A 144,179-nucleotide genomic window follows, 5' to 3' on the forward strand; every position below is an offset into this window, starting at 1 on the left:
CCACATCATTTTTATTGCTCATAATCCTAATATCACTGTATAACAATCTGCTTTCCTCAGCAGCTACATTGGGTGCTCTGTAACAAACACCGACAATTAGGCTATTTGAGTTTGTAGCATCTAATTTTACCCATATAGCTTCCGTACTTTTACTTATATCAGTAAGCTCCCTTGCCTGCAAGTTTTCCTTTACATATACTGCAACACCACCTCCCTTCTTACCTATACGGTCTTTACGGAACAATGTGTAACCATCCATATTATATTCTTGTCCATCCTTATCACTCAACCACGTTTCAGTTATTGCTATAATATCATAAGAGTCTGATGAGATAAGAGCCTCTAAATCATGAATTTTATTCCTAATACTCCTGGCGTTTAAATACAGACAACAAAGGGTAGGACTATTACAGTGCCTACTTATAATATAATTTTTTGGGGCTTTCCATTTCCCCCCAGTTACATACTTAACTAACCTCCCTGCCCCCCCAGTCCCTAGTTTAAACATTCCTCAACTACTCTACAAATACGCCTTCCCAGTACACTGGTTCCCCTCCGGTTCAGATGCAACCCATCCGGCTTGAACAGGTCCCACCTGTTCCAGAAGGTCCTCCAGTGCCCCATAAACCTAAACCCCTCTTTCCTACACCATCCTTTTAGCCACGCATTTAATCTCCTTATCTCAGCTAACTTAGCCTGACTTGCGCGTGGCACGGGGAGTATTTCAGAAAATACCACCATGGACGTTCTGCTTCTAAGCTTATTGGCGACTTCTATAAATTTATCCTGCAGAACAGCCCTTCTACCCTTGCCTATGTCGTTGGTGCCAACATGCACCACGACAACTGGATCCACCCCAGCTGGTCGCAAACCTTGACCATGAGTGAGTCCACTAGCTTACATCGCTCGCAGATGAAGTCCGACTGGACACTAACGTCCAGAAGGGCAAACATCTTGCAAACGCAACACTGAGCCGGCCCCATAATTAACTAACTCACTATGGCCCCGTACTCCCAGCCCAGTAAATTTATATAGTGTATTTAACTATAAAGATTAATTTGCGGAACAATAAATGCAGTAACGTGCGGAGTACACTAAAATAAGTTATTACTTGTGTTAAAATGGAACTTAATTATTATTTTATTTAAAATTTTAAACCTGATAAATTTACTACTACTTACCAGAAGAACCTCTGCCTGAACCAAGTATGAACTAAAACCAAGGCGAAATCGAAGTTGCTCTTGGGAGGTCGAAAAACCACAAAAACCCCCTCACAGCAGGCTACTGCCGGAGCGGGAAAAAAGTGGAAAATGTCCTCCCGGCCCCGACTGGCGACCGAGCAAAGCTCAGGAGCAACTGTCCTTTTCCGGCGCCGGGTAGTGATACCGACGTTAGATACTATTAGCTATAATCGCCCTGCGGGTGTTTGTTACGGAGTTTAAACGCGGACAGAAAAAAACGCCGCTCACGCGACACCCGCAGCTCTCTGTCAGTAATAATCGCGCTGTTAATTAACAGACAGGACAGACAAGCACTCACGCCGACCGAAATAAGAACAATAAATAGAAATAAACAGCCACCCACGTAAACAGGTAAAGCACACAAACACTCAAAACACTCCAAAAAACAATCCCAAACAATCCCAAACAATCGCTGCAGCTCAACACCACTCTCTCGCAGCAATCCCAGCAATCCTCGCAGCAATCCCAGCAATCCTTCTTTGTGCCAGTAGCTCTGGTTCTGGGTATCTTACTATAGGTAAGATGCCATCAGGGCCCTGTGATTTATTTATTTTGAGCTTAGCTAGGCTTTGCAAAGCACTGACGTGGAGAATTCCTCCCGCTGTGCAGTGTCCTTTGCAAGTGGAGGAAGTTCATGCCGAACTTTATTCACCGTGCCCAGTAGCGTTGTTTTGCGCTGAAGCAGTCTGTGTGACAGTGCCAGTGAGGTGAAGAAATTGTCCGTTGTGACATTTCTCTCATCATCCAAAAATGGCTCCATCAGATTCATGACCACGTTCTCTGCCAGCCTCTCCCACTTCTGACGACTGGGGTCCTTTCCGAAGTAAGGGGATGCATTGCAGACATATTCGGTCTCCAAATCTGCGGCCATCCAGAACTTGATCCCAAATTTGTCCGGCTTGGATACGATATACTGCTTGAATGGACAAGGAACCTTGGTAGGGAACAGCCGTTCATCTATGGTCATGTGTTCTCCTGGAGTGAAACTCTCAGCACAGTTCTTAGTGAAGCATGTCCAAATGTCAGAGATCGCAGCAAATTTGTCTTTATTAGTCCCACAAGTGGAAAATTGCATCGTCACGGCAGAAAAGTGGACAGTGCAAGACAAGAGTAGCAAAATTAAAAATAATAGAATAAAAACTGTACCAACAGTACAGTATAAAAAGTGCACTATACAAACAATCTGGAAACATAAATTTGGACGAGCATATTGAAAAATATTTATATATATATGTGTGTATATGTAAACAGATAAATATATGTATGTATAAATAGAGTGTATGTATATTATGTACAGAGTGGATATATAAATATATGTACAACACTGGATATATCTATATGGACAGGCACGCAATGGAGTGACAGGGATTGACAAGAACTAATATTGCACATAGAAACTACCATGGTGTATTGGATGTGTGTGTTTGTTAGTCTATGTGTGTGGGGTCAGCTGCAAGGACTTTGTTGCAGAGTCTGACAGCGAACAGCATTTGAGCATAAGTATCTGAGTGAAGGTATTTGTTAACCTGGAGAGGCGCTTCTATGGGGTCACCTGTCTGTGTGGGACCATGTTGTTCATACTGCAGACAGTGAGTACATTACGCCTGCCTGTCCATGTTACATCGCAGGATTGACCTGATCAAACTTAGGCATCTTGAGTGTGAACTGGATCATTAGCACCTAATAGCTGTGCTTTTATTATAGGTGCTCCACATTTTATTTACATTTTAAAAATATTTCTCCTCTTTCCATATTTAGCTGTGAGGTCTTCGGCAATGCCACCCGTTTTGTGTCACACTGTTGGGTGTCAGCAGGAGCCAGCTGACTTTCTATTTACTTGTCTCACCTCGTCTCAGTGACCTCCCATCATCAGCAAGGAACGGGAGAGATATATGTTGTCAGCTGAGCTCTAGTCTCCTTCTTATGTTCCCCTTCTGTTCAGGTAATGACCAGCTCCTTTTTTGAAGCTTACTCCAGCCTGAGATTTGGTTAGTCTGTTGTTTGACTAAAGTGTTTTTAACTTCCACAGAACTCTGGGGGCTGGCCGGGGATGGTCAACTTCCTGTGCAGGGTCACAGGGGGTCTGGAGACTATCCTGAAAGCTATGGGCACAAAGCAGGGAATAACCCAGGACGTGGTGCCAACTAGGGCTGCACGATTTGGGGAAAATATCGAATCGCCATTTTTCTGACAGAAATTGCGATTACGATTTGATTTGCGATTAAATTTTTTTATGTCAAGCTTCAGTTCAATATTCAGTGTGTAGTAATTTTAAAACATATGACACAGGATGAGATACCATCAGTATTAACTGGTCTATATTCTAATGCAAGGATGAGAATTTAAACATGTGATGTGTCAAGTTAAACAGTAATAATGAAAACAATTGCAGCATAAAGAAAAATAGCGATCTTGCAGGTAACGCCTCAGTGGATCTGTTTGGGCGGTAGGCGAACTGTAATGGGTCTATGGAATTTGGGATGGATGAACAGATTAAGTTCTTTACCAGCCTTTCAAACACCTTCATGGCCAGAGATGTTAGGGCTACCGGGCGGTAGTCATTCAGGCTGGAGGGCTTGTTGTGCTTCGGAACGGGAACTGTGGTGGACCGTTTAAAACACGTTGGCACAATAGACAGAGCTAGGGACTCATTGAAGATCTTAGTGAAAACACCAGTCAGCTGATCAGCGCAGCATCGCAGGACCTGTCCTGAAATCCCGTCTGGTCCCGCTGCTTTTCTGATGCTCACCTGCTTCAGAGCCCGGCGCACATCACGCTCTGCTAGGCTAACCAGAGCCGCGCTGCTGTCCTCGCTCACCGAGATCAGACTGTTGTTGTCTCCGTGGTGAGAGCTGTTTATCTCAAACCGTGCGAAGAACGCGTTCAGCTCGTCGGCAAACACAGCGTCAGTGCTCAACGCAACGGCGTGTTTATTCTTATAGTCCGTGATTGTATATATTCCTTGCCACAGTCGGCGGGAGTCATGAAGGTGAAAATATGACTCCACCCGTTTCCGGTTTTAACAGCAGGCGCTGTTAGAACTACTTAAGACTTCCGAGTTGGCGTGTAATCAGCGTGGACGCTGGTAGCTATGACCATGCTGGGACTGATGTATCTCCAAGCTTAACTTCTGGCGTATCCTGCTAATACTGGGACAGGTATGTGTTGTTAATCCTGTACATGTCTTTGTCATGTCAGGATATTATGATTGGCCTGTTTGCATTTTTACCGTGTCCATGTTGTATTGTTTGTTTCAGAACATTACACTGCAGTCTGGGGTAACCTGTTGCATGTATTGTTTGCCCAGGCTGTTTTAAACTGTTTTGTATACTACCCAATTGGGAGTTAAGTGTTGCTTTATTCAGTGTGTGTCAGGGTCAGCACCTGCTGTGGTCCTACCGAGTCCCTTCCCCGTTTGACCAGCAGGCATTGCTGGTCATCCCGTCCTTCATGTTTGTCTTGGAGTTTCCCCTGTTCTGTTGGCCTCATGGTTCAACACCTTGAGCGTCTGGTTGTCTTTGTACCTTCTGTCCTGTGTTTGAATCCCACCTCCTGTTTTTGTATTTTGCTCCCTAGTTTGTCTAGTTATTGTATTTGGTGATTTTTGGTTTTTGGTTTTGTTCCTTGTGCCCCTGCTTGTCTTAATTACCTGTCTGTAATTCCCCAGTGTTCTGATTACTTGGTTAGTTCTTAGTTTCCCTGTTTAGTTCCTTTTGAGTATTAGTTTCACCTGTACCCCGTTTCCCTGGTCTTTCTTAATTAGCCTCACCTGTCCTGTGTTAGTCTCGTTAACCCTTAGTATTTTAGTTCCTGCTTCTGTTCAGTTCCCTAGTGGTTCATTGTGTTCTGTGTGTGATGTTTCATGGATGTTAGATGGTTTAGATATTTTCAGTGTTCAACGTGTATTTTGGTTTTGTTATTTAGTTTTTGTTAATCCCTTTTTAGTTTTGATCCCTCGTGGTCCTTTTGGTTTTGTTGTGTTTTCTGTTTTATTTAATAAACCCCTTTTCTGTTCCTTGAGCCGCAAGTGGGTCGTCCACCCTTTTTCTGTGCCTGCACTATGCCTCGCTCCCGTGCCCGAGCCGCCCGGATCCATGACAGTGTGCTAGTTTACAGTATATGCTCTCTGATAATTAGCATTCACTTAGCTAATGTATACATGTTTGTTGTTGCTGGTAAGTTTCTGTCAAACTCTAGTATTTTAAAACATTAGCATTCGCTAGCTGTTCCCTAGCCATTTAGCTAGTGGTTCTTAATGGATGAGTCATCATTTAACTGAACACAAGCACTTAATTGTGTGTCTGATTTATAGGTCCATATGGCTATGTTGCATGGCTAGCTGCTGTTCTCTGTACTGTGTGAATGTGGTGCTGCTCATAGCTTTATGTATTTATTTTTTTTCTTCTGTTTCTTTGTTGTGCATTTTGTTTTCCTCTAGCCTGTGCGCTGTAGCTTAAGTGTAATTGCTCTGTACGCCACAGGCTAGAGTGGGTTTATTTTTTTATTTGTATTTTTTTCTTTTTATCATTCTTATTGTCTAGTCCCTTAGCCCCCTCCTTTATCCTTAATCAACCTGGGTGCTGCTTGCACAGGGTTGCCTAATGTGTTTGAGGGAGATTACACTGGAAAGCTGGGTTCCCTAGCCTTTTTTTGTGTTAACCATTGAAAGTCTTGCAGTTCCACATAGTGTGAAGCTCTTTTGTTTGCCCCGGCTGTTTTAAACTGTTTTGTATACTACCCAATTGGGAGTTAAGTGTTGCTTTATTCAGTGTGTGTCAGGGTCAGCCCCTGCTGTGGTCCTACCGAGTCCTGAACTGCAAGACTTTCAATGGTCACTTAAGGTACCGGAGTACTGTGAGGGTTGCAGGGTATTGGATTGAAGTGTATATTAGGATAAGTGGGTTTGCACAGTCACGTGTGGTATAGAAACCCTAGCTTCCCACCAGTGTGTCTACCCGCCCTTGGTTCAATAGGCCTCTGTCCCAATGTCTTGGTGATTTGTTTTCTTTTTTCATCTTCCCCTTTTTGTCTGTTTACTGTCCCTTCCCCAACATCAAGGTAGTGACCTATTTAATTGGTGACCAATCAAGAATATTTGTTGTTAAAGGTTGTACTTTTATATTTCTGTAAAACCTGCATCTGTACTTCTTATTAGAGCATTGTTCCCTTGCTCTGGCACACTCAGTAGGTAGTGAATCGCAAGGGGTGGCGTAGTCAGTGTACAGTAAGGGGCGCCACAACTAATAACACTCAAAATACCGTAATGTTCATCATAACAGAGTGGCTGTTCTGTCCTGAAACCGTAAAGCTGGAATTTTTTTAAACATAATATGCATTTTATAAAAAGAAGTTCTCAGATGACACCGCCATTAAGACTCAAAAAATTGGCCAAACATGATGTAGAGAAGTGCAAACGTGATGAAAGTCGTACCCCTCGTTGCACAACCTCATAAAGGTTTTGTTTTTTTTAAATGATCATTCTGGTTTTTTTTTTTTGCAACCAATTTTTTATTGGGTTTTACTACAATGCACAAAAAAGTGACACATCAAAAACTGTTCAACATACAAAACAAAAAAAACACCAGAACCAAGAGCAAGACATTAAAGGAAACAAAAGAATATACATATACAGTAATATACATACAGCAATAATAAATAAAACACATACACCTATAAATGCAAATGCATGCACACCCCCAGACATCCACATAGATACACAACACACACACCAAATATATTGCCATATAGCATATCTACATAACCGTACCAGAACATAAGAAATTAACCAGACACAATAGGTGATGTGCTCTCCTCAATGTACTGTAGTACAAGTGAAGCATTATGCTCCCAATTTTTGATAGTAACGTCTGAGGCACCATTTATTCAAGCAGCAGACAGCTCCAACATGATCAGATTGTAAAGGGAAGCCCTCCAGACTATGAAAGTGCAACGACTCGGGTCTTTCCACCTTGAGACCAACAGAAGCTTTGCAGCGACAGAGGATAAAGAAATCGTCTGTTGCTGAGAAGGGGAAAAAGAAAGGAGAGAGAACTCTAAGAGTAACAGAGATTGAGGAGAACAAGGGACAGTCACATCCAGCAGATCAGAAAGAAAGGAGGAGACCGCATACCAAAGAGCGGCCACAGGTGGACATTCCCAGAACATACCAAGGGCTCTAAGTGGGCACAATTTACAAAGGGTATCAGGATCGAGAGCCATAGCGAAGCGCAATCGTGGAGTACAGTACATCCTGTGCACAAAACTAAACTGAACGTGCTGGTGATTGGGATTTCTAGAAGCCCGCTTAATATTTTTAAAAATGGTGCGCCAGCACAATGGAGAAGGAGAAGAGATATCACCCCATTTACGGGCAACAGGTGGAATAACCTGACCAGCATTACGCAAAAACATGTACAGCGTGGAGACTGGTCTATTAGATTTGGACAGGGAAGCCACAAATTTGCAAAGGGGGTGAATAGGCAAAGGAGCAGAGAAGGAAATCCCACATGTTCTGAAGACAGATCGCAGTTGTAGAAAGAAAAAGAAGGAAGAAGAAGGGATAGGAAATTTAGAGCTGAGAGCCTGGAACGTGAGGAGGCCAGAGTCATCAAATAGATCACCCAAAACACGGATTCCGGACGAGATCCACCGGGAGTTTGTGATGGGCTGACCACCAATGTTAAGCGCTCTATTAAGAAATACTGGTGTATTTGAGTGCCAGACAGGGACAGAGCCAGTGCGCTTCTCGACCCGATGGAAAATCTGCACAGCATAAGACACAATTGAGCCTAGCACAGGTTTAGCTGCCTTAGCTTTCAGGGAGAGAAAAGGGAGATGTTGCAGCTGATGCGGACGCGCCAGATTCTCCTCTATTGGAAACCAGGAAGGTGGTGATGGGGGAGGCTGAAGCCAGTGCCAGACCGAACGGAGAACAAAGGACCAGTGGTACCATTCATATTCCGGTAGAGCGAGACCCCCATCATCTCTAGAAAGAGTAAGAAAGGAGTACCTTATGCGAGGCTTGCGGGCATTCCAGAGAAAGGACGTTACTGTCGACCGGACATCTTTCAAAAAGTGGGAAGGGGGCGGCAAAGGAAGCATAGCACTTAAGAAATTTAAGCGGGGCAAAAAAAAAATTTCCCAGAGGAAACTCCAATTAAGCCTGTCAAAGGCCTTCTCGGCATCCAATGAGAAAAGAGCAGTGGGAGGAGAGGAAGAATAATCATTTTTAACAATATGCAGAAGACGACGCATATTGTCGGCTGCGTAGCGAGCTGAAATAAAACCAGTCTGATCGGGATGTACAATCTTAGCTATCATTAACTGAAGGTGGCGAGCCAACACCTTAGCCAATAGCTTAACATCAGAGTTCATTAAAGATAGGGGACGGTAGCTGGAACAATCAGCAGAGTCTTTGCCCTGTTTTAAAAGCAAAGAGATTATCACAGAATTTAAAGCGGGGTGGAGCTGAGAGGAGCGTATGGCGGAGGACAGCATACGAAACAGAGGGGAGGCTAACTGTGCCCAGAAGGTGAGCAGCACCTCAGCTTGAATACCATCCATCCCAGGAGCTTTATTCTTAGAAAATGACTTAAGGGCCTCAGTGAGCTCACAAAATGCAATGGGGGCTTCCAGTAGTAAGGCATCCTGCTGAGCAAGTATAGGGAGAGAAGCCAGGGAAAAAGGCGAGTCCAGGGCTGTCTGAGATGGAGGGCTGTCGGATAAGTAGAGATCCTTATAGAAATCAAGAAAACGGTCATTAATTTCAGAAGGGTTGGTGGTTACAGCTCCATCCTTGAATTTTACACTTGAAAAGTGTCACACTGGCGGAGCCTAAGCGCCAACAACTTACCAGGCCACTAGCGTAATACCGTGTCCTAGTGCGATGTACAAGAAATTCAGCCTTACGCAAAAGTAAACCATTGCGTTCGGCCCGCACCCTGGCGATACGAGCCTCATGCGCTTGGTCCAAATGCACCAATGCACTCCAAATGTGTCTCCTGCAAAAAAGCAATGTCCACCCTATTTCTAAACAAAATGTCTGTGACACTAGAGCGCTTCTGAGGGGTCGAAAGCGTCCTCACGTTCCAGGTAGCCATAACTAAGTTAGCCATCAGCAGCTATAAAAGACATAGATCCACAGCACAATACTGGAGAGAGAGAGACAAAGAGGGAGACGTCAATAGAGTAGCACATCGTTAGAGAAGGAATTAGTGAAAACAGACAACCCATAAACAAATAAGCTCCAGTAATACAAACCCCTAACACCCCATAAGACAGAACACCATCATCCAATGAGCCGAAGGGCGCGAACCCCAAGGCAAAACAACCACAAAACACCCCCCTCCCCCCCATCCCCCCAGAACAGCACGGGGCCAAAAGCCAGCGCGTGACACGCAGGGGATAAGGCATGCGTGAATACTCAAGCCCGCCGGCCACCCCCGGCGTAAACTACAAAGCAAAATCAACTATAGAACAGACACAAAATCGTTTACAGAAAAGCACCCGATTTATATACTCCACACGCACAGTGTGACCGCAATATAATAACAGGCAAACAACAAAGCAGACCGAATAAGCATATTAAATTGGCCAGGACTCGGTGGAGGTGAAAGCGCCGATTGCCTGAAGAGCTTCTTCTGGGTCGGTAAAAAACCACTGGTTACCCGCAAAAGAAAGGCGAACTTTAGTCGGGTACAACAGAAAAGCAGGAACACCAGCTTCCCGAGCCTTCTTCAGAACGGGGGACATAGCCTTGCGAGCTCGAGCCGTCTGGGCGCTGTAATCGGCGAAAAAAAGGATTTTTCGTCCCTCGAAACGAACCCAGTGAACCCAGAACATGCTGAGCCCTCCAGCTCCACCTTCTGGATCCCTGTGGGCCCTAACAGCACGTGGCAGCAGCTTGAGATCGAAGGCCGCAATTACCTGCGGAAGCTGGATGAGCTCAGCATCCCCGAGGGACTCTGGAGCATTACGGACTACGGCGATGACCACACCGTGGTCATGTCCGTGCATGTCCCCGTGCATGTGAGCAGTTCTCTGCGAACATGGGGCATGAGGCAGGAGGAGAGGCCTCCTCAGAAGCCCGCTGGCACCAGTCAGAGGAAGCGCAAGGCCGAGCCCGACGACACCAGCGGCTCAAGTTCTCCTCCACCGCACAAGAGGCCCATGCGCTTCTGACTGGATTCCATGTTTTTACGCTGTAAGTTACATTTTTATTTCAACATAATTAGAAGATCCCGCAGGAAAATATTAGTCAGTTACTTAATAAATAACCAAAAAGTAGTTGAATAGGACAGCTGGCCAACGTATCTGTGTGCTTCCACTGACTGGCACCCTGACATATATAGTGATGGATTCGAAATCTCATCGAGTAACAGTCCTTTATCTCAACTATCTGCACCATTTTGCCAAGAGTTTGCGCATCCAGAAACAGTTTGCGCATCCAGAAAGTTTAACCGTTTTTGTTTTATTTCAAACTGCCTTCATTGACCGGAAACCGTAAATATTTTAAACTCTGCGCTAAGACACATTCGCATGGCGTTAGTTTTACCGATTCTGACGGGATAAGAAACGTGCGCAATTTCTCAAAATTACCACACAGTGGAGAATTAATGCCGGCAGGATCTTACTGTCTACAAAGCAAGTTCAATGCAAGTATAACCTTCACAAGTAAGACGAAGCATGGCGGCGGAAAAGAACAACATTTTTATTTTACAATTACTTCAAAATTAGGAACAAAAATACGACCAAAAATTCTTTAGTTTGACATGTGATCAAAATACAGAGTAAACTAATACATGATAGCATGCATGCAAAAGATCAACGGCAGAACAGGGACTTTTAACGTTGTCTGCATTAAAAAGGAATTAACCATCCCTCTCAATATAAAATTGGGATAATTTTTTTCTCTTCAGAGGCCTCCATAGAATAGTGCATCCATCCCCTCACTCATGTGTATAGAGACGTATCCTAAGGCTCTGTCAGCAACATTCAGATCAACAACAGCATCAACAATTTCACAGCCAGTTTTAAAACTTGCTTAAACGCACAGTGATTGCAGAAAATGATAAACAAATTAGGTAATATTAATTAAATTATTAAATTGTGCAGATTAATAGTGAGAAAAGGTTATTGAATTTTACATTAAGATAAATGAGAACTATACGTGATTACTAATTATTGTTAACTAATTTACTGTATGAATTTCTCCCCCTCGTTGTTAAAAATCATTATATGTCAGGGTGCCAGTCAGTGGAAGCACACAGACACGTTGGCCAGCTGTCCTATTCAACTACTTTTTGGTCATTTATTAAGTAACTGACTAATATTTTCCTGCGGGATCTTCTAATTATGTTGAAATAAAAATGTAACTTACAGCGTAAAAACATGGAATCAAGTCAGAAGCGCATGGGCCTCTTGTGCTGTGGAGGAGAACTTGAGCCGCTGGTGTCGTCGGGCTCGGCCTTGCGCTTCCTCTGACTGGTGCCAGCGGGCCTCTGAGGAGGCCTCTCCTCCTGCCTCACGCCCCATGTTCGCAGAGAACTGCTCACATGCACGGAGTCATGCACGGACATGACCACGGTGTGATCATCACCGTAGTCCGTAATGCTCCAGAGTCCATCGGAGATGCTGAGCTCATCCAGCTTCCGCAGGTAGTTGCGGCCTTCGATCTCAAGCTGCTGCCACGTGCTGTTAGGGCCCACAGGGATCCAGAAGGTGGAGCTGGAGGGCTCAGCATGTTCTGGCTCAATCTGACTTCCAGGTTGAGTGTCAGAAGGCACAGATAAGGATGGAGATGAGGGCTCATCTTCACCCCAGGCCAAGGGGAGAGCCTCAGGAAGCGCATTAGCATCCTCAGTCGTGGATGCTGGAGCTGCAGGGGAAGCCTCCCTTATAGAGCTGGATGATGGCAGCTCCTGTCCGTAATGGTCATCCTCCTCAGCTGGTGATTCTCCATCCCCATGCTGGACACCAGTCTCTGTACCATGATGTACCACTTGCAGTCGTGCAGGTGCTACGTGCAATAGGCTGGGATCCAGCTCCTCCCCAGTGAGCCGCCAATAAAATGAAGGGACACTGAGGGCCAGAGACTGCAAGTTCTCCATGGTCAGTGGGCTCCTCTCGAAGTTCACGACCAGAATGGAGATGAACTTGTCCTCCAAAAACTCATGAACTGGGACAAAATGGAACACAGAGAGATATATAAGAACATGACAATAACTGGATAAATACTCTACTACAAAATCCGTTTAAAATGAGTCCATGGGCTTCAAATTGTCAGATAAATGAAATAATGTGAATTACTGATAAAGCTAAGAAAGCTAAACCAGAAGACAACATCCATGCATACGCTTACTCTCACACATATCCAAATGAATAAATATTAAATGAAACACATTTAGTCCTGCACTTTTGTCACTAACAGTGATCTTGCTTTTCATTTTCTTATTATTTAAACAAGATGAGCAAGAATGGGAGACAGAAGGGGAGTATAACGAACGGCATTTCCTATCACATCGTTACATTTTCTCATTTTAAAACTCCGCTTCCAATGTATCCGTTTGCAGTTCTAAATACATTCATTTCTGTAGATAAAAGTTGAATTATTCAACCGGTCGGTTATTTTACCTCGAAAACCAAATGTGTTACTTATCAGCTTTACCTCAAAACTAACAAGCATTAGGCCAATGCAGACTTGGCCGTTCATTTCGTTTGTCACATACCAGGAGCTACAACTTTATTATCATTTAATCATTATAATCATTAATACCTTCTGGATCCATGTTCTCCATGTTTAAGGAGTGATGGATTCGAATTCTCATCGAATAACTGTCCTTTATCTCAACTATCTGCACCATCTTGCCAAGAGCGAGAGTTTGCGCATCCAGAAAGTTTAACCGTTTTTGTTTTATTTCAAACTGCCTTCATTGACCGGAAACCGTAAATATTCTAAACTCTGCGCTAAGACACATTCGCATGGCGTTAGTTTTACCGATTCTGACGGGATAAGAAACGTGCGCAATTTCTCAAAATTACCACACAGTGGAGAATTAATGCCGGCAGGATCTTACTGTCTACAAAGCAAGTTCAATGCAAGCATAACCTTCACAAGTAAGACGAAGCATGGCGGCGGAAAAGAACAACATTTTTATTTTACAATTACTTCAAAATTAGGAACAAAAATACGACCAAAAATTCTTTAGTTTGACGTGATCAAAATACAGAGTAAACTAATACATGATAGCATGCATGCAAAAGATCAACGGCAGAACAGGGACTTTTAACGCAGTCTGCATTAAAATGGAATTAACCATCCCTCTCAATATAAAATTGGGATCATTTTTTCTCTTCAGAGGCCTCCATAGAATAGTGCATCCATCCCCTCACTCATCTGTATGAAGACGTATCCTAAGGCTCCGTCAGCAACATTCAGATCAACAACAGCATCAACAATTTCACAGCTAGTTTTAAAACTTGCTTTAACGCACAGTGATTGCAGAAAATGATAAACAAATTAGGTAATATTAATTAAATTATTAAAATGTGCAGATTAATAGTCAGAAATGGTTTTTGAATTTTACATCATGATAAATGAGAACTATACGTGATTACTAATTATTGTTAACTAATTTACTGTATGAATTTTTCCCCCTCGTTGTCACGGTGCCAGTCAGTGGAAGCACACAGACACGTTGGCCAGCTGTCCTATTCATTCAGCACCAGCCCATCTAGTAGAGAATTCAGCACCACGGACAGTGACCTGTGTTACTATGACATCAGGTTCCTTCATTGGCTCTATATGTTTTTCTAGAAATAACTAAATGGCTCTGTTGCAGAAATTTCCAGCCATAGACTTGGTTCCTGTATGAAGAGGATATTTTATTTTTACTCAGACCTACAGAAAACCAGCTCTGCACGCGATCTCCCCTTTACTGCTGGAGCAGGGCACACGCAGATCAACAAGTGACAATGCAGCAAATACAGATGAACAATTTCTCACAGCTTCAGAAGGAGTCAGATTACTTTGTAATTCAGAGTTTGTCTAAGACTTCTGCTAGAACATTTTGTGCACTTGAGCCTACTTTCAAAATGTATGGCACCTGGGTCTACTAAAACAAGGTGATGCTGCCTGAACCACCAACCAAGGCTGGGGAGGAAAGGGAGGAATACTAACCAAAGCAAGGAAGAAAAGCAGCCCACCCTATCTCATGGTCATGAATACAAGAGTTAGGGAGTGTTATGAAGAAGACACCACACTTAAGACCACACAGTGAATTACACCAGAGAGAGATATTGCATTCTAGCTGTGTTACGTAACATTCCTCAGCCTTCGGTTTTTTCCACACTATGAAGGACATAATTCAGGGTGACAAACAAAACAGCGGAACTGTAGGGCAGCCATTTATTTGTTTCAGTAGTTTTAAGAAAACTTGAACATAAAATGTTTGTTTTGCTTAGATATAAGTCCAGTTGTAGCAGACTTATATTGGCTTTAAGTGATGGATGTTGCTTGTGTTAATACTGCTTTGATTTTGAGGATGAAGTCTGAAGTGTAGGTGACATAGAAGCATGTAGTTTGATGTTTGGAGGTTGTAGTTTTTCATGGGACAATTTGAATATGGAGTACTGGTGTTGTACTTTTTAAGAGGACAGCTCACGAAAACTAATACAGAGTATTATAAGTACCTCTCTTTAAAGGAACTGAGCTCTCTTAGTGTATTTTACATCACATACACTCTTGGTTCGCTGGGCGGTCCATCCCACTGTAGTTGGAGAAAGCTGCCATCAGTCGTTTGGTGTAGCACTCGCAGGATTTACTAGGCTCCTGCTTAAACTGATGCATCATCATCCAGTCCATGCGCGGGGCGACCTGTATCAGAAGGGCTGCCACATAGCGAGGTCTGTTCTGCCTGGGATCCAGCAGGTCACTGACAATGTCCTTCAACTCCTTCATCTACAGTGTCAGATGACCAAAGTTATCTCCCTCTTGAGGATTTGTAAATAATAACATAGGGGCAAGAATTTTTTCTGCCTCGTCCTACTGCCTGAGTTTTTGACCGCGGCACGTCGTCACTGATAAGGAGGTGGAGTCGGGCGCTGAATGGTTATGATCCTCATCTGCAGGGGGGAGAGGGGAAGGGGCAGGGGAACCAGTTGCTACTCCTCCCTCGGCGGCATAAGGAGGAGACTGCTGTTTGGGCAGCAGTGCTTGGGCAGGGGCCACACAGTTTATTCCTGGGTATCTAATTAGCAGACACCTTTTGGTTCCTTCAGGGGCTCCACAGACAAACTCATTGACAAAATAGAGTCGTCACAGACAAATGCTTTGTCACATGCTCAGCCGACATGGACTGTGTGCTGTTTACATATTTTTGGCAGAAACGGAAAGCTCATATGCATATCAGCATATTTTTGGCACAAGTGGAACTCCATCATTTTAAAGAGGGTAAACTCTTCAGGAAATTTACAATGTCAGAATAAACGGATTTTTTAACAGGAGTAACTAATGTGCCCTAATAAGGAAATACATACAATCAGAATAAAATACCTGTGGTTTTTAACAGTGGTAACAATCTGATACGGAAAGGTATCAGATCAACATATCTATAGCATGTAACGGAGCTTGCTCCCCTCCAGAACTCATTGTTCCAGTAGTTATCTGAAATTGTCGTTATTTGGAATATTAAAGACTATGAACAAAAATGGACAATGCAAGAAAATAAAACAATGAGTATGACAGAAAACTAGAGTATTGTTGCAACGGTTGGTACTAGCTGGGTTATGTACTAGCTCACATTAGAGAAACATCATAAATGCTACTAATACACAACTGGGGGGGGGGGGGGTGTGGCTCAGTACATGGGCTAAGTCCTTGTGCCTGTAATCAGAAGGTCACCGGTCCAAACCCAACCTCAGCATGTCCTTTAGCAAGGCCCTTAACACCCAGCTTCCTGGGGGCCCACACAGGTGACTGTCTTTCACATAGAGCTTGATTTATAAAGAGCAAATTGAGGGAGGTGTAAAGAAGACAATTTCCCCACAGGGATCAATAAAAGTATCAATTATTATTATAACTGTAACTGCACGTAATAACCGGAAAGCATAATTGCTTACTTTCTGTCGAAAATTCTTGCAGCAATATGCTACATTTATGAGCTAGCGGACATGTAATTCTGTTCTACGCATGCGCTTTAACTGAGAGTGTGCTATTCTGATAGGTATGCTACAATGTCAAAACACCTGTACTAATGAAATGTAATACACAACAGCTTTCAAAAATGCGGTAGCATGGTACCTTTTCAATGGCGGTATAACATGCAGCTAGTCTGCAAAAACTCTTTGGTAAATGTCAATAAATAAAAATCGCTGCATTGCATAGTCAATTAATCTATGTGTGACATCGTGCTGAAAACGACTCCAGATAAGCCGTAAAATAAAGTCATTAATCACGAATTTCAGTCAGTTATGCCACAGCACTTCCCTTCGCTCGTTTTCTTCAACACAAAAAATCGCTCAGGCCAGGATCATTAAGTGCAATGTGGAGAGTGCAGACCAGCCGGGGATAATCGTGCTCGGTTACAGTATAAGGCACACGGGTAAATTGTGAATACGGCCTTAATCTAGCTACAGCTTCTTGAATTGTTGGGCGGTGTGTGTAACATAACGTTTTGACATACCGATATCACTTTATATTTCACGTGTATTTATCACTTCATTTCACGTGTCTCTTTAAGTCATTGTTTGATATTATCCAGAGCTGATCGTGTGATTAATCAAACTTTCAGTGTCATCATTTTTATGCTGTTGTATACTAATCTTTAAAATTCATCTTATAGAATTCTGTTCTTATTATTACATAACAACGCAAATTATTGGTATGTTATTATTTAATCACATTATGGCCGCTTTGCTTGGTTACAGTACGTATTAGGCATCATATGGCATGTGGGACGTACGCTGCCAGTTTGAAACACGCAGCCTCACTTCCATTTCTGGACCAAGATGGCGAGGTACGTTAAGTTTCTGCTCCCATATTATCGTATAAATGATCTTATTATTTAGTATCTGTCAAACTTGCATGTATATTAAAATATGTTTACTGTTTCGGGCTACTGCGTTAATTCTATCAAAATTTTATGTGCAAGTTAGCTATAGTTTCGTATTGATATTTAAGTTTTCTGCATGTGCTTTCCTGCGCTTTCATGTTACATTCAGATGCGGATGGTTCCGGTGTTCTGTCGAGTTGAGCTACAGTACTTTGTCGAGTTAGGCTACCTTAACCTCCTGAGACCCTACGTCCTCATATAAGAACATCATTTTTGTTTAAAACTATTAATTGTTCAAAAAAATGTTTGGTTTTTATGATTATGAGGTCCTACTAATCCTAAATGGCTAAAGGAAATAACACATGCACACCAAACAAAAGCCCGAGAGTCAGGAGGATAGTGCTAATAGATAGCCCTAACGCTAGCCCCAAAAAAACCCCTAAAATCCTTACCCTAACCCCTAAAACAGGGGTGACCAATCTTATCCACAAAGGGCCGGTGTGTATGCAGGTTTTTGGGATAACCTGTAGGTCAGCTGTTCAAACCCAGGTGTGAGGACTCTTCAGCCAATCAGTCCTGACCTGTATTCCATGTGTCAGGAATGACTGACAGCTCCATTGCATTACCTGTATGTTGTTTTTCCTCATTCAGAATCAGACGAATGGCGAAAGCTGTCAGCTGGAGTGATGACCAGTACTGGGCAACATGGGACAAGTGGGGAGAGGTGATTGACCGGGGAGATGAGGAAGAGCTGTGCTCCCCAGCAGAATCACCCTCTGACCAGGCTGACAGTTTGAACGTGTGACACAACCGAAAGGCAATTGCCAAGGCAGTTAGCTGGACGGATGATGTGTATTGGGCAGCCTGGGACAAATGGGATGAAATCATCTGCTGGGGTGAAGCAAAAGAGTGCTCCCCAGCAACTCCACCCACCAACCAGCCTTGGGAGGATAAGGGGTTAGACGTGCATGGGTTAGAGGTCTTTGTGTTAAATGAAAGGACAGTCTCCATAAAGCCTGCAGACGACCACCAAGACAGGCTGAAAATAGAAGCCGTATTGGTCGACCTCTGCCAGTTTGAGCTTGATGATGTAAATCAAAGTAATGGTAAATTTGAAATTGTAGGAATAGAAATTGGAGAAGTCAAATTGGAGGAGACTGCAGAGAGGGGTTTTAATTCAGTATTTGAATTGGAAATGATGGATTTGGAGATAGAAGTTGTAGACAGTGAATTCCAGCTGAATGCTGTTAATTGGGACATTGCTGAAACTAAAGTGGACAAATTATTAGTGGAACACCTCAACATAAATGATCTCGAAGCAGGCAGTGTGAAGGTGTCCACATCAAATGGCAATGTGGTGAAGGTGCCCCTGCAGACAACGCATGGGAAACAGAAGAAAGGCAAAAAATGGCAAAATTAGACCCCACGAGAGCCGATTGCTGAAGCTGAACATCCTTCTCAGCCTCTTATTTGAATTTGTCAAATTGTTTTAAATCATTGTGGGATTAGCCCCATTGTACCCTTCACATACATACTTACAACATCTCTAAAACACTTTAAATTGTAAACATGTTTCTTCCCTACATCCATTTATGTCTTTCCTATTAGCAATGTAAGGGGAATCTTATTAATGCTAATAATAATGAATAATAATAATAATAATAATGTAACTCTGTTTTGCTTATGTTTGGAAGTCCTGGGTTAAGGACACCTAGCTTAGAACCAGAGTTTTTGTAGAGTTTTTGTGTGCGTGCGTGCCTGTGTGTGTGTGTGTGTGCCTCAGTGCGTGCATGCGTTCATGCCTGTGTGTGTGCCTGTGTGAGTGCCTGTGGCCGTACCTGCATGCCTGCCTGTGTGCGTGCATACCTGGCTGTCTGCGTGTGTGCCTGCGTTCGCGCCTGTGTCGCTTGTGTGCCTGCCTGTGTGCCTGCATGCCTGCTTGCGTGTGTACGTGCCTGAGTGCATGTGTACGTTCGTGCCCGTGTGTGTGCCTGCATGCGTTCTTGTGTGCATTCATACCCGTGTGTGCCTGTAAATGCCTGTGTGCTTGCCTGTCTGCTTGAAGCATGTCTGTGTGCATGCATGCATGCCTTTGTGCTTGGGTGTCGCTGTGCGCACATGTGTGCATGCCTGCCTGTGTGCGTGCCTGTGTGCGTGCGTGTGTGCCTGTGTGTAAGCGCCTTTCTGTGTGCATGCATGCCTGTGTGAATGCCTTTGTGCTTGAGTGCATTCGTGCCTGTGTGTGTGTGGCTCTGTCGGCGTGCGTGCCTGTGCACATGCTATTGTACGTGCCTGTGTGCTTGCCTTCATGCGTGAGTGCATGTCTGTGCATGCGTGCCTGTGTGCATACCTGCCTGTGAGCTTGCGTGCCTGTGGCGTGCTTGCATGCGTGCGTACCTGTGTGCATGCCTGCCTGCCAGCATGTGTGCATGCGTGTATGCCTGTGTAAGTGCCTACCTGTGTGCGTGCGTGCCTGTGTGTCTGCGTGCCTTTGTGCTTGAGTGCCTTTGTGCCTGTGTATGAGCCTGCGTGCGTGCCTGTGTGTTTACATGCATGTGTCCCTATGTGCATGCCTGTGAGCCTGCGTGCATGCCTGTGTGTGTGCCTGCATGCGTGCCTGTGTATGTGCCAATGTGCGTGCGTGCCTGTGTATGTGCCAATGTGCGTGCATGCCTGTGTGCATTCCTGCCTGTGAGCTTGTGTGCATGCATGCATGCCTGTGTACGTGCATGCGTGCCTGCATGTGTGTGTGCGTGACTGCCTGCATGCGTGCCTGTGTGTTCGTGCCTACGTGCAAGCGTGTGTGCCTTTGTGCATGTGTGCCTTTGTTCGTGCTTGCCTGTGTGCCTGCCTTCGTGCTTGTGTGTGTGCGTGTCTCTGTGCCTGTGTGCTTGCATGCGTGTGTGCGTGCCTGTGTGTGCGCGTGTCTGTGTGCTTGCATGCCTATGTGCATAACTGCCTGTGTGTGCGCGTTTGTGGTTTCACGTGTATGTGTGGGCGTCCCTGTATGTGTGCGTGCTTATGTGCATTCGTGTCTGTGCGTGCCTGTGTGAATTCATGCCAGTGGGCATGCCTGCATGCGTGTGTGCCTTTGTGCTTGAGTGCTTTCGTGCCTATGTATGTGCCTTCACGTGTGCGTGCCTGTGTGAATTCATGCCAGTGTGCATGCCTGCATGCGTGTGTGCCTTTGTGCTTGAGTGCTTTCGTGCCTGTGTATGTGCCTTCACGTGTGCGTGCCTGTGTGTGTGTGACTGCCTGCGTGCCTGCCTGCCTGTGTGCTTATGTGTGTGCGTATCTCTGTGCCTGTGTGCTGGCATGCGTGCCTGCCTGTGTGCTTGCGTACCTGTGTGCTTGCGTGCATGTGTGCGGGAGTGCCTGTGTGCGTGCGTGCATACCTGTGTGCTTGCGTGGCTACGTGCGTGGCGCGTGCTTGCCTGTGTGCGTGCCTGAGTACGTGTGTGCGTTCGTGCCTGCTTATCTGCACGTGTGCGTGCACGTGTGCGTGCACGTGTGCTTGCGTGCACGTGTGCTTGCGTGCACGTGTGCTTGCGTGCACGTGTGCTTGCGTGCACGTGTGTGTGCCTCTGTGCTTCCATGCCTGTGTGCATGCATGCCAGTGTGCGTGCATGCGTCCCTGTGTGCTTGCTTGCCTGTGTCCGTCCATGTCTGTGTGCGTTAATGTGTGCGTGCATGCGTTTCTGCCTGCCTGCGCGCATTCATGCCTGTGTACGTGTTTGCATGTGTCTGTGCCTTTGTCTCAGCGTACCTGCCTGTGTGTGTGCCTGCCTATGTTCGTGCGTGCCTGTGTGCATGTCTGCGTGCGTTCGTGCCTTTGTCTCTGCATACCTGCCTGTGTGTGTGCCTGCCTGTGTGCTTGCCTGTGTTCGCACGTGCCTGTGTGTGTGCCTGTCTGTTTGCCTGCCTGCCTGCCTTTGTGCACCATTCACACCTATGGTCAACTTGGTAATTCCAGTTAACCTCAGTTTGTTCCCAGGGGTGGGTGGCACGGTGATGGTGGTTGGCACTGTCACCTCACACCTCTGGGATCTGGGTTTGAGTTTCTGCCAGGGTTCCATGTGTGGAGTTTGCATGTTCTCGCCGTGTCATCGTGGGGTTTCTCCCCCTAGTCAAAAAACATGCTGAGGCTATCTCAAGTTACCAAATTGCCTGTAGGTGTGAGTGAATGGTGAATGTGCTCTGTGATGGGTTGGCGCCCCATCCAGGGTTGTTTCCTGCTTTGTGTCCTGCTCCGGAGCCCCTGCAGCCCTGAACAGGAGAAGCGGTTTCAGAAAATGGATGTATGGATGGATGGATGGTCCCAGAGGCTAACCACTGCACCACTGTGCCATCCCCATGTATGGGATATGTAGAAGAAAACTGTAACAGGTTATCCAGTGTGTGACAGATGTCAAATCACATGAGCCAGTCTGTTCCCAAAGGTGAATCGAGAGATTCTGAGCTTAAGAGCCAGTAAGGCACAGTTTAAGTCTCTGTAGTGTTGTAAAGTATTAATGTATAATTCTTGTCAAATATATGGCCATCAAGGGGTGGAAATGAGCCAGTTTGAAGGCACAGAGAAGTGGATCATCACCAAGTGCTGCAGCTCACATTTTTGCTCCTTTTACAACCGGGGTTATGAATCCCTGCACTAGAACTACTATCCTGCGCAGATTTCCGTAAATTCCATAGAACTCCCTACAGCTCCTCCTAAGCCCGTGCAGGCCTTCAGCCCCATTGTCCTCCTGCTTTTGTTGTGCAAACACGGCAATTACCTGTGAACCCTGGCACATTTGCATTTGTGTACTCAGACTGCTAGCTGAAATTCAAGGCAGCCTGAACCTGTGTGTGACATGGGAACCTTCACTGAAGCTTGTCATATCTATTGTTGGGTGAGTGTGTGTGGGCCTGTGTGTGTGCGCTTGCCTGTGTTCTTGTGCATGCCTATGTACATGCGTGTGTCTGTACCTGTCTGTGTGCCTGCCTGTGTGCGTACCTGTGGGCGTGCGTGCGTGTTTGTGGGCCTGTGTGTGTGCGCTTGCCTGTGTTCTTGTGCATGCCCATGTACATGCGTGTGTCTGTACCTGTCTGTGTGCCTGCGTGTGTGAACATAAGAACATAAGAAATTTACAAACGAGAGGAGGCCATTCGGCCCATCAAGCTCGTTTGGGGAGAACTTAGCTAATAGCTCAGAGTTGTTAAAATCTTATCTAGCTCTGATTTAAAGGAACCCATGGTTTTAGCTTCCACTACACTAGCAGGAAGACTATTCCATACTCTGACTACACACTGTGTAAAGAAGTGCTTCCTCAAATTTGTTTTAAAATGTTCTCCCGCTAATTTCCACTTATGGCCACGAGTTCTATTATTTAGACTAATATTGAAATAGTCATTTGGCTGAACGGCATCCAGACCCATTAGAATCTTATAGACCTGAATCATATCCCCCCTTAGTCTCCTTTGCTCAAGGCTGAACAGATTCAGTTCCGCTAACCTCTCCTCGTAAGACATTCCTCTAAGACCAGGAATCATTCTCGTAGCTCTTCGTTGCACCTTTTCTAAGGCAGCAATGTCCTTCTTGAGGTATGGTGACCAAACCTGCACACAGTATTCTAGGTGGGGTCTTACCAAGGAATTATATAAGTGTAACATCACCTCCCTTGACTTAAACTCCACACATCTAGAGATATAACCCAACATTCTGTTCGCCTTTTTTATTGCTTCCCCACATTGGCGAGAGTGGGACATGGAAGCATCAACATACATACCGAGATCTTCCTCGTAATCAGCTACCTTTATTTCAGTGGAACCCATAAAATATCTGTACTGTATATTTCTGCTCCCTGCATGGATTACCTTACATTTATCTGTGTTAAATTTCATCTGCCAAGTATCAGCCCATTCGCTAATTAAATCCAGATCCCGTGGTAGCCTCTCTGCTGCTAGATTAGTATCTGCTACCCCGCCCACCTTAGTGTCGTCTGCAAATTTAACCAGTTTACTGTATGTATTCGTGTCAATATCATTAATGTAAATTAGGAACAATAGTGGTCCTAAAATTGAACCCTGTGGTACCCCACTATAAACGGAGGCCCACTGTGACATAGTGCCTCTATTAACTACTCGCTTCTTCCTATCAGTTAGCCAGTTTTTGATCCAAGCTGCCGCAGTTCCTAAAATTCCTGCAGCTTTAAGCTTTAACAAGAGCCGTTTGTGGGGGACAACATCAAAGGCTTTCTGGAAATCTAAGTAAATCACATCATAGGCCTTTTTGTGATCAATTTCACTTGTAGCTTCCTCAAAGAACTCAAGCAGATTCGTTAAGCAGGATCTACCTCTCCTAAATCCATGTTGGCTATCCTTTATAATGTTATTTGCATCTAGGTAATCTACCATTTTCACTTGAATTATAGCTTCCATTATTTTTCCAGTAATGCTAGTTAAACTGATTGGCCTATAGTTTGCCGGATTACTTCTATCCCCTTTTTTGAATATGGGTGTTATATTAGCATGCTTCCAATCTGATGGTACCACACCCGCAGATAACGATTTCTGGAATATTAAAGTCAAAGGTTGGCTAATAATATCCCTCATCTCTTTCAAGACTAAAGGTAAGATGCCATCAGGCCCCTGTGATTTATTTATTTTGAGTTTAGCTAGGCTTAGTATCACATCAACCTCAGTTATACATATATTGGTCATAGACGATGCTGTATTCGTATTAATTGGTGGTAAGTTACTTGTGTTCTCTATTGTGAACACCCTTGAAAAATAATCATTAAACTCATTTACCATATCAATTTCGTTATCAATTATAAGGCCCTTACTATCCTGTAAATTAGTGATTTCAGCTTTTAGTGCTCTCTTGGAGTTAAAATATTGGAAGAAACCTTTACTGTCATGCTTAGCCTCCAATGCAATTTTTCTTTCTACATCCCTCTTTGATAGCCTAATGTCATTTTTTAACTCTGCCTGTAGACTTAGATACTCCTGCTTGATTTTGAAATCATTAGTTATTTTCCAGTTGTGGAACAGAGCCCTTTTCCTCCTGACTTTATTCTTAATTTCCTTAGTAAACCACCTTGGTTGTCGTTTCCTAGATTTAGTTTTGCTGGAAACAGGTATGAAGTCCTCTTGCACTTGCAACAATGTGCTTTTGAAAAATTCCCATGCCTCTTCTACTGTTTTGCTATTTAACTCTGTCCAGTTTACAGTTTCTAATTTCCGTCTCATACCATTAAAGTTAGCCTTCCTAACATTGTATACTTTTAATTTAGACTTTGCTCTTTGGACACTAAAATTAACCTCGAATTTAACCATGTTATGATCACTACCGTACAATGGGTCTAAAACCTCTAATTTTCCAATCCTATCCTGGTTATTACAAAAAACGAGATCAAGAAGGGCTTCTCCCCTGGTAGGAGTATTAACAAACTGAGTAAAAAAACAATCCTGTACTAATTCCACCATCTCAAGTTCATTTACAGAAGAGCCAGAGACTGTGTCCCACTGTATCCCAGGTAAATTAAAATCACCCATAACCACCACATCATTTTTATTACTCATAATCCTGATATCATCATATAATATTCTGCTTTCCTCTACAGCTACATTAGGTGCCCTATAACAAACCCCGACAATTAGGCCATTTGAATCTTTAGCATCAAGTTTGATCCATACAGCTTCTGAATTTTTATTTTTATCAGTGAGATCCCTTGCCTGCAAGTTTTCTTTTACGTATACTGCAACACCACCTCCCTTCTTGCCTATCCGGTCTCTACGGAACAACGTATAACCATCCATATTATATTCATCACCATCATTGTCACTCATCCATGTTTCAGTTATTCCTATAATGTCGTAATTGTCTGAAGAAATTAAAGCCTCTAAGTCATTAATTTTGTTTCTAATACTCCTAGCATTCAAATACAGACCACTAATGGTAGGCCTTTTACAGTGTCTACTTTTAATTTTTATTTGGGCTTTCCGTCTCTCACCACATAAATTCTTAACTGACCTCCCTGCCCCCCCAGTCCCTAGTTTAAACATTCCTCAACTATTCTGCACATACGCCTCCCCAATACACTGGTTCCCCTATGGTTCAGATGCAACCCGTCCGGCTTGAACAGGTCCCACCTGTTCCAGAAGGTCTTCCAGTGCCCCATAAACCTGAACCCCTCTTTCCTACACCACCATTTTAGCCAAGCAATTAAATCCCCTAATCTCAGCTAATTTTTCCTGACTTGCACGTGGCACGGGAAGTATTCCAGAGAATACCACCGTGGATGTTCTGCTTCTAAGCTTATCCGCGACTTCTATAAATTTATCTTGCCTGTAGGTGTGAGTGAATGGTGAATGTGCTCTGTGATTGCGTGCCTGCCTGCGTGCAATTGTGCGTGCGTGCGTGCCTGTATGTGTCTGCATGCGTGCCAGTATGTGTCTGCATGCGTGCCTGTGTATGCGTGCGTGCCTGTGTGTGTCTGCGTGCGTGCCTGTGTGTGTGTCCGTGCCTTTGTGCATGTGTGTGCATGCCTGTATGTATGCCTGTGTGTGTGTGTGCAAGTGTAACTGTGCATGCCTGTGTGCTTGCGTGTGTGCGTCCCTGTCTGCGTGCAATTGTGCGTGCGTGCCTGTGTGTGTCTGTGTGTGTCTGCGTGCGTCCCTGACTGTGTATGTACCTGTATGCATGCCTGTGTGCGTGCATGCGTGCCTGTCGGTGTACCTGTCTGTGTGCCTGTGTGTGTCTTCTCCGGAGAGTCGCCACCTTGTCGTGGTGGGGAGGCTTGCGTGTGCCAAAGATCCCGAGAGCGATACCGTCTGGAGCCACGCTCCTGGTAGGGTCACCCTTGGCGGTAAGGTTGAGGGGGAGGTGCCAGACAAAGCGCGACTCAAGAAAGACCTCAACAGCGGAGCAGGCGGAGGATTGTGTCCAGGCATGCAGGTGGATCACAACAACGGCTGTGAAGGTGGAAGAAGGCTGCAGCAGAGATGGACCTTCAGCTGTCTTGGAGTCCATGCCGTTGATAATAGGTTTGTCTCTGTCAAGGACCGTGTGGTGGCTGTTTATGCCCCAGTCTCCCCACATTAAAAGAAGCCACGCACAGGCGTCCACCTGTTGGGATAAGGTTTGTGGTTTGAGAATTGGCCTCTTCAGCCATCTGAAGATCCACAATAAGGACCCCCCAGGTGGACCATCATACTCGATTGCGAGTGATCGCCGATGATGCCTGTGTGTCTCTGTGTGCATGCATGCCTGTATGCCTGCGTACGTGCGTGCCTGTGTGCATGAGTGCCTGCCTGTGTACATGCGTACCTGTGTGCACCATTCACACCTATGGTCAACTTGGTAACTCCAATTAACCTCAGTATGTTCCCAGAGGCGGGTGGCACGGTGCTGCAGTGCTTAGCACTGTCGCCTCATATCTCTGGGACCTTGATTTGAGTTTCTGCTAGGGTTCCATGTGTGGAGTTTGCATGTTCTCGCCGTGTCATCGTGGGGTTTCTCCCCCTAGTCCAAAAACATGCTGAGGCTATCTCAAGTTACCAAATTGCCTGTAGGTGTGAGTGAATGGTGAGTGTGCTCTGTGATGGGTTGGCGCCCCATCCAGCGTTGTTTCCTGCTTTGTGTCCTGCTCCGGAGCCCCTGCAGCCCTGAACAGGAGAAGCGGTTTCAGAAAATGGATGTATGGATGGATGGATGGTCCCAGAGGCTAACCACTGCACCACTGTGCCATCCCCATGTATGGGATATGTAGAAGAAAACTGTAACAGGTTATCCAGTGTGTGACAGATGTCAAAGCACATGACCCAGTCTGTTCCCAAAGGTGAATCGAGAGATTCTGAGCTTAAGAGCCAGTAAGGCACAGTTTAATTCTCTATAGTGTTTTAAAGTATTAATGTATAATTCTTGTCAAATATATGGCCATCAAGGGGTGGAAATGAGCCAGTTTGAAGGCACAGAGAAGTGGATCATCACCAAGTGCTGCAGCTCACATTTTTGCTCCTTTTACAACCGGGGTTATGAATCCCTGCACTAGAACTACTATCCTGCGCAAATTTGCATAAATCCCCTAGAACTCCCTACAGCTCCTCCTAAGTCTGCGCAGACCTTCAGCCCCATTCTCCTCCTCCTTTTGTTGTGCAAACATGCCAATTACCTGTGAACCCTGGCACATTTGCATTTGTGTACTCAGACTGCTAGATGAAATTCAAGGCAGCCTGAACCTGTGTGTGTGACATGGGAACCTTCACTGAAGCTTGTCATATCTATTGTTGGGTGCGGGTGTGTGGGCCTGTGTGTGCGCGCTTGCCTGTGTTCCTGTGCATGCCTATGTACATGCGTGTGTCTGTACCTGTCTGTGTGCCTGCGTGTGTGCGTGCCTGCCTGCGTGCAATTGAGCATGCGTGCGTGTGTCTGCGCGCGTGCCTGTGTGTGTCTGCGTGCGTGCCTGTGTGGCGTGCCTGTATGTATGCGTGCCGGTGGGCGTGTGTGCCTGTGCGTGTGTGTGGGCCTGTGTGTGTGCGCGTGCCTGTGTTCTGTGCATGCCTGTGTACATGCGTGTGTCCGTACCTGTGTGTGTCTGCGTGTGTGCCTGTGTGTTCTCCGTGCCTTCGTGCATGTGTGTGTGTGCCTGTATGTATGCCTGTGTGTGTGTGTATGTGTGTGTGTGCAAGTGTAACTGTGCATGTCTGTGTGCTTGGGTGCGTGCATCCCTGTCTGCGTGCGTGCCTGCCTGTATGCGTACCTGTGGGCATGCGTGCCTGTGCGTGTGTGTGCAAGTGTAACTGTGCATGCCTGTGTGCTTGCGTGCGTGCCTGCCTGTCTGCGTACCTGTGAGCGTGCGTGGGCCTGTATGTGTGTGCCTGCCTGCGTGCAATTGTGCGTGCGTGCCTGTATGTGTCTGCATGCGTGCCTGTGTGTGCGTCTGTAAGTGCCTGTATGTATGCCTGTGTGCTTGCGTGCGTCCCTGTCTGTGTGCCTGTGCGTGTGTGTGGGCCTGTGTGTGTGCGTGCCTGTGTACATGCGTGTGTCCGTACCTGTGTGTGTGCGTGCCTGCCTGTGTGCAATTGTGCGGCCAGTATGTGTCTGCGTGCGTGTCTGTGTGTGTCTGCGTGCGTCCCTGACTGTGTATGTGCCTGTATGCATGCCTGTGTGCGCGCGCATGCGTGCCTGTCGGTGTACCTGTCTGTGTGCCTGTGTGTGTCTTCTCCGGAGAGTCGCCACCTTGTCGTGGTGGGGAGGCTTGCGTGTGCCAAAGATCCCGAGAGCGATACCGTCTGGAGCCACGCTCCTGGTAGGGTCACCCTTGGCGGTAAGGTTGAGGGGGAGGTGCCAGACAAAGCGCGACTCAAGAAAGACCTCAACAGCGGAGCAGGCGGAGGATTGTGTCCAGGCATGCAGGTGGATCACAACAACGGCTGTGAAGGTGGAAGAAGGCTGCAGCAGAGATGGACCTTCAGCTGTCTTGGAGTCCATGCCATTGATAATAGGTTTGTCTCTGTCAAGGACCGTGTGGTGGCTGTTTATGCCCCAGTCTCCCCGTGTCATCATGGGGTTTCCCCCCACAGTCCCAAAACATGCTGTGGCGAACTCAGGTTAGAGGGATGGTGGAGAGGGCAAATCAAACGCTGAAACAGAAATTGGCCAAAATTTCAGAGACGACAGGCCTGCCCTGGGTCGATGCAGGAAGGCCGATGCGTGTTTTGTCTCCCTCACGATATGTTACACTGGAGACCGTGGATGGGGATTTTCTGACTTATCTCACAGGTCTGCGGTGAGCGATAGGTGCAGCTTGGGACCAGGTTCGTGCCAATTGGAGGAATGCGGACGGTAACCCATTACAAGCTGTGACACCGCTCGAACCAGGGAACTGGGTGTTAGTTCGTGACTTGAGAGGGAAGAGATGGACCACGCCGAGATGGAGGGGACCACACCAGGTCCTGATGGTGACCCCTCACGCAGTGAAAGTGGAAGGAATCGACGCCTGGGTCCATCGGGTCCACTGCAGACGCGTGTCCGACCCTGGTGGTTCCTTCAAGACTGGCCCCCGAGAGGGTCACAATTGTGTGGAATCTACGGGATTCCGTACACCAATCATGATATGGCAGTCCTAAATCAAATTTGCTCCGGCTCTTTGTCCGTCTTGGCTGCTCTGCTGACTGCGTGCTTATTCACGGAGCAGACGGTCTCTTAGTCGAACTGAGTAATGGTTTGGGGTTTATTCCATCCCTTGGTGTAGCAGACCTTCAGACAGAGGTGGCTGCCCTGCAGACTGCAGTTGAAAAAGTGACCAGTCAGACACTTGACACTGTAAAGGCCGTTAAAGGTGAATTATCCACAGCGAAGCAGGTAGCTCTGCAAAACCGTGAGGCATTGGATCTCCTATTAGCTGAGAAAGGTGGTGTTTGTGCTATAGTGGGGAAAGAATGTTGCACGTACATCCCTGATTCCTCTCAGGCTGTGCAGGATCTAGAGGACGCAGTGCACAAACAGCTGTCTGAGATACATGAAGAGCATGGCCTGTTTGAGTACAGCTGGGACAATTGGTTCTCCTCACTGGTTTATCCGGGGTGATTAAACCATTAGTTTTTAGTATATTGCTTTTGCTTGTAGTGTTGCTACTAATCATATTGCTAGTTCTGTCTTCCCAGGCAAAATCTCTTATGTTCCTGCAGGCTCCCTCTTTTCCATACGTGGATGATCCTCCCATTCCTGCCTGGCTCTATGGACCTCAGCCCCCGGTCGTCATCAATGTCACCAGCAACACCAACACCGCTGGTGACTCGTGTTCCATCCAACCGCCACCGGCCCACTTCTGCCCGTTGCGCTTTCGTCCAGAGGACTACTACACCGTGGACTCTGATTATTTGTGAACAGCGCGGATCTCGCGTGTTCAAAAGGGGGGAGTGTAGAAGAAAAATTGGACATTGGTAGGCCCGGGAGGGGAGGCATATTGGGTCTGTTATGTCTTAGGCTTTAGGCAAGAAGAGATTGTTTTGAACACTGCTCTACGTTTGAGCTCCATTTGTTGGTGTTTTGTGACCAATCAGGACTTAGAAGTCCTTATAGGGAATTGGGAGTTATGCTTTATCAACTGGTGGCTCTGTGTGCTCGGGGTACTTGGTACCGAGCGCCAGAGTGTGACGGGAGCGTTTGTTGGAATTGCTGGAATAAAAGAGATTTTCTTTACTCACCAAACTGAGAGGTCCAGACTTTTATTCTAGGTAACTCTCTGTGTTATCACACTGTAAAAAACATCTGTAAAATAAGTCAAAAGTCTGCCAGACAAAACCTGTTAACGGTGAAAAATATTTTAAGATGGTTAAAATCTGTTAAAATACAGTAACTTTAACTGATAGGAATACAAATTTATGCCATACTTCAACAGGTTTTGTAAGTTTTCTATCACATTAAGTAAGTTTAATAACATTTTTCAAGGTTGAATGATTATCTGTAAAAATAAGTTGTTAAATATCCTGTAAAACATTTAATTTAACCTGTAATTTGAAGGTTTTTAAGCTATAACTAAACAAGCCTTGTCTGGTTTTGGAAGGACCAGTTATCTATATGTACCACATAAAAAGACAAAAAGATCAGGTGGCAAGATAGTTTATTTTGCTTTTTCATTATTTCAGCACATTACCTATTGAAATGGAAAAAATACAGTAAGCAAATTAGTCTCCAACTTGGGACAAATAACCTTAATAACCTTAGGTAACAACTGCACAGCTTCCAAAAAATGTACAGAATTCAACTGGACCTTTTGGAACAAAGACTTAACTAGCCCTAACCCACACGAACACGGGGAGAGCATGCAAGATCCACAAAGAAAGCCTCAACGGGCATTCAACCCGGGGATCAAACCCAGGACCTTCTCACTGTGAGGCGGCAGCAGAAACCGCTGTGCCACCACACTGCCCACATATGAACATAAGAACATAAGAAATTTACAAACGAGAGGAGGCCATTCGGCCCATCAAGCTCATTTGGGGAGAACTTAACTAATAGCTCAGAGTTGTTAAAATCTTATCTAGCTCTGATTTAAAGGAACCCATGGTTTTAGCTTCCACTACACTAGCAGGAAGACTATTCCATACTCTAACTACACGCTGTGTAAAGAAGTGCTTCCTCAAATTTGTTTTAAAATGTTCTCCCGCTAATTTCCACTTATGGCCACGAGTTCTGGTATTTAGACTAATATTGAAATAGTAATTTGGCTGAACAGCATCCAGACCCGTTAGAATCTTATAGACCTGAATCATATCCCCCCTTAGTCTCCTTTGCTCAAGGCTAAACAGATTCAGTTCCGCTAACCTCTCCTCATAAGACATTCCTCTAAGACCAGGAATCATTCTCGTAGCTCTTCGTTGCACCTTTTCTAAAGCAGCAATGTCCTTCTTGAGGTATGGTGACCAAACCTGCACACAGTATTCTAGGTGGGGTCTTACCAAGGAATTATATAAGTGTAACATCACCTCCCTTGACTTATACTCCACACACCTAGAGATATAACCCAACATTCTATTGGCCTTTTTTATTGCTTCCCCACACTGGCGAGAGTGGGACATGGAAGCATCAACATACATACCTAGATCTTTCTCGTAATCAGCTACCTTTATTTCAGTGGAACCCATAAAATATCTGTACTTTATATTTCTGCTCCCTGCATGGATTACCTTACATTTATCTGTGTTAAATTTCATCTGCCAAGTATCAGCCCATTCGCTAATTAAATCCAGATCCCTTTGAAGCCTCTCTGCTGCTAGATCAGTATCTGCTACACCGCCCACCTTGGTGTCGTCTGCAAATTTAACCAATTTACTGTATGTATTTGTGTCAATATCATTAATGTAAATTAGGAACAATAGTGGTCCTAAAATTGAACCCTGCGGTACCCCACTATGAACGGAGGCCCACTGTGACATTGTGCCTCTAATAACTACTCGCTGCTTCCTGTCAGTTAGCCAGTTTTTGATCCAAACTGCCACAGTTCCTAAAATCCCTGCAGCTTTAAGCTTTAGCAAGAGCCGTTTGTGGGGGACAACATCAAAGGCCTTCTGGAAATCTAAGTAAATCACATCATAGGCCTTTTTGTGATCAATTTCACTTGTAGCTTCCTCAAAGAACTCAAGTAGATTCGTTAAGCAGGATCTACCTCTCCTAAATCCATGTTGGCTATCCTTTATAATGTTATTTGCATCTAGGTAATCTACCATTTTCACTTGAATTATAGCTTCCATTATTTTTCCAGTAATGCTAGTTAAACTGATTGGCCTATAGTTTGCTGGATTACTTCTATACTTCTATAGATTCTAACGGGTCTGGATGCTGTTCAGCCAAATGACTATTTCAATATTAGTCTAAATACTAGAACTCGTGGCCATAAATGGAAATTAGCGGGAGAACATTTTAAAACAAATTTGAGGAAGCACTTCTTTACACAGCATGTAGTTAGAGTATGGAATAGTCTTCCTGCTAGTGTAGTGGAAGCTAAAACCCTGGGTTCCTTTAAATCAGAGCTAGATAAGATTTTAACAACTCTGAGTTATTAGTTAAGTTCTCCCCAAACGAGCTTGATGGGCCGAATGGCCTCCTCTCGTTTGTAAATTTCTTATGTTCTTATGTTCTTATCCGTTAACCAGTTATCAATCCAGGTCGCTACAGTTCCTAAAATACCTGTTGCTTTGAGTTTAAATAAGAGCCTCTTGTGGGGGACAACATCAAAAGCCTTTTGGAAATCTAAGTAGATGACATCATAGGCCTTCTTATCATCAACTTCCTGAGTAGCTTCCTCAAAAAACTCCAACAGATTTGTTAAACAGGATCTACCTCTCCTAAATCCATGCTGGCTATCCCTCAAAATGTTATTTGAGTCCAGGTAATCTACCATTTTCTCTTTGATTATAGCCTCCATAATTTTACCAGTTATACAAGTTAGACTGATTGGCCTATAGTTTGACAAATTACTTCTATCCCCTTTTTTGAAAATGGGCGTTATGTTGGCATGCTTCCAATCAGAAGGTACCACACCTTCAGATAAGGATTTTTGAAACAGTAATGTTAAGGGTCGGGAAATAATATCCCTCATCTCTTTTAACACTATAGGTAAGATGCCATCAGGGCCCTGTGATTTATTTATTTTGAGCTTAGCTAGGCTTTGCAAAACATCAGCTTCAATTATATATATATTAGTTATAGACGATGTTGGATTAGTAATAAGAACTGGTAAGTTACTAGTGTCCTCAACAGTGAATACCCGTGCAAAACTATCATTGAACTCATTTACTATGTCAATGTCGTTTTCAATTATAAGACCCTTACTATCCTGCAGATTAGTAATTCCAGCTTTTAGAGCTCTTTTAGAATTAAAATACTGGAAGAAACTTTTAACGTCATCCTTAGCCTCCAATGCGATCTTCCTTTCGACATTCCTTTTAGCTCGTCTAATGTCATTTTTTAATTCAGCCTGTAGATTTAGATACTCTTGCTTTATTATGTCATCATCAGTTATTTTCCATCTCTGGAACAAAGCCCTTTTCCTCCTTACTTTATACTTTATTTCCCTATTAAACCACCTAGGTTGCAATTTCCTAGATTTATTCTTGCTGGAAACAGGTATGAAGTCCTCTTGCACTTGCAATAATGTGCTTTTAAAAAATTCCCATGCCTCTTCAACAGTTTTGTTATTTAACTCCATCCAGTTCACAGTTTCTAGTTTTAATCTCATACAATTGAAGTTAGCCTTCCTAACATTATATATTTTTGATTTGGACTTTGCTCTTCGGGCACTAAACTTAACCTCAAATTTAACCATGTTATGATCGCTACTGTCAAGTGGTTCTAAAACGTCTAATTTACCAATCCTGTCCTGGTTATTAGACAAAACAAGATCAAGAATGGCATCTCCCCTGGTAGGGGTGTTAACAAACTGAGTAAAAAAACAATCCTGTACTAATTCCACCATCTCAAGTTCATTTTCAGAAGAGCCAGCAACAATGTCCCACTGCATCCCCGGTAGATTAAAATCACCCATAACTACCACATCATTTTTATTGCTCATAATCCTAATATCACTGTATAACAATCTGCTTTCCTCAGCAGCTACATTGGGTGCTCTGTAACAAACACCGACAATTAGGCTATTTGAGTTTGTAGCATCTAATTTTACCCATATAGCTTCCGTACTTTTACTTATATCAGTAAGCTCCCTTGCCTGCAAGTTTTCCTTTACATATACTGCAACACCACCTCCCTTCTTACCTATACGGTCTTTACGGAACAATGTGTAACCATCCATATTATATTCTTGTCCATCCTTATCACTCAACCACGTTTCAGTTATTGCTATAATATCATAAGAGTCTGATGAGATAAGAGCCTCTAAATCATGAATTTTATTCCTAATACTCCTGGCGTTTAAATACAGACAACAAAGGGTAGGACTATTACAGTGCCTACTTATAATATAATTTTTTGGGGCTTTCCATTTCCCCCCAGTTACATACTTAACTAACCTCCCTGCCCCCCCAGTCCCTAGTTTAAACATTCCTCAACTACTCTACAAATACGCCTTCCCAGTACACTGGTTCCCCTCCGGTTCAGATGCAACCCATCCGGCTTGAACAGGTCCCACCTGTTCCAGAAGGTCCTCCAGTGCCCCATAAACCTAAACCCCTCTTTCCTACACCATCCTTTTAGCCACGCATTTAATCTCCTTATCTCAGCTAACTTAGCCTGACTTGCGCGTGGCACGGGGAGTATTTCAGAAAATACCACCATGGACGTTCTGCTTCTAAGCTTATTGGCGACTTCTATAAATTTATCCTGCAGAACAGCCCTTCTACCCTTGCCTATGTCGTTGGTGCCAACATGCACCACGACAACTGGATCCACCCCAGCTGGTCGCAAACCTTGACCATGAGTGAGTCCACTAGCTTACATCGCTCGCAGATGAAGTCCGACTGGACACTAACGTCCAGAAGGGCAAACATCTTGCAAACGCAACACTGAGCCGGCCCCATAATTAACTAACTCACTATGGCCCCGTACTCCCAGCCCAGTAAATTTATATAGTGTATTTAACTATAAAGATTAATTTGCGTAACAATAAATGCAGTAACGTGCGGAGTACACTAAAATAAGTTATTACTTGTGTTAAAATGGAACTTAATTATTATTTTATTTAAAATTTTAAACCTGATAAATTTACTACTACTTACCAGAAGAACCTCTGCCTGAACCAAGTATGAACTAAAAACAAGGCGAAATCGAAGTTGCTCTTGGGAGGTCGAAAAACCACAAAAACCCCCTCACAGCAGGCTACTGCCGGAGCGGGAAAAAAGTGGAAAATGTCCTCCCGGCCCCGACTGGCGACCGAGCAAAGCTCAGGAGCAACTGTCCTTTTCCGGCGCCGGGTAGTGATACCGACGTTAGATACTATTAGTTATAATCGCCCTGCGGGTGTTTGTTACGGAGTTTAAACGCGGACAGAAAAACGCCGCTCACGCGACACCCGCAGCTCTCTGTCGGTAATAATCGCGCTGTTAATTAACAGACAGGACAGACAAGCACTCACGCCGACCGAAATAAGAACAATAAATAGAAATAAACAGCCACCCACGTAAACAGGTAAAGCACACAAACACTCAAAACACTCCAAAAAACAATCCCAAACAATCGCTGCAGCTCAACACCACTCTCTCGCAGCAATCCCAGCAATCCTCGCAGCAATCCCAGCAATCCTTCTTTGTGCCAGTAGCTCTGGTTCTGGGTATCTTACTATAGGTAAGATGCCATCAGGGCCCTGTGATTTATTTATTTTGAGCTTAGCTAGGCTTTGCAAAGCACTGACGTGGAGAATTCCTCCCGCTGTGCAGTGTCCTTTGCAAGTGGAGGAAGTTCATGCCGAACTTTATTCACCGTGCCCAGTAGCGTTGTTTTGCGCTGAAGCAGTCTGTGTGACAGTGCCAGTGAGGTGAAGAAATTGTCCGTTGTGACATTTCTCTCATCATCCAAAAATGGCTCCATCAGATTCATGACCACGTTCTCTGCCAGCCTCTCCCACTTCTGACGACTGGGGTCCTTTCCGAAGTAAGGGGATGCATTGCAGACATATTCGGTCTCCAAATCTGCGGCCATCCAGAACTTGATCCCAAATTTGTCCGGCTTGGATACGATATACTGCTTGAATGGACAAGGAACCTTGGTAGGGAACAGCCGTTCATCTATGGTCATGTGTTCTCCTGGAGTGAAACTCTCAGCACAGTTCTTAGTGAAGCATGTCCAAATGTCAGAGATCGCAGCAAATTTGTCTTTATTAGTCCCACAAGTGGAAAATTGCATCGTCACGGCAGAAAAGTGGACAGTGCAAGACAAGAGTAGCAAAATTAAAAATAATAGAATAAAAACTGTACCAACAGTACAGTATAAAAAGTGCACTATACAAACAATCTGGAAACATAAATTTGGATGAGTATATTGAAAAATATTTATATATATATGTGTGTATATGTAAACAGATAAATATATGTATGTATAAATAGAGTGTATGTATATTATGTACAGAGTGGATATATAAATATATGTACAGAGTGGATATATAAATATATGTACAACACTGGATATATCTATATGGACAGGCACGCAATGGAGTGACAGGGATTGACAAGAACTAATATTGCACATAGAAACTACCATGGTGTATTGGATGTGTGTGTTTGTTAGTCTATGTGTGTGGGGTCAGCTGCAAGGACTTTGTTGCAGAGTCTGACAGCGAACAGCATTTGAGCATAAGTATCTGAGTGAAGGTATTTGTTAACCTGGAGAGGCGCTTCTATGGGGTCACCTGTCTGTGTGGGACCATGTTGTTCATACTGCAGACAGTGAGTACATTACGCCTGCCTGTCCATGTTACATCGCAGGATTGACCTGATCAAACTTAGGCATCTTGAGTGTGAACTGGATCATTAGCACCTAATAGCTGTGCTTTTATTATAGGTGCTCCACATTTTATTTACATTTTAAAAATATTTCTCCTCTTTCCATATTTAGCTGTGAGGTCTTCGGCAATGCCACCCGTTTTGTGTCACACTGTTGGGTGTCAGCAGGAGTCAGCTGACTTTCTATTTACTTGTCTCACCTCGTCTCAGTGACCTCCCATCATCAGCAAGGAACGGGAGAGATATATGTTGTCAGCTGAGCTCTAGTCTCCTTCTTATGTTCCCCTTCTGTTCAGGTAATGACCAGCTCCTTTTTTGAAGCTTACTCCAGCCTGAGATTTGGTTAGTCTGTTGTTTGACTAAAGTGTTTTTAACTTCCACAGAACTCTGGGGGCTGGCCGGGGATGGTCAACTTCCTGTGCAGGGTCACAGGGGGTCTGGAGACTATCCTGAAAGCTATGGGCACAAAGCAGGGAATAACCCAGGACGTGGTGCCAACTAGGGCTGCACGATTTGGGGAAAATATCGAATCGCCATTTTTCTGACAGAAATTGCGATTACGATTTGATTTGCGATTAAATTTTTTTATGTCAAGCTTCAGTTCAATATTCAGTGTGTAGTAATTTTAAAACATATGACACAGGATGAGATACCATCAGTATTAACTGGTCTATATTCTAATGCAAGGATGAGAATTTAAACATGTGATGTGTCAAGTTAAACAAAGTAATAATGAAAACAATTGCAGCATAAAGAAAAATAGCGATCTTGCAGGTAACGCCTCAGTGGATCTGTTTGGGCGGTAGGCGAACTGTAATGGGTCTATGGAATTTGGGATGGATGAACAGATTAAGTTCTTTACCAGCCTTTCAAACACCTTCATGGCCAGAGATGTTAGGGCTACCGGGCGGTAGTCATTCAGGCTGGAGGGCTTGTTGTGCTTCGGGACGGGAACTGTGGTGGACCGTTTAAAACACGTTGGCACAATAGACAGAGCTAGGGACTCATTGAAGATCTTAGTGAAAACACCAGTCAGCTGATCAGCGCAGCATCGCAGGACTCGTCCTGAAATCCCGTCTGGTCCCGCTGCTTTTCTGATGCTCACCTGCTTCAGAGCCCGGCGCACATCGCGCTCTGCCAGGCTAACCAGAGCCGCGCTGCTGTCCTCGCTCACCGAGATCAGACTGTTGTTGTCTCCGCGGTGAGAGCTGTTTATCTCAAACCGTGCGAAGAACGCGTTCAGCTCGTCGGCGAACACAGCGTAAGTGCTCAACGCAACGGCGTGTTTATTCTTATAGTCCGTGATTGTATATATTCCTTGCCACAGTCGGCGGGAGTCATGAAGATGAAAATATGACTCCACCCGTTTCCGGTTTTAACAGCAGGCGCTGTTAGAACTACTTAAGACTTCCGAGTTGGCGTGTAATCAGCGTGGACGCTGGTAGCTATGACCATGCTGGGACTGATGTATCTCCAAGCTTAACTTCTGGCGTATCCTGCTAATACTGGGACAGGTATGTGTTGTTAATCCTGTACATGTCTTTGTCATGTCAGGATATTATGATTGGCCTGTTTGCATTTTTACCGTGTCCATGTTGTATTGTTTGTTTCAGAACATTACACTGCAGTCTGGGGTAACCTGTTGCATGTATTGTTTGCCCCGGCTGTTTTAAACTGTTTTGTATACTACCCAATTGGGAGTTAAGTGTTGCTTTATTCAGTGTGTGTCAGGGTCAGCCCCTGCTGTGGTCCTACCGAGTCCTGAACTGCAAGACTTTCAATGGTCACTTAAGGTACCTGAGTACTGTGAGGGTTGCAGGGTATTGGATTGAAGTGTATATTAGGATAAGTGGGTTTGCACAGTCACGTGTGGTATAGAAACCCTAGCTTCCCACCAGTGTGTCTACCCGCCCTTGGTTCAATAGGCCTCTGTCCCAATGTCTTGGTGATTTGTTTTCTTTTTTCATCTTCCCCTTTTTGTCTGTTTACTGTCCCTTCCCCAACATCAAGGTAGTGACCTATTTAATTGGTGACCAATCAAGAATATTTGTTGTTAAAGGTTGTACTTTTATATTTCTGTAAAACCTGCATCTGTACTTCTTATTAGAGCATTGTTCCCTTGCTCTGGCACACTCAGTAGGTAGTGAATCGCAAGGGGTGGCGTAGTCAGTGTACAGTAAGGGGCGCCACAACTAATAACACTCAAAATACCGTAATGTTCATCATAACAGAGTGGCTGTTCTGTCCTGAAACCGTAAAGCTGGAATTTTTTTAAACATAATATGCATTTTATAAAAAGAAGTTCTCAGATGACACCGCCATTAAGACTCAAAAAATTGGCCAAAAATGATGTAGAGAAGTGCAAACGTGATGAAAGTCGTACCCCTCTTTGCACAACCTCATAAAGGTTTTGTTTTTTTTAAATGATCATTCTGGTTTTTTTTTTTGCAACCAATTTTTTATTGGGTTTTACTACAATGCACAAAAAAGTGACACATCAAAAACTGTTCAACATACAAAACAAAAAAAACACCAGAACCAAACCCCCCCCCCCCCCCACCGGAGCAAGACATTAAAGGAAACAAAAGAATATACATCTATATACATATACAGTAATATACATACAGCAATAATAAATAAAACACATACACCTATAAATGCAAATGCATGCACACCCCCAGACATCCACATAGATACACAACACACACACCAAATATATTGCCATATAGCATATCTACATAACCGTACCAGAACATAAGAACATAAGAAATTAACCAGACACAATAGGTGATGTGCTCTCCTCAATGTACTGTAGTACAAGTGAAGCATTACGCTCCCAATTGTTGATGGTAACGTCTGAGGCACCATTTATTCAAGCAGCAGACAGCTCCAACATGATCAGATTGTAAAGGGAAGCCCTCCAGACTATGAAAGTGCAACGACTCGGGTCTTTCCACCTTGAGACCAACAGAAGCTTTGCAGCGACAGAGGATCAAGAAATCGTCTGTTGCTGAGAAGGGGAAAAAGAAAGGAGAGAGAACTCTAAGAGTAACAGAGATTGAGGAGAACAAGGGACAGTCACATCCAGCAGATCAGAAAGAAAGGAGGAGACCGCATACCAAAGAGCGGCCACAGGTGGACATTCCCAGAACATACCAAGGGCTCTAAGTGGGCACAATTTACAAAGGGTATCAGGATCGAGAGCCATAGCGAAGCGCAATCGTGGAGTACAGTACATCCTGTGCACAAAACTAAACTGAACGTGCTGGTGATTGGGATTTCTAGAAGCCCGCTTAATATTTTTAAAAATGGTGCGCCAGCACAATGGAGAAGGAGAAGAGATATCACCCCATTTACGGGCAACAGGTGGAATAACCTGACCAGCATTACGCAAAAACATGTCCAGCGTGGAGACTGGTCTATTAGATTTGGACAGGGAAGCCACAAATTTGCAAAGGGGGTGAATAGGCAAAGGAGCAGAGAAGGAAATCCCACATGTTCTGAAGACAGATCGCAGTTGTAGAAAGAAAAAGAAGGAAGAAGGAGGGATAGGAAATTTAGAGCTGAGAGCCTGGAACGTGAGGAGGCCAGAGTCATCAAATAGATCACCCAAAACACGGATTCCGGACGAGATCCACCGGGAGTTTGTGATGGGCTGACCACCAATGTTAAGCGCTCTATTAAGAAATACTGGTGTATTTGAGTGCCAGACAGGGACAGAGCCAGTGCGCTTCTCGACCCGATGGAAAATCTGCACAGCATAAGACACAATTGAGCCTAGCACAGGTTTAGCTGCCTTAGCTTTCAGGGAGAGAAAAGGGAGATGTTGCAGCTGATGCGGACGCGCCAGATTCTCCTCTATTGGAAACCAGGAAGGCGGTGATGGGGGAGGCTGAAGCCAGTGCCAGACCGAACGGAGAACAAAGGACCAGTGGTACCATTCATATTCCGGTAGAGCGAGACCCCCATCATCTCTAGAAAGAGTAAGAAAGGAGTACCTTATGCGAGGCTTGCGGGCATTCCAGAGAAAGGACTTTACTGTCGACCGGACATCTTTCAAAAAGTGGTAGAGGGGGCGGCAAAGGAAGCATAGCACTTAAGAAATTTAAGCGGGGCAAAAAAAAAATTTCCCAGAGGAAACTCCAATTAAGCCTGTCAAAGGCCTTCTCGGCATCCAATGAGAAAAGAGCAGTGGGAGAATAATCATTTTTAACAATATGCAGAAGACGACGCATATTGTCGGCTGCGTAGCGAGCTGAAATAAAACCAGTCTGATCGGGATGTACAATCTTAGCTATCATTAACTGAAGGCGGCGAGCCAACACCTTAGCCAATAGCTTAACATCAGAGTTCATTAAAGATAGGGGACGGTAGCTGGAACAATCAGCAGAGTCTTTGCCCTGTTTTAAAAGCAAAGAGATTATCACAGAATTTAAAGCGGGGTGGAGCTGAGAGGAGCGTATGGCGGAGGACAGCATACGAAACAGAGGGGAGGCTAACTGTGCCCAGAAGGTGAGCAGCACCTCAGCTTGAATACCATCCATCCCAGGAGCTTTATTCTTAGAAAATGACTTAAGGGCCTCAGTGAGCTCACAAAATGTAATGGGGGCTTCCAGTAGTAAGGCATCCTGCTGAGCAAGTATAGGGAGAGAAGCCAGGGAAAAAGGCGAGTCCAGGGCTGTCTGAGATGGAGGGCTGTCGGATAAGTAGAGATCCTTATAGAAATCAAGAAAACGGTCATTAATTTCAGAAGGGTTGGTGGTTACAGCTCCATCCTTGAATTTTACACTTGAAAAGTGTCACACTGGCGGAGCCTAAGCGCCAACAACTTACCAGGCTTAGCTCCACTAGCGTAATACCGTGTCCTAGTGCGATGTACAAGAAATTCAGCCTTACGCAAAAGTAAACCATTGCGTTCGGCCCGCACCCTGGCGATACGAGCCTCATGCGCTTGGTCCAAATGCTGAGAACGCATGGACTCCAAACTATTCAAATGTGCCTCCAAATCAGTAATTCTCCGGCGTGTCGTACGCGCAAGGTGAGAAGTAAAAGAAATAGTGAAATCCCGAATGAAACCTTTTATAGCCATCCAGACATAGCCAGGGTCCTGCACAGACTCTTCATTCCATGATATAAACTCTTCTAGGTTCGCCGCCAACCGCTGTACAAATGCAGTGTTCTGCAAAAGGGAAAGGTTAAACCACCAGCGAGGAGCCTTCGATATTAGAGATGGCAGGTAAAATCTGAGCTGAACGTGCCTATGGTCAGATAGTGAGGAAGATGCCATAGATGAGTCGAGACAGAAAGATGCTAAAGATTTAGATATAAAAAGGTAATCAATTCTAGACAGTGTGTTGTGGCGGAAGGAAAATAAAGAGAAATCCTTAGCAGAGGGGTTAAGAAGGCGAAATGAGTCCAGTATGAGTCCTTAGACTCCAAATGTGTCTCCTGCAAAAAAGCAATGTCCACCCTATTTCTAAACAAAATGTCTGTGACACTAGAGCGCTTCTGAGGGGTCGAAAGCGTCCTCACGTTCCAGGTAGCCATAACTAAGTTAGCCATCAGCAGCTATAAAAGACATAGATCCACAGCACAATACTGGAGAGAGAGAGACAAAGAGGGAGACGTCAATAGAGTAGCACATCGTTAGAGAAGGAATTAGTGAAAACAGACAACCCATAAACAAATAAGCTCCAGTAATACAAACCCCTAACACCCCATAAGACAGAACACCATCATCCAATGAGCCGAAGGGCGCGAACCCCAAGGCAAAACAACCACAAAACACCCCCCTCCCCCCCATCCCCCCAGAACAGCACGGGGCCAAAAGCCAGCGCGTGACACGCAGGGGATAAGGCATGCGTGAATACTCAAGCCCGCCGGCTACCCCCGGCGTAAACTACAAAGCAAAATCAACTATAGAACAGACACAAAATCGTTAACAGAAAAGCACCCGATTTATATACTCCACACGCACAGTGTGACCGCAATATTATAACAGGCAAACAACAAAGCAGACCGAATAGGCATATTAAATTGGCCAGGACCCGGTGGAGGTGAAAGCGCCGATTGCCTGAAGAGCTTCTTCTGGGTCGGTAAAAAACCACTGGTTACCCGCAAAAGAAAGGCGAACTTTAGTTGGGTACAACAGAAAAGCAGGAACACCAGCTTCCCGAGCCTTCTTCAGAACGGGGGACATAGCCTTGCGAGCTCGGGCCGTCTGGGCGCTGTAATCGGCGAAAAAAAGGATTTTTCGTCCCTCGAAACGAACCGGCGATCTCCGAGCCTCCTGCAGTATAATCTGCCGTTCGGTGTAGCGTAGGAGATTCAGAACAATGGGGCGCGGGCGCAAACCATCGCCACTGCCGGCAGACACCCGATGAGCCCTCATCACTTCGGGACTGAAGTTGGCAAGACCCGGAAACCACTTCGTCCACTGAAGATCCAAAAACCGCAGTAAGTTGCCCTTCTCCACGTCTTCCGGAACCCCGACGATCCTGATATTATTTCTCCGCTCCCTATCCTCTTGCTCGGCAAGCTTATTACGAAGGAGACCAACTTCGAAATTGAACCCCAGTTCAATTTCGTGTTTCTGGACTTGGCCTTGAAACAACTCAAAAGATTTACTCAAAAGATTTACCGAGCTTTTGCTGCTCCACCTTCAGATCGCCGACATCAGCCCTCAGATCTGTAAAATTCCTCTGGAAGGAGGACGGCAGGTTTGTATGGAGAGACTCGATCTGCTCCTTAACAAACTCTTTTAACCTGCAAACCAGAACAGCCAAGCGCTGACGCAACATGCCCGCACATGGTTTTGTGCTTTCTTCGCCGGACTTGCGGTCGAAGATTGAGGAGGTGTTCTGCGCCCAGAGTGATCCATAATAGCAGTAAAGTTATGCGGATGAGTTCAGCAAAGTAAACCAAAATAAAAGTGCCTGATAGACATTCAAAAAAACGGGAAACCGGCGGTAGGACTTGGGGAGCGAGACTAAAACGCCGCCATGCACCACTGAGCGTCACGTGGTCCCTCACCCCATGAAGGTTTTAAAAAAATGAGAGAAAAACAAAAAGCAAAAAAATAAACATTAAAACACGCCAAACAAAACAATAAACAGGACAGAGCTGCTGTAACTCGCTGCTGATGAGAGAAAAAAAACAAAAAACAAAAAAAAACAATAGTCGGTAGTGGCAGCCCTAACGTCAACAGTATAAACAGAGAGCACCAGTGATAAAACAATATAAATAAAATTAAAGTAATGGAAACAACATAGACAGACACAGCAACGGTACAGCATGAGGTAATAGTGGCAGTGTGAGGAAATGTTAGTGTCATGTCAGACAGTGTGTGAAGACGATGTCTTGGAAGCTGTGTGCCCGAGGAACTTGACCCTGTTGATCTGCTCCACACCATCCTCTGCGATGTAGCTAGGACTTTGGAGAGTCACCTGCTTGTCAAAGTCCAGGATCAGCTACTTGGTTTTGCTAACGTTGACGGTGAGGTTGTTATCTCGACAGCATCCTTCAGGATCTCTGACCTCCTCATCATCGTTGCAGATCAGACCAATGACGGTGGTGTCGTCAGCAGCTTCAAGATGGAGTTGGAGCGAAACTTGGTTATGCAGTCGTGGGTGAAGATGGAGTAGAGCAGGGGGCTCAGCACACTGCCCTGCGGGGTTGCCCGTGTTGGTGATGATGGAGGAAGAGTTCTTCCCACCAATGCACACTTGTTGGGAGTCTGCCGGTGAGAAAGTCCAGAATCCAGTTACAGTACATGGTGAAGAGCTGACCCCAAGTTCAGGAGCTTAGCCGTGAGCCAGCATGGAATGATTCTGTTGAAGGCTCAGCTGTAGTCCACAAGCAGCAGCCTGATATAACAGATTTTATTGTCCAGGTGAGCCAGGTTGGTGTAGAGTGCCTGGAAATATTCCTGCAAAACACACAGAATACATTAAGAGTACCCATTTTTCCACAGGCCAACAGAGCAACTAACCCCAGAGGTTGACCAGGATTACACTACAGCTTTGGAGGACTATGTTCAGCCAGATCTGATATGCATACAAGACACATACTGAGGGGGTGTACCTGCGTTAATGTGGCTCTGACTGCTGGACTGCAGCAACACCCTGGCTTCCTCCATCTCTGAACCCTCTCACCCTCGCTGGCAGCACCTCGGGGCCTACAAATCCCAGCATTCAAGAGGTGAAAACACAGACCCAGAGGGAAATTGGGAATAGCCTGTTAAATGAGGCAGAAGCAAAAACATCCTTTGACTGTGCTCTTTATTCGTGTCTGTATAAATCTCACCGAGTGGATCTTTACAGATTAAATACTGGCTGAGAATGTACTGTAAATGTAAACGCTGATAAGGAGTCAGGAACATAAAGTGCTCATGTAGTGCACACCTGGGTCCAGAGGGCACTTGTTCAGGTGGAAAACTGAACAGGCATCCTTCATGCTAAATCACAGCCGGTGCTGCTCAAGATGATGGACACTGTGGGGAAAGAGATTTGAATGAAAAGACACACAAGAGTAACAGTGCAGACTGTGAATGAGTCTTTGGTCACGTCTCCCCAGCTCATGCCTGTGCCAGGCTCCATACTGACCCTAAAACTGTCTTTACACACAGGAAACTCACAAACTCAACACAATATGATCCTTACCTTGCCTGGGGAGTTTCACCTGGTTACTGAGATGCCAGGCAGCACAGACAGTCTTACCAGCAACAGATCCGCTATTAAGGGGTGCGAAGCATCTGCTGCCAGCACATGGCTTTACGTCTGTCAGCTGCATTTGTGCTGCTCCTCCCTCCTATAAAGCAAACGGTATAGAGATTGTGCAGAGTGAGGGACTTAGGGAGTAATACAGAAGAATAAAAGCTGAATCCCGTATCCAGGCGAGATGCGTGGCTGAGAGGCTGATGAACGTTTCAAACTCTTACCTCCACCGTACTGACAGCTGTTGTGCTGCTGTGGCGTCATGGCATCAAAAGTCTGTTTCTCCAGGCAAGAAAACAACCAAGACCAACCTTAATTATCTAAAGACTTTGAAGACTGATATAAATGGTAAATACGAGACGTGAGTACCACCCAACACTACCTGGTACTTACTGAATACTAAGTCATGCAGAAATGTAACCTAAACTTATAATTATGGGGACACGTGCCCGTCCGCTGCAGGTGTACTAAACTCTTTCATACTTAAAGAACGCTTACAGTTATTACTTTATAAGGACTCATAAAACTGCAGTAAATTTATGGAATATATACTGCAGCAACTACTTTTTGGTCATTTATTAAGTAACTGACTAATATTTTCCTGCGGGATCTTCTAATTATGTTGAAATAAAAATGTAACTTACAGCGTAAAAACATGGAATCCAGTCAGAAGCGCATGGGCCTCTTGTGCGGTGGAGGAGAACTTGAGCGGCTGGTGTCGTCGGGCTCGGCCTTGCGCTTCCTCTGACTGGTGCCAGCGGGCCTCTGAGGAGGCCTCTCCTCCTGCCTCACGCCCCATGTTCGCAGAGAACTGCTCACATGCACGGAGACATGCACGGACATGACCACGGTGTGATCATCACCGTAGTCCGTAATGCCCCAGAGTCCCTCGGGGATGCTGAGCTCATCCAGCTTCCGCAGGTAGTTGCGGCCTTCGATCTCAAGCTGCTGCCACGTGCTGTTAGGGCCCACAGGGATCCAGAAGGTGGAGCTGGAGGGCTCAGCATGTTCTGGCTCAATCTGACTTCCAGGTTGAGTGTCAGAAGCCACAGATAAGGATGGAGATGAGGGCTCATCTTCACCCCAGGCCAAGGGGAGAGCCTCAGGAAGCCCATTAGCATCCTCAGTCGTGGATGCTGGAGCTGCAGGGGAAGCCTCCCTTCTAGAGCTGGGTGATGGCAGCTCCTGTCCGTAATGGTCATCCTCCTCAGCTGGTGATTCTCCATCCCCATGCTGGACACCAGTCTCTGTACCATGATGTACCACTTGCAGCCGTGTAGTTGCTACGTGCAATAGGCTGGGATCCAACTCCTCCCCAGTGAGCCGCCAATAAAATGAAGGGACACTGAGGGCCAGAGACTGCAAGTTCTCCATGGTCAGTGGGCTCCTCTCGAAGTTCACGACCAGAATGGAGATGAACTTGTCCTCCACAAACTCATGAACTGGGACAAAATGGAACACAGAGAGATATATAAGAACATGACAATAACTGGATAAATACTCTACTACAAAATCAGTTTAAAATGAGTCCATGGGCTTCAGATTGTCAGATAAATGAAATAATGTGAATTACCGATAAAGCTAAGAAAGCTAAACCAGAAGACAAGATCCATGCATACGCTTACTCTCACACATATGCAAATGAATAAATATTAAATGAAACACATTTAGTCCTGCACTTTTGTCACTAACAGTGATCTTGCTTTTCATTTTCTTATTATTTAAACAAGATGAGCAAGAATGGGAGACAGAAGGGGAGTATAACGAATGGCATTTCCTATCACATCGTTACATTTTCTCATTTTAAAACTCTGCTTCCAATGTATCCGTTTGCAGTTCAAAATACATTTGTTTCTGTAGATAAAAGTTGAATTTTTCAACAGGTCGGTTATTTTACCTCGAAAACCAAAGGTGTTACTTATCAGCTTTACCTCAAAACTAACAAGCATTAGGCCAATGCAGACTTGGCCGTTCATTTTGTCTGTCACATACCGGGAGCTACAACTTTATTATCATTTAATCACTATAATCATTAATACCTTCTGGATCCATGTTCTCCACGTTTAAGGAGTGATGGATTCGAAATCTCATCGAGTAACAGTCCTTTATCTCAACTATCTGCACCATTTTGCCAAGAGCGAGAGTTTGCGCATCCAGAAAGTTTAACCGTTTTTGTTTTATTTCAAACTGCCTTCATTGACCGGAAACCGTAAATATTTTAAACTCTGCGCTAAGACACATTCGCATGGCGTTAGTTTTACCGATTCTGACGGGATAAGAAACGTGCGCAATTTCTCAAAATTACCACACAGTGGAGAATTAATGCCGGCAGGATCTTACTGTCTACAAAGCAAGTTCAATGCAAGTATAACCTTCACAAGTAAGACGAAGCATGGCGGCGGAAAAGAACAACATTTTTATTTTACAATTACTTCAAAATTAGGAACAAAAATACGACCAAAAATTCTTTAGTTTGACGTGATCAAAATACAGAGTAAACTAGTACATGATAGCATGCATGCAAAAGATCAACGGCAGAACAGGGACTTTTAACGTTGTCTGCATTAAAAAGGAATTAACCATCCCTCTCAATATAAAATTGGGATAATTTTTTTCTCTTCAGAGGCCTCCATAGAATAGTGCATCCATCCCCTCACTCATGTGTATAGAGACGTATCCTAAGGCTCTGTCAGCAACATTCAGATCAACAACAGCATCAACAATTTCACAGCTAGTTTTAAAACTTGCTTAAACGCACAGTGATTGCAGAAAATGATAAACAAATTAGGTAATATTAATTAAATTATTAAATTGTGCAGATTAATAGTCAGAAAAGGTTATTGAATTTTACATTATGATAAATGAGAACTATACTTGATTACTAATTATTGTTAACTAATTTACTGTATGAATTTTTCCCCCTCGTTGTTAAAAATCATTATATGTCAGGGTGCCAGTCAGTGGAAGCACACAGACACGTTGGCCAGCTGTCCTATTCAACTACTTTTTGGTCATTTATTAAGTAACTGACTAATATTTTCCTGCGGGATCTTCTAATTATGTTGAAATAAAAATGTAACTTACAGCGTAAAAACATGGAATCCAGTCAGAAGCGCATGGGCCTCTTGTGCGGTGGAGGAGAACTTGAGCCGCTGGTGTCGTCGGGCTCGGCCTTGCGCTTCCTCTGACTGGTGCCAGCGGGCCTCTGAGGAGGCCTCTGCTCCTGCCTCACGCCCCATGTTCGCAGAGAACTGCTCACATGCACGGAGACATGCACGGACATGACCACGGTGTGGTCATCACCGTAGTCCGTAATGCCCCAGAGTCCCTCGGGGATGCTGAGCTCATCCAGCTTCCGCAGGTAGTTGCGGCCTTCGATCTCAAGCTGCTGCCATGTGCTGTTAGGGCCCACAGGGATCCAGAAGGTGGAGCTGGAGGGCTCAGCATGTTCTGGCTCAATCTGACTTCCAGGTTGAGTGTCAGAAGCCACAGATAAGGATGGAGATGAGGGCTCATCTTCACCCCAGGCCAAGGGGAGAGCCTCAGGAAGCCCATTAGCATCCTCAGTCGTGGATGCTGGAGCTGCAGGGGAAGCCTCCCTTCTAGAGCTGGGTGATGGCAGCTCCTGTCCGTAATGGTCATCCTCCTCAGCTGGTGATTCTCCATCCCCATGCTGGACACCAGTCTCTGTACCATGATGTACCACTTGCAGCCGTGCAGTTGCTACGTGCAATAGGCTGGGATCCAACTCCTCCCCAGTGAGCCGCCAATAAAATGAAGGGACACTGAGGGCGAGAGACTGCAAGTTCTCCATGGTCAGTGGGCTCCTCTCGAAGTTCACGACCAGAATGGAGATGAACTTGTCCTCCACAAACTCATGAACTGGGACAAAATGGAACACAGAGAGATATATAAGAACATGACAATAACTGGATAAATACTCTACTACAAAATCAGTTTAAAATGAGTCCATGGGCTTCAGATTGTCAGATAAATTAAATAATGTGAATTACCGATAAAGCTAAGAAAGCTAAACCAGAAGACAAGATCCATGCATACGCTTACTCTCACACATATCCAAATGAATAAATATTAAATGAAACACATTTAGTCCTGCACTTTTGTCACTAACAGTGATCTTGCTTTTCATTTTCTTATTATTTAAACAAGATGAGCAAGAATGGGAGACAGAAGGGGAGTATAACGAATGGCATTTCCTATCACATCGTTACATTTTCTCATTTTAAAACTCTGCTTCCAATGTATCCGTTTGCAGTTCAAAATACATTCGTTTCTGTAGATAAAAGTTGAATTTTTCAACAGGTCGGTTATTTTACCTCGAAAACCAAAGGTGTTACTTATCAGCTTTACCTCAAAACTAACAAGCATTAGGCCAATGCAGACTTGGCCGTTCATTTCGTCTGTCACATACCGGGAGCTACAACTTTATTATCATTTAATCACTATAATCATTAATACCTTCTGGATCCATGTTCTCCACGTTTAAGGAGTGATGGATTCGAAATCTCATCGAGTAACAGTCCTTTATCTCAACTATCTGCACCATTTTGCCAAGAGCGAGAGTTTGCGCATCCAGAAAGTTTAACCGTTTTTGTTTTATTTCAAACTGCCTTCATTGACCGGAAACCGTAAATATTTTAAACTCTGCGCTAAGACACATTCGCATGGCGTTAGTTTTACCGATTCTGACGGGATAAGAAACGTGCGCAATTTCTCAAAATTACCACACAGTGGAGAATTAATGCCGGCAGGATCTTACTGTCTACAAAGCAAGTTCAATGCAAGTATAACCTTCACAAGTAAGACGAAGCATGGCGGCGGAAAAGAACAACATTTTTATTTTACAATTACTTCAAAATTAGGAACAAAAATACGACCAAAAATTCTTTAGTTTGACGTGATCAAAATACAGAGTAAACTAGTACATGATAGCATGCATGCAAAAGATCAACGGCAGAACAGGGACTTTTAACGTTGTCTGCATTAAAAAGGAATTAACCATCCCTCTCAATATAAAATTGGGATAATTTTTTTCTCTTCAGAGGCCTCCATAGAATAGTGCATCCATCCCCTCACTCATGTGTATAGAGACGTATCCTAAGGCTCTGTCAGCAACATTCAGATCAACAACAGCATCAACAATTTCACAGCTAGTTTTAAAACTTGCTTAAACGCACAGTGATTGCAGAAAATGATAAACAAATTAGGTAATATTAATTAAATTATTAAATTGTGCAGATTAATAGTCAGAAAAGGTTATTGAATTTTACATTATGATAAATGAGAACTATACGTGATTACTAATTATTGTTAACTAATTTACTGTATGAATTTCTCCCCCTCGTTGTTAAAAATCATTATATGTCAGGGTGCCAGTCAGTGGAAGCACACAGACACGTTGGCCAGCTGTCCTATTCAACTACTTTTTGGTCATTTATTAAGTAACTGACTAATATTTTCCTGCGGGATCTTCTAATTATGTTGAAATAAAAATGTAACTTACAGCGTAAAAACATGGAATCCAGTCAGAAGCGCATGGGCCTCTTGTGCGGTGGAGGAGAACTTGAGCCGCTGGTGTCGTCGGGCTCGGCCTTGCGCTTCCTCTGACTGGTGCCAGCGGGCCTCTGAGGAGGCCTCTCCTCCTGCCTCACGTCCCATGTTCGCAGAGAACTGCTCACATGCACGGAGACATGCACGGACATGACCACGGTGTGATCATCACCGTAGTCCTTAATGCTCCAGAGTCCATCGGAGATGCTGAGCTCATCCAGCTTCCGCAGGTAGTTGCGGCCTTCGATCTCAAGCTGCTGCCACGTGCTGTTAGGGCCCACAGGGATCCAGAAGGTGGAGCTGGAGGGCTCAGCATGTTCTGGCTCAATCTGACTTCCAGGTTGAGTGTCAGAAGCCACAGATAAGGATGGAGATGAGGGCTCATCTTCACCCCAGGCCAAGGGGAGAGCCTCAGGAAGCCCATTAGCATCCTCAGTCGTGGATGCTGGAGCTGCAGGGGAAGCCTCCCTTCTAGAGCTGGGTGATGGCAGCTCCTGTCCGTAATGGTCATCCTCCTCAGCTGGTGATTCTCCATCCCCATGCTGGACACCAGTCTCTGTAGCATGATGTACCACTTGCAGCCGTGCAGTTGCTACGTGCAATAGGCTGGGATCCAACTCCTCCCCAGTGAGCCGCCAATAAAATGAAGGGACACTGAGGGCCAGAGACTGCAAGTTCTCCATGGTCAGTGGGCTCCTCTCGAAGTTCACGACCAGAATGGAGATGAACTTGTCCTCCACAAACTCATGAACTGGGACAAAATGGAACACAGAGAGATATATAAGAACATGACAATAACTGGATAAATACTCTACTACAAAATCAGTTTAAAATGAGTCCATGGGCTTCAGATTGTCAGATAAATGAAATAATGTGAATTACCGATAAAGCTAAGAAAGCTAAACCAGAAGACAACATCCATGCATACGCTTACTCTCACACATATCCAAATGAATAAATATTAAATGAAACACATTTAGTCCTGCACTTTTGTCACTAACAGTGATCTTGCTTTTCATTTTCTTATTATTTAAACAAGATGAGCAAGAATGGGAGACAGAAGGGGAGTATAACGAACGGCATTTCCTATCACATCGTTACATTTTCTCATTTTAAAACTCTGCTTCCAATGTATCCGTTTGCAGTTCAAAATACATTTGTTTCTTTAGATTAAAGTTGAATTATTCAACAGGTCGGTTATTTTACCTCGAAAACCAAAGGTGTTACTTATCAGCTTTACCTCAAAACTAACAAGCATTAGGCCAATGCAGACTTGGCCGTTCATTTTGTCTGTCACATACCGGGAGCTACAACTTTATTATCATTTAATCACTATAATCATTAATACCTTCTGGATCCATGTTCTCCACGTTTAAGGAGTGATGGATTCGAAATCTCATCGAGTAACAGTCCTTTATCTCAACTATCTGCACCATTTTGCCAAGAGCGAGAGTTTGCGCATCCAGAAAGTTTAACCGTTTTTGTTTTATTTCAAACTGCCTTCATTGACCGGAAACCGTAAATATTTTAAACTCTGCGCTAAGACACATTCGCATGGCGTTAGTTTTACCGATTCTGACGGGATAAGAAACGTGCGCAATTTCTCAAAATTACCACACAGTGGAGAATTAATGCCGGCAGGATCTTACTGTCTACAAAGCAAGTTCAATGCAAGCATAACCTTCACAAGTAAGACGAAGCATGGCGGCGGAAAAGAACAACATTTTTATTTTACAATTACTTCAAAATTAGGAACAAAAATACGACCAAAAATTCTTTAGTTTGACATGTGATCAAAATACAGAGTAAACTAATACATGATAGCATGCATGCAAAAGATCAACGGCAGAACAGGGACTTTTAACGTTGTCTGCATTAAAAAGGAATTAACCATCCCTCTCAATATAAAATTGGGATAATTTTTTTCTCTTCAGAGGCCTCCATAGAATAGTGCATCCATCCCCTCACTCATGTGTATAGAGACGTATCCTAAGGCTCTGTCAGCAACATTCAGATCAACAGCATCAACAATTTCACAGCTAGTTTAAAAACTTGCTTAAACGCAGTGATTGCAGAAAATGATAAACAAATTAGGTAATATTAATTAAATTATTAAATTGTGCAGATTAATAGTCAGAAAAAGGTTTTTCAATTTTACATTATGATAAATGAGAACTATAGGTGATTACTAATTATTGTTAACTAATTTACTGTATGAATTTTTCCCCCTCGTTGTTAAAAATCATTATATGTCAGGGTGCCAGTCAGTGGAAGCACACAGACACGTTGGCCAGCTGTCCTATTCAACTACTTTTTGGTCATTTATTAAGTAACTGACTAATATTTTCCTGCGGGATCTTCTAATTATGTTGAAATAAAAATGTAACTTACAGCGTAAAAACATGGAATCCAGTCAGAAGCGCATGGGCCTCTTGTGCGGTGGAGGAGAACTTGAGCCGCTGGTGTCGTCGGGCTCGGCCTTGCGCTTCCTCTGACTGGTGCCAGCGGGCCTCTGAGGAGGCCTCTCCTCCTGCCTCACGTCCCATGTTCGCAGAGAACTGCTCACATGCACGGAGACATGCACGGACATGACCACGGTGTGATCATCGCCGTAGTCCTTAATGCTCCAGAGTCCATCGGAGATGCTGAGCTCATCCAGCTTCCGCAGGTAGTTGCGGCCTTTGATCTCAAGCTGCTGCCACGTGCTGTTAGGGCCCACAGGGATCCAGAAGGTGGAGCTGGAGGGCTCAGCATGTTCTGGCTCAATCTGACTTCCAGGTTGAGTGTCAGAAGCCACAGATAAGGATGGAGATGAGGGCTCATCTTCACCCCAGGCCAAGGGGAGAGCCTCAGGAAGCCCATTAGCATCCTCAGTCGTGGATGCTGGAGCTGCAGGGGAAGCCTCCCTTCTAGAGCTGGGTGATGGCAGCTCCTGTCCGTAATGGTCATCCTCCTCAGCTGGTGATTCTCCATCCCCATGCTGGACACCAGTCTCTGTAGCATGATGTACCACTTGCAGCCGTGCAGTTGCTACGTGCAATAGGCTGGGATCCAACTCCTCCCCAGTGAGCCGCCAATAAAATGAAGGGACACTGAGGGCCAGAGACTGCAAGTTCTCCATGGTCAGTGGGCTCCTCTCGAAGTTCACGACCAGAATGGAGATGAACTTGTCCTCCACAAACTCATGAACTGGGACAAAATGGAACACAGAGAGATATATAAGAACATGACAATAACTGGATAAATACTCTACTACAAAATCAGTTTAAAATGAGTCCATGGGCTTCAGATTGTCAGATAAATGAAATAATGTGAATTACCGATAAAGCTAAGAAAGCTAAACCAGAAGACAACATCCATGCATACGCTTACTCTCACACATATCCAAATGAATAAATATTAAATGAAACACATTTAGTCCTGCACTTTTGTCACTAACAGTGATCTTGCTTTTCATTTTCTTATTATTTAAACAAGATGAGCAAGAATGGGAGACAGAAGGGGAGTATAACGAACGGCATTTCCTATCACATCGTTACATTTTCTCATTTTAAAACTCTGCTTCCAATGTATCCGTTTGCAGTTCAAAATACATTTGTTTCTTTAGATTAAAGTTGAATTATTCAACAGGTCGGTTATTTTACCTCGAAAACCAAAGGTGTTACTTATCAGCTTTACCTCAAAACTAACAAACATTAGGCCAATGCAGACTTGGCCGTTCATTTTGTCTGTCACATACCGGGAGCTACAACTTTATTATCATTTAATCACTATAATCATTAATACCTTCTGGATCCATGTTCTCCACGTTTAAGGAGTGATGGATTCGAAATCTCATCGAGTAACAGTCCTTTATCTCAACTATCTGCACCATTTTGCCAAGAGCGAGAGTTTGCGCATCCAGAAAGTTTAACCGTTTTTGTTTTATTTCAAACTGCCTTCATTGACCGGAAACCGTAAATATTTTAAACTCTGCGCTAAGACACATTCGCATGGCGTTAGTTTTACCGATTCTGACGGGATAAGAAACGTGCGCAATTTCTCAAAATTATCACACAGTGGAGAATTAATGCCGGCAGGATCTTACTGTCTACAAAGCAAGTTCAATGCAAGCATAACCTTCACAAGTAAGACGAAGCATGGCGGCGGAAAAGAACAACATTTTTATTTTACAATTACTTCAAAATTAGGAACAAAAATACGACCAAAAATTCTTTAGTTTGACATGTGATCAAAATACAGAGTAAACTAATACATGATAGCATGCATGCAAAAGATCAACGGCAGAACAGGGACTTTTAACGTTGTCTGCATTAAAAAGGAATTAACCATCCCTCTCAATATAAAATTGGGATAATTTTTTTCTCTTCAGAGGCCTCCATAGAATAGTGCATCCATCCCCTCACTCATGTGTATAGAGACGTATCCTAAGGCTCTGTCAGCAACATTCAGATCAACAACAGCATCAACAATTTCACAGCTAGTTTTAAAACTTGCTTAAACGCACAGTGATTGCAGAAAATGATAAACAAATTAGGTAATATTAATTAAATTATTAAATTGTGCAGATTAATAGTCAGAAAAGGTTTTTCAATTTTACATTATGATAAATGAGAACTATAGGTGATTACTAATTATTGTTAACTAATTTACTGTATGAATTTTTCCCCCTCGTTGTTAAAAATCATTATATGTCAGGGTGCCAGTCAGTGGAAGCACACAGACACGTTGGCCAGCTGTCCTATTCAACTACTTTTTGGTCATTTATTAAGTAACTGACTAATATTTTCCTGCGGGATCTTCTAATTATGTTGAAATAAAAATGTAACTTACAGCGTAAAAACATGGAATCCAGTCAGAAGCGCATGGGCCTCTTGTGCGGTGGAGGAGAACTTGAGCCGCTGGTGTCGTCGGGCTCGGCCTTGCGCTTCCTCTGACTGGTGCCAGCGGGCCTCTGAGGAGGCCTCTCCTCCTGCCTCACGTCCCATGTTCGCAGAGAACTGCTCACATGTACGGAGACATGCACAGACATGACCACGGTGTGATCATCACCGTAGTCCGTAATGCTCCAGAGTCCATCGGAGATGCTGAGCTCATCCAGCTTCCGCAGGTAGTTGCGGCCTTCGATCTCAAGCTGCTGCCACGTGCTGTTAGGGCCCACAGGGATCCAGAAGGTGGAGCTGGAGGGCTCAGCATGTTCTGGCTCAATCTGACTTCCAGGTTGAGTGTCAGAAGGCACAGATAAGGATGGAGATGAGGGCTCATCTTCACCCCAGGCCAAGGGGAGAGCCTCAGGAAGCCCATTAGCATCCTTAGTCGTGGATGCTGGAGCTGCAGGGGAAGCCTCCCTTCTAGAGCTGGGTGATGGCAGCTCCTGTCCGTAATGGTCATCCTCCTCAGCTGGTGATTCTCCATCCCCATGCTGGACACCAGTCTCTGTACCATGATGTACCACTTGCAGCCGTGCAGTTGCTACGTGCAATAGGCTGGGATCCAACTCCTCCCCAGTGAGCCGCCAATAAAATGAAGGGACACTGAGGGCCAGAGACTGCAAGTTGTCCATGGTCAGTGGGCTCCTCTCGAAGTTCACGACCAGAATGGAGATGAACTTGTCCTCCACAAACTCATGAACTGGGACAAAATGGAACACAGAGAGATATATAAGAACATGACAATAACTGGATAAATACTCTACTACAAAATCAGTTTAAAATGAGTCCATGGGCTTCAGATTGTCAGATAAATTAAATAATGTGAATTACCGATAAAGCTAAGAAAGCTAAACCAGAAGACAACATCCATGCATACGCTTACTCTCACACATATCCAAATGAATAAATATTAAATGAAACACATTTAGTCCTGCACTTTTGTCACTAACAGTGATCTTGCTTTTCATTTTCTTATTATTTAAACAAGATGAGCAAGAATGGGAGACAGAAGGGGAGTATAACGAACGGCATTTCCTATCACATCGTTACATTTTCTCATTTTAAAACTCTGCTTCCAATGTATCCGTTTGCAGTTCAAAATACATTTGTTTCTTTAGATTAAAGTTGAATTATTCAACAGGTCGGTTATTTTACCTCGAAAACCAAAGGTGTTACTTATCAGCTTTACCTCAAAACTAACAAGCATTAGGCCAATGCAGACTTGGCCGTTCATTTTGTCTGTCACATACCGGGAGCTACAACTTTATTATCATTTAATCACTATAATCATTAATACCTTCTGGATCCATGTTCTCCACGTTTAAGGAGTGATGGATTCGAAATCTCATCGAGTAACAGTCCTTTATCTCAACTATCTGCACCATTTTGCCAAGAGCGAGAGTTTGCGCATCCAGAAAGTTTAACCGTTTTTGTTTTATTTCAAACTGCCTTCATTGACCGGAAACCGTAAATATTTTAAACTCTGCGCTAAGACACATTCGCATGGTGTTAGTTTTACCGATTCTGACGGGATAAGAAACGTGCGCAATTTCTCAAAATTACCACACAGTGGAGAATTAATGCCGGCAGGATCTTACTGTCTACAAAGCAAGTTCAATGCAAGCATAACCTTCACAAGTAAGACGAAGCATGGCGGCGGAAAAGAACAACATTTTTATTTTACAATTACTTCAAAATTAGGAACAAAAATACGACCAAAAATTCTTTAGTTTGACATGTGATCAAAATACAGAGTAAACTAATACATGATAGCATGCATGCAAAAGATCAACGGCAGAACAGGGACTTTTAACGTTGTCTGCATTAAAAAGGAATTAACCATCCCTCTCAATATAAAATTGGGATAATTTTTTTCTCTTCAGAGGCCTCCATAGAATAGTGCATCCATCCCCTCACTCATGTGTATAGAGACGTATCCTAAGGCTCTGTCAGCAACATTCAGATCAACAGCATCAACAATTTCACAGCTAGTTTTAAAACTTGCTTAAACGCACAGTGATTGCAGAAAATGATAAACAAATTAGGTAATATTAATTAAATTATTAAATTGTGCAGATTAATAGTCAGAAAAGGTTTTTCAATTTTACATTATGATAAATGAGAACTATAGGTGATTACTAATTATTGTTAACTAATTTACTGTATGAATTTTTCCCCCTCGTTGTTAAAAATCATTATATGTCAGGGTGCCAGTCAGTGGAAGCACACAGACACGTTGGCCAGCTGTCCTATTCAACTACTTTTTGGTCATTTATTAAGTAACTGACTAATATTTTCCTGCGGGATCTTCTAATTATGTTGAAATAAAAATGTAACTTACAGCGTAAAAACATGGAATCCAGTCAGAAGCGCATGGGCCTCTTGTGCGGTGGAGGAGAACTTGAGCCGCTGGTGTCGTCGGGCTCGGCCTTGCGCTTCCTCTGACTGGTGCCAGCGGGCCTCTGAGGAGGCCTCTCTTCCTGCCTCATGCCCCATGTTCGCAGAGAACTGCTCACATGCACGGGGACATGCACGGACATGACCACGGTGTGGTCATCGCCGTAGTCCGTAATGCCCCAGAGTCCCTCGGGGATGCTGAGCTCATCCAGCTTCCGCAGGTAGTTGCGGCCTTCGATCTCAAGCTGCTGCCACGTGCTGTTAGGGCCCACAGGGATCCAGAAGGTGGAGCTGGAGGGCTCAGCATGTTCTGGCTCAATCTGACTTCCAGGTTTAGTGCCAGAAGCCACAGATAAGGATGGAGATGAGGGCTCATCTTCACCCCAGGCCAAGGGGAGAGCCTCAGGAAGCCCATTAGCATCCTCAGTCGTGGATGCTGGAGCTGCAGGGGAAGCCTCCCTTCTAGAGCTGGGTGATGGCAGCTCCTGTCCGTAATGGTCATCCTCCTCAGCTGGTGATTCTCCATCCCCATGCTGGACACCAGTCTCTGTACCATGATGTACCACTTGCAGCCGTGCAGTTGCTACGTGCAATAGGCTGGGATCCAACTCCTCCCCAGTGAGCCGCCAATAAAATGAAGGGACACTGAGGGCCAGAGACTGCAAGTTCTCCATGGTCAGTGGGCTCCTCTCGAAGTTCACGACCAGAATGGAGATGAACTTGTCCTCCACAAACTCATGAACTGGGACAAAATGGAACACAGAGAGATATATAAGAACATGACAATAACTGGATAAATACTCTACTACAAAATCAGTTTAAAATGAGTCCATGGGCTTCAGATTGTCAGATAAATGAAATAATGTGAATTACCGATAAAGCTAAGAAAGCTAAACCAGAAGACAACATCCATGCATACGCTTACTCTCACACATATCCAAATGAATAAATATTAAATGAAACACATTTAGTCCTGCACTTTTGTCACTAACAGTGATCTTGCTTTTCATTTTCTTATTATTTAAATAAGATGAGTAAGAATGGGAGACAGAAGGGGAGTATAACGAACGGCATTTCCTATCACATCGTTACATTTTCTCATTTTAAAACTCTGCTTCCAATGTATCCGTTTGCAGTTCAAAATACATTTGTTTCTTTAGATTAAAGTTGAATTATTCAACAGGTCGGTTATTTTACCTCGAAAACCAAAGGTGTTACTTATCAGCTTTACCTCAAAACTAACAAGCATTAGGCCAATGCAGACTTGGCCGTTCATTTTGTCTGTCACATACCGGGAGCTACAACTTTATTATCATTTAATCACTATAATCATTAATACCTTCTGGATCCATGTTCTCCACGTTTAAGGAGTGATGGATTCGAAATCTCATCGAGTAACAGTCCTTTATCTCAACTATCTGCACCATTTTGCCAAGAGCGAGAGTTTGCGCATCCAGAAAGTTTAACCGTTTTTGTTTTATTTCAAACTGCCTTCATTGACCGGAAACCGTAAATATTTTAAACTCTGCGCTAAGACACATTCGCATGGCGTTAGTTTTACCGATTCTGACGGGATAAGAAACGTGCGAAATTTCTCAAAATTACCACACAGTGGAGAATTAATGCCGGCAGGATCTTACTGTCTACAAAGCAAGTTCAATGCAAGCATAACCTTCACAAGTAAGACGAAGCATGGCGGCGGAAAAGAACAACATTTTTATTTTACAATTACTTCAAAATTAGGAACAAAAATACGACCAAAAATTCTTTAGTTTGACATGTGATCAAAATACAGAGTAAACTAATACATGATAGCATGCATGCAAAAGATCAACGGCAGAACAGGGACTTTTAACGCAGTCTGCATTAAAATGGAATTAACCATCCCTCTCAATATAAAATTGGGATAATTTTTTCTCTTCAGAGGCCTCCATAGAATAGTGCATCCATCCCCTCACTCATCTGTATGAAGACGTATCCTAAGGCTCCGTCAGCAACATTCAGATCAACAACAGCATCAACAATTTCACAGCTAGTTTTAAAACTTGCTTTAACGCACAGTGATTGCAGAAAATGATAAACAAATTAGGTAATATTAATTAAATTATTAAAATGTGCAGATTAATAGTCAGAAATGGTTTTTGAATTTTACATCATGATAAATGAGAACTATAGGTGATTACTAATTATTGTTAACTAATTTACTGTATGAATTTTTCCCCCTCGTTGTCAGGGTGCCAGTCAGTGGAAGAACACAGACACGTTGGCCAGCTGTCCTATTCATTCAGCACCAGCCCATCTAGTAGAGAATTCAGCACCACGGACAGTGACCTGTGTTACTATGACATCAGGTTCCTTCATTGGCTCTATATGTTTTTCTAGAAATAACTAAATGGCTCTGTTGCAGAAATTTCCAGCCATAGACTTGGTTCCTGTATGAAGAGGATATTTTATTTTTACTCAGACCTACAGAAAACCAGCTCTGCACGCGATCTCCCCTTTACTGCTGGAGCAGGGCACACGCAGATCAACAAGTGACAATGCAGCAAATACAGATGAACAATTTCTCACAGCTTCAGAAGGAGTCAGATTACTTTGTAATTCAGAGTTTGTCTAAGACTTCTGCTAGAACATTTTGTGCACTTGAGCCTACTTTCAAAATGTATGGCACCTGGGTCTACTAAAACAAGGTGATGCTGCCTGAACCACCAACCAAGGCTGGGGAGGAAAGGGAGGAATACTAGCCAAAGCAAGGAAGAAAAGCAGCCCACCCTATCTCATGGTCATGAATACAAGATTTAGGGAGTGTTATGAAGAAGACACCACACTTAAGACCACACAGTGAATTACACCAGAGAGAGTTATTGCATTCTAGCTGTGTTACGTAACATTCCTCAGCCTTCGGTTTTTTCCACACTATGAAGGACATAATTCAGGGTGACAAACAAAACAGCGGAACTGTAGGGCAGCCATTTATTTGTTTCAGTAGTTTTAAGAAAACTTGAACATAAAATGTTTGTTTTGCTTAGATATAACTCCAGTTGTAGCAGACTTATATTGGCTTTAAGTGATGGATGTTGCTTGTGTTAATACTGCTTTGATTTTGAGGATGAAGTCTGAAGTGTAGGTGACATAGAAGCATGTAGTTTGATGTTTGGAGGTTGTAGTTTTTCATGGGACAATTTGAATATGGAGTACTGGTGTTGTACTTTTTAAGAGGACAGCTCACGAAAACTAATACAGAGTATTATAAGTACCTCTCTTTAAAGGAACTGAGCTCTCTTAGTGTATTTTACATCACATACACTCTTGGTTCGCTGGGCGGTCCATCCCACTGTAGTTGGAGAAAGCTGCCATCAGTCGTTTGGTGTAGCACTCGCAGGATTTACTAGGCTCCTGCTTAAACTGATGCATCATCATCCAGTCCATGTGCGGGGCGACCTGTATCAGAAGGGCTGCCACATAGCGAGGTCTGTTCTGCCTGGGATCCAGCAAGTCACTGACAATGTCCTTCAACTCCTTCATCTACAGTGTCAGATGACCAAAGTTATCTCCCTCTTGAGGATTTGTAAATAACAACATAGGGGCAAGAATTTTGGATGGAGGATGAGAAGTTTTTGACCGCGGCACGTCGTCACTGATAAGGAGGTGGAGTCGGGCGCTGAATGGTTATGATCCTCATCTGCAGGGGGGAGAGGGGAAGGGGCAGGGGAACCAGTTGCTACTCCTCCCTCGGCGGCATAAGGAGGAGACTGCTGTTTGGGCAGCAATGCTTGGGCAGGGGCCACACAGTTTATTCCTGGGTATCTAATTAGCAGACACCTTTTGGTTCCTTCAGGGGCTCCACAGACAAACTCATTGACAAAATAGAGTCGTCACAGACAAATGCTTTGTCACATGCTCAGCCGACATGGACTGTGTGCTGTTTACATATTTTTGGCAGAAACGGAAAGCTCATATGCATATCAGCATATTTTTGGCACAAGTGGAACTCCATCATTTTAAAGAGGGTAAACTCTTCAGGAAATTTACAATGTCAGAATAAACTGATTTTTTAACAGGAGTAACTAATGTGTCCTAATAAGGAAATACATACAATCAGAATAAAATACCTGTGGTTTTTAACAGTGGTAACAATCTGATACGGAAAGGTATCAGATCAACATATCTATAGCATGTAATGGAGCTTGCTCCCCTCCAGAACTCATTGTTCCAGTAGTTATCTGAAATTGTCGTTATTTGGAATATTAAAGACTATGAACAAAAATGGACAATGCAAGAAAATAAAACAATGAGTATGACAGAAAACTAGAGTATTGTTGCAACGGTTGGTACTAGCTGGGTTATGTACTAGCTCACATTAGAGAAACATCATAAATGCTACTAATACACAACTGGGGGGGGGGGGGGGGTGTGGCTCAGTACATGGGCTAAGTCCTTGTGCCTGTAATCAGAAGGTCACCGGTCCAAACCCAACCTCAGCACGTCCTTTAGCAAGGCCCTTAACACCCAGCTTCCTGGGGGCCCACACAGGTGACTGTCTTTCACATAGAGCTTGATTTATAAAGAGCAAATTGAGGGAGGTGTAAAGAAGACAATTTCCCCACAGGGATCAATAAAAGTATCAATTATTATTATAACTGTAACTGCACGTAATAACCGGAAAGCATAATTGCTTACTTTCTGTCGAAAATTCTTGCAGCAATATGCTACATTTATGAGCTAGCGGACATGTAATTCTGTTCTACGCATGCGCTTTAACTGAGAGTGTGCTATTCTGATAGGTATGCTACAATGTCAAAACACCTGTACTAATGAAATGTAATACACAACAGCTTTCAAAAATGCGGTAGCATGGTACCTTTTCAATGGCGGTATAACATGCAGCTAGTCTGCAAAAACTCTTTGGTAAATGTCAATAAATAAAAATCGCTGCATTGCATAGTCAATTAATCTATGTGTGACATCGTGCTGAAAACGACTCCAGATAAGCCGTAAAATAAAGTCATTAATCATGAATTTCAGTCAGTTATGCCACAGCACTTCCCTTCGCTCGTTTTCTTCAACACAAAAAATCGCTCAGGCCAGGATCATTAAGTGCAATGTGGAGAGTGCAGACCAGCCGGGGATAATCGTGCTCGGTTACAGTATAAGGCACACGGGTAAATTGTGAATACGGCCTTAATCTAGCTACAGCTTCTTGAATTGTTGGGCGGTGTGTGTAACATAACGTTTTGACATACCGATATCACTTTATATTTCACGTGTATTTATCACTTCATTTCACGTGTCTCTTTAAGTCATTGTTTGATATTATCCAGAGCTGATCATGTGATTAATCAAACTTTCAGTGTCATCATTTTTATGCTGTTGTATACTAATCTTTAAAATTCATCTTATAGAATTCTGTTCTTATTATTACATAACAACGCGAATTATTGGTATGTTATTATTTAATCACATTATGGCCGCTTTGCTTGGTTACGTACTGTATTAGGCATCATATGGCATGTGGGACGTACGCTGCCAGTTTGAAACACGCAGCCTCACTTCCATTTCTGGACCAAGATGGCGAGGTACGTTAAGTTTCTGCTCCCATATTATCGTATAAATGATCTTATTATTTAGTATCTGTCAAACTTGCATGTATATTAAAATATGTTTACTGTTTCGGGCTACTGCGTTAATTCTATCAAAATTTTATGTGCAAGTTAGCTATAGTTTCGTATTGATATTTAAGTTTTCTGCATGTGCTTTCCTGCGCTTTCATGTTACATTCAGATGCGGATGGTTCCGGTGTTCTGTCGAGTTGAGCTACAGTACTTTGTCGAGTTAGGCTACCTTAACCTCCTGAGACCCTACGTCCTCATATAAGGACATCATTTTTGTTTAAAACTATTAATTGTTCAAAAAAATGTTTGGTTTTTATGATTATGAGGTCCTACTAATCCTAAATGGCTAAAGGAAATAACACATGCACACCAAACAAAAGCCCGAGAGTCAGGAGGATAGTGCTAATAGATAGCCCTAACGCTAGCCCCAAAAAAAACCCTAAAATCCTTACCCTAACCCCTAAAACAGGGGTGACCAATCTTATCCGCAAAGGGCCGGTGTGTATGCAGGTTTTTGGGATAACCTGTAGGTCAGCTGTTCAAACCCAGGTGTGAGGACTCTTCAGCCAATCAGTCCTGACCTGTATTCCATGTGTCAGGAGTGACTGACAGCTCCATTGCATTACCTGTATGTTGTTTTTCCTCATTCAGAATCAGACGAATGGCGAAAGCTGTCAGCTGGAGTGATGACCAGTACTGGGCAACATGGGACAAGTGGGGAGAGGTGATTGACCGGGGAGATGAGGAAGAGCTGTGCTCCCCAGCAGAATCACCCTCTGACCAGGCTGACAGTTTGAACGTGTGACACAACCGAAAGGCAATTGCCAAGGCAGTTAGCTGGACGGATGATGTGTATTGGGCAGCCTGGGACAAATGGGATGAAATCATCTGCTGGGGTGAAGCAAAAGAGTGCTCCCCAGCAACTCCACCCACCAACCAGCCTTGGGAGGATAAGGGGTTAGACGTGCATGGGTTAGAGGTCTTTGTGTTAAATGAAAGGACAGTCTCCATAAAGCCTGCAGACGACCACCAAGACAGGCTGAAAATAGAAGCCGTATTGGTCGACCTCTGCCAGTTTGAGCTTGATGATGTAAATCAAAGTAATGGTAAATTTGAAATTGTAGGAATAGAAATTGGAGAAGTCAAATTGGAGGAGACTGCAGAGAGGGGTTTTAATTCAGTATTTGAATTGGAAATGATGGATTTGGAGATAGAAGTTGTAGACAGTGAATTCCAGCTGAATGCTGTTAATTGGGACATTGCTGAAACTAAAGTGGACAAATTATTAGTGGAACACCTCAACATAAATGATCTCGAAGCAGGCAGTGTGAAGGTGTCCACATCAAATGGCAATGTGGTGAAGGTGCCCCTGCAGACAACGCATGGGAAACAGAAGAAAGGCAAAAAATGGCAAAATTAGACCCCACGAGAGCCGATAGCTGAAGCTGAACATCCTTCTCAGCCTCTTATTTGAATTTGTCAAATTGTTTTAAATCATTGTGGGATTAGCCCCATTGTACCCTTCACATACATACTTACAACATCTCTAAAACACTTTAAATTGTAAACATGTTTCTTCCCTACATCCATTTATGTCTTTCCTATTAGCAATGTAAGGGGAATCTTATTAATGCTAATAATAATGAATAATAATAATAATAATAATGTAACTCTGTTTTGCTTATGTTTGGAAGTCCTGGGTTAAGGACACCTAGCTTAGAACCAGAGTTTTTGTAGAGTTTTTGTGTGCGTGCGTGCCTGTGTGTGTGTGTGTGCCTCAGTGCGTGCATGCGTTCATGCCTGTGTGTGTGCCTGTGTGAGTGCCTGTGGCCGTACCTGCATGCCTGCCTGTGTGCGTACATACCTGGCTGTCTGCGTGTGTGCCTGCGTTCGCGCCTGTGTCGCTTGTGTGCCTGCCTGTGTGCCTGCATGCCTGCTTGCGTGTGTACGTGCCTGAGTGCATGTGTACGTTCGTGCCCGTGTGTGTGCCTGCATGCGTTCTTGTGTGCATTCATACCCGTGTGTGCCTGTAAATGCCTGTGTGCTTGCCTGTCTGCTTGAAGCATGTCTGTGTGCATGCATGCATGCCTTTGTGCTTGGGTATCGCTGTGCGCACATGTGTGCATGCCTGCCTGTGTGCGTGCCTGTGTGCCTGTGTGTAAGCGCCTTTCTGTGTGCATGCATGCCTGTGTGAATGCCTTTGTGCTTGAGTGCATTCGTGCCTGTGTGTGTGTGGCTCTGTGGGCGTGCGTGCCTGTGCACATGCTATTGTACGTGCCTGTGTGCTTGCCTTCATGCGTGAGTGCGTGTCTGTGCATGCGTGCCTGTGTGCATACCTGCCTGTGAGCTTGCGTGCCTGTGGCGTGTTTGCATGCGTGCGTACCTGTGTGCATGCCTGCCTGCCAGCATGTGTGCATGCGTGTATGCCTGTGTAAGTGCCTACCTGTGTGCGTGCGTGCCTGTGTGTCTGCGTGCCTTTGTGCTTGAGTGCCTTTGTGCCTGTGTATGAGCCTGCGTGCGTGCCTGTGTGTTTACATGCATGTGTCCCTATGTGCATGCCTGTGAGCCTGCGTGCATGCCTGTGTGTGTGCCTGCATGCGTGCCTGTGTATGTGCCAATGTGCGTGCGTGCCTGTGTATGTGCCAATGTGCGTGCATGCCTGTGTGCATGCCTGTGTGTTCGTGCCTACGTGCAAGCGTGTGTGCCTTTGTGCATGTGTGCCTTTGTTCGTGCTTGCCTGTGTGCCTGCCTTCGTGCTTGTGTGTGTGCGTGTCTCTGTGCCTGTGTGCTTGCATGCGTGTGTGCGTGCCTGTGTGTGCGCGTGTCTGTGTGCTTGCATGCCTATGTGCATAACTGCCTGTGTGTGCGCGTTTGTGGTTTCACGTGTATGTGTGGGCGTCCCTGTATGTGTGCGTGCTTGTGTGCATTCGTGTCTGTGCGTGCCTGTGTGAATTCATGCCAGTGTGCATGCCTGCATGCGTGTGTGCCTTTGTGCTTGAGTGCTTTCGTGCCTGTGTATGTGCCTTCACGTGTGCGTGCCTGTGTGTGTGTGACTGCCTGCGTGCCTGCCTGCCTGTGTGCTTATGTGTGTGCGTGTCTCTGTGCCTGTGTGCTGGCATGCGTGCCTGCCTGTGTGCTTGCGTACCTGTGTGCTTGCGTGCATGTGTGCGGGAGTGCCTGTGTGCGTGCGTGGCTACGTGCGTGGCGCGTGCTTGCCTGTGTGCGTGCCTGAGTACGTGTGTGCGTTCGTGCCTGCTTATCTGCACGTGTGCTTGCGTGCACGTGTGCTTGCGTGCACGTGTGCTTGCGTGCACGTGTGCTTGCGTGCACGTGTGTGTGCTTCTGTGCTTCCATGCCTGTGTGCATGCATGCCAGTGTGCGTGCATGCGTCCCTGTGTGCTTGCTTGCCTGTGTCCATCCATGTCTGTGTGCGTTAATGTGTGCGTGCATGCGTTTCTGCCTGCCTGCGCGCATTCATGCCTGTGTACGTGTTTGCATGTGTCTGTGCCTTTGTCTCAGCGTACCTGCCTGTGTGTGTGCCTGCCTATGTTCGTGCGTGCCTGTGTGCAGGTCTGCGTGCGTTAGTGCCTTTGTCTCTGCATACCTGCCTGTGTGTGTGCCTGCCTGTGTGCTTGCCTGTGTTCGCACGTGCCTGTGTGTGTGCCTGTCTGTTTGCCTGCCTGCCTGCCTTTGTGCACCATTCACACCTATGGTCAACTTGGTAATTCCAGTTAACCTCAGTTTGTTCCCAGGGGTGGGTGGCACGGTGATGGTGGTTGGCACTGTCACCTCACACCTCTGGGATCTGGGTTTGAGTTTCTGCCAGGGTTCCATGTGTGGAGTTTGCATGTTCTCGCCGTGTCATCGTGGGGTTTCTCCCCCTAGTCCAAAAACATGCTGAGGCTATCTCAAGTTACCAAATTGCCTGTAGGTGTGAGTGAATGGTGAGTGTGCTCTGTGATGGGTTGGCGCCCCATCCAGGGTTGTTTCCTGCTTTGTGTCCTGCTCCGGAGCCCCTGCAGCCCTGAACAGGAGAAGCGGTTTCAGAAAATGGATGTATGGATGGATGGATGGTCCCAGAGGCTAACCACTGCACCACTGTGCCATCCCCATGTATGGGATATGTAGAAGAAAACTGTAACAGGTTATCCAGTGTGTGACAGATGTCAAATCACATGAGCCAGTCTGTTCCCAAAGGTGAATCGAGAGATTCTGAGCTTAAGAGCCAGTAAGGCACAGTTTAAGTCTCTGTAGTGTTGTAAAGTATTAATGTATAATTCTTGTCAAATATATGGCCATCAAGGGGTGGAAATGAGCCAGTTTGAAGGCACAGAGAAGTGGATCATCACCATTAGAAGTGCTGCAGCTCACATTTTTGCTCCTTTTACAACCGGGGTTATGAATCCCTGCACTAGAACTACTATCCTGCGCAGATTTCCGTAAATTCCCTAGAACTCCCTACAGCTCCTCCTAAGCCCGTGCAGGCCTTCAGCCCCATTGTCCTCCTGCTTTTGTTGTGCAAACACGGCAATTACCTGTGAACCCTGGCACATTTGCATTTGTGTACTCAGACTGCTAGCTGAAATTCAAGGCAGCCTGAACCTGTGTGTGACATGGGAACCTTCACTGAAGCTTGTCATATCTATTGTTGGGTGAGTGTGTGTGGGCCTGTGTGTGTGCGCTTGCCTGTGTTCTTGTGCATGCCTATGTACATGCGTGTGTCTGTACCTGTCTGTGTGCCTGCCTGTGTGCGTACCTGTGGGCGTGCGTGCGTGTTTGTGGGCCTGTGTGTGTGCGCTTGCCTGTGTTCTTGTGCATGCCCATGTACATGCGTGTGTCTGTACCTGTCTGTGTGCCTGCGTGTGTGAACATAAGAACATAAGAAATTTACAAACGAGAGGAGGCCATTCGGCCCATCAAGCTCGTTTGGGGAGAACTTAGCTAATAGCTCAGAGTTGTTAAAATCTTATCTAGCTCTGATTTAAAGGAACCCATGGTTTTAGCTTCCACTACAATAGCAGGAAGACTATTCCATACTCTGACTACACGCTGTGTAAAGAAGTGCTTCCTCAAATTTGTTTTAAAATGTTCTCCCGCTAATTTCCACTTATGGCCACGAGTTCTAGTATTTAGACTAATATTGAAATAGTTATTTGGCTGAACGGCATCCAGACCCATTAGAATCTTATAGACCTGAATCATATCCCCCCTTAGTCTCCTTTGCTCAAGGCTGAACAGATTCAGTTCCGCTAACCTCTCCTCGTAAGACATTCCTCTAAGACCAGGAATCATTCTCGTAGCTCTTCGTTGCACCTTTTCTAAGGCAGCAATGTCCTTCTTGAGGTATGGTGACCAAACCTGCACACAGTATTCTAGGTGGGGTCTTACCAAGGAATTATATAAGTGTAACATCACCTCCCTTGACTTAAACTCCACACATCTAGAGATATAACCCAACATTCTGTTCGCCTTTTTTATTGCTTCCCCACATTGGCGAGAGTGGGACATGGAAGCATCAACATACATACCGAGATCTTCCTCGTAATCAGCTACCTTTATTTCAGTGGAACCCATAAAATATCTGTACTGTATATTTCTGCTCCCTGCATGGATTACCTTACATTTATCTGTGTTAAATTTCATCTGCCAAGTATCAGCCCATTCGCTAATTAAATCCAGATCCCGTTGGAGCCTCTCTGCTGCTAGATTAGTATCTGCTACCCCGCCCACCTTAGTGTCGTCTGCAAATTTAACCAGTTTACTGTATGTATTCGTGTCAATATCATTAATGTAAATTAGGAACAATAGTGGTCCTAAAATTGAACCCTGCGGTACCCCACTATAAACGGAGGCCCACTGTGACATAGTGCCTCTAATAACTACTCGCTGCTTCCTATCAGTTAGCCAGTTTTTGATCCAAGCTGCCACAGTTCCTAAAATTCCTGCAGCTTTAAGCTTTAACAAGAGCCGTTTGTGGGGGACAACATCAAAGGCTTTCTGGAAATCTAAGTAAATCACATCATAGGCCTTTTTGTGATCAATTTCACTTGTAGCTTCCTCAAAGAACTCAAGCAGATTCGTTAAGCAGGATCTACCTCTCCTAAATCCATGTTGGCTATCCTTTATAATGTTATTTGCATCTAGGTAATCTACCATTTTCACTTGAATTATAGCTTCCATTATTTTTCCAGTAATGCTAGTTAAACTGATTGGCCTATAGTTTGCCGGATTACTTCTATCCCCTTTTTTGAATATGGGTGTTATATTAGCATGCTTCCAATCTGATGGTACCACACCCGCAGATAACGATTTCTGGAATATTAAAGTCAAAGGTTGGCTAATAATATCCCTCATCTCTTTCAAGACTAAAGGTAAGATGCCATCAGGCCCCTGTGATTTATTTATTTTGAGTTTAGCTAGGCTTAGTATCACATCAACCTCAGTTATACATATATTGGTCATAGACGATGCTGTATTCGTATTAATTGGTGGTAAGTTACTTGTGTTCTCTATTGTGAACACCCTTGAAAAATAATCATTAAACTCATTTACCATATCAATTTCGTTATCAATTATAAGGCCCTTACTATCCTGTAAATTAGTGATTTCAGCTTTTAGTGCTCTCTTGGAGTTAAAATATTGGAAGAAACCTTTACTGTCATGCTTAGCCTCCAATGCAATTTTTCTTTCTACATCCCTCTTTGATAGCCTAATGTCATTTTTTAACTCTGCCTGTAGACTTAGATACTCCTGCTTGATTTTGAAATCATTAGTTATTTTCCAGTTGTGGAACAGAGCCCTTTTCCTCCTGACTTTATTCTTAATTTCCTTAGTAAACCACCTTGGTTGTCGTTTCCTAGATTTAGTTTTGCTGGAAACAGGTATGAAGTCCTCTTGCACTTGCAACAATGTGCTTTTGAAAAATTCCCATGCCTCTTCTACTGTTTTGCTATTTAACTCTGTCCAGTTTACAGTTTCTAATTTCCGTCTCATACCATTAAAGTTAGCCTTCCTAACATTGTATACTTTTAATTTAGACTTTGCTCTTTGGACACTAAAATTAACCTCGAATTTAACCATGTTATGATCACTACCGTACAATGGGTCTAAAACCTCTAATTTTCCAATCCTATCCTGGTTATTACAAAAAACGAGATCAAGAAGGGCTTCTCCCCTGGTAGGAGTATTAACAAACTGAGTAAAAAAACAATCCTGTACTAATTCCACCATCTCAAGTTCATTTACAGAAGAGCCAGAGACTGTGTCCCACTGTATCCCAGGTAAATTAAAATCACCCATAACCACCACATCATTTTTATTACTCATAATCCTGATATCATCATATAATATTCTGCTTTCCTCTACAGCTACATTAGGTGCCCTATAACAAACCCCGACAATTAGGCCATTTGAATCTTTAGCATCAAGTTTGATCCATACAGCTTCTGAATTTTTATTTTTATCAGTGAGATCCCTTGCCTGCAAGTTTTCTTTTACGTATACTGCAACACCACCTCCCTTCTTGCCTATCCGGTCTCTACGGAACAACGTATAACCATCCATATTATATTCATCACCATCATTGTCACTCATCCATGTTTCAGTTATTCCTATAATGTCGTAATTGTCTGAAGAAATTAAAGCCTCTAAGTCATTAATTTTGTTTCTAATACTCCTAGCATTCAAATACAGACCACTAATGGTAGGCCTTTTACAGTGTCTACTTTTAATTTTTATTTGGGCTTTCCGTCTCTCACCACATAAATTCTTAACTGACCTCCCTGCCCCCCCAGTCCCTAGTTTAAACATTCCTCAACTATTCTGCACATACGCCTCCCCAATACACTGGTTCCCCTATGGTTCAGATGCAACCCGTCCGGCTTGAACAGGTCCCACCTGTTCCAGAAGGTCTTCCAGTGCCCCATAAACCTGAACCCCTCTTTCCTACACCACCATTTTAGCCAAGCAATTAAATCCCCTAATCTCAGCTAATTTTTTCTGACTTGCACGTGGCACGGGAAGTATTCCAGAGAATACCACCGTGGATGTTCTGCTTCTAAGCTTATCCGCGACTTCTATAAATTTATCTTGCCTGTAGGTGTGAGTGAATGGTGAATGTGCTCTGTGATTGCGTGCCTGCCTGCGTGCAATTGTGCGTGCGTGCGTGCCTGTATGTGTCTGCATGCGTGCCAGTATGTGTCTGCATGCGTGCCTGTGTATGCGTGCGTGCCTGTGTGTGTCTGCGTGCGTGCCTGTGTGTGTGTCCGTGCCTTTGTGCATGTGTGTGCATGCCTGTATGTATGCCTGTGTATGTGTGTGCAAGTGTAACTGTGCATGCCTGTGTGCTTGCGTGTGTGCGTCCCTGTCTGCGTGCAATTGTGCGTGCGTGCCTGTGTGTGTCTGTGTGTGTCTGCGTGCGTCCCTGACTGTGTATGTACCTGTATGCATGCCTGTGTGCGTGCATGCGTGCCTGTCGGTGTACCTGTCTGTGTGCCTGTGTGTGTCTTCTCCGGAGAGTCGCCACCTTGTCGTGGTGGGGAGGCTTGCGTGTGCCAAAGATCCCGAGAGCGATACCGTCTGGAGCCACGCTCCTGGTAGGGTCACCCTTGGCGGTAAGGTTGAGGGGGAGGTGCCAGACAAAGCGCGACTCAAGAAAGACCTCAACAGCGGAGCAGGCGGAGGATTGTGTCCAGGCATGCAGGTGGATCACAACAACGGCTGTGAAGGTGGAAGAAGGCTGCAGCAGAGATGGACCTTCAGCTGTCTTGGAGTCCATGCCGTTGATAATAGGTTTGTCTCTGTCAAGGACCGTGTGGTGGCTGTTTATGCCCCAGTCTCCCCACATTAAAAGAAGCCACGCACAGGCGTCCACCTGTTGGGATAAGGTTTGTGGTTCGAGAATTGGCCTCTTCAGCCATCTGAAGATCCACAATAAGGACCCTCCAGGTGGACCATCATACTCGATTGCGAGTGATCGCCGATGATGCCTGTGTGTCTCTGTGTGCATGCATGCCTGTATGCCTGCGTACGTGCGTGCCTGTGTGCATGAGTGCCTGCCTGTGTACGTGTATACCTGTGTGCACCATTCACACCTATGGTCAACTTGGTAACTCCAATTAACCTCAGTATGTTCCCAGAGGCGGGTAGCACGGTGCTGCAGTGCTTAGCACTGTCGTCTCACATCTCTGGGACCTGGGTTTGAGTTTCTGCCAGGGTTCCATGTGTGGAGTTTGCATGTTCTCGCCGTGTCATCATGGGGTTTCCCCCCACAGTCCCAAAACATGCTGTGGCGAACTCAGGTTAGAGGGATGGTGGAGAGGGCAAATCAAACGCTGAAACGGAAATTGGCCAAAATTTCAGAGAAGACAGGCCTGCCCTGGGTCGATGCAGGAAGGCCGATGCGTGTTTTGTCTCCCTCACGATATGTTACACTGGAGACCGTGGATGGGGATTTTCGGACTTATCTGACAGGTCTACGGTGAGCGATAGGTGCAGCCTGGGACCAGGTTCGTGCCAATTGGAGGAATGCGGACGGTAAGCCGTTACAAGCTGTGACACCGCTCGAACCAGGGAACTGGGTGTTAGTTCGTGACTTGAGAGGGAAGAGATGGACCACGCCGAGATGGAGGGGACCACACCAGGTCCTGATGGTGACCCCTCACGCAGTGAAAGTGGAAGGAATCGACGCCTGGGTCCATCGGGTCCACTGCAGACGCGTGTCCGACCCTGGTGGTTCCTTCAAGACTGGCCCCCGAGAGGGTCACAATTGTGTGGAATATACGGGATTCCGTACACCAATCATGATATGGCAGTCCTAAATCAAACATGCTCCGGCTCTTTGTCCGTCATGGCTGCTCTGCTGACTGCATGCTTATTCACGGAGCAGACGGTCTCTTAGTCGAACTGAGCAATGGTTTGGGGTTTATTCCATCCCTTGGTGTAGCAGACCTTCAGACAGAGGTGGCTGCCCTGCAGACTGCAGTTGAAAAAGTGACCAGTCAGACACTTGACACTGTGAAGGCCGTTAAAGGTGAATTATCCACAGCGAAGCAGGTAGCTCTGCAAAACCGTGAGGCATTGGATCTCCTATTAGCTGAGAAAGGTGGTGTTTGTGCTATAGTGGGGAAAGAATGTTGCACGTACATCCCTGATTCCTCTCAGGCTGTGCAGGATCTAGAGGACGCAGTGCACAAACAGCTGTCTGAGATACATGAAGAGCATGGCCTGTTTGAGTACAGCTGGGACAATTGGTTCTCCTCACTAGTTTATCCGGGGTGATTAAACCATTAGTTTTTAGTATATTGCTTTTGCTTGTAGTGTTGCTACTAATCATATTGCTAGTTCTGTCTTCCCAGGCAAAATCTCTTATGTTCCTGCGGGCTCCCTCTTTTCCATACGTGGATGATCCTCCCATTCCTGCCTGGCTCTACAGACCTCAGCCCCCGGTCGTCATCAATGTCAGCAGCAACACCAACACCGCTGGTGACTCGTGTTCCATCCAACCGCCACCGGCCCGCTTCTGCCCGTTGCGCTTTCGTCCAGAGGACTACTACATCGTGGACTCTGATTATTTGTGAACAGCGCGGATCTCACGTGTTCAAAAGGGGGGAGTGTAGAAGAAAAATTGGACATTGGTAGGCCCGGGAGGGGAGGCATATTGGGTCTGTTATGTCTTAGGCTTTAGGCAAGAAGAGATTGTTTTGAACACTGCTCTACGTTTGAGCTCCATTTGTTGGTGTTTTGTGACCAATTAGGACTTAGAAGTCCTTATAGGGAATTGGGAGTTATGCTTTATCAACTGGTTGCTCTGTGTGCTCGGGGTACTTGGTACCGAGTGCCAGAGTGTGACGGGAGCGTTTGTTGGAATTGCTGGAATAAAAGAGATTTTCTTTACTCACCAAACTGAGAGGTCCAGACTTTTATTCTAGGTAACTCTCTGTGTTATCACACTGTAAAAAAATCTGTAAAATAAGTCAAAAGTCTGGCAGCAGGGGTGCCAGACAAAACCTGTTAACGGTGAAAAATATTTTCAGAAAAGATGGTTAAAATCTGTTAAAATACAGTAACTTTAACTGATAGGAATACAAATTTATACCATACTTCAACAGGTTTTGTAAGTTTTCTAACACATTAAGTAAGTTTAATAACATTTTTCAAGGTTGAATGATTATCTGTGTAAAAATAAGTTGTTAAATCACTAAATATTTTTGCTTAAAAAAAAGAAAGGAAAACTGTCGATTTTAATTAAATACCCTGTAAAACATTCAATTTAATGTGTAATTTGAAGGTTTTTAAGCTATAACTAAACATAAGCTTTGTCTGGTTTTGGAAGGACCAGTTATCTATATGTACCACATAAACTATCTTGCCACCTGGTCTTTTTATTTTGCTTTTTCATTATTTCAGCACATTATAACGTTAACAAAAATACTGTATTCACTTTGCATGTATATGTCAATGCATTATAATCTTGGAGTTATATGAGGAGTACAAGGATGCAATAACTAAAAAAGGGAACACTGTAGCTGTACCTTGGCAAAAGATTGCTGACAGACTAAATGCGTAAGTATGGGGTTCCATTTGTGCCACAAATATGTCGATATGCGTCATGCATGTTGTCCTGATGTGTCGTCTGACTGTTGTGAAGGACAAAAAAAAGCTTTTTCCTGACACACCTTCCAAATAATCTGTTAGCACAAAAGGGGCGTCTGATAGTTTTTTAGAGACGTGGTAACCTTAAGATTTTACTTGATCCTGTAATTCACCAACAGTCATCCTTGGGGATTTTTTGCCTCTCTTACAATCCTCCTCACTGTAAGTGGGGAAAAACAATCTTGGGTCCTCTTCCAGGGGGCTTCCAGTTGTTGTCCACTTTTTTATTATTGCCCTAACAGTAGAAATGAGCATTTTAAGGCAAGTAGCTATTTTTTAATACCCAATTCCTGACTTATGAAGGTCAACACACTTCTCCCTCATTTGGTTTGTATGTTCTCTTACCTTTCCCATGTTGATGGATGACTAAGGGAATTTGGGCTCTGTGTCACCTCATGTTCGTATCCCTGTTAACTAGGAAGTCATGGATTACAGCTTGAAGGTTCCTCTTCACTCCAATCAACTCAAAGATGTGCAAATTAAAGGGGAAACATACTTCAGTTACATTGTGTTCACTATCATTTCCAGGGGTGCCAATAATCGTGGCACATGTGTTTTGTTAAAGATAATTATTTCTTGATGAAGGGATTTTTCCTTGGAATAAATTTATGTTAATGAAACGATGGATTTTTCTCATTTTTTCAGTGTGACATGAAGCTGCTTCACCAAAAGGTGGATTTTTTTCTAACCCTTTTCACAAATCTTTACAAGGGATGCCAATAATTGTGGAGGGCGCTGTAAACAGGTCCAACTAGGCTCATACTGACCAGTTAAATGTGGTCAGTCAGTCATAGGACAGTGTGTCTATCAGGCAGGTAATAGGAAGATAGGCTATTTTTGTACTTTAAATACGCTCCTAAATCACAATATCCATGTTGTTTTGAAAACAAAGTAATTTGAAAATCTGAAAAGGCATTAGATCAACATATCTAGTTATCTGAAATTGGCTTTATTCGGGATATTACAAATTATGAACAAAACCGGACAATGCAAACAAATAAAAAATATGCATGACAGAATTAAAGCTAGAATGTTTTTGCAGCGGTGGGTTTAGTTTATGTATTAGCTCACATTCAAGAAACAGCATAAATGCTACTTGTACATATACAGTTATAACTGTAACTGCATGCACGTAAAAACAGCAAGTATAATTGCTTACTTTCCGTGGAAACAGTCTGTTGAATTTATGGGCTAGCGGAGAACATCATGTAATTCTGTTCTAGGCATGCGCTCTAAATCAGAGTGTGTTATTCTGATCGGTATAATATAATCTCAGTACTAATTAAGAAATGTAATACGTACGGAACAGCTTTCAAAAACGCGGTACCACAGTACCTTTTCAATATCGGTATCCCATGCAGCGGGATTTTCATTTACAACTCAAAGATAAAGTATAGAAGTATCTTCTTATAATTGCAGCATGAATTAATTAAAATCACTGCGTTGCATACTTAATAAATCTATGTGTGTCGATCGTCGTGCCCAAAACGACTCCAAATAAGCCACAAAATAAGGGCATTAATCAGGAATTTCTTTCTGCTGTGCGACTGCGCAAACCTTCCTGTTTGGGGGGAGGGGGGGACAATCGTGCTCAGTCACGGTAAAATGTAAACGGATAAATTGTGAATTAAACTAACTTCAGGTTCTTGAATTGTAGGAGGCTTGTGTGGCATAACCTTGTTCAGCATACCGATATCAATATGTATCGGTATCGCTGTACGATTCATCTTATAAAATTCTATTCTTCTTATTATTATATACAACTAGTATAATTATTGTTATGTTATTATTTAATTATGTTATCGCTGCGTTGCTTGGTTACATTGGACGTCTCGGCACGTGGGACGCTGCAAGTTTGAAACACGCAGCTTCACTTCCGTTTCTGGACCAAGATGGCGAGGTACGAAAAATGTCTGCTCCCGTTTTATTATGTTAATTATCTTACACTTTAGTATCTGTCAAATTTGCATGTATATTAAAATGTTTCTAAGTTGATATTAAACTTTTCCGCGTGTGCTTCCCTGCGCTTGAGTAAATTTGCGCTTGATTGTGAGTAAAATCAGTATATTGCTATTAAATAAAGTGAATATTGTTCTGGGCTGCTGTGTTAATTACATTTAAATTTTATATGCAAGTCGGCTAGTTTCCTGTGCCGCAAAGTCTAGTTGATATGTCCCTTTTCCGCGTACGCCTTCCCGCGCTTTCATGTTACGTTCCGCTGCGGATGCGGATGGTTGCGGTCGGTGCTGCCTACAGCAGTGATATTCCACCAGACCAGGAGAGGGCGGATGTGTTGCAACAACCACAAATAAAGGCAGTGTAGCGAAACTGGTAAACTTTGTCTGGTGACTGAAATCGGTATATTGCTATTAAATAAAATTTAAATTGTCCCAGGCTTCTGTTTTTTTTTTAATTCTATGTGAAAGATAGCTAGTTTCCTATACAGTAATGCGGCTGTTGATTGCAAAGGTGTGGGTCTGTGCAGACCTGTATTCTATGTGTCTGGAGTGACTGACAGCTCCATTGCATTGCCTGTATGTTGTTTTTCCTCATTCAGAATCAGAAGAATGGCTAAAGCTGTCAGCTGGAGCGACGACCAGTACTGGGCGACCTGGGCCAAGTGGGGAGAGGTGATTGACTGGGGAGAAGAGGAAGAGCTGTGCTCCCCAGCAGAATCACCCTCTGACCAGGCTGACGGTTCCATCGTGTCACACACCCGAAAGCCAATTGCCAAGGCAGTTAGCTGGACGGATGATGTGTATTGGGCAGCCTGGGACAAGTGGGAGGAGATCATCTGCTGGGGCGATGGAGAAGAGTGCTTCCCAGTAACTGCACCCACCAACCAGCCTGGGAGGGATAAGCGGTTAGATGCACATGGGTTGGAGGCCTTTGTGCTAAATAAAAGGACAATCTCCATAAAGCCTGCAGACGACCACCAAGACAGGCTGAAGGTAGGAGCTGTACTGGTAGACCTCTACCAGTTTGATCTTGAATATTTAGATCAAAGTAATGTTAATTTTGAAATAGTAGAAGTACAGATTGGAGCAGTGAAATTGGAGGAGACTGCAGAGAGGGGTTTTGATTCAGCAGTTGAATTGGAAATTATGGATGTAGAGATAGAAGTTGCAGACAGTGAATTCCAGCTGAATGCTGTTAATTGGGACATTGCTGAAACTAAAGTGGATAAATTATCAGTGGAACACCTCAATGTAAATGATCCAGAAGCAGGCAGTGTGAAGGTGTCCACATCAATTGGCAATGTGGTGAAGGTGCCCCTGCAAGCAGGGCATGGGAAACAGAAGAAAGGAAAGAACCGGCAAAATTAGATCCCACTGCCAACCACGAGAGCCGGTGGCTGAAGCTGAACATCCTTCTCAGCCTCTTATTTGAATTTGCCCCATTGAACCATTCACCTTCATACTTACAGCATCTCTAAAATACTTTAAATTGTAAACATGTTTCTTCTCTACATCCATTTATTTCTTATCTATTATGCAATGTAAAGGGAATCTTACTAATAATTATGCTAACTAATAGTAATGTAACTGTTTTGCTTATGTTTGGAAGTCCTGGGTTAAGGATACCTAGCTTAGGTGTGCGTGCTTGCATGCTGGTGTGTGTGCGTACCTACCTGTATGTATGCCTGTGTGTGCGCGTGCAAGTGTAACTGTGCATGCCTGTGTGCTTGCGTGCGTGCCTGCCTGTGTGCGTACCTGTGGGCGTGCGTGCGTGTTTGTGGGCCTGTGTGTGTGCGCTTGCCTGTGTTCTTGTGCATGCCCATGTACATAAGAACATAAGAACATAAGAACATAAGAACTATACAAACGAGAGGAGGCCATTCGGCCCATCGAGCTCGCTTGGGGAGAACTTAACTAATAGCTCAGAGTTGTTAAAATCTTATCTAGCTCTGATTTAAAGGAACCCAAGGATTCAGCTTGCACTACGTTATCAGGAAGACTATTCCATACTCTGACTACACGCTGTGTAAAGAAGTGCTTCCTTAAATCCAGTTTGAAATGTTCTCCCGCTAATTTCCACCTATGGCCACGAGTTCTTGTATTTGAACTAATGCTGAAGTAACTATTCGGTTGAACAGCATCCAAACCTGTTAGAATCTTATAGACCTGGATCATGTCCCCCCTCAGTCTCCTTTGCTTGAGGCTGAACAGATTTAGCTCAAATAACCTTTCCTCGTATGACATTCCTCTAAGACCAGGAATCATTCTTGTGGCCCTACGCTGCACCTTTTCTAAGGCCGCTATGTCCTTTTTAAGATATGGTGACCAAACCTGTACACAATATTCTAGGTGAGGTCTCACCAAGGAATTGTATAATCTTAGCATTACCTCCCTTGACTTAAACTCCACACACCTGGAGATGTACCCCAACATCCTATTGGCCTTTTTTATTGCTTCCCCACACTGGCGAGAATGAGACATGGAAGCATCAACATACACACCAAGGTCTTTCTCATAATCAGCTACCTTTATTTCAGTAGGTCCCATAAAATACCTGTACTTTATATTTCTGCTCCCTACATGGAGTACCTTACATTTGTCTATGTTAAATTTCATCTGCCAGGTGTCAGCCCAGTCACTAATTAAATTAAGATCCCGCTGTAGCTGCTGAGCCGCTAGTTCAGTATCTGCTACACCACCCACCTTGGTGTCATCTGCAAATTTCACCAGTTTACTGTATATATTGGTGTCTATATCATTTATGTAAATTAGGAACAAAAGTGGTCCTAAAATTGAACCCTGCGGTACCCCACTATGAACGCAGGCCCACTGTGACATCGAGCCTCTTATAACTACTCGCTGCTTCCTATCCGTTAACCAGTTATCAATCCAAGTCGCTACAGTTCCTAAAATACCTGTCGCTTTGAGTTTAAGTGAGAGCCTCTTGTGGGGAACAACATCAAAAGCCTTTTGGAAATCTAAATAGATGACATCATAGGCCTTCTTATCATCAACTTCCTGAGTAGCTTCCTCAAAAAACTCCAACAGATTTGTTAAACAGGATCTACCTCTCCTAAATCCATGCTGGCTATCCCTCAAAATGTTATTTGAGTCCAGGTAATCTACCATTTTCTCTTTGATTATAGCCTCCATAACTTTACCAGTTATACAAGTTAGACTGATTGGCCTATAGTTTGACAAATTACTTCTATCCCCTTTTTTGAAAATGGGCGTTATGTTGGCATGCTTCCAATCAGAAGGTACCACACCTTCAGATAAGGATTTTTGAAACAGTAATGTTAAGGGTCGGCAAATAATATCCCTCATCTCTTTTAACACTATAGGTAAGATGCCATCAGGGCCCTGTGATTTATTTATTTTGAGCTTAGCTAGGCTTTGCAAAACATCAGCTTCAGTTATATATATATTAGTTATAGACGATGTTGAATTAGTAATAAGAACTGGTAAGTTACTAGTGTCCTCGACAGTGAATACCCGTGCAAAACTATCATTGAACTCATTTACTATGTCAATGTCGTTTTCAATTATAAGACCCTTACTATCCTGCAGATTAGTAATTTCAGCTTTTAGAGCTCTTTTAGAGTTAAAATACTGGAAGAAACTTTTAACGTCATCCTTAGCCTCCAATGCGATCTTCCTTTCGACATTCCTTTTAGCTCGTCTAATGTCATTTTTTAATTCAGCCTGTAGATTTAGATACTCTTGCTTTATTATGTCATCATCAGTTATTTTCCATCTCTGGAACAAAGCCCTTTTCCTCCTTACTTTATACTTTATGTCCCTATTAAACCACCTAGGTTGCAATTTCCTAGATTTATTCTTGCTAGAAACAGGTATGAAGTCCTCTTGTACTTGCAATAATGTGCTTTTAAAAAATTCCCATGCCTCTTCAACAGTTTTGTTATTTAACTCCATCCAGTTCACGGTTTCTAGTTTTAATCTCATACAATTGAAGTTAGCCTTCCTAACATTATATATTTTTGATTTGGACTTTGCTCTTCGGGCACTAAACTTAACCTCAAATTTAACCATGTTATGATCGCTACTGTCAAGTGGTTCTAAAACATCTAATTTACCAATCCTGTCCTGGTTATTAGACAAAACAAGATCAAGAATGGCATCTCCCCTGGTAGGGGTGTTAACAAACTGAGTAAAAAAACAATCCTGTACTAATTCCACCATCTCAAGTTCATTTTCAGAAGAGCCAGCAACAATGTCCCACTGTATCCCCGGTAGATTAAAATCACCCATAACTACCACATCATTTTTATTGCTCATAATCCTAATATCACTGTATAACAATCTGCTTTCCTCAGCAGCTACATTGGGTGCTCTGTAACAAACACCGACAATTAGGCTATTTGAGTTTGTAGCATCTAATTTTACCCATATAGCTTCCGTACTTTTACTTATATCAGTAAGCTCCCTTGCCTGCAAGATTTCCTTTACATATACTGCAACACCACCTCCCTTCTTACCTATACGGTCTTTACGGAACAATGTGTAACCATCCATATTATATTCTTGTCCATCCTTATCACTCAACCACGTTTCAGTTATTGCTATAATATCATAAGAGTCCAATGAGATAAGAGCCTCTAAATCATGAATTTTATTCCTAATACTCCTGGCGTTTAAATACAGACAACAAAGGGTAGGCTTATTACAGTGCCTACTTATAATATGATTTTTTTGGGCTTTCCGTTTCCCCCCAGTTACATACTTAACTAACCTCCCTGCCCCCCCAGTCCCTAGTTTAAACATTCCTCAACTACTCTACAAATACGCCTTCCCAGTACACTGGTTCCCCTCCGGTTCAGATGCAACCCATCCGGCTTGAACAGGTCCCACCTGTTCCAGAAGGTCCTCCAGTGCCCCATAAACCTAAACCCCTCTTTCCTACACCATCCTTTTAGCCACGCATTTAATCTCCTTATCTCAGCTAACTTAGCCTCACTTGCGCGTGGCACGGGGAGTATTTCGGAAAATACCACCATGGACGTTCTGCTTCTAAGCTTATTGGCGACTTCTATAAATTTATCCTGCAGAACAGCCCTTCTACCCTTGCCTATGTCGTTGGTGCCAACATGCACCACGACAACTGGATCCACCCCAGCTGGGGCCAAAAGCTTGTCCACACGATCTGGAAGGTCTCCTACCTGGGCACCAGGCAGGCAAGACACCGTACGGGACCCTCTATCACGCGTGCACACATAACTGTCTACTCCCCTAATAATTGAATCCCCCACTACCACAACCTCCCTCTTTCTGGGGGGAGGGGGCTCCTCAGTGCCCAAGGGCCCACCTGCTTCCCCAGTCCCTTCCGGCTCTAAAGCTGGAAGCACCTGAAACCTGTTAGACACAGACACCTCAGGTGATGCCGCCTCTGTAACGTGTGTACGCCTTTTCCTGCGTCTACGACCTACGGTCACCCAGCTCTCTCGACCTCTCTGCTCTTCATTCTCCCTCCCCCCCGTTAGTGGCGTACACACCGTCTCCCTAAACGGCGTATCAACTAGCTCATCTAACTCACTGTTGCATTGGATGCGAGCCAGTTGCTCCTCAAGGTCGCGAACCTTGACCATGAGTGAGTCCACTAGCTTACATCGCTCGCAGATGAAGTCCGACTGGACACTAACGTCCAGAAGGGCAAACATCTTGCAAACGCAACACTGAGCTGGCCCCATAATTAACTAACTCACTATGACCCCGTACTCCCAGCCCAGTAAATTTATATAGTGTATTTAACTATAAAGATTAATTTGCGTAACAATAAATGCAGTAACGTGCGGAGTACACTAAAATAAGTTATTACTTGTGTTAAAACGGAACTTAATTATTATTTTATTAAAAATTTTAAACCTGATAAACTTACTACTACTTACCAGAAGAACTTCTGCCTGAACCAAGTATGAACTAAAAACAAGGCGAAATCGAAGTTGCTCTTGGGAGGTCGAAAAACCACAAAAACCCCCTCACAGCAGGCTACTGCCGGAGCGGGAAAAAAGTGGAAAATGTCCTCCCGGCCCCGACTGGCGACCGAGCAAAGCTCAGGAGCAACTGTCCTTTTCCGACGCTTGGTAGCGATACCGACGTTAGATGTTGTTAGTTATAATCGCCCCGCGGGTGTTCGTTACGGAGTTTAAACGCGGACAGAAAAACGCCGCGCACGCGACACCCGCAGCTCTCCGTCGGTAATAATCGCGCTGTTGATTAACAGACAGGACAGACAAGCACTCACGCTGACCGAAATAAGAACAATAAATAGAAATAAACAGCCACCCACGTAAACAGGTAAAGCACACAAACACTCAAAACACTCCAAAAAAACAATCCCAAACAATCGCTGCAGCTCAACACCACTCTCTCGCAGCAATCCCAGCAATCCTCGCAGCAACATGCGTGTGTCTGTACCTGTCTGTGTGCCTGCGTGTGCCTGCGTGTGTGCGTGCCTGCCTGCGTGCAATTGTGCGTGCGTGCGTGCCTGTATGTGTCTGCTTGCGTGCCAGTATGTGTCTGCATGCGTGCCTGTGTATGCGTGCGTGCCTGTGTGTGTCTGCGTGCGTGCCTGTGTGTGTGTCCGTGCCTTTGTGCATGTGTGTGCATGCCTGTATGTATGCCTGTGTGTGTGTGTGCAAGTGTAACTGTGCATGCCTGTGTGCTTGCGTGTGTGCGTCCCTGCCTGCGTGCAATTGTGCGTGCGTGCCTGTGTGTGTCTGTGTGTGTCTGCGTGCGTCCCTGACTGTGTATGTACCTGTATGCATACCTGTGTGCGTGCATGCGTGCCTGTCGGTGTACCTGTCTGTGTGCCTGTGTGTGTCTTCTCCGGAGAGTCGCCACCTTGTCGTGGTGGGGAGGCTTGCGTGTGCCAAAGATCCCGAGAGCGATACCGTCTGGAGCCACGCTCCTGGTAGGGTCACCCTTGGCGGTAAGGTTGAGGGGGAGGTGCCAGACAAAGCGCGACTCAAGAAAGACCTCAACAGCGGAGCAGGCGGAGGATTGTGTCCAGGCATGCAGGTGGATCACAACAACGGCTGTGAAGGTGGAAGAAGGCTGCAGCAGAGATGGACCTTCAGCTGTCTTGGAGTCCATGCCGTTGATAATAGGTTTGTCTCTGTCAAGGACCGTGTGGTGGCTGTTTATGCCCCAGTCTCCCCGTGTCATCATGGGGTTTCCCCCCACAGTCCCAAAACATGCTGTGGCGAACTCAGGTTAGAGGGATGGTGGAGAGGGCAAATCAAACGCTGAAACGGAAATTGGCCAAAATTTCAGAGACGACAGGCCTGCCCTGGGTCGATGCAGGAAGGCCGATGCGTGTTTTGTCTCCCTCACGATATGTTACACTGGAGACCGTGGATGGGGATTTTCTGACTTATCTGACAGGTCTGCGGTGAGCGATAGGTGCAGCCTGGGACCAGGTTCGTGCCAATTGGAGGAATGCGGACGGTAAGCCGTTACAAGCTGTGACACCGCTCGAACCAGGGAACTGGGTGTTAGTTCGTGACTTGAGAGGGAAGAGATGGACCACGCCGAGATGGAGGGGACCACACCAGGTCCTGATGGTTACCCCTCACGCAGTGAAAGTGGAGGGAATCGACGCCTGGGTCCATCGGGTCCACTGCAGACGCGTGTCCGACCCTGGTGGTTCCTTCAAGACTGGCCCCCGAGAGGGTCACAATTGTGTGGAATCTACGGGATTCCGTACACCAATCATGATATGGCAGTCCTAAATCAAACTTGCTCCGGCTCTTTGTCCGTCATGGCTGCTCTGCTGACTGCGTGCCTATTCACGGAGCAGACGGTCTCTTAGTCGAACTGAGCAATGGTTTGGGGTTTATTCCATCCCTTGGTGTAGCAGACCTTCAGACAGAGGTGGCTGCCCTGCAGACTGCAGTTGAAAAAGTGACCAGTCAGACACTTGACACTGTGAAGGCCATTAAAGGTGAATTATCCACAGCGAAGCAGGTAGCTCTGCAAAACCGTGAGGCATTGGATCTCCTATTAGCTGAGAAAGGTGGTGTTTGTGCTATAGTGGGGAAAGAATGTTGCACGTACATCCCTGATTCCTCTCAGGCTGTGCAGGATCTAGAGGACGCAGTGCACAAACAGCTGTCTGAGATACATGAAGAGCATGGCCTGTTTGAGTACAGCTGGGACAATTGGTTCTCACTGGTTTATCCGGGGTGATTAAACCATTAGTTTTTAGTATATTGCTTTTGCTTGTAGTGTTGCTACTAATCATATTGCTAGTTCTGTCTTCCCAGGCAAAATCTCTTATGTTCCTGCGGGCTCCCTCTTTTCCATACGTGGATGATCCTCCCATTCCTGCCTGGCTCTATGGACCTCAGCCCCCGGTCGTCATCAATGTCACCAGCAACACCAACACCGCTGGTGACTCGTGTTCCATCCAACCGCCACCGGCCCACTTCTGCCCGTTGCGCTTTCGTCCAGAGGACTACTACACCGTGGACTCTGATCATTTGTGAACAGCGCGGATCTCACGTGTTCAAAAGGGGGGAGTGTAGAAGAAAAATTGGACATTGGTAGGCCCGGGAGGGGAGGCATATTGGGTCTGTTATGTCTTAGGCTTTAGGCAAGAAGAGATTGTTTTGAACACTGCTCTACGTTTGAGCTCCATTTGTTGGTGTTTTGTGACCAATCAGGACTTAGAAGTCCTTATAGGGAATTGGGAGTTATGCTTTATCAACTGGTTGCTCTGTGTGCTCGGGGTACTTGGTACCGAGCGCCAGAGTGTGACGGGAGCGTTTGTTGGAATTGCTGGAATAAAAGAGATTTTCTTTACTCACCAAACTGAGAGGTCCAGACTTTTATTCTAGGTAACTCTCTGTGTTATCACACTGTAAAAAACATCTGTAAAATAAGTCAAAAGTCTGCCAGACAAAACCTGTTAACGGTAAAAAATATTTTCAGATAAGATGGTTAAAATCTGTTAAAATACAGTAACTTTAACTGATAGGAATACAAATTTATGCCATACTTCAACAGGTTTTGTAAGTTTTCTATCACATTAAGTAAGTTTAATAACATTTTTCAAGGTTGAATGATTATCTGTAAAAATAAGTTGTTAAATCACTAAATATTTTTGTGAAAAAAAATGGAAAACTGTCAATTTTAAATATCCTGTAAAACATTTAATTTAACCTGTAATTTGAAGGTTTTTAAGCTATAACTAAACAAGCCTTGTCTGGTTTTGGAAGGACCAGTTATCTATATGTACCACATAAAAAGACAAAAAGATCAGGTGGCAAGATAGTTTATTTTGCTTTTTCATTATTTCAGCACATTACCTATTGAAATGGAAAAAATACAGTAAGCAAATTAGTCTCCAACTTGGGACAAATAACCTTAATAACCTTAGGTAACAACTGCACAGCTTCCAAAAAATGTACAGAATTCAACTGGACCTTTTGGAACAAAGACTTAACTAGCCCTAACCCACACAAACACGGGGAGAGCATGCAAGATCCACAAAGAAAGCCTCAACGGGCATTCAACCCGGGGATCAAACCCAGGACCTTCTCACTGTGAGGCGGCAGCAGAAACCGCTGTGCCACCACACTGCCCACATATGAACATAAGAACATAAGAAATTTACAAACGAGAGGAGGCCATTCGGCCCATCAAGCTCGTTTGGGGAGAACTTAACTAATAGCTCAGAGTTGTTAAAATCTTATCTAGCTCTGATTTAAAGGAACCCATGGTTTTAGCTTCCACTACACTAGCAGGAAGACTATTCCATACTCTAACTACACGCTGTGTAAAGAAGTGCTTCCTCAAATTTGTTTTAAAATGTTCTCCCGCTAATTTCCACTTATGGCCACGAGTTCTGGTATTTAGACTAATATTGAAATAGTAGTTTGGCTGAACAGCATCCAGACCCGTTAGAATCTTATAGACCTGAATCATATCCCCCCTTAGTCTCCTTTGCTCAAGGCTAAACAGATTCAGTTCCGCTAACCTCTCCTCATAAGACATTCCTCTAAGACCAGGAATCATTCTCGTAGCTCTTCGTTGCACCTTTTCTAAAGCAGCAATGTCCTTCTTGAGGTATGGTGACCAAACCTGCACACAGTATTCTAGGTGGGGTCTTACCAAGGAATTATATAAGTGTAACATCACCTCCCTTGACTTAAACTCCACACACCTAGAGATATAACCCAACATTCTATTGGCCTTTTTTATTGCTTCCCCACACTGGCGAGAGTGGGACATGGAAGCATCAACATACATACCTAGATCTTTCTCGTAATCAGCTACCTTTATTTCAGTGGAACCCATAAAATATCTGTACTTTATATTTCTGCTCCCTGCATGGATTACCTTACATTTATCTGTGTTAAATTTCATCTGCCAAGTATCAGCCCATTCGCTAATTAAATCCAGATCCCTTTGAAGCCTCTCTGCTGCTAGATCAGTATCTGCTACACCGCCCACCTTGGTGTCGTCTGCAAATGTAACCAATTTACTGTATGTATTTGTGTCAATATCATTAATGTAAATTAGGAACAATAGTGGTCCTAAAATTGAACCCTGCGGTACCCCACTATGAACGGAGGGCCACTGTGACATTGTGCCTCTAATAACTACTCGCTGCTTCCTGTCAGTTAGCCAGTTTTTGATCCAAACTGCCACAGTTCCTAAAATCCCTGCAGCTTTAAGCTTTAACAAGAGCCGTTTGTGGGGGACAACATCAAAGGCCTTCTGGAAATCTAAGTAAATCACATCATAGGCCTTTTTGTGATCAATTTCACTTGTAGCTTCCTCAAAGAACTCAAGTAGATTCGTTAAGCAGGATCTACCTCTCCTAAATCCATGTTGGCTATCCTTTATAATGTTATTTGCATCTAGGTAATCTACCATTTTCACTTGAATTATAGCTTCCATTATTTTTCCAGTAATGCTAGTTAAACTGATTGGCCTATAGTTTGCTGGATTACTTCTATCCCCTTTTTTGAATATGGGCGTTATGTTGGCATGCTTCCAATCAGAAGGTACCACACCCGCAGATAACGATTTCTGGAATATTAAAGTTAAAGGTCGGCAAATAATATCCCTCATCTCTTTTAAAACTATAGGTAAGATGCCATCAGGGCCCTGTGATTTATTTATTTTGAGCTTAGCTAGGCTTTGCAAAGCACTGACGTGGAGAATTCCTCCCGCTGTGCAGTGTCCTTTGCAAGTGGAGGAAGTTCATGCCGAACTTTATTCACCGTGCCCAGTAGCGTTGTTTTGCGCTGAAGCAGTCTGTGTGACAGTGCCAGTGAGGTGAAGAAATTGTCCGTTGTGACATTTCTCTCATCATCCAAAAATGGCTCCATCAGATTCATGACCACGTTCTCTGCCAGCCTCTCCCACTTCTGACGACTGGGGTCCTTTCCGAAGTAAGGGGATGCATTGCAGACATATTCGGTCTCCAAATCTGCGGCCATCCAGAACTTGATCCCAAATTTGTCCGGCTTGGATACGATATACTGCTTGAATGGACAAGGAACCTTGGTAGGGAACAGCCGTTCATCTATGGTCATGTGTTCTCCTGGAGTGAAACTCTCAGCACAGTTCTTAGTGAAGCATGTCCAAATGTCAGAGATCGCAGCAAATTTGTCTTTATTAGTCCCACAAGTGGAAAATTGCATCGTCACGGCAGAAAAGTGGACAGTGCAAGACAAGAGTAGCAAAATTAAAAATAATAGAATAAAAACTGTACCAACAGTACAGTATAAAAAGTGCACTATACAAACAATCTGGAAACATAAATTTGGATGAGCATATTGAAAAATATTTATATATATATGTGTGTATATGTAAACAGATAAATATATGTATGTATAAATAGAGTGTATGTATATTATGTACAGAGTGGATATATAAATATATGTACAACACTGGATATATCTATATGGACAGGCACGCAATGGAGTGACAGGGATTGACAAGAACTAATATTGCACATAGAAACTACCATGGTGTATTGGATGTGTGTGTTTGTTAGTCTATGTGTGTGGGGTCAGCTGCAAGGACTTTGTTGCAGAGTCTGACAGCGAACAGCATTTGAGCATAAGTATCTGAGTGAAGGTATTTGTTAACCTGGAGAGGCGCTTCTATGGGGTCACCTGTCTGTGTGGGACCATGTTGTTCATACTGCAGACAGTGAGTACATTACGCCTGCCTGTCCATGTTACATCGCAGGATTGACCTGATCAAACTTAGGCATCTTGAGTGTGAACTGGATCATTAGCACCTAATAGCTGTGCTTTTATTATAGGTGCTCCACATTTTATTTACATTTTAAAAATATTTCTCCTCTTTCCATATTTAGCTGTGAGGTCTTCGGCAATGCCACCCGTTTTGTGTCACACTGTTGGGTGTCAGCAGGAGCCAGCTGACTTTCTATTTACTTGTCTCACCTCGTCTCAGTGACCTCCCATCATCAGCAAGGAACGAGAGAGATATACTGTATGTTGTCAGCTGAGCTCTAGTCTCCTTCTTATGTTCCCCTTCTGTTCAGGTAATGACCAGCTCCTTTTTTGAAGCTTACTCCAGCCTGAGATTTGGTTAGTCTGTTGTTTGACTAAAGTGTTTTTAACTTCCACAGAACTCTGGGGGCTGGCCGGGGATGGTCAACTTCCTGTGCAGGGTCACAGGGGGTCTGGAGACTATCCTGAAAGCTATGGGCACAAAGCAGGGAATAACCCAGGACGTGGTGCCAACTAGGGCTGCACGATTTGGGGAAAATATCGAATCGCCATTTTTCTGACAGAAATTGCGATTACGATTTGATTTGCGATTTAATTTTTTAATGTCAAGCTTCAGTTCAATATTCAGTGTGTAGTCATTTTAAAACATATGACACAGGATGAGATACCATCAGTATTAACTGGTCTATATTCTAATGCAAGGATGAGAATTTAAAGATGTGATGTGTCAAGTTAAACAAAGTAATAATGAAAACAATTGCAGCATAAAGAAAAATAGCGATCTTGCAGGTAACGCCTCAGTGGATCTGTTTGGGCGGTAGGCGAACTGTAATGGGTCTATGGAATTTGGGATGGATGAACAGATTAAGTTCTTTACCAGCCTTTCAAACACCTTCATGGCCAGAGATGTTAGGGCTACCGGGCGGTAGTCATTCAGGCTGGAGGGCTTGTTGTGCTTCGGAACGGGAACTGTGGTGGACCGTTTAAAACATGTTGGCACAATAGACAGAGCTAGGGACTCATTGAAGATCTTAGTGAAAACACCAGTCAGCTGATCAGCGCAGCATCGCAGGACTCGTCCTGAAATCCCGTCTGGTCCCGCTGCTTTTCTGATGCTCACCTGCTTCAGAGCCCGGCGCACATCGCGCTCTGCCAGGCTAACCAGAGCCGCGCTGCTGTCCTCGCTCACCGAGATCAGACTGTTGTTGTCTCCGCGGTGAGAGCTGTTTATCTCAAACCGTGCGAAGAACGCGTTCAGCTCGTCGGCGAACACAGCGTCAGTGCTCAACGCAACGGCGTGTTTATTCTTATAGTCCGTGATTGTATATATTCCTTGCCACAGTCGGCGGGAGTCATGAAGATGAAAATATGACTCCACCCGTTTCCGGTTTTAACAGCAGGCGCTGTTAGAACTACTTAAGACTTCCGAGTTGGCGTGTAATCAGCGTGGACGCTGGTAGCTATGACCATGCTGGGACTGATGTATCTCCAAGCTTAACTTCTGGCGTATCCTGCTAATACTGGGACAGGTATGTGTTGTTAATCCTGTACATGTCTTTGTCATGTCAGGATATTATGATTGGCCTGTTTGCATTTTTACCGTGTCCATGTTGTATTGTTTGTTTCAGAACATTACACTGCAGTCTGGGGTAACCTGTTGCATGTATTGTTTGCCCCGGCTGTTTTAAACTGTTTTGTATACTACCCAATTGGGAGTTAAGTGTTGCTTTATTCAGTGTGTGTCAGGGTCAGCCCCTGCTGTGGTCCTACCGAGTCCTGAACTGCAAGACTTTCAATGGTCACTTAAGGTACCTGAGTACTGTGAGGGTTGCAGGGTATTGGATTGAAGTGTATATTAGGATAAGTGGGTTTGCACAGTCACGTGTGGTATAGAAACCCTAGCTTCCCACCAGTGTGTCTACCCGCCCTTGGTTCAATAGGCCTCTGTCCCAATGTCTTGGTGATTTGTTTTCTTTTTTCATCTTCCCCTTTTTGTCTGTTTACTGTCCCTTCCCCAACATCAAGGTAGTGACCTATTTAATTGGTGACCAATCAAGAATATTTGTTGTTAAAGGTTGTACTTTTATATTTCTGTAAAACCTGCATCTGTACTTCTTATTAGAGCATTGTTCCCTTGCTCTGGCACACTCAGTAGGTAGTGAATCGCAAGGGGTGGCGTAGTCAGTGTACAGTAAGGGGCGCCACAACTAATAACACTCAAAATACCGTAATGTTCATCATAACAGAGTGGCTGTTCTGTCCTGAAACCGTAAAGCTGGAATTTTTTTAAACATAATATGCATTTTATAAAAAGAAGTTCTCAGATGACACCGCCATTAAGACTAAAAAAATTGGCCAAAAATGATGTAGAGAAGTGCAAACGTGATGAAAGTCGTACCCCTCGTTGCACAACCTCATAAAGGTTTTGTTTTTTTTAAATGATCATTCTGGTTGTTTTTTTTGCAACCAATTTTTTATTGGGTTTTACTACAATGCACAAAAAAGTGACACATCAAAAACTGTTCAACATACAAAACAAATAAAACACCAGAACCAAACCCCCCCCCCCCCCCCCCCCCCCCGGAGCAAGACATTAAAGGAAACAAAAGAATATACATCTATATACATATACAGTAATATACATACAGCAATAATAAATAAAACACATACACCTATAAATGCAAATGCATGCACACCCCCAGACATCCACATAGATACACAACACACACACCAAATATATTGCCATATAGCATATCTACATAACCGTACCAGAACATAAGAACATAAGAAATTAACCAGACACAATAGGTGATGTGCTCTCCTCAATGTACTGTAGTACAAGTGAAGCATTACGCTCCCAATTGTTGATGGTAACGTCTGAGGCACCATTTATTCAAGCAGCAGACAGCTCCAACATGATCAGATTGTAAAGGGAAGCCCTCCAGACTATGAAAGTGCAACGACTCGGGTCTTTCCACCTTGAGACCAACAGAAGCTTTGCAGCGACAGAGGATAAAGAAATCGTCTGTTGCTGAGAAGGGGAAAAAGAAAGGAGAGAGAAATCTAAGAGTAACAGAGATTGAGGAGAACAAGGGACAGTCACATCCAGCAGATCAGAAAGAAAGGAGGAGACCGCATACGAAAGAGCGGCCACAGGTGGACATTCCCAGAACATGTGGAGAAAAGTACCAAGGGCTCTAAGTGGGCACAATTTACAAAGGGTATCAGGATCGAGAGCCATAGCAAAGCGCAATTGTGGAGTACAGTACATCCTGTGCACAAAACTAAACTGAACGTGCTGGTGATTGGGATTTCTAGAAGCCCGCATAATATTTTTAAAAATGGTGCGCCAGCACAATGGAGAAGGAGAAGAGATATCACCCCATTTACGGGCAACAGGTGGAATAACCTGACCAGCATTACGCAAAAACATGTCCAGCGTGGAGACTGGTCTATTAGATTTGGACAGGGAAGCCACAAATTTGGAAAGGGGGTGAGTAGGCAAAGGAGCAGAGAAGGAAATCCCACATGTTCTGAAGACAGATCGCAGTTGTAGAAAGAAAAAGAAGGAAGAAGGAGGGATAGGAAATTTAGAGCTGAGAGCCTGGAATGTGAGGAGGCCAGAGTCATCAAATAGATCACCCAAAACACGGATTCCGGACGAGATCCACCGGGAGTTTGTGATGGGCTGACCACCAATGTTAAGCGCTCTATTAAGAAATACTGGTGTATTTGAGTGCCAGACAGGGACAGAGCCAGTGCGCTTCTCGACCCGATGGAAAATCTGCACAGCATAAGACACAATTGAGCCTAGCACAGGTTTAGCTGCCTTAGCTTTCAGGGAGAGAAAAGGGAGATGTTGCAGCTGATGCGGACGCGCCAGATTCTCCTCTATTGGAAACCAGGAAGGCGGTGATGGGGGAGGCTGAAGCCAGTGCCAGACCGAACGGAGAACAAAGGACCAGTGGTACCATTCATATTCCGGTAGAGCGAGACCCCCATCATCTCTAGAAAGAGTAAGAAAGGAGTACCTTATGCGAGGCTTGCGGGCATTCCAGAGAAAGGACGTTACTGTCGACCGGACATCTTTCAAAAAGTGGGAAGGGGGCGGCAAAGGAAGCATAGCACTTAAGAAATTTAAGCGGGGCAAAAAAAAAATTTCCCAGAGGAAACTCCAATTAAGCCTGTCAAAGGCCTTCTCGGCATCCAATGAGAAAAGAGCAGTGGGAGGAGAGGAAGAATAATCATTTTTAACAATATGCAGAAGACGACGCATATTGTCGGCTGCGTAGCGAGCTGAAATAAAACCAGTCTGATCGGGATGTACAATCTTAGCTATCATTAACTGAAGGCGGCGAGCCAACACCTTAGCCAATAGCTTAACATCAGAGTTCATTAAAGATAGGGGACGGTAGCTGGAACAATCAGCAGAGTCTTTGCCCTGTTTTAAAAGCAAAGAGATTATCACAGAATTTAAAGCGGGGTGGAGCTGAGAGGAGCGTATGGCGGAGGACAGCATACGAAACAGAGGGGAGGCTAACTGTGCCCAGAAGGTGAGCAGCACCTCAGCTTGAATACCATCCATCCCAGGAGCTTTATTCTTAGAAAATGACTTAAGGGCCTCAGTGAGCTCACAAAATGTAATGGGGGCTTCCAGTAGTAAGGCATCCTGCTGAGCAAGTATAGGGAGAGAAGCCAGGGAAAAAGGCGAGTCCAGGGCTGTCTGAGATGGAGGGCTGTCGGATAAGTAGAGATCCTTACAGAAATCAAGAAAACGGTCATTAATTTCAGAAGGGTTGGTGGTTATAGCTCCATCCTTGAATTTTACACTTGAAAAGTGTCACACTGGCGGAGCCTAAGCGCCAACAACTTACCAGGCTTAGCTCCACTAGCGTAATACAGTGTCCTAGTGCGATGTACAAGAAATTCAGCCTTACGCAATAGTAAACCATTGCGTTCGGCCCGCACCCTGGCGATACGAGCCTCATGCGCTTGGTCCAAATGCACCAATGCACTCCAAATGTGTCTCCTGCAAAAAAGCAATGTCCACCCTATTTCTAAACAAAATGTCTGTGACACTAGAGCGCTTCTGAGGGGTCGAAAGCGTCCTCACGTTCCAGGTAGCCATAACTAAGTTAGCCATCAGCAGCTATAAAAGACATAGATCCACAGCACAATACTGGAGAGAGAGAGACAAAGAGGGAGACGTCAATAGAGTAGCACATCGTTAGAGAAGGAATTAGTGAAAACAGACAACCCATAAACAAATAAGCTCCAGTAATACAAACCCCTAACACCCCATAAGACAGAACACCATCATCCAATGAGCCGAAGGGCGCGAACCCCAAGGCAAAATAACCACAAAACACCCCCCTCCCCCCCATCCCCCCAGAACAGCGCGGGGCCAAAAGCCAGCGCGTGACACGCAGGGGATAAGGCATGCGTGAATACTCAAGCCCGCCGGCCACCCCCGGCGTAAACTACAAAGCAAAATCAACTATAGAACAGACACAAAATCGTTAACAGAAAAGCACCCGATTTATATACTCCACACGCACAGTGTGACCGCAATATAATAACAGGCAAACAACAAAGCAGACCGAATAAGCATATTAAATTGGCCAGGACCCGGTGGAGGTGAAAGCGCCGATTGCCTGAAGAGCTTCTTCTGGGTCGGTAAAAAACCACTGGTTACCCGCAAAAGAAAGGCGAACTTTAGTCGGGTACAACAGAAAAGCAGGAACACCAGCTCCCGAGCCTTCTTCAGAACGGGGGACATAGCCTTGCGAGCTCGAGCCGTCTGGGCGCTGTAATCGGCGAAAAAAAGGATTTTTCGTCCCTCGAAACGAACCCAGTGAACCCAGAACATGCTGAGCCCTCCAGCTCCACCTTCTGGATCCCTGTGGGCCCTAACAGCACGTGGCAGCAGCTTGAGATCGAAGGCCGCAACTACCTGCAGAAGCTGGATGAGCTCAGCATCCCCGAGGGACTCTGGAGCATTACGGACGACGGTGATGACCACACCGTGGTCATGTCCGTGCATGTCTCCGTGCATGTGAGCAGTTCTCTGCGAACATGGGGCACGAGGCAGGAGGAGAGGCCTCCTCAGAGGCCCGCTGGCACCAGTCAGAGGAAGCGCAAGGCCGAGCCCGACGACACCAGCGGCTCAAGTTCTCCTCCACCGCACAAGAGGCCCATGCGCTTCTGACTGGATTCCATGTTTTTACGCTGTAAGTTACATTTTTATTTCAACATAATTAGAAGATCCCGCAGGAAAATATTAGTCAGTTACTTAATAAATGACCAAAAAGTAGTTGAATAGGACAGCTGGCCAACGTGTCTGTGTGCTTCCACTGACTGGCACCCTGACATATACAGTATAGTGATGGATTCGAAATCTCATCGAGTAACAGTCCTTTATCTCAACTATCTGCACCATTTTGCCAAGAGCGAGAGTTTGCGCATCCAGAAAGTTTAACCGTTTTTGTTTTATTTCAAACTGCCTTCATTGACCGGAAACCGTAAATATTTTAAACTCTGCGCTAAGACACATTCGCATGGCGTTAGTTTTACCGATTCTGACGGGATAAGAAACGTGCGCAATTTCTCAAAATTACCACACAGTGGAGAATTAATGCCGGCAGGATCTTACTGTCTACAAAGCAAGTTCAATGCAAGTATAACCTTCACAAGTAAGACGAAGCATGGCGGCGGAAAAGAACAACATTTTTATTTTACAATTACTTCAAAATTAGGAACAAAAATACGACCAAAAATTCTTTAGTTTGACATGTGATCAAAATACAGAGTAAACTAATACATGATAGCATGCATGCAAAAGATCAACGGCAGAACAGGGACTTTTAACGTTGTCTGCATTAAAAAGGAATTAACGGAGTCACGTGGGTACCTCAAGCAAGATGGCAGCTCGCTAGATAAGCTCTTACCCACCCGCTAACTTTCTTTTAATTAATGGCGAAGTAGTTGACATTTCTTTGGTAAAATACTTTGATATCGTCCCCGATCCGGATTCTAGGGATTTACTTGCGTTTTTCGACGTGTAACAATGGCGACAACATCTAAATATTTCAAGGAAACAAACCGCATGGCGACTAGAAAGACCCCGCCACTCCCGGAGGCTACAGCAACTTCGAGTTCGCCCGGGAAACAGACTGACGTTGAAGTGAGCCTGGAGACAGTTTTTACCGAAGTTATTAAAATGAACAAGACCCTTCAGTTAGTGGCGGCGGACACAATCGCCATTAAAGAGACAATGACGGAGTTAAATAATACCGTGAACGGACTGCAGGCCCGAATGGGAGAGGCGGAGGGCCGTATCTCGCATTTGGAGGATGTGACGGAGGCGATGGCGGCAGGTAAAGACGCTACAGAAAAGAAGATAAAAACTTTGTGGGATCGTGTTCAAATGCTTGAGAACCATAGTAAAAGGAACAATGTAAGGCTCGTGGGTTTACAAGAGAAGTATGGGACGAACGGCACCTTGGAGAACTGTGTCAAGCGAGTTTTGAGCGAGGGCCTGGGGATCGACATGGAGGGGGAATTCGAAATGGAGAGAGCTCATCGAACGCCGGCCCCAATGCCGAGTGAGGATCAACCTCCGAGACCGGTGCTGATTAGATTTCTGAGGCAGTCAGCACGGGAGAAAGTACTGCGAGCCGCACGTGAACGCCGAGGAATCGAGTGGGAGGATCGTAGAATATCCGTGTTTCCTGATATGACGAGGGAATTCGCTGAAAAAAGGAAGATGTTTTTGCCTGCTAAGAAAGCGCTTCAACAGTTAAATGTGAGATACACGCTTGCTTTCCCTGCTACGTTGAGGTTTACCTGGAAAGGTAGAAATCGTAGCTTTACCAGTATTGAGGAAGCAGTACGCTTCATTGGCACACTGAGTAACGATGGGTCATAAGCAGGTATGCCTAAGATAGTAATGCTTACGGACGTTGAGGAAATTATAACAGTCAACTATGGGTGGATGTTAAGCGCGGGTGGGTTCTGAGCTTTAGAGGATGTGCTGCCCGAGCAGCATGCAGCTGGACAGTGCTGTGACCAGCTGCATGAGGGGTACTCCACGGACCAATAGGAGTTTCTTTTTTGTTGTTGCGTGTTCTATTTGCAACTGTTTTTTGTTTAGGGGTGGAGGTTTAAGGACCAGAGACTGGTCAGAGCTCCCGGTTTGTGTTTTGGGGGAGCATTTTATGTTAACTGATTTTGTTCTTTTTCATACGTTTCTTACAAAAAGAGGTTCAGTCATGACGCAGTTTAATAATGAGAATTCGTTACGTACTGTACTTCATAGGTTACGATGTCAATGTAGGTCTATATATATGGTATAGGGCGCTATGGTGTGGAGAAATATAACATGTATGTCGTGGAACATAAAAGGTTGTGGGAATCCTATAAAAAGAGGCAAAGTTATGACCTATTTGAAACATAATAAGGTAGATATAGCGTTTATTCAGGAAACACATTTTAAAGGGGAAGAGGCTCTAAAATTGAAGTATGGGTGGGTTGGACAGGTATTTCATAGCTCTTTTTCCAGCAAGCGGAATGGCGTCGCTATACTGATACACAAAAATTTAAATTTTGTTCTGACTGGTGAGGTCAGAGATGGTGAGGGTAGAATGGTGTGTCTACAGGCCACGATAAATGGAACTGCGGTGGTGTTATGTAACATTTATGCACCAAATATAGGGGATCCTAGTTTTTTTCACAAATTAAACAAGATTTTAGGGGAACTGGATGGCCAAATAATACTAGCTGGGGATTTTAACCAAGTGTGGGATGCTTTCTTAGATAAAAGTAGATATAGCGGCCAAACATGTCCTAAAGACAGAACGGCAATTCATATGATGGGCGAAGATCATGGACTAGTGGACATTTGGCGTCTAGTGAATCCACGTGAAAGGGAATACACCTTTTATTCACATTGTCACAAATCCCACTCCAGACTCGATATGTTTTTGATCTCAAACACCTTGACAAAGCAGGTCACATACTGCAAAATAGGTGCTATCGCTTTATCGGATCATGCTGCCGTGATATTAGGAATTGATATTAGCTGTGACAAGGAGAGAAAAGGCAGATGGCGGTTAAACACCTCACTGCTGTCCCATGAGGCCTTTAGTTTATCATTAAAAGAGGATCTGCAGTCTTTCTTTGAAATTAATACTGGAAGTACAGATAAAAGATCGACGGAATGGGAGGCATCTAAGGCATACATTAGAGGGAAAATAATAGGGTACGCATCTAGAAGGAAAAGGGAGGATCATGACAGATTACAGGAATTGGATAATAAAATAAAAAATTGTGAACAAGAATTATCTCAGTGCTTCTCAGATCAGTTATATCAAGATATTTGTAAACTTAAATTTGAATTACAGGAAATTTATAATAAAAAGGTGGAATACGCCTTATTTAGATTGGGGACTACTTTTTATGGGGAAGGGGAGAAAACTGGTAAGCTGCTTGCTAGACAGTTGAAACAAAGGACTACATGTAATTTAATATCAGCTATTAAGAAAGGAAATACAATAGTAACGTCAACGGAGGAGATAAACGATGTATTACGGAAATTTTACGAAGAGTTATATACCGCGGACATTAATCCTAAACAGGAAGAATTGCTTAGTTTCTTCTCCAGACTTAAAACGCCTACATTGTCCCCAGAGGAGATGTATGTGTTAGAAGGCCCAATCACGGAACTTGAAGTCAGACAAGCTGTATCTGTTATGCAGAATGGAAAATCAGCAGGGATAGATGGGTTTCCTGTTGAATATTATAAACAGTATGTAGATTTACTTGCACCCATTTTAACAGAAGTATATAATGAGGCATATGCTAGTGGATCTCTGCCCCCGTCTTTTAATGATGCTCTAATATCGGTGATTCCTAAGAAAGATAGGGACCCCACCGAACCCTCAAATTATCGGCCAATAAGTCTCATCAATGTTGATTGCAAGATCCTTAGTAAAATTCTTGCTTTACGGCTAGAGAAGGTACTATCCAGCATTATAAACATGGATCAAGTGGGATTTATGATGAATAGATCATCAACAGATAACATGAGAAGGTTACTTCATTTAATTTGGCTAAACAGAGAAAAATCTGACCCGATTGTCGCTCTCTCACTTGATGCGGAGAAGGCGTTTGATAGGGTGCACTGGGAATTTCTATTTACAACGTTATCAAATTTTGGGTTTGGGCCTTGTTTTATCAAGTGGGTTCGAACATTGTATAAGGCCCCTAAGGCGTGCGTGTTTACTAATGGTAAAGTTTCTCCGTCTTTTGACCTCACCAGGGGGACGCGTCAGGGATGCCCGCTGTCACCATTATTGTTCAATATTACACTGGAACCTTTGGCCATGGCCATTAGGGCTAACGCAAATATTTCAGGCGTTCAAGGGGGCGGCACAGAACACAAGTTGTTCTTATATGCCGACGACATTTTGGCTTTGGTAAAAGATCCAGATAAATCCTTACCTTACTTAATGGAGACGGTCCAATCCTATTCTAAAGTGTCTGGATATAAAATCAACTGGACAAAGTCAGAGGCGGCGCCTATATCCGGAATATGTAATGCAAATATGGTAACTAAGTTTGGCTTTAGATGGATTCCGAGTGGGATAAAATATTTGGGTATCAAGGTAAGCAGGGAGTTGGAAGAGATTCCCATGCTAAATATGGCGCCACTTTTACAAAATATAAGAAATAATTTTGATAAATGGGGGAAAATTCAGTTAACTTTATGGGGGAAGGTAAATGTAATTAAGATGGTGGTCTCACCTCAGTTTAACTATTTGCTTATGATGCTGCCGCTTACAATACCACAATCGGTGTTTACTCAATACGATATGATGGTTAAACATTTTTTATGGAGCGGAAAAAGGCCTAGGATAAAGCTTAGTAAATTATGTGCGCCTCGTGATAAGGGAGGGTTGGGATTACCAGATCCTCGGCTATATCAGATATCATTCGAAATGGCCAAATTAGCCATGCATTGGCACAATACTACTCAATTAGAATGGGTTACTATTGAAAAAACTTTGTCATGGCCATATAGCCCTATCGAACGCCTGTCTCAGAGTTCGGATATGATCACAAATCCTGTTATGAAGCACTCGAGAGAGATATGGGCAAAGATTCACAAGATGTATAAATTATCACATTGTAAGCAACCATACTCTTCCCTGTGGTACAATTCGGCTATTAGTATTGGGAAATCACCAATATACTGGAAGAAATGGCATATGAGTGGTTTGTGTACTGTGACTGATCTGTTTGACCAAGGTGTATTTATGTCTTATAATAATCTCGTACAGAAGTATGATTTAAAGGGGAAAGATAATTTTTGGAAATATCTTCAGATTAGAAATTGTGTTCTCACCAAAATTCAGCGCATAGATGGGAATCATATCTTGGATTTTCTGACACTGCCCCATTTTCGGATGAAAGCCTCTGTATTCTACAGGACTACCAACCATTTGCTCAGTAATGATTGCCTTAATATAAAGACAATATGGGAGAAGGATATTGGGACTGTTATTAGGGACGAGGAGTGGAAACGAATTTTGTCAAATACTGGCAAATATATAAGAGAAGCTAAAGGACAATTTACACAGTATAAAATTACACATAGGTTTTATTTGACGCCTCATAGGCTTCATAGAATGGGTTTGACTGATAATAATGTTTGCTGGAAATGTCAAAAGGACATAGGTACTTTTATTCATTGTATCTGGGACAGCCCACTTATTCGGCCTTTATGGCGCCAAACTTTGAATATTATGAGCAAATGGCTTGGAAAGACAATACCATTTTCACCAAGGCTGTGTCTATTGGGTGACAGGGAGCAGATGCCAAATCTTACAAAGGGAGGGTTCTCTGTGATTATGGTGGGGGTCTCTGTGACGGCTAGAGTTATTTTGAGACGTTGGAAGACTCCCGACACCCCAGACTTAAAAGAATGGGTCATTATGATGACTAAGACAGCTGCGTACGAACGTTTGCTCTACAAACTGCATTCTAAGAATACAGCAGGGGTTCGGGAGGGTACTCCGGTTTGGGAAGACTTTTGGTCTTTTATATCTCTGTCTTCACAAGTGACATGGTAACTTCTCATATTGTTATTATTTTTATTTTTTATTTATTTTATTTTTTTGGTGAGATTATTTACTTCTCCCTCCTTAATTAATTAATTAATTACTGTCCCGTTTGAACCTGTTGGTTATAGCCACTGTGCACTTTCTGCCCTGATGTGTAGTACCTGTAAAATTTGTAACCTGTTTTGGATGACACTGTCATGTACCGAATGAAAACAATAAAAACTTGAATTATAAAAAAAAAAAAAGGAATTAACCATCCCTCTCAATATAAAATTGGGATAATTTTTTTCTCTTCAGAGGCCTCCATAGAATAGTGCATCCATCCCCTCACTCATGTGTATAGAGACGTATCCTAAGGCTCTGTCAGCAACATTCAGATCAACAACAGCATCAACAATTTCACAGCTAGTTTTAAAACTTGCTTAAACGCACAGTGATTGCAGAAAATGATAAACAAATTAGGTAATATTAATTAAATTATTAAATTGTGCAGATTAATAGTCAGAAAAGGTTATTGAATTTTACATTATGATAAATGAGAACTATACGTGATTACTAATTATTGTTAACTAATTTACTGTATGAATTTCTCCCCCTCGTTGTTAAAAATCATTATATGTCAGGGTGCCAGTCAGTGGAAGCACACAGACACGTTGGCCAGCTGTCCTATTCAACTACTTTTTGGTCATTTATTAAGTAACTGACTAATATTTTCCTGCGGGATCTTCTAATTATGTTGAAATAAAAATGTAACTTACAGCGTAAAAACATGGAATCCAGTCAGAAGCGCATGGGCCTCTTGTGCGGTGGAGGAGAACTTGAGCCGCTGGTGTCGTCGGGCTCGGCCTTGCGCTTCCTCTGACTGGTGCCAGCGGGCCTCTGAGGAGGCCTCTCCTCCTGCCTCATGCCCCATGTTCGCAGAGAACTGCTCACATGCACGGACATGAGCACGGTGTGGTCATCACCGTAGTCCGTAATGCCCCAGAGTCCCTCGGGGATGCTGAGCTCATCCAGCTTCCGCAGGTAGTTGCGGCCTTCGATCTCAAGCTGCTGCCACGTGCTGTTAGGGCCCACAGGGATCCAGAAGGTGGAGCTGGAGGGCTCAGCATGTTCTGGCTCAATCTGACTTCCAGGTTGAGTGTCAGAAGCCACAGATAAGGATGGAGATGAGGGCTCATCTTCACCCCAGGCCAAGGGGAGAGCCTCAGGAAGCCCATTAGCATCCTCAGTCGTGGATGCTGGAGCTGCAGGGGAAGCCTCCCTTCTAGAGCTGGGTGATGGCAGCTCCTGTCCGTAATGGTCATCCTCCTCAGCTGGTGATTCTCCATCCCCATGCTGGACACCAGTCTCTGTACCATGATGTACCACTTGCAGCCGTGCAGTTGCTACGTGCAATAGGCTGGGATCCAACTCCTCCCCAGTGAGCCGCCAATAAAATGAAGGGACACTGAGGGCCAGAGACTGCAAGTTCTCCATGGTCAGTGGGCTCCTCTCGAAGTTCACGACCAGAATGGAGATGAACTTGTCCTCCACAAACTCATGAACTGGGACAAAATGGAACACAGAGAGATATATAAGAACATGACAATAACTGGATAAATACTCTACTACAAAATCAGTTTAAAATGAGTCCATGGGCTTCAGATTGTCAGATAAATTAAATAATGTGAATTACCGATAAAGCTAAGAAGGCTAAACCAGAAGACAACATCCATGCATACGCTTACTCTCACACATATCCAAATGAATAAATATTAAATGAAACACATTTAGTCCTGCACTTTTGTCACTAACAGTGATCTTGCTTTTCATTTTCTTATTATTTAAACAAGATGAGCAAGAATGGGAGACAGAAGGGGAGTATAACGAACGGCATTTCCTATCACATCGTTACATTTTCTCATTTTAAAACTCTGCTTCCAATGTATCCGTTTGCAGTTCAAAATACATTTGTTTCTGTAGATTAAAGTTGAATTATTCAACAGGTCGGTTATTTTACCTCGAAAACCAAAGGTGTTACTTATCAGCTTTACCTCAAAACTAACAAGCATTAGGCCAATGCAGACTTGGCCGTTCATTTCGTCTGTCACATACCGGGAGCTACAACTTTATTATCATTTAATCACTATAATCATTAATACCTTCTGGATCCATGTTCTCCACGTTTAAGGAGTGATGGATTCGAAATCTCATCGAGTAACAGTCCTTTATCTCAACTATCTGCACCGTTTTGCCAAGAGCGAGAGTTTGCGCATCCAGAAAGTTTAACCGTTTTTGTTTTATTTCAAACTGCCTTCATTGACCGGAATCCGTAAATATTTTAAACTCTGCGCTAAGACACATTCGCATGGCGTTAGTTTTACCGATTCTGACGGGATAAGAAACGTGCGCAATTTCTCAAAATTACCACACAGTGGAGAATTAATGCCGGCAGGATCTTACTGTCTACAAAGCAAGTTCAATGCAAGTATAACCTTCACAAGTAAGACGAAGCATGGCGGCGGAAAAGAACAACATTTTTATTTTACAATTACTTCAAAATTAGGAACAAAAATACGACCAAAAATTCTTTAGTTTGACATGTGATCAAAATACAGAGTAAACTAATACATGATAGCATGCATGCAAAAGATCAACGGCAGAACAGGGACTTTTAACGTTGTCTGCATTAAAAAGGAATTAACCATCCCTCTTGTCATATCCCGCTCCGTACGATCCCGATGTGTGCCACGCCCCCCTCATTACCTCGTGTTCAGCCCTGATGGTTCTCACCTGTTTCCTGTTTCGTTTGCCTAGTCTTGTGTATTTAGTCCGTGTCTTAGTCGATGTACCCCAGACTGGTCATTGTATTGTCATGTGTAGTGTCTCGTTGGAGGTCCGTGCCTGTCCGTCCCTCCGAATAAACCCCGTTACCCTGACTGCCTGGCTTCGCTCGCCTGCTTCCTGCTCGCCCTCCCCGCGAAGCGTGACAGAATGACCAGTCTCCTACACACGCTCAGCGCTACCGGGGAAAACCTCCCCGTAGACGAAGAGGTCGTTTGGTGGACCAACATGCTGGAGCTTCAGGGGGATCCAGTGGCCCGCCCGCTAGTGGAGAGATGTTGGGTGCTCCTGAGACGAAGGCATAAGATTGGTGAGGAGCAGCTGCGTGACAAGGTGGGAGAACACCTTAAGCGGCTGAGGGAGAGAGCGGCAGTCTGGCTGTCCCCCTTGGGGTACACCTCCTGGGAGCCGCCCCCCGACTCACCACCTGCCTCCATCCCGGTTGCTAGCAAGCCGGAAAGGGCTCCAGCCTCGACCACTCCGCGAAAGACGCCTCTTCAGCGGCGCACAACTGAGCGCAACGCGGCTACGGCCGCTCAGTTCCCCAGCACTGGGGAGCTGCCTGGGGGAAGACCTCAGGAGAAGGACCTACCCTGGGTCCTAGAGAGCCCCGCTCTTCCTAGAAGGAAGAGGCGCAGGGGGAAAAAGAGAGCCAACCCGACGCTCTTCCTGGGAGCGTGCTCCCTTCTCCCCGTCTGGGAAGACGCCACGGATGCCGCCCTCAAAGGGATAGTCCCGGGCGTATCTATGCCGGACCTGCTGGCTCCGGATCTGCCCGCGGCTGCGCTGCCTGCTGCTGTCGCCGCTGATCTGCCCGCGACTGCGCAGCCTGCTGCTGCCGCCGCCGATCTGCCCGCGGCTGCGCTGCCTGCTGCCGCCACCGATCTGCCCGCGGCTGCGCTGCCTGCTGCCGCCACCGATCTGCCCGCGGCTGCGCTGCCTGCTGCTGATGCCGCCGCTCTGCCCGCGGCACCGCCTGCTGCTGATGCCGCCGCTCTGCCCGCGGCACCGCCTGACCCGCCTGTCCTGCCTGACCCGCCTGTCCTGCCTGACCCGCCTGTCCTGCCGGACCCGCCTGTCCTGCCTGACCCGTCTGCCCAGACAGCAGCTGCACCTGCTGCTGCGGCCGCCGCTTTGCCTGCAGCTCTGCTCGAGGCGCCCGCCGCGGCGCCCCCTGCTGGCCACGTGACGGCGGCGCCCATCCTGCCGGCTCTTGAACTGCCTGTTTTGCCTGTCCTGCCGGCTCTTGAACTGCCCGTTTTGCCTGTCCTGCCGGCACCTGAACTGCCTGTCTTGCCTGTCCTGCCGGCACCTGAACTGCCTGTATCGCCGGCTCCTGCCCTGCATGTCTCGCCGGTCCTGCCGGCGCATGACCCTCCTGAGGTGGCCGCGGTTGCGCCCCCTGCTGGCCGCATGATGGCGGCACCCGCCGAGGCGCCCCCTGCTGGCCGCGTGCTGGTGGCGCCCGCCGAGGCGCCTGCAGTGGCCCCTGCTCTGCCTGCAGCGCCCCCTGCTGGTCGCGTGCTGGCGGCGCCCGCTGAGGCGCCCCCTGCTGACCGTACGCCCGCTGCGGCACTTCTTGCTGGTCGCGTGCTGGCGGCGCCCGCTGAGGCGCCCCCTGCTGACCGTATGCCCGAGGCGCCTGCAGTGGTCCCTGCTCTGCCTGCAGCACCCCCTGCTGGCCACGTACCTGACTTGCCCGTCTCGCCCGTCTGGCCTCTGGCTGCACTGCCTGCGGCCATGCCCGCGGCTGCATCGCCGGCTGCTGCCGCTGCTCTGCCCGCGGCGTCCCCGGTTAGCAGCTCGCCTGTCCAGCCCTGCTTGCCTGTCCAGCCGGTCCAGCCCTGCTCGTCGGCGGCTCCGCCTGCTGCACTGGCCACACCCGTGGCCCCGCCCGAGACTCAGACTCCTGTCCCCGAGGGGGACCTTGAGTGGGATCCCTCGGGGACCGTCCTATGGACCCCAGATCCCTCTCCCTACAGGGACCCACGCCCCGTAGGACCCCGCCTGTCAGTGTCCCGAAAGGGACGGGGCCATAGGCGTGGGGCCCGGTTCCCGCCCGCCCTGCCCCCTGGCTCGCCCTCGCTCGCCTTGGCTGGGGCTCCGGGGCCGCCTGCGGTTCCTCCGGCTCGGGGTCGGCGGTCGCCTCCGGGTCCCCCCCTGGTTCCGCGGTGCCGGTCCTCGGTCCCTCCTCCGGCTCCATGTCGGTCGCCTCCGGGCCCCCCTGTTCCGGCTGAGCGTCGGACGGCGCCTTCGCCGGCTCCGGCTGCGCCTCCGCCTGCCGCGGCTTCCCCCTCCTGCTTGCCTTCACTGGGGTTCCCTCCTGCTCCCTCCGTGTCCCCTCTGTCACTCCCTCGTCCCGTTCCCTTGGCCCCTGGGTGGTCCCCTCCTGCTCCCTCCTCCCTCTCCCCTGCGGCCCCTCCGGCCGCTGCCTGTCGCCCGCCTGGGCTCCCTCGGGCTCCCCTTTTTCCTCCTCCCTTTCCCTTTGTCCCGCCTGTCTCTGCTCCTCGTCCCTTTGTTCCTCCTCCGTTCACTCCTGGCCCTTTTGTTCCGCCTTTCTCCCCTGCTGTGTCTCCCTTCCTGGTTTGTCTGTCCGCCTTCCCTGTTCTGTGTCGTGTCTTGTCTTTCGTCTCGTCCCTGTTCTTGTTCTGTGTCTCCGTTCTGTTCCCTGGTTTTGGTTGATGTTCTGTTTTGTTTTCCAGGTCCTGTTTTCCCGGTTCGTCTCGTCCGTCGCCTCTCCTCTGGCGTGCCCGGTGTGCGCGCCTTTGGGGGGGGGTTCTGTCATATCCCGCTCCGTACGATCCCGATGTGTGCCACGCCCCCCTCATTACCTCGTGTTCAGCCCTGATGGTTCTCACCTGTTTCCTGTTTCGTTTGCCTAGTCTTGTGTATTTAGTCCGTGTCTTAGTCGATGTACCCCAGACTGGTCATTGTATTGTCATGTGTAGTGTCTCGTTGGAGGTCCGTGCCTGTCCGTCCCTCCGAATAAACCCCGTTACCCTGACTGCCTGGCTTCGCTCGCCTGCTTCCTGCTCGCCCTCCCCGCGAAGCGTGACACCTCTCAATATAAAATTGGGATAATTTTTTTCTCTTCAGAGGCCTCCATAGAATAGTGCATCCATCCCCTCACTCATGTGTATAGAGACGTATCCTAAGGCTCTGTCAGCAACATTCAGATCAACAACAGCATCAACAATTTCACAGCTAGTTTTAAAACTTGCTTAAACGCAGTGATTGCAGAAAATGATAAACAAATTAGGTAATATTAATTAAATTATTAAATTGTGCAGATTAATAGTCAGAAAAGGTTATTGAATTTTACATTATGATAAATGAGAACTATACTTGATTACTAATTATTGTTAACTAATTTACTGTATGAATTTTTCGCCCTCGTTGTTAAAAATCATTATATGTCAGGGTGCCAGTCAGTGGAAGCACACAGACACGTTGGCCAGCTGTCCTATTCAACTACTTTTTGGTCATTTATTAAGTAACTGACTAATATTTTCCTGCGGGATCTTCTAATTATGTTGAAACAAAAATGTAACTTACAGCGTAAAAACATGGAATCCAGTCAGAAGCGCATGGGCCTCTTGTGCGGTGGAGGAGAACTTGAGCCGCTGGTGTCGTCGGGCTCGGCCTTGCGCTTCCTCTGACTGGTGCCAGCGGGCCTCTGAGGAGGCCTCTCCTCCTGCCTCACGCCCCATGTTCGCAGAGAACTGCTCACATGCACGGAGACATGCACGGACATGAGCACGGTGTGGTCATCACCGTAGTCCGTAATGCCCCAGAGTCCCTCGGGGATGCTGAGCTCATCCAGCTTCCGCAGGTAGTTGCGGCCTTCGATCTCAAGCTGCTGCCATGTGCTGTTAGGGCCCACAGGGATCCAGAAGGTGGAGCTGGAGGGCTCAGCATGTTCTGGCTCAATCTGACTTCCAGGTTGAGTGTCAGAAGCCACAGATAAGGATGGAGATGAGGGCTCATCTTCACCCCAGGCCAAGGGGAGAGCCTCAGGAAGCCCATTAGCATCCTCAGTCGTGGATGCTGGAGCTGCAGGGGAAGCCTCCCTTCTAGAGCTGGGTGATGGCAGCTCCTGTCCGTAATGGTCATCCTCCTCAGCTGGTGATTCTCCATCCCCATGCTGGACACCAGTCTCTGTACCATGATGTACCACTTGCAGCCGTGCAGTTGCTACGTGCAATAGGCTGGGATCCAACTCCTCCCCAGTGAGCCGCCAATAAAATGAAGGGACACTGAGGGCCAGAGACTGCAAGTTCTCCATGGTCAGTGGGCTCCTCTCGAAGTTCACGACCAGAATGGAGATGAACTTGTCCTCCACAAACTCATGAACTGGGACAAAATGGAACACAGAGAGATATATAAGAACATGACAATAACTGGATAAATACTCTACTACAAAATCAGTTTAAAATGAGTCCATGGGCTTCAGATTGTCAGATAAATGAAATAATGTGAATTACCGATAAAGCTAAGAAAGCTAAACCGGAAGACAACATCCATGCATACGCTTACTCTCACACATATCCAAATGAATAAATATTAAATGAAACACATTTAGTCCTGCACTTTTGTCACTAACAGTGATCTTGCTTTTCATTTTCTTATTATTTAAACAAGATGAGCAAGAATGGGAGACAGAAGGGGAGTATAACGAACGGCATTTCCTATCACATCGTTACATTTTCTCATTTTAAAACTCTGCTTCCAATGTATCCGTTTGCAGTTCAAAATACATTTGTTTCTGTAGATTAAAGTTGAATTATTCAACAGGTCGGTTATTTTACCTCGAAAACCAAAGGTGTTACTTATCAGCTTTACCTCAAAACTAACAAGCATTAGGCCAATGCAGACTTGGCCGTTCATTTCGTCTGTCACATACCGGGAGCTACAACTTTATTATCATTTAATCACTATAATCATTAATACCTTCTGGATCCATGTTCTCTACGTTTAAGGAGTGATGGATTCGAAATCTCATCGAGTAACAGTCCTTTATCTCAACTATCTGCACCGTTTTGCCAAGAGCGAGAGTTTGCGCATCCAGAAAGTTTAACCGTTTTTGTTTTATTTCAAACTGCCTTCATTGACCGGAAACCGTAAATATTTTAAACTCTGCGCTAAGACACATTCGCATGGCGTTAGTTTTACCGATTCTGACGGGATAAGAAACGTGCGCAATTTCTCAAAATTACCACACAGTGGAGAATTAATGCCGGCAGGATCTTACTGTCTACAAAGCAAGTTCAATGCAAGTATAACCTTCACAAGTAAGACGAAGCATGGCGGCGGAAAAGAACAACATTTTTATTTTATAATTACTTCAAAATTAGGAACAAAAATACGACCAAAAATTCTTTAGTTTGACATGTGATCAAAATACAGAGTAAACTAATACATGATAGCATGCATGCAAAAGATCAACGGCAGAACAGGGACTTTTAACGTTGTCTGCATTAAAAAGGAATTAACCATCCCTCTCAATATAAAATTGGGATAATTTTTTTCTCTTCAGAGGCCTCCATAGAATAGTGCATCCATCCCCTCACTCGTGTATAGAGACGTATCCTAAGGCTCTGTCAGCAACATTCAGATCAACAACAGCATCAACAATTTCACAGCTAGTTTTAAAACTTGCTTAAACGCACAGTGATTGCAGAAAATGATAAACAAATTAGGTAATATTAATTAAATTATTAAATTGTGCAGATTAATAGACAGAAAAGGTTATTGAATTTTACATTATGATAAATGAGAACTATACGTGATTACTAATTATTGTTAACTAATTTACTGTATGAATTTTTCCCCCTCGTTGTTAAAAATCATTATATGTCAGGGTGCCAGTCAGTGGAAGCACACAGACACGTTGGCCAGCTGTCCTATTCAACTACTTTTTGGTCATTTATTAAGTAACTGACTAATATTTTCCTGCGGGATCTTCTAATTATGTTGAAATAAAAATGTAACTTACAGCGTAAAAACATGGAATCCAGTCAGAAACGCATGGGCCTCTTGTGCGGTGGAGGAGAACTTGAGCCGCTGGTGTCGTCGGGCTCGGCCTTGCGCTTCCTCTGACTGGTGCCAGCGGGCCTCTGAGGAGGCCTCTCCTCCTGCCTCACGCCCCATGTTCGCAGAGAACTGCTCACATGCACGGAGACATGCACGGACATGAGCACGGTGTGGTCATCACCGTAGTCCGTAATGCCCCAGAGTCCCTCGGGGATGCTGAGCTCATCCAGCTTCCGCAGGTAGTTGCGGCCTTCGATCTCAAGCTGCTGCCACGTGCTGTTAGGGCCCACAGGGATCCAGAAGGTGGAGCTGGAGGGCTCAGCATGTTCTGGCTCAATCTGACTTCCAGGTTGAGTGTCAGAAGCCACAGATAAGGATGGAGATGAGGGCTCATCTTCACCCCAGGCCAAGGGGAGAGCCTCAGGAAGCCCATTAGCATCCTCAGTCGTGGATGCTGGAGCTGCAGGGGAAGCCTCCCTTCTAGAGCTGGGTGATGGCAGCTCCTGTCCGTAATGGTCATCCTCCTCAGCTGGTGATTCTCCATCCCCATGCTGGACACCAGTCTCTGTACCATGATGTACCACTTGCAGCCGTGCAGTTGCTACGTGCAATAGGCTGGGATCCAACTCCTCCCCAGTGAGCCGCCAATAAAATGAAGGGACACTGAGGGCCAGAGACTGCAAGTTCTCCATGGTCAGTGGGCTCCTCTCGAAGTTCACGACCAGAATGGAGATGAACTTGTCCTCCACAAACTCATGAACTGGGACAAAATGGAACACAGAGAGATATATAAGAACATGACAATAACTGGATAAATACTCTACTACAAAATCAGTTTAAAATGAGTCCATGGGCTTCAGATTGTCAGATAAATGAAATAATGTGAATTACCGATAAAGCTAAGAAAGCTAAACCAGAAGACAACATCCATGCATACGCTTACTCTCACACATATCCAAATGAATAAATATTAAATGAAACACATTTAGTCCTGCACTTTTGTCACTAACAGTGATCTTGCTTTTCATTTTCTTATTATTTAAACAAGATGAGCAAGAATGGGAGACAGAAGGGGAGTATAACGAACGGCATTTCCTATCACATCGTTACATTTTCTCATTTTAAAACTCTGCTTCCAATGTATCCGTTTGCAGTTCAAAATACATTTGTTTCTTTAGATTAAAGTTGAATTATTCAACAGGTCGGTTATTTTACCTCGAAAACCAAAGGTGTTACTTATCAGCTTTACCTCAAAACTAACAAGCATTAGGCCAATGCAGACTTGGCCGTTCATTTTGTCTGTCACATACCGGGAGCTACAACTTTATTATCATTTAATCACTATAATCATTAATACCTTCTGGATCCATGTTCTCCACGTTTAAGGAGTGATGGATTCGAAATCTCATCGAGTAACAGTCCTTTATCTCAACTATCTGCACCATTTTGCCAAGAGCGAGAGTTTGCGCATCCAGAAAGTTTAACCGTTTTTGTTTTATTTCAAACTGCCTTCATTGACCGGAAACCGTAAATATTTTAAACTCTGCGCTAAGACACATTCGCATGGTGTTAGTTTTACCGATTCTGACGGGATAAGAAACGTGCGCAATTTCTCAAAATTACCACACAGTGGAGAATTAATGCCGGCAGGATCTTACTGTCTACAAAGCAAGTTCAATGCAAGCATAACCTTCACAAGTAAGACGAAGCATGGCGGCGGAAAAGAACAACATTTTTATTTTACAATTACTTCAAAATTAGGAACAAAAATACGACCAAAAATTCTTTAGTTTGACATGTGATCAAAATACAGAGTAAACTAATACATGATAGCATGCATGCAAAAGATCAACGGCAGAACAGGGACTTTTAACGTTGTCTGCATTAAAAAGGAATTAACCATCCCTCTCAATATAAAATTGGGATAATTTTTTTCTCTTCAGAGGCCTCCATAGAATAGTGCATCCATCCCCTCACTCATGTGTATAGAGACGTATCCTAAGGCTCTGTCAGCAACATTCAGATCAACAGCATCAACAATTTCACAGCTAGTTTTAAAACTTGCTTAAACGCACAGTGATTGCAGAAAATGATAAACAAATTAGGTAATATTAATTAAATTATTAAATTGTGCAGATTAATAGTCAGAAAAGGTTTTTCAATTTTACATTATGATAAATGAGAACTATAGGTGATTACTAATTATTGTTAACTAATTTACTGTATGAATTTTTCCCCCTCGTTGTTAAAAATCATTATATGTCAGGGTGCCAGTCAGTGGAAGCACACAGACACGTTGGCCAGCTGTCCTATTCAACTACTTTTTGGTCATTTATTAAGTAACTGACTAATATTTTCCTGCGGGATCTTCTAATTATGTTGAAATAAAAATGTAACTTACAGCGTAAAAACATGGAATCCAGTCAGAAGCGCATGGGCCTCTTGTGCGGTGGAGGAGAACTTGAGCCGCTGGTGTCGTCGGGCTCGGCCTTGCGCTTCCTCTGACTGGTGCCAGCGGGCCTCTGAGGAGGCCTCTCCTCCTGCCTCATGCCCCATGTTCGCAGAGAACTGCTCACATGCACGGGGACATGCACGGACATGACCACGGTGTGGTCATCACCGTAGTCCGTAATGCCCCAGAGTCCCTCGGGGATGCTGAGCTCATCCAGCTTCCGCAGGTCGTTGCGGCCTTCGATCTCAAGCTGCTGCCATGTGCTGTTAGGGCCCATAGGGATCCCGAAGGTGGAGCTGGAGGGCTCAGCATGTTCTGGCTCAATCTGACTTCCAGGTTGAGTGTCAGAAGCCACAGATAAGGATGGAGATGAGGGCTCATCTTCACCCCAGGCCAAGGGGAGAGCCTCAGGAAGCCCATTAGCATCCTCAGTCGTGGATGCTGGAGCTGCAGGGGAAGCCTCCCTTCTAGAGCTGGGTGATGGCAGCTCCTGTCTGTAATGGTCATCCTCCTCAGCTGGTGATTCTCCATCCCCATGCTGGACACCAGTCTCTGTACCATGATGTACCACTTGCAGCCGTGCAGTTGCTACGTGCAATAGGCTGGGATCCAACTCCTCCCCAGTGAGCCGCCAATAAAATGAAGGGACACTGAGGGCCAGAGACAGCAAGTTCTCCATGGTCAGTGGGCTCCTCTCGAAGTTCACGACCAGAATGGAGATGAACTTGTCCTCCACAAACTCATGAACTGGGACAAAATGGAACACAGAGAGATATATAAGAACATGACAATAACTGGATAAATACTCTACTACAAAATCAGTTTAAAATGAGTCCATGGGCTTCAGATTGTCAGATAAATGAAATAATGTGAATTACCGATAAAGCTAAGAAAGCTAAACCAGAAGACAACATCCATGCATACGCTTACTCTCACACATATCCAAATGAATAAATATTAAATGAAACACATTTAGTCCTGCACTTTTGTCACTAACAGTGATCTTGCTTTTCATTTTCTTATTATTTAAACAAGATGAGCAAGAATGGGAGACAGAAGGGGAGTATAACGAACGGCATTTCCTATCACATCGTTACATTTTCTCATTTTAAAACTCTGCTTCCAATGTATCCGTTTGCAGTTCAAAATACATTCGTTTCTGTAGATAAAAGTTGAATTTTTCAACAGGTCGGTTATTTTACCTCGAAAACCAAAGGTGTTACTTATCAGCTTTACCTCAAGACTAACAAGCATTAGGCCAATGCAGACTTGGCCGTTCATTTCGTCTGTCACATACCGGGAGCTACAACTTTATTATCATTTAATCACTATAATCATTAATACCTTCTGGATCCATGTTCTCCACGTTTAAGGAGTGATGGATTCGAAATCTCATCAAGTAACAGTCCATTATCTCAACTATCTGCACCATTTTGCCAAGAGCGAGAGTTTGCGCATCCAGAAAGTTTAACCGTTTTTGTTTTATTTCAAACTGCCTTCATTGACCGGAAACCGTAAATATTTTAAACTCTGCGCTAAGACACATTCGCATGGCGTTAGTTTTACCGATTCTGACGGGATAAGAAACGTGCGCAATTTCTCAAAATTACCACACAGTGGAGAATTAATGCCGGCAGGATCTTACTGTCTACAAAGCAAGTTCAATGCAAGTATAACCTTCACAAGTAAGACGAAGCATGGCGGCGGAAAAGAACAACATTTTTATTTTACAATTACTTCAAAATTAGGAACAAAAATACGACCAAAAATTCTTTAGTTTGACATGTGATCAAAATACAGAGTAAACTAATACATGATAGCATGCATGCAAAAGATCAACGGCAGAACAGGGACTTTTAACGTTGTCTGCATTAAAAAGGAATTAACCATCCCTCTCAATATAAAATTGGGATAATTTTTTTCTCTTCAGAGGCCTCCATAGAATAGTGCATCCATCCCCTCACTCATGTGTATAGAGACGTATCCTAAGGCTCTGTCAGCAACATTCAGATCAACAACAGCATCAACAATTTCACAGCTAGTTTTAAAACTTGCTTAAACGCACAGTGATTGCAGAAAATGATAAACAAATTAGGTAATATTAATTAAATTATTAAATTGTGCAGATTAATAGACAGAAAAGGTTATTGAATTTTACATTATGATAAATGAGAACTATACGTGATTACTAATTATTGTTAACTAATTTACTGTATGAATTTTTCCCCCTCGTTGTTAAAAATCATTATATGTCAGGGTGCCAGTCAGTGGAAGCACACAGACACGTTGGCCAGCTGTCCTATTCAACTACTTTTTGGTCATTTATTAAGTAAATGACTAATATTTTCCTGCGGGATCTTCTAATTATGTTGAAATAAAAATGTAACTTACAGCGTAAAAACATGGAATCCAGTCAGAAGCGCATGGGCCTCTTGTGCGGTGGAGGAGAACTTGAGCCGCTGGTGTCGTCGGGCTCGGCCTTGCGCTTCCTCTGACTGGTGCCAGCGGGCCTCTGAGGAGGCCTCTCCTCCTGCCTCATGCCCCATGTTCGCAGAGAACTGCTCACATGCACGGGGACATGCACGGACATGACCACGGTGTGGTCATCACCGTAGTCCGTAATGCCCCAGAGTCCCTCGGGGATGCTGAGCTCATCCAGCTTCCGCAGGTAGTTGCGGCCTTCGATCTCAAGCTGCTGCCACGTGCTGTTAGGGCCCACAAGGATCCAGAAGGTGGAGCTGGAGGGCTCAGCATGTTCTGGCTCAATCTGACTTCCAGGTTGAGTGTCAGAAGCCACAGATAAGGATGGAGATGAGGGCTCATCTTCACCCCAGGCCAAGGGGAGAGCCTCAGGAAGCCCATTAGCATCCTCAGTCGTGGATGCTGGAGCTGCAGGGGAAGCCTCCCTTCTAGAGCTGGGTGATGGCAGCTCCTGTCCGTAATGGTCATCCTCCTCAGCTGGTGATTCTCCATCCCCATGCTGGACACCAGTCTCTGTACCATGATGTACCACTTGCAGCCGTGCAGTTGCTACGTGCAATAGGCTGGGATCCAACTCCTCCCCAGTGAGCCGCCAATAAAATGAAGGGACACTGAGGGCCAGAGACTGCAAGTTCTCCATGGTCAGTGGGCTCCTCTCGAAGTTCACGACCAGAATGGAGATGAACTTGTCCTCCACAAACTCATGAACTGGGACAAAATGGAACACAGAGAGATATATAAGAACATGACAATAACTGGATAAATACTCTACTACAAAATCCGTTTAAAATGAGTCCATGGGCTTCAGATTGTCAGATAAATGAAATAATGTGAATTACCGATAAAGCTAAGAAAGCTAAACCAGAAGACAACATCCATGCATACGCTTACTCTCACACATATCCTAATGAATAAATATTAAATGAAACACATTTAGTCCTGCACTTTTGTCACTAACAGTGATCTTGCTTTTCATTTTCTTATTATTTAAACAAGATGAGCAAGAATGGGAGACAGAAGGGGAGTATAACGAAAGGCATTTCCTATCACATCGTTACATTTTCTCATTTTAAAACTCTGCTTCCAATGTATCCGTTTGCAGTTCAAAATACATTTGTTTCTGTAGATTAAAGTTGAATTATTCAACAGGTCGGTTATTTTACCTCGAAAACCAAAGGTGTTACTTATCAGCTTTACCTCAAAACTAACAAGCATTAGGCCAATGCAGACTTGGCCGTTCATTTCGTCTGTCACATACCGGGAGCTACAACTTTATTATCATTTAATCACTATAATCATTAATACCTTCTGGATCCATGTTCTCCACGTTTAAGGAGTGATGGATTCGAAATCTCATCGAGTAACAGTCCTTTATCTCAACTATCTGCACCATTTTGCCAAGAGCGAGAGTTTGCGCATCCAGAAAGTTTAACCGTTTTTGTTTTATTTCAAACTGCCTTCATTGACCGGAAACCGTAAATATTTTAAACTCTGCGCTAAGACACATTCGCATGGCGTTAGTTTTACCGATTCTGACGGGATAAGAAACGTGCGCAATTTCTCAAAATTACCACACAGTGGAGAATTAATGCCGGCAGGATCTTACTGTCTACAAAGCAAGTTCAATGCAAGCATAACCTTCACAAGTAAGACGAAGCATGGCGGCGGAAAAGAACAACATTTTTATTTTACAATTACTTCAAAATTAGGAACAAAAATACAACCAAAAATTCTTTAGTTTGACATGTGATCAAAATACAGAGTAAACTAATACATGATAGCATGCATGCAAAAGATCAACGGCAGAACAGGGACTTTTAACGTTGTCTGCATAAAAAAGGAATTAACCATCCCTCTCAATATCAAATTGGGATAATTTTTTTCTCTTCAGAGGCCTCCATATAATAGTGCATCCATCCCCTCACTCATGTGTATAGAGACGTATCCTAAGGCTCTGTCAGCAACATTCAGATCAACAACAGCATCAACAATTTCACAGCTAGTTTTAAAACTTGCTTAAACGCACAGTGATTGCAGAAAATGATAAACAAATTAGGTACTATTAATTAAATTATTAAATTGTGCAGATTAATAGTCAGAAAAGGTTTTTCAATTTTACATTATGATAAATGAGAACTATAGGTGATTACTAATTATTGTTAACTAATTTACTGTATGAATTTTTCCCCCTCGTTGTTAAAAATCATTATATGTCAGGGTGCCAGTCAGTGGAAGCACACAGACACGTTGGCCAGCTGTCCTATTCAACTACTTTTTGGTCATTTATTAAGTAACTGACTAATATTTTCCTGCGGGATCTTCTAATTATGTTGAAATAAAAATGTAACTTACAGCGTAAAAACATGGAATCAAGTCAGAAGCGCATGGGCCTCTTGTGCGGTGGAGGAGAACTTGAGCCGCTGGTGTCGTCGGGCTCGGCCTTGCGCTTCCTCTGTCTGGTGCCAGCGGGCCTCTGAGGAGGCCTCTCCTCCTGCCTCACGCCCCATGTTCGCAGAGAACTGCTCACATGCACGGAGACATGCACGGACATGACCACGGTGTGGTCATCACCGTAGTCCGTAATGCCCCAGAGTCCATCGTAGATGCTGAGCTCATCCAGCTTCCGCAGGTAGTTGCGGCCTTCGATCTCAAGCTGCTGCCACGTGCTGTTAGGGCCCACAGGGATCCAGAAGGTGGAGCTGGAGGGCTCAGCATGTTCTGGCTCAATCTGACTTCCAGGTTGAGTGTCAGAAGGCACAGATAAGGATGGAGATGAGGGCTCATCTTCACCCCAGGCCAAGGGGAGAGCCTCAGGAAGCCCATTAGCATCCTCAGTCGTGGATGCTGGAGCTGCAGGGGAAGCCTCCCTTCTAGAGCTGGGTGATGGCAGCTCCTGTCCGTAATGGTCATCCTCCTCAGCTGGTGATTCTCCATTCCCATGCTGGACACCAGTCTCTGTTCCATGATGTACCACATGCAGCCGTGCAGTTGCTACGTGCAATAGGCTGGGATCCAACTCCTCCCCAGTGAGCCGCCAATAAAATGAAGGGACACTGAGGGCCAGAGACTGCAAGTTCTCCATGGTCAGTGGGCTCCTCTCGAAGTTCACGACCAGAATGGAGATGAACTTGTCCTCCACAAACTCATGAACTGGGACAAAATGGAACACAGAGAGATATATAAGAACATGACAATAACTGGATAAATACTCTACTACAAAATCAGTTTAAAATGAGTCCATGGGCTTCAGATTGTCAGATAAATGAAATAATGTGAATTACCGATAAAGCTAAGAAAGCTAAACCAGAAGACAACATCCATGCATACGCTTACTCTCACACATATCCAAATGAATAAATATTAAATGAAACAAATTTAGTCCTGCACTTTTGTCACTAACAGTGATCTTGCTTTTCATTTTCTTATTATTTAAACAAGATGAGCAAGAATGGGAGACAGAAGGGGAGTATAACGAACGGCATTTCCTATCACATCGTTACATTTTCTCATTTTAAAACTCTGCTTCCAATGTATCCGTTTGCAGTTCAAAATACATTTGTTTCTGTAGATTAAAGTTGAATTATTCAACAGGTCGGTTGTTTTACCTCGAAAACCAAAGGTGTTACTTATCAGCTTTACCTCAAAACTAACAAGCATTAGGCCAATGCAGACTTGGCCGTTCATTTCGTCCGTCACATACCGGGAGCTACAACTTTATTATCATTTAATCACTATAATCATTAATACCTTCTGGATCCATGTTCTCCACGTTTAAGGAGTGATGGATTCGAAATCTCATCGAGTAACAGTCCTTTATCTCAACTATCTGCACCGTTTTGCCAAGAGCGAGAGTTTGCGCATCCAGAAAGTTTAACCGTTTTTGTTTTATTTCAAACTGCCTTCATTGACCGGAAACCGTAAATATTTTAAACTCTGCGCTAAGACACATTCGCATGGCGTTAGTTTTACCGATTCTGACGGGATAAGAAACGTGCGCAATTTCTCAAAATTACCACACAGTGGAGAATTAATGCCGGCAGGATCTTACTGTCTACAAAGCAAGTTCAATGCAAGTATAACCTTCACAAGTAAGACGAAGCATGGCGGCGGAAAAGAACAACATTTTTATTTTACAATTACTTCAAAATTAGGAACAAAAATACGACCAAAAATTCTTTAGTTTGACATGTGATCAAAATACAGAGTAAACTAATACATGATAGCATGCATGCAAAAGATCAACGGCAGAACAGGGACTTTTAACGTTGTCTGCATTAAAAAGGAATTAACCATCCCTCTCAATATAAAATTGGGATAATTTTTTTCTCTTCAGAGGCCTCCATAGAATAGTGCATCCATCCCCTCACTCATGTGTATAGAGACGTATCCTAAGGCTCTGTCAGCAACATTCAGATCAACAACAGCATCAACAATTTCACAGCTAGTTTTAAAACTTGCTTAAACGCACAGTGATTGCAGAAAATGATAAACAAATTAGGTAATATTAATTAAATTATTAAATTGTGCAGATTAATAGTCAGAAAAGGTTATTGAATTTTACATTATGATAAATGAGAACTATTCGTGATTACTAATTATTGTTAACTAATTTACTGCATGAATTTCTCCCCCTCATTGTTAAAAATCATTATATGTCAGGGTGCCAGTCAGTGGAAGCACACAGACACGTTGGCCAGCTGTCCTATTCAACTACTTTTTGGTCATTTATTAAGTAACTGACTAATATTTTCCTGCGGGATCTTCTAATTATGTTGAAATAAAAATGTAACTTACAGCGTAAAAACATGGAATCCAGTCAGAAGCGCATGGGCCTCTTGTGCGGTGGAGGAGAACTTGAGCCGCTGGTGTCGTCGGGCTCGGCCTTGCGCTTCCTCTGACTGGTGCCAGCGGGCTTCTGAGGAGGCCTCTCCTCCTGCCTCATGCCCCATGTTCGCAGAGAACTGCTCACATGCACGGGCACATGCACGGACATGACCACGGTGTGGTCATCGCCGTAGTCCGTAATGCCCCAGAGTCCCTCGGGGATGCTGAGCTCATCCAGCTTCCGCAGGTAATTGCGGCCTTCGATCTCAAGCTGCTGCCACGTGCTGTTAGGGCCCACAGGGATCCAGAAGGTGGAGCTGGAGGGCTCAGCATGTTCTGGCTCAATCTGACTTCCAGGTTGAGTGTCAGAAGCCACAGATAAGGATGGAGATGAGGGCTCATCTTCACCCCAGGCCAAGGGGAGAGCCTCAGGAAGCCCATTAGCATCCTCAGTCGTGGATGCTGGAGCTGCAGGGGAAGCCTCCCTTCTAGAGCTGGGTGATGGCAGCTCCTGTCCGTAATGGTCATCCTCCTCAGCTGGTGATTCTCCATCCCCATGCTGGACACCAGTCTCTGTACCATGATGTACCACTTGCAGCCGTGCAGTTGCTACGTGCAATAGGCTGGGATCCAACTCCTCCCCAGTGAGCCGCCAATAAAATGAAGGGACACTGAGGGCCAGAGACTGCAAGTTGTCCATGGTCAGTGGGCTCCTCTCGAAGTTCACGACCAGAATGGAGATGAACTTGTCCTCCACAAACTCATGAACTGGGACAAAATGGAACACAGAGAGATATATAAGAACATGACAATAACTGGATAAATACTCTACTACAAAATCAGTTTAAAATGAGTCCATGGGCTTCAGATTGTCAGATAAATGAAATAATGTGAATTACCGATAAAGCTAAGAAAGCTAAACCAGAAGACAACATCCATGCATACGCTTACTCTCACACATATCCAAATGATTAAATATTAAATGAAACACATTTAGTCCTGCACTTTTGTCACTAACAGTGATCTTGCTTTTCATTTTCTTATTATTTAAACAAGATGAGCAAGAATGGGAGACAGAAGGGGAGTATAACGAACGGCATTTCCTATCACATCGTTACATTTTCTCATTTTAAAACTCTGCTTCCAATGTATCCGTTTGCAGTTCAAAATACATTTGTTTCTGTAGATAAAAGTTGAATTATTCAACAGGTCGGTTATTTTACCTCGAAAACCAAAGGTGTTACTTATCAGCTTTACCTCAAAACTAACAAGCATTAGGCCAATGCAGACTTGGCCGTTCATTTCGTCCGTCACATACCGGGAGCTACAACTTTATTATCATTTAATCACTATAATCATTAATACCTTCTGGATCCATGTTCTCCACGTTTAAGGAGTGATGGATTCGAAATCTCATCGAGTAACAGTCCTTTATCTCAACTATCTGCACCGTTTTGCCAAGAGCGAGAGTTTGCGCATCCAGAAAGTTTAACCGTTTTTGTTTTATTTCAAACTGCCTTCATTGACCGGAAACCGTAAATATTTTAAACTCTGCGCTAAGACACATTCGCATGGCGTTAGTTTTACCGATTCTGACGGGATAAGAAACGTGCGCAATTTCTCAAAATTACCACACAGTGGAGAATTAATGCCGGCAGGATCTTACTGTCTACAAAGCAAGTTCAATGCAAGTATAACCTTCACAAGTAAGACGAAGCATGGCGGCGGAAAAGAACAACATTTTTACTTTACAATTACTTCAAAATTAGGAACAAAAATACGACCAAAAATTCTTTAGTTTGACATGTGATCAAAATACAGAGTAAACTAATACATGATAGCATGCATGCAAAAGATCAACGGCAGAACAGGGACTTTTAACGTTGTCTGCATTAAAAAGGAATTAACCATCCCTCTCAATATAAAATTGGGATAATTTTTTTCTCTTCAGAGGCCTCCATAGAATAGTGCATCCATCCCCTCACTCATGTGTATAGAGACGTATCCTAAGGCTCTGTCAGCAACATTCAGATCAACAACAGCATCAACAATTTCACAGCTAGTTTTAAAACTTGCTTAAACGCACAGTGATTGCAGAAAATGATAAACAAATTAGGTAATATTAATTAAATTATTAAATTGTGCAGATTAATAGTCAGAAAAGGTTATTGAATTTTACATTATGATAAATGAGAACTATTCGTGATTACTAATTATTGTTAACTAATTTACTGCATGAATTTCTCCCCCTCGTTGTAAAAAATCATTATATGTCAGGGTGCCAGTCAGTGGAAGCACACAGACACGTTGGCCAGCTGTCCTATTCAACTACTTTTTGGTCATTTATTAAGTAACTGACTAATATTTTCCTGCGGGATCTTCTAATTATGTTGAAATAAAAATGTAACTTACAGCGTAAAAACATGGAATCCAGTCAGAAGCGCATGGGCCTCTTGTGCGGTGGAGGAGAACTTGAGCCGCTGGTGTCGTCGGGCTCGGCCTTGCGCTTCCTCTGACTGGTGCCAGCGGGCTTCTGAGGAGGCCTCTCCTCCTGCCTCATGCCCCATGTTCGCAGAGAACTGCTCACATGCACGGGCACATGCACGGACATGACCACGGTGTGGTCATCGCCGTAGTCCGTAATGCCCCAGAGTCCCTCGGGGATGCTGAGCTCATCCAGCTTCCGCAGGTAGTTGCGGCCTTCGATCTCAAGCTGCTGCCACGTGCTGTTAGGGCCCACAGGGATCCAGAAGGTGGAGCTGGAGGGCTCAGCATGTTCTGGCTCAATCTGACTTCCAGGTTGAGTGTCAGAAGCCACAGATAAGGATGGAGATGAGGGCTCATCTTCACCCCAGGCCAAGGGGAGAGCCTCAGGAAGCCCATTAGCATCCTCAGTCGTGGATGCTGGAGCTGCAGGGGAAGCCTCCCTTCTAGAGCTGGGTGATGGCAGCTCCTGTCCGTAATGGTCATCCTCCTCAGCTGGTGATTCTCCATCCCCATGCTGGACACCAGTCTCTGTACCATGATGTACCACTTGCAGCCATGCAGTTGCTACGTGCAATAGGCTGGGATCCAACTCCTCCCCAGTGAGCCGCCAATAAAATGAAGGGACACTGAGGGCCAGAGACTGCAAGTTGTCCATGGTCAGTGGGCTCCTCTCGAAGTTCACGACCAGAATGGAGATGAACTTGTCCTCCACAAACTCATGAACTGGGACAAAATGGAACACAGAGAGATATATAAGAACATGACAATAACTGGATAAATACTCTACTACAAAATCAGTTTAAAATGAGTCCATGGGCTTCAGATTGTCAGATAAATGAAATAATGTGAATTACCGATAAAGCTAAGAAAGCTAAACCAGAAGACAACATCCATGCATACGCTTACTCTCACACATATCCAAATGATTAAATATTAAATGAAACACATTTAGTCCTGCACTTTTGTCACTAACAGTGATCTTGCTTTTCATTTTCTTATTATTTAAACAAGATGAGCAAGAATGGGAGACAGAAGGGGAGTATAACGAACGGCATTTCCTATCACATCGTTACATTTTCTCATTTTAAAACTCTGCTTCCAATGTATCCGTTTGCAGTTCAAAATACATTTGTTTCTGTAGATAAAAGTTGAATTATTCAACAGGTCGGTTATTTTACCTCGAAAACCAAAGGTGTTACTTATCAGCTTTACCTCAAAACTAACAAGCATTAGGCCAATGCAGACTTGGCCGTTCATTTCGTCCGTCACATACCGGGAGCTACAACTTTATTATCATTTAATCACTATAATCATTAATACCTTCTGGATCCATGTTCTCCACGTTTAAGGAGTGATGGATTCGAAATCTCATCGAGTAACAGTCCTTTATCTCAACTATCTGCACCGTTTTGCCAAGAGCGAGAGTTTGCGCATCCAGAAAGTTTAACCGTTTTTGTTTTATTTCAAACTGCCTTCATTGACCGGAAACCGTAAATATTTTAAACTCTGCGCTAAGACACATTCGCATGGCGTTAGTTTTACCGATTCTGACGGGATAAGAAACGTGCGCAATTTCTCAAAATTACCACACAGTGGAGAATTAATGCCGGCAGGATCTTACTGTCTACAAAGCAAGTTCAATGCAAGTATAACCTTCACAAGTAAGACGAAGCATGGCGGCGGAAAAGAACAACATTTTTACTTTACAATTACTTCAAAATTAGGAACAAAAATACGACCAAAAATTCTTTAGTTTGACATGTGATCAAAATACAGAGTAAACTAATACATGATAGCATGCATGCAAAAGATCAACGGCAGAACAGGGACTTTTAACGTTGTCTGCATTAAAAAGGAATTAACCATCCCTCTCAATATAAAATTGGGATAATTTTTTTCTCTTCAGAGGCCTCCATAGAATAGTGCATCCATCCCCTCACTCATGTGTATAGAGACGTATCCTAAGGCTCTGTCAGCAACATTCAGATCAACAACAGCATCAACAATTTCACAGCTAGTTTTAAAACTTGCTTAAACGCACAGTGATTGCAGAAAATGATAAACAAATTAGGTAATATTAATTAAATTATTAAATTGTGCAGATTAATAGTCAGAAAAGGTTATTGAATTTTACATTATGATAAATGAGAACTATTCGTGATTACTAATTATTGTTAACTAATTTACTGCATGAATTTCTCCCCCTCGTTGTAAAAAATCATTATATGTCAGGGTGCCAGTCAGTGGAAGCACACAGACACGTTGGCCAGCTGTCCTATTCAACTACTTTTTGGTCATTTATTAAGTAACTGACTAATATTTTCCTGCGGGATCTTCTAATTATGTTGAAATAAAAATGTAACTTACAGCGTAAAAACATGGAATCCAGTCAGAAGCGCATGGGCCTCTTGTGCGGTGGAGGAGAACTTGAGCCGCTGGTGTCGTCGGGCTCGGCCTTGCGCTTCCTCTGACTGGTGCCAGCGGGCTTCTGAGGAGGCCTCTCCTCCTGCCTCATGCCCCATGTTCGCAGAGAACTGCTCACATGCACGGGCACATGCACGGACATGACCACGGTGTGGTCATCGCCGTAGTCCGTAATGCCCCAGAGTCCCTCGGGGATGCTGAGCTCATCCAGCTTCCGCAGGTAGTTGCGGCCTTCGATCTCAAGCTGCTGCCACGTGCTGTTAGGGCCCACAGGGATCCAGAAGGTGGAGCTGGAGGGCTCAGCATGTTCTGGCTCAATCTGACTTCCAGGTTGAGTGTCAGAAGCCACAGATAAGGATGGAGATGAGGGCTCATCTTCACCCCAGGCCAAGGGGAGAGCCTCAGGAAGCCCATTAGCATCCTCAGTCGTGGATGCTGGAGCTGCAGGGGAAGCCTCCCTTCTAGAGCTGGGTGATGGCAGCTCCTGTCCGTAATGGTCATCCTCCTCAGCTGGTGATTCTCCATCCCCATGCTGGACACCAGTCTCTGTACCATGATGTACCACTTGCAGCCGTGCAGTTGCTACGTGCAATAGGCTGGGATCCAACTCCTCCCCAGTGAGCCGCCAATAAAATGAAGGGACACTGAGGGCCAGAGACTGCAAGTTGTCCATGGTCAGTGGGCTCCTCTCGAAGTTCACGACCAGAATGGAGATGAACTTGTCCTCCACAAACTCATGAACTGGGACAAAATGGAACACAGAGAGATATATAAGAACATGACAATAACTGGATAAATACTCTACTACAAAATCAGTTTAAAATGAGTCCATGGGCTTCAGATTGTCAGATAAATGAAATAATGTGAATTACCGATAAAGCTAAGAAAGCTAAACCAGAAGACAACATCCATGCATACGCTTACTCTCACACATATCCAAATGAATAAATATTAAATGAAACACATTTAGTCCTGCACTTTTGTCACTAACAGTGATCTTGCTTTTCATTTTCTTATTATTTAAACAAGATGAGCAAGAATGGGAGACAGAAGGGGAGTATAACGAACGGCATTTCCTATCACATCGTTACATTTTCTCATTTTAAAACTCTGCTTCCAATGTATCCGTTTGCAGTTCAAAATACATTTGTTTCTGTAGATAAAAGTTGAATTATTCAACAGGTCGGTTATTTTACCTCGAAAACCAAAGGTGTTACTTATCAGCTTTACCTCAAAACTAACAAGCATTAGGCCAATGCAGACTTGGCCGTTCATTTCGTCTGTCACATACCGGGAGCTACAACTTTATTATCATTTAATCACTATAATCATTAATACCTTCTGGATCCATGTTCTCCACGTTTAAGGAGTGATGGATTCGAAATCTCATCGAGTAACAGTCCTTTATCTCAACTATCTGCACCATTTTGCCAAGAGCGAGAGTTTGCGCATCCAGAAAGTTTAACCGTTTTTGTTTTATTTCAAACTGCCTTCATTGACCGGAAACCGTAAATATTTTAAACTCTGCGCTAAGACACATTCGCATGGCGTTAGTTTTACCGATTCTGACGGGATAAGAAACGTGCGCAATTTCTCAAAATTACCACACAGTGGAGAATTAATGCCGGCAGGATCTTACTGTCTACAAAGCAAGTTCAATGCAAGCATAACCTTCACAAGTAAGACGAAGCATGGCGGCGGAAAAGAACAACATTTTTATTTTACAATTACTTCAAAATTAGGAACAAAAATACGACCAAAAATTCTTTAGTTTGACATGTGATCAAAATACAGAGTAAACTAATACATGATAGCATGCATGCAAAAGATCAACGGCAGAACAGGGACTTTTAACGTTGTCTGCATTAAAAAGGAATTAACCATCCCTCTCAATATAAAATTGGGATAATTTTTTTCTCTTCAGAGGCCTCCATAGAATAGTGCATCCATCCCCTCACTCATGTGTATAGAGACGTATCCTAAGGCTCTGTCAGCAACATTCAGATCAACAACAGCATCAACAATTTCACAGCTAGTTTTAAAACTTGCTGAAACGCACAGTGATTGCAGAAAATGATAAACAAATTAGGTAATATTAATTAAATTATTAAATTGTGCAGATTAATAGTCAGAAAAGGTTATTGAATTTTACATTATGATAAATGAGAACTATACGTGATTACTAATTATTGTTAACTAATTTACTGTATGAATTTTTCCCCCTCGTTGTTAAAAATCATTATATGTCAGGGTGCCAGTCAGTGGAAGCACACAGACACGTTGGCCAGCTGTCCTATTCAACTACTTTTTGGTCATTTATTAAGTAACTGACTAATATTTTCCTGCGGGATCTTCTAATTATGTTGAAATAAAAATGTAACTTACAGCGTAAAAACATGGAATCCAGTCAGAAGCGCATGGGCCTCTTGTGCGGTGGAGGAGAACTTGAGCCGCTGGTGTCGTCGGGCTCGGCCTTGCGCTTCCTCTGACTGGTGCCAGCGGGCCTCTGAGGAGGCCTCTCCTCCTGCCTCACGTCCCATGTTCGCAGAGAACTGCTCACATGCACGGAGACATGCACGGACATGACCACGGTGTGATCATCACCGTAGTCCTTAATGCTCCAGAGTCCATCGGAGATGCTGAGCTCATCCAGCTTCCGCAGGTAGTTGCGGCCTTTGATCTCAAGCTGCTGCCACGTGCTGTTAGGGCCCACAGGGATCCAGAAGGTGGAGCTGGAGGGCTCAGCATGTTCTGGCTCAATCTGACTTCCAGGTTGAGTGTCAGAAGCCACAGATAAGGATGGAGATGAGGGCTCATCTTCACCCCAGGCCAAGGGGAGAGCCTCAGGAAGCCCATTAGCATCCTCAGTCGTGGATGCTGGAGCTGCAGGGGAAGCCTCCCTTCTAGAGCTGGGTGATGGCAGCTCCTGTCCGTAATGGTCATCCTCCTCAGCTGGTGATTCTCCATCCCCATGCTGGACACCAGTCTCTGTAGCATGATGTACCACTTGCAGCCGTGCAGTTGCTACGTGCAATAGGCTGGGATCCAACTCCTCCCCAGTGAGCCGCCAATAAAATGAAGGGACACTGAGGGCCAGAGACTGCAAGTTCTCCATGGTCAGTGGGCTCCTCTCGAAGTTCACGACCAGAATGGAGATGAACTTGTCCTCCACAAACTCATGAACTGGGACAAAATGGAACACAGAGAGATATATAAGAACATGACAATAACTGGATAAATACTCTACTACAAAATCAGTTTAAAATGAGTCCATGGGCTTCAGATTGTCAGATAAATGAAATAATGTGAATTACCGATAAAGCTAAGAAAGCTAAACCAGAAGACAACATCCATGCATACGCTTACTCTCACACATATCCAAATGAATAAATATTAAATGAAACACATTTAGTCCTGCACTTTTGTCACTAACAGTGATCTTGCTTTTCATTTTCTTATTATTTAAACAAGATGAGCAAGAATGGGAGACAGAAGGGGAGTATAACGAACGGCATTTCCTATCACATCGTTACATTTTCTCATTTTAAAACTCTGCTTCCAATGTATCCGTTTGCAGTTCAAAATACATTTGTTTCTGTAGATTAAAGTTGAATTATTCAACAGGTCGGTTATTTTACCTCGAAAACCAAAGGTGTTACTTATCAGCTTTACCTCAAAACTAACAAGCATTAGGCCAATGCAGACTTGGCCGTTCATTTTGTCTGTCACATACCGGGAGCTACAACTTTATTATCATTTAATCACTATAATCATTAATACCTTCTGGATCCATGTTCTCCACGTTTAAGGAGTGATGGATTCGAAATCTCATCGAGTAACAGTCCTTTATCTCAACTATCTGCACCATTTTGCCAAGAGCGAGAGTTTGCGCATCCAGAAAGTTTAACCGTTTTTGTTTTATTTCAAACTGCCTTCATTGACCGGAAACCGTAAATATTTTAAACTCTGCGCTAAGACACATTCGCATGGCGTTAGTTTTACCGATTCTGACGGGATAAGAAAAGTGCGCAATTTCTCAAAATTACCACACAGTGGAGAATTAATGCCGGCAGGATCTTACTGTCTACAAAGCAAGTTCAATGCAAGCATAACCTTCACAAGTAAGACGAAGCATGGCGGCGGAAAAGAACAACATTTTTATTTTACAATTACTTCAAAATTAGGAACAAAAATACGACCAAAAATTCTTTAGTTTGACATGTGATCAAAATACAGAGTAAACTAATACATGATAGCATGCATGCAAAAGATCAACGGCAGAACAGGGACTTTTAACGTTGTCTGCATTAAAAAGGAATTAACCATCCCTCTCAATATAAAATTGGGATAATTTTTTTCTCTTCAGAGGCCTCCATAGAATAGTGCATCCATCCCCTCACTCATGTGTATAGAGACGTATCCTAAGGCTCTGTCAGCAACATTCAGATCAACAGCATCAACAATTTCACAGCTAGTTTTAAAACTTGCTTAAACGCAGTGATTGCAGAAAATGATAAACAAATTAGGTAATATTAATTAAATTATTAAATTGTGCAGATTAATAGTCAGAAAAGGTTTTTCAATTTTACATTATGATAAATGAGAACTATAGGTGATTACTAATTATTGTTAACTAATTTACTGTATGAATTTCTCCCCCTCGTTGTTAAAAATCATTATATGTCAGGGTGCCAGTCAGTGGAAGCACACAGACACGTTGGCCAGCTGTCCTATTCAACTACTTTTTGGTCATTTATTAAGTAACTGACTAATATTTTCCTGCGGGATCTTCTAATTATGTTGAAATAAAAATGTAACTTACAGCGTAAAAACATGGAATCCAGTCAGAAGCGCATGGGCCTCTTGTGCGGTGGAGGAGAACTTGAGCCGCTGGTGTCGTCGGGCTCGGCCTTGCGCTTCCTCTGACTGGTGCCAGCGGGCCTCTGAGGAGGCCTCTCCTCCTGCCTCACGTCCCATGTTCGCAGAGAACTGCTCACATGCACGGAGACATGCACGGACATGACCACGGTGTGATCATCGCCGTAGTCCTTAATGCTCCAGAGTCCATCGGAGATGCTGAGCTCATCCAGCTTCCGCAGGTAGTTGCGGCCTTTGATCTCAAGCTGCTGCCACGTGCTGTTAGGGCCCACAGGGATCCAGAAGGTGGAGCTGGAGGGCTCAGCATGTTCTGGCTCAATCTGACTTCCAGGTTGAGTGTCAGAAGCCACAGATAAGGATGGAGATGAGGGCTCATCTTCACCCCAGGCCAAGGGGAGAGCCTCAGGAAGCCCATTAGCATCCTCAGTCGTGGATGCTGGAGCTGCAGGGGAAGCCTCCCTTCTAGAGCTGGGTGATGGCAGCTCCTGTCCGTAATGGTCATCCTCCTCAGCTGGTGATTCTCCATCCCCATGCTGGACACCAGTCTCTGTAGCATGATGTACCACTTGCAGCCGTGCAGTTGCTACGTGCAATAGGCTGGGATCCAACTCCTCCCCAGTGAGCCGCCAATAAAATGAAGGGACACTGAGGGCCAGAGACTGCAAGTTCTCCATGGTCAGTGGGCTCCTCTCGAAGTTCACGACCAGAATGGAGATGAACTTGTCCTCCACAAACTCATGAACTGGGACAAAATGGAACACAGAGAGATATATAAGAACATGACAATAACTGGATAAATACTCTACTACAAAATCAGTTTAAAATGAGTCCATGGGCTTCAGATTGTCAGATAAATGAAATAATGTGAATTACCGATAAAGCTAAGAAAGCTAAACCAGAAGACAACATCCATGCATACGCTTACTCTCACACATATCCAAATGAATAAATATTAAATGAAACACATTTAGTCCTGCACTTTTGTCACTAACAGTGATCTTGCTTTTCATTTTCTTATTATTTAAACAAGATGAGCAAGAATGGGAGACAGAAGGGGAGTATAACGAACGGCATTTCCTATCACATCGTTACATTTTCTCATTTTAAAACTCTGCTTCCAATGTATCCGTTTGCAGTTCAAAATACATTTGTTTCTTTAGATTAAAGTTGAATTATTCAACAGGTCGGTTATTTTACCTCGAAAACCAAAGGTGTTACTTATCAGCTTTACCTCAAAACTAACAAGCATTAGGCCAATGCAGACTTGGCCGTTCATTTCGTCTGTCACATACCGGGAGCTACAACTTTATTATCATTTAATCACTATAATCATTAATACCTTCTGGATCCATGTTCTCCACGTTTAAGGAGTGATGGATTCGAAATCTCATCGAGTAACAGTCCTTTATCTCAACTATCTGCACCATTTTGCCAAGAGCGAGAGTTTGCGCATCCAGAAAGTTTAACCGTTTTTGTTTTATTTCAAACTGCCTTCATTGACCGGAAACCGTAAATATTTTAAACTCTGCGCTAAGACACATTCGCATGGCGTTAGTTTTACCGATTCTGACGGGATAAGAAACGTGCGCAATTTCTCAAAATTACCACACAGTGGAGAATTAATGCCGGCAGGATCTTACTGTCTACAAAGCAAGTTCAATGCAAGCATAACCTTCACAAGTAAGACGAAGCATGGCGGCGGAAAAGAACAACATTTTTATTTTACAATTACTTCAAAATTAGGAACAAAAATACGACCAAAAATTCTTTAGTTTGACATGTGATCAAAATACAGAGTAAACTAATACATGATAGCATGCATGCAAAAGATCAACGGCAGAACAGGGACTTTTAACGTTGTCTGCATTAAAAAGGAATTAACCATCCCTCTCAATATAAAATTGGGATAATTTTTTTCTCTTCAGAGGCCTCCATAGAATAGTGCATCCATCCCCTCACTCATGTGTATAGAGACGTATCCTAAGGCTGTCAGCAACATTCAGATCAACAGCATCAACAATTTCACAGCTAGTTTTAAAACTTGCTTAAACGCAGTGATTGCAGAAAATGATAAACAAATTAGGTAATATTAATTAAATTATTAAATTGTGCAGATTAATAGTCAGAAAAGGTTTTTCAATTTTACATTATGATAAATGAGAACTATAGGTGATTACTAATTATTGTTAACTAATTTACTGTATGAATTTTTCCCCCTCGTTGTTAAAAATCATTATATGTCAGGGTGCCAGTCAGTGGAAGCACACAGACACGTTGGCCAGCTGTCCTATTCAACTACTTTTTGGTCATTTATTAAGTAACTGACTAATATTTTCCTGCGGGATCTTCTAATTATGTTGAAATAAAAATGTAACTTACAGCGTAAAAACATGGAATCCAGTCAGAAGCGCATGGGCCTCTTGTGCGGTGGAGGAGAACTTGAGCCGCTGGTGTCGTCGGGCTCGGCCTTGCGCTTCCTCTGACTGGTGCCAGCGGGCCTCTGAGGAGGCCTCTCCTCCTGCCTCACGTCCCATGTTCGCAGAGAACTGCTCACATGCACGGAGACATGCACGGACATGACCACGGTGTGATCATCACCGTAGTCCTTAATGCTCCAGAGTCCATCGGAGATGCTGAGCTCATCCAGCTTCCGCAGGTAGTTGCGGCCTTTGATCTCAAGCTGCTGCCACGTGCTGTTAGGGCCCACAGGGATCCAGAAGGTGGAGCTGGAGGGCTCAGCATGTTCTGGCTCAATCTGACTTCCAGGTTGAGTGTCAGAAGCCACAGATAAGGATGGAGATGAGGGCTCATCTTCACCCCAGGCCAAGGGGAGAGCCTCAGGAAGCCCATTAGCATCCTCAGTCGTGGATGCTGGAGCTGCAGGGGAAGCCTCCCTTCTAGAGCTGGGTGATGGCAGCTCCTGTCCGTAATGGTCATCCTCCTCAGCTGGTGATTCTCCATCCCCATGCTGGACACCAGTCTCTGTAGCATGATGTACCACTTGCAGCCGTGCAGTTGCTACGTGCAATAGGCTGGGATCCAACTCCTCCCCAGTGAGCCGCCAATAAAATGAAGGGACACTGAGGGCCAGAGACTGCAAGTTCTCCATGGTCAGTGGGCTCCTCTCGAAGTTCACGACCAGAATGGAGATGAACTTGTCCTCCACAAACTCATGAACTGGGACAAAATGGAACACAGAGAGATATATAAGAACATGACAATAACTGGATAAATACTCTACTACAAAATCAGTTTAAAATGAGTCCATGGGCTTCAGATTGTCAGATAAATGAAATAATGTGAATTACCGATAAAGCTAAGAAAGCTAAACCAGAAGACAACATCCATGCATACGCTTACTCTCACACATATCCAAATGAATAAATATTAAATGAAACACATTTAGTCCTGCACTTTTGTCACTAACAGTGATCTTGCTTTTCATTTTCTTATTATTTAAACAAGATGAGCAAGAATGGGAGACAGAAGGGGAGTATAACGAACGGCATTTCCTATCACATCGTTACATTTTCTCATTTTAAAACTCTGCTTCCAATGTATCCGTTTGCAGTTCAAAATACATTTGTTTCTTTAGATTAAAGTTGAATTATTCAACAGGTCGGTTATTTTACCTCGAAAACCAAAGGTGTTACTTATCAGCTTTACCTCAAAACTAACAAGCATTAGGCCAATGCAGACTTGGCCGTTCATTTCGTCTGTCACATACCGGGAGCTACAACTTTATTATCATTTAATCACTATAATCATTAATACCTTCTGGATCCATGTTCTCCACGTTTAAGGAGTGATGGATTCGAAATCTCATCGAGTAACAGTCCTTTATCTCAACTATCTGCACCATTTTGCCAAGAGCGAGAGTTTGCGCATCCAGAAAGTTTAACCGTTTTTGTTTTATTTCAAACTGCCTTCATTGACCGGAAACCGTAAATATTTTAAACTCTGCGCTAAGACACATTCGCATGGCGTTAGTTTTACCGATTCTGACGGGATAAGAAAAGTGCGCAATTTCTCAAAATTACCACACAGTGGAGAATTAATGCCGGCAGGATCTTACTGTCTACAAAGCAAGTTCAATGCAAGCATAACCTTCACAAGTAAGACGAAGCATGGCGGCGGAAAAGAACAACATTTTTATTTTACAATTACTTCAAAATTAGGAACAAAAATACGACCAAAAATTCTTTAGTTTGACATGTGATCAAAATACAGAGTAAACTAATACATGATAGCATGCATGCAAAAGATCAACGGCAGAACAGGGACTTTTAACGTTGTCTGCATTAAAAAGGAATTAACCATCCCTCTCAATATAAAATTGGGATAATTTTTTTCTCTTCAGAGGCCTCCATAGAATAGTGCATCCATCCCCTCACTCATGTGTATAGAGACGTATCCTAAGGCTCTGTCAGCAACATTCAGATCAACAGCATCAACAATTTCACAGCTAGTTTTAAAACTTGCTTAAACGCAGTGATTGCAGAAAATGATAAACAAATTAGGTAATATTAATTAAATTATTAAATTGTGCAGATTAATAGTCAGAAAAGGTTTTTCAATTTTACATTATGATAAATGAGAACTATAGGTGATTACTAATTATTGTTAACTAATTTACTGTATGAATTTTTCCCCCTCGTTGTTAAAAATCATTATATGTCAGGGTGCCAGTCAGTGGAAGCACACAGACACGTTGGCCAGCTGTCCTATTCAACTACTTTTTGGTCATTTATTAAGTAACTGACTAATATTTTCCTGCGGGATCTTCTAATTATGTTGAAATAAAAATGTAACTTACAGCGTAAAAACATGGAATCCAGTCAGAACGGCATGGGCCTCTTGTGCGGTGGAGGAGAACTTGAGCCGCTGGTGTCGTCGGGCTCGGCCTTGCGCTTCCTCTGACTGGTGCCAGCGGGCCTCTGAGGAGGCCTCTCTTCCTGCCTCATGCCCCATGTTCGCAGAGAACTGCTCACATGCACGGGGACATGCACGGACATGACCACGGTGTGGTCATCGCCGTAGTCCGTAATGCCCCAGAGTCCCTCGGGGATGCTGAGCTCATCCAGCTTCCGCAGGTAGTTGCGGCCTTCGATCTCAAGCTGCTGCCACGTGCTGTTAGGGCCCACAGGGATCCAGAAGGTGGAGCTGGAGGGCTCAGCATGTTCTGGCTCAATCTGACTTCCAGGTTTAGTGTCAGAAGCCACAGATAAGGATGGAGATGAGGGCTCATCTTCACCCCAGGCCAAGGGGAGAGCCTCAGGAAGCCCATTAGCATCCTCAGTCGTGGATGCTGGAGCTGCAGGGGAAGCCTCCCTTCTAGAGCTGGGTGATGGCAGCTCCTGTCCGTAATGGTCATCCTCCTCAGCTGGTGATTCTCCATCCCCATGCTGGACACCAGTCTCTGTACCATGATGTACCACTTGCAGCCGTGCAGTTGCTACGTGCAATAGGCTGGGATCCAACTCCTCCCCAGTGAGCCGCCAATAAAATGAAGGGACACTGAGGGCCAGAGACTGCAAGTTCTCCATGGTCAGTGGGCTCCTCTCGAAGTTCACGACCAGAATGGAGATGAACTTGTCCTCCACAAACTCATGAACTGGGACAAAATGGAACACAGAGAGATATATAAGAACATGACAATAACTGGATAAATACTCTACTACAAAATCAGTTTAAAATGAGTCCATGGGCTTCAGATTGTCAGATAAATGAAATAATGTGAATTACCGATAAAGCTAAACCAGAAGACAACATCCATGCATACGCTTACTCTCACACATATCCAAATGAATAAATATTAAATGAAACACATTTAGTCCTGCACTTTTGTCACTAACAGTGATCTTGCTTTTCATTTTCTTATTATTTAAACAAGATGAGCAAGAATGGGAGACAGAAGGGGAGTATAACGAACGGCATTTCCTATCACATCGTTACATTTTCTCATTTTAAAACTCTGCTTCCAATGTATCCGTTTGCAGTTCAAAATACATTTGTTTCTTTAGATTAAAGTTGAATTATTCAACAGGTCGGTTATTTTACCTCGAAAACCAAAGGTGTTACTTATCAGCTTTACCTCAAAACTAACAAGCATTAGGCCAATGCAGACTTGGCCGTTCATTTTGTCTGTCACATACCGGGAGCTACAACTTTATTATCATTTAATCACTATAATCATTAATACCTTCTGGATCCATGTTCTTCACGTTTAAGGAGTGATGGATTCGAAATCTCATCGAGTAACAGTCCTTTATCTCAACTATCTGCACCATTTTGCCAAGAGCGAGAGTTTGCGCATCCAGAAAGTTTAACCGTTTTTGTTTTATTTCAAACTGCCTTCATTGACCGGAAACCGTAAATATTTTAAACTCTGCGCTAAGACACATTCGCATGGCGTTAGTTTTACCGATTCTGACGGGATAAGAAACGTGCGCAATTTCTCAAAATTACCACACAGTGGAGAATTAATGCCGGCAGGATCTTACTGTCTACAAAGCAAGTTCAATGCAAGCATAACCTTCACAAGTAAGACGAAGCATGGCGGCGGAAAAGAACAACATTTTTATTTTACAATTACTTCAAAATTAGGAACAAAAATACGACCAAAAATTCTTTAGTTTGACATGTGATCAAAATACAGAGTAAACTAATACATGATAGCATGCATGCAAAAGATCAACGGCAGAACAGGGACTTTTAACGTTGTCTGCATTAAAAAGGAATTAACCATCCCTCTCAATATAAAATTGGGATAATTTTTTTCTCTTCAGAGGCCTCCATAGAATAGTGCATCCATCCCCTCACTCATGTGTATAGAGACGTATCCTAAGGCTCTGTAAGCAACATTCAGATCAACAGCATCAATAATTTCACAGCTAGTTTTAAAACTTGCTTAAATGCACAGTGATTGCAGAAAATGATAAACAAATTAGGTAATATTAATTAAATTATTAAATTGTGCAGATTAATAGTCAGAAAAGGTTTTTCAATTTTACATTATGATAAATGAGAACTATAGGTGATTACTAATTATTGTTAACTAATTTACTGTATGAATTTTTCCCCCTCGTTGTTAAAAATCATTATATGTCAGGGTGCCAGTCAGTGGAAGCACACAGACACGTTGGCCAGCTGTCCTATTCAACTACTTTTTGGTCATTTATTAAGTAACTGACTAATATTTTCCTGCGGGATCTTCTAATTATGTTGAAATAAAAATGTAACTTACAGCGTAAAAACATGGAATCCAGTCAGAAGCGCATGGGCCTCTTGTGCGGTGGAGGAGAACTTGAGCCGCTGGTGTCGTCGGGCTCGGCCTTGCGCTTCCTCTGACTGGTGCCAGCGGGCCTCTGAGGAGGCCTCTCTTCCTGCCTCATGCCCCATGTTCGCAGAGAACTGCTCACATGCACGGGGACATGCACGGACATGACCACGGTGTGGTCATCGCCGTAGTCCGTAATGCCCCAGAGTCCCTCGGGGATGCTGAGCTCATCCAGCTTCCGCAGGTAGTTGCGGCCTTCGATCTCAAGCTGCTGCCACGTGCTGTTAGGGCCCACAGGGATCCAGAAGGTGGAGCTGGAGGGCTCAGCATGTTCTGGCTCAATCTGACTTCCAGGTTTAGTGCCAGAAGCCACAGATAAGGATGGAGATGAGGGCTCATCTTCACCCCAGGCCAAGGGGAGAGCCTCAGGAAGCCCATTAGCATCCTCAGTCGTGGATGCTGGAGCTGCAGGCGAAGCCTCCCTTCTAGAGCTGGGTGATGGCAGCTCCTGTCCGTAATGGTCATCCTCCTCAGCTGGTGATTCTCCATCCCCATGCTGGACACCAGTCTCTGTACCATGATGTACCACTTGCAGCCGTGCAGTTGCTACGTGCAATAGGCTGGGATCCAACTCCTCCCCAGTGAGCCGCCAATAAAATGAAGGGACACTGAGGGCCAGAGACTGCAAGTTCTCCATGGTCAGTGGGCTCCTCTCGAAGTTCACGACGAGAATGGAGATGAACTTGTCCTCCACAAACTCATGAACTGGGACAAAATGGAACACAGAGAAATATATAAGAACATGACAATAACTGGATAAATACTCTACTACAAAATCAGTTTAAAATGAGTCCATGGGCTTCAGATTGTCAGATAAATGAAATAATGTGAATTACCGATAAAGCTAAGAAAGCTAAACCAGAAGACAACATCCATGCATACGCTTACTCTCACACATATCCAAATGAATAAATATTAAATGAAACACATTTAGTCCTGCACTTTTGTCACTAACAGTGATCTTGCTTTTCATTTTCTTATTATTTAAACAAGATGAGCAAGAATGGGAGACAGAAGGGGAGTATAACGAACGGCATTTCCTATCACATCGTTACATTTTCTCATTTTAAAACTCTGCTTCCAATGTATCCGTTTGCAGTTCAAAATACATTTGTTTCTGTAGATAAAAGTTGAATTATTCAACAGGTCGGTTGTTTTACCTCGAAAACCAAAGGTGTTACTTATCAGCTTTACCTCAAAACTAACAAGCATTAGGCCAATGCAGACTTGGCCGTTCATTTCGTCCGTCACATACCGGGAGCTACAACTTTATTATCATTTAATCACTATAATCATTAATACCTTCTGGATCCATGTTCTCCACGTTTAAGGAGTGATGGATTCGAAATCTCATCGAGTAACAGTCCTTTATCTCAACTATCTGCACCGTTTTGCCAAGAGCGAGAGTTTGCGCATCCAGAAAGTTTAACCGTTTTTGTTTTATTTCAAACTGCCTTCATTGACCGGAAACCGTAAATATTTTAAACTCTGCGCTAAGACACATTCGCATGGCGTTAGTTTTACCGATTCTGACGGGATAAGAAACGTGCGCAATTTCTCAAAATTACCACACAGTGGAGAATTAATGCCGGCAGGATCTTACTGTCTACAAAGCAAGTTCAATGCAAGTATAACCTTCACAAGTAAGACGAAGCATGGCGGCGGAAAAGAACAACATTTTTATTTTACAATTACTTCAAAATTAGGAACAAAAATACGACCAAAAATTCTTTAGTTTGACATGTGATCAAAATACAGAGTAAACTAATACATGATAGCATGCATGCAAAAGATCAACGGCAGAACAGGGACTTTTAACGTTGTCTGCATTAAAAAGGAATTAACCATCCCTCTCAATATAAAATTGGGATAATTTTTTTCTCTTCAGAGGCCTCCATAGAATAGTGCATCCATCCCCTCACTCATGTGTATAGAGACGTATCCTAAGGCTCTGTCAGCAACATTCAGATCAACAGCATCAATAATTTCACAGCTAGTTTTAAAACTTGCTTAAACGCACAGTGATTGCAGAAAATGATAAACAAATTAGGTAATATTAATTAAATTATTAAATTGTGCAGATTAATAGTCAGAAAAGGTTTTTCAATTTTACATTATGATAAATGAGAACTATAGGTGATTACTAATTATTGTTAACTAATTTACTGTATGAATTTTTCCCCCTCGTTGTTAAAAATCATTATATGTCAGGGTGCCAGTCAGTGGAAGCACACAGACACGTTGGCCAGCTGTCCTATTCAACTACTTTTTGGTCATTTATTAAGTAACTGACTAATATTTTCCTGCGGGATCTTCTAATTATGTTGAAATAAAAATGTAACTTACAGCGTAAAAACATGGAATCCAGTCAGAAGCGCATGGGCCTCTTGTGCGGTGGAGGAGAACTTGAGCCGCTGGTGTCGTCGGGCTCGGCCTTGCGCTTCCTCTGACTGGTGCCAGCGGGCCTCTGAGGAGGCCTCTCTTCCTGCCTCATGCCCCATGTTCGCAGAGAACTGCTCACATGCACGGGGACATGCACGGACATGACCACGGTGTGGTCATCGCCGTAGTCCGTAATGCCCCAGAGTCCCTCGGGGATGCTGAGCTCATCCAGCTTCCGCAGGTAGTTGCGGCCTTCGATCTCAAGCTGCTGCCACGTGCTGTTAGGGCCCACAGGGATCCAGAAGGTGGAGCTGGAGGGCTCAGCATGTTCTGGCTCAATCTGACTTCCAGGTTTAGTGCCAGAAGCCACAGATAAGGATGGAGATGAGGGCTCATCTTCACCCCAGGCCAAGGGGAGAGCCTCAGGAAGCCCATTAGCATCCTCAGTCGTGGATGCTGGAGCTGCAGGGGAAGCCTCCCTTCTAGAGCTGGGTGATGGCAGCTCCTGTCCGTAATGGTCATCCTCCTCAGCTGGTGATTCTCCATCCCCATGCTGGACACCAGTCTCTGTACCATGATGTACCACTTGCAGCCGTGCAGTTGCTACGTGCAATAGGCTGGGATCCAACTCCTCCCCAGTGAGCCGCCAATAAAATGAAGGGACACTGAGGGCCAGAGACTGCAAGTTGTCCATGGTCAGTGGGCTCCTCTCGAAGTTCACGACCAGAATGGAGATGAACTTGTCCTCCACAAACTCATGAACTGGGACAAAATGGAACACAGAGAGATATATAAGAACATGACAATAACTGGATAAATACTCTACTACAAAATCAGTTTAAAATGAGTCCATGGGCTTCAGATTGTCAGATAAATGAAATAATGTGAATTACCGATAAAGCTAAGAAAGCTAAACCAGAAGACAACATCCATGCATACGCTTACTCTCACACATATCCAAATGAATAAATATTAAATGAAACACATTTAGTCCTGCACTTTTGTCACTAACAGTGATCTTGCTTTTCATTTTCTTATTATTTAAACAAGATGAGCAAGAATGGGAGACAGAAGGGGAGTATAACGAACGGCATTTCCTATCACATCGTTACATTTTCTCATTTTAAAACTCTGCTTCCAATGTATCCGTTTGCAGTTCAAAATACATTTGTTTCTTTAGATTAAAGTTGAATTATTCAACAGGTCGGTTATTTTACCTCGAAAACCAAAGGTGTTACTTATCAGCTTTACCTCAAAACTAACAAGCATTAGGCCAATGCAGACTTGGCCGTTCATTTTGTCTGTCACATACCGGGAGCTACAACTTTATTATCATTTAATCACTATAATCATTAATACCTTCTGGATCCATGTTCTCCACGTTTAAGGAGTGATGGATTCGAAATCTCATCGAGTAACAGTCCTTTATCTCAACTATCTGCACCATTTTGCCAAGAGCGAGAGTTTGCGCATCCAGAAAGTTTAACCGTTTTTGTTTTATTTCAAACTGCCTTCATTGACCGGAAACCGTAAATATTTTAAACTCTGCGCTAAGACACATTCGCATGGTGTTAGTTTTACCGATTCTGACGGGATAAGAAACGTGCGCAATTTCTCAAAATTACCACACAGTGGAGAATTAATGCCGGCAGGATCTTACTGTCTACAAAGCAAGTTCAATGCAAGCATAACCTTCACAAGTAAGACGAAGCATGGCGGCGGAAAAGAACAACATTTTTATTTTACAATTACTTCAAAATTAGGAACAAAAATACGACCAAAAATTCTTTAGTTTGACATGTGATCAAAATACAGAGTAAACTAATACATGATAGCATGCATGCAAAAGATCAACGGCAGAACAGGGACTTTTAACGTTGTCTGCATTAAAAAGGAATTAACCATCCCTCTCAATATAAAATTGGGATAATTTTTTTCTCTTCAGAGGCCTCCATAGAATAGTGCATCCATCCCCTCACTCATGTGTATAGAGACGTATCCTAAGGCTCTGTCAGCAACATTCAGATCAACAGCATCAACAATTTCACAGCTAGTTTTAAAACTTGCTTAAACGCACAGTGATTGCAGAAAATGATAAACAAATTAGGTAATATTAATTAAATTATTAAATTGTGCAGATTAATAGTCAGAAAAGGTTTTTCAATTTTACATTATGATAAATGAGAACTATAGGTGATTACTAATTATTGTTAACTAATTTACTGTATGAATTTTTCCCCCTCGTTGTTAAAAATCATTATATGTCAGGGTGCCAGTCAGTGGAAGCACACAGACACGTTGGCCAGCTGTCCTATTCAACTACTTTTTGGTCATTTATTAAGTAACTGACTAATATTTTCCTGCGGGATCTTCTAATTATGTTGAAATAAAAATGTAACTTACAGCGTAAAAACATGGAATCCAGTCAGAAGCGCATGGGCCTCTTGTGCGGTGGAGGAGAACTTGAGCCGCTGGTGTCGTCGGGCTCGGCCTTGCGCTTCCTCTGACTGGTGCCAGCGGGCCTCTGAGGAGGCCTCTCTTCCTGCCTCATGCCCCATGTTCGCAGAGAACTGCTCACATGCACGGGGACATGCACGGACATGACCACGGTGTGGTCATCGCCGTAGTCCGTAATGCCCCAGAGTCCCTCGGGGATGCTGAGCTCATCCAGCTTCCGCAGGTAGTTGCGGCCTTCGATCTCAAGCTGCTGCCACGTGCTGTTAGGGCCCACAGGGATCCAGAAGGTGGAGCTGGAGGGCTCAGCATGTTCTGGCTCAATCTGACTTCCAGGTTTAGTGCCAGAAGCCACAGATAAGGATGGAGATGAGGGCTCATCTTCACCCCAGGCCAAGGGGAGAGCCTCAGGAAGCCCATTAGCATCCTCAGTCGTGGATGCTGGAGCTGCAGGGGAAGCCTCCCTTCTAGAGCTGGGTGATGGCAGCTCCTGTCCGTAATGGTCATCCTCCTCAGCTGGTGATTCTCCATCCCCATGCTGGACACCAGTCTCTGTACCATGATGTACCACTTGCAGCCGTGCAGTTGCTACGTGCAATAGGCTGGGATCCAACTCCTCCCCAGTGAGCCGCCAATAAAATGAAGGGACACTGAGGGCCAGAGACTGCAAGTTCTCCATGGTCAGTGGGCTCCTCTCGAAGTTCACGACCAGAATGGAGATGAACTTGTCCTCCACAAACTCATGAACTGGGACAAAATGGAACACAGAGAGATATATAAGAACATGACAATAACTGGATAAATACTCTACTACAAAATCAGTTTAAAATTAGTCCATGGGCTTCAGATTGTCAGATAAATGAAATAATGTGAATTACCGATAAAGCTAAGAAAGCTAAACCAGAAGACAACATCCATGCATACGCTTACTCTCACACATATCCAAATGAATAAATATTAAATGAAACACATTTAGTCCTGCACTTTTGTCACTAACAGTGATCTTGCTTTTCATTTTCTTATTATTTAAACAAGATGAGCAAGAATGGGAGACAGAAGGGGAGTATAACGAACGGCATTTCCTATCACATCGTTACATTTTCTCATTTTAAAACTCTGCTTCCAATGTATCCGTTTGCAGTTCAAAATACATTTGTTTCTTTAGATTAAAGTTGAATTATTCA

General features: G+C 44.2%; 2 protein-coding genes across 2 annotated transcripts; both read right to left on the bottom strand.

Annotated features, from left to right (window-relative positions):
* Positions 1-11,625: 11,625 nt before the first annotated feature.
* Positions 11,626-13,090, bottom strand: LOC140593375 (uncharacterized). Its single transcript, XM_072717777.1, has 2 exons — positions 13,015-13,090; positions 11,626-12,417 (listed from the first exon to the last, which is right to left on the bottom strand). The coding sequence occupies exons 1-2, from the start codon at positions 13,064-13,066 to the stop codon at positions 11,642-11,644; spliced, it is 828 nt and encodes a 275-aa protein (XP_072573878.1). The 5' UTR covers positions 13,067-13,090; the 3' UTR covers positions 11,626-11,641.
* A 33,072-nt stretch (positions 13,091-46,162) lies between these two features.
* Positions 46,163-115,158, bottom strand: LOC140593479 (uncharacterized). The gene is made up of 3 exons (XM_072718412.1): positions 115,131-115,158; positions 111,237-112,034; positions 46,163-46,215 (listed from the first exon to the last, which is right to left on the bottom strand). The coding sequence occupies exons 1-2, from the start codon at positions 115,156-115,158 to the stop codon at positions 111,259-111,261; spliced, it is 804 nt and encodes a 267-aa protein (XP_072574513.1). The 3' UTR covers positions 46,163-46,215; positions 111,237-111,258.
* Between the last annotated feature and the right edge of the window lie 29,021 nt (positions 115,159-144,179).

Source organism: Paramormyrops kingsleyae, chromosome 11 (genome assembly GCF_048594095.1).
Source record: "Paramormyrops kingsleyae isolate MSU_618 chromosome 11, PKINGS_0.4, whole genome shotgun sequence".
Lineage (NCBI taxonomy): Eukaryota > Metazoa > Chordata > Actinopteri > Osteoglossiformes > Mormyridae > Paramormyrops > Paramormyrops kingsleyae.

Excerpts from the sequence above, each read along its gene's own strand:
- LOC140593375 (XM_072717777.1), bottom strand. The coding sequence starts at position 13,066 with ATGAGAATTCGAATCCATCACTCCTTAAACATGGAGAACATGGATCCA. Across the intron at positions 12,418-13,014 it reads GGAGAACATGGATCCAGAAG|TTCATGAGTTTTTGGAGGAC; the intron begins GTATTAATGATT and ends ATTTTGTCCCAG.
- LOC140593479 (XM_072718412.1), bottom strand. The coding sequence starts at position 115,158 with ATGGTGCAGATAGTTGAGATAATGGACT. Across the intron at positions 112,035-115,130 it reads GATAGTTGAGATAATGGACT|TTCATGAGTTTGTGGAGGAC; the intron begins GTTACTTGATGA and ends ATTTTGTCCCAG.